Source organism: Salmo trutta, chromosome 4 (assembly GCF_901001165.1).
Source record: "Salmo trutta chromosome 4, fSalTru1.1, whole genome shotgun sequence".
In the NCBI taxonomy this organism is placed as follows: domain Eukaryota; kingdom Metazoa; phylum Chordata; class Actinopteri; order Salmoniformes; family Salmonidae; genus Salmo; species Salmo trutta.
The window spans coordinates 5,865,878-6,010,056 of NC_042960.1; the positions used below are offsets into that span (position 1 = coordinate 5,865,878).

The 144,179-nt window shown below is 43.8% G+C and overlaps 5 protein-coding genes and 2 long non-coding RNA genes across 12 annotated transcripts; 3 read left to right on the plus strand and 4 right to left on the minus strand.

The window, feature by feature from the left end:
- Positions 1 to 8,140: 8,140 nt before the first annotated feature.
- Positions 8,141 to 10,980, minus strand: LOC115191733 (group XIIA secretory phospholipase A2). The gene is made up of 4 exons (XM_029749594.1): positions 10,578 to 10,980; positions 10,204 to 10,280; positions 9,628 to 9,793; positions 8,141 to 8,802 (listed from the first exon to the last, which is right to left on the minus strand). Exons 1-4 carry the CDS (start codon positions 10,843 to 10,845, stop codon positions 8,684 to 8,686), a joined length of 630 nt encoding a protein of 209 aa, XP_029605454.1. The 5' UTR covers positions 10,846 to 10,980; the 3' UTR covers positions 8,141 to 8,683.
- Positions 10,981 to 12,154: 1,174 nt separating this feature from the next.
- On the minus strand, positions 12,155 to 25,171 carry LOC115191734 (dnaJ homolog subfamily B member 14-like). Its single transcript, XM_029749595.1, has 8 exons — positions 24,689 to 25,171; positions 20,564 to 20,747; positions 16,059 to 16,204; positions 14,865 to 15,053; positions 14,588 to 14,673; positions 14,015 to 14,124; positions 13,432 to 13,604; positions 12,155 to 13,115 (listed from the first exon to the last, which is right to left on the minus strand). Exons 1-8 carry the CDS (start codon positions 24,819 to 24,821, stop codon positions 12,991 to 12,993), a joined length of 1,146 nt encoding a protein of 381 aa, XP_029605455.1. The 5' UTR covers positions 24,822 to 25,171; the 3' UTR covers positions 12,155 to 12,990.
- Positions 25,172 to 27,327: 2,156 nt separating this feature from the next.
- Positions 27,328 to 40,846, minus strand: LOC115191735 (tetratricopeptide repeat protein 39B-like). Of its 2 annotated transcripts, none has more exons than XM_029749596.1 (18): positions 40,630 to 40,846; positions 35,386 to 35,426; positions 34,675 to 34,779; positions 34,275 to 34,406; positions 33,758 to 33,834; positions 32,529 to 32,658; positions 31,876 to 31,981; positions 31,554 to 31,619; positions 31,152 to 31,275; positions 30,543 to 30,610; positions 30,404 to 30,463; positions 29,985 to 30,146; positions 29,192 to 29,283; positions 28,853 to 28,973; positions 28,646 to 28,757; positions 28,364 to 28,481; positions 28,092 to 28,208; positions 27,328 to 27,999 (listed from the first exon to the last, which is right to left on the minus strand). In XM_029749596.1, the coding sequence occupies exons 1-18, from the start codon at positions 40,660 to 40,662 to the stop codon at positions 27,885 to 27,887; spliced, it is 1,779 nt and encodes a 592-aa protein (XP_029605456.1). In that variant the 5' UTR covers positions 40,663 to 40,846; the 3' UTR covers positions 27,328 to 27,884. The 2 variants fall into 2 exon arrangements, with proteins under 2 accessions (XP_029605456.1, XP_029605457.1); XM_029749597.1 differs by having other exon boundaries at positions 31,152 to 31,260; positions 40,630 to 40,845.
- LOC115191737 (uncharacterized) lies at positions 29,552 to 30,077 on the plus strand. The gene is made up of 2 exons (XR_003877763.1): positions 29,552 to 29,713; positions 29,766 to 30,077. It is a non-coding gene; the product is annotated as an uncharacterized LOC115191737 (long non-coding RNA).
- Positions 40,847 to 41,487: 641 nt separating the features above from the next.
- LOC115191739 (snRNA-activating protein complex subunit 3) lies at positions 41,488 to 54,849 on the plus strand. 2 transcript variants are annotated; one of them, XM_029749604.1, is made up of 9 exons: positions 41,488 to 41,860; positions 42,190 to 42,273; positions 42,406 to 42,487; positions 42,792 to 42,896; positions 43,373 to 43,489; positions 44,242 to 44,324; positions 45,521 to 45,679; positions 54,245 to 54,352; positions 54,526 to 54,849. In XM_029749604.1, exons 1-9 carry the CDS (start codon positions 41,628 to 41,630, stop codon positions 54,671 to 54,673), a joined length of 1,119 nt encoding a protein of 372 aa, XP_029605464.1. In that variant the 5' UTR covers positions 41,488 to 41,627; the 3' UTR covers positions 54,674 to 54,849. The 2 variants fall into 2 exon arrangements, with proteins under 2 accessions (XP_029605464.1, XP_029605463.1); XM_029749603.1 differs by having other exon boundaries at positions 41,490 to 41,860; positions 43,340 to 43,489.
- A 740-nt stretch (positions 54,850 to 55,589) lies between these two features.
- LOC115191738 (PC4 and SFRS1-interacting protein) lies at positions 55,590 to 74,881 on the minus strand. Of its 4 annotated transcripts, none has more exons than XM_029749598.1 (17): positions 74,793 to 74,881; positions 74,033 to 74,126; positions 73,424 to 73,500; positions 73,087 to 73,225; positions 72,025 to 72,120; positions 71,485 to 71,568; positions 70,064 to 70,123; positions 69,616 to 69,679; positions 69,275 to 69,374; positions 68,596 to 68,794; positions 68,052 to 68,155; positions 66,717 to 66,772; positions 66,526 to 66,596; positions 62,448 to 62,549; positions 61,695 to 61,896; positions 56,779 to 56,874; positions 55,590 to 56,457 (listed from the first exon to the last, which is right to left on the minus strand). In XM_029749598.1, exons 2-17 carry the CDS (start codon positions 74,102 to 74,104, stop codon positions 56,399 to 56,401), a joined length of 1,581 nt encoding a protein of 526 aa, XP_029605458.1. In that variant the 5' UTR covers positions 74,105 to 74,126; positions 74,793 to 74,881; the 3' UTR covers positions 55,590 to 56,398. The 4 variants fall into 4 exon arrangements, with proteins under 4 accessions (XP_029605458.1, XP_029605459.1, XP_029605460.1 ...); XM_029749599.1 differs by having other exon boundaries at positions 55,590 to 56,447; positions 56,778 to 56,874; XM_029749600.1 differs by having other exon boundaries at positions 55,590 to 56,452; positions 56,778 to 56,874.
- LOC115191740 (uncharacterized) lies at positions 57,764 to 58,428 on the plus strand. The gene is made up of 2 exons (XR_003877764.1): positions 57,764 to 57,995; positions 58,047 to 58,428. It is a non-coding gene; the product is annotated as an uncharacterized LOC115191740 (long non-coding RNA).
- Positions 74,882 to 144,179: the final 69,298 nt, after the last annotated feature.

A 144,179-nucleotide genomic window follows, 5' to 3' on the forward strand; every position in this document is an offset into this window, starting at 1 on the left:
TAAAAGACAGCCATGGTGTCGCTCTTCATTTCTTGGTTCTCCTGTGGTGCATAAGAGACCCGCTACAGATTGGTGCAGTGACCCGGATCAACAGATCAGCTGCAGCAGATCGCCGGGGGACCCCTACACAGAACTGGATCAACATCACACGTTTAAAACATTTGAGGGCAATGTCAACTTTGGACAATATGTTGCGTACACCTCAGTTGTATGAGATTACAGAACAGGAGAGAGAAGACATATCAGGTGTTGGTGATAACAATGTACATGTTACTCCGGTTGGTGTTACTGTGAGAGGTCCACAAGGTATTGCCAGTGGGGTGGGGCGGGGGGCTCAGTTGGCCAGTATGGTGGAACATAGTGCTAGAGCCAGTCCTCTTAGATACCCAGCAGTCGACACTAGAGTGCCAAGTGTTAGTAGTAGCCAACCAGAGCATGTTAGCAGTAGCCAACCAGGCAACGATGACAGTGAAGAGTCCCAGAAGGCCATAGGGGGTGAAAATGAAAACGGAACCCAATTGCAAGCCCTAGCAGAGTTAGTCAAACAACTGGGCAGTGAAATAGGAAATCAAGTTGCCACTAGTCTAGCAGGGGCTGGTCCAAGCACTTCCCCTCCCCAACCAATAGTAGAAATACCTGATTGGTCAAAGGTCAACCTAATTCTGAAGTCAGACATCAGAGAACCACCCCACTTCCGGGGTGATAGCACAGACCGGTGCACAGTGACTGAATGTCAAGAACTTATGCAAGCTCACTTGAAAAAGAAGGGATGCAGTATATCAGAACAGGGGCAAGAAATACAGGACAGACTGATGGGGCGGGCTAAAGACATAGTCAGAATTGGGCTCCGTGGAAACCCTCTTGTTAACATCAGCAGAGATCCTGAAGCCATTTACAATATCTTGAGGCAGCACTTTGGAGAGGCAATCTCATCCACAATCCCATTAGGATACTTCTATGAAACCTTACCAAGACAGTCAGAGAGCTGCTTGGATTATTGGGTTAGACTGAACAAAGCAATTGACCTTGCCAATGAGTACTTGCAAAGACAATGAAAAAGAGTGGATGATCCAGGTCACGAGGTGACCATGATGTTTGTTAAGCACTGCCCTGATCCAGCACTATATGCCGCTCTTAGGTGCAGGCCTATTGAAAATTGGACCGTTGGAGATTTGCAGGCAATGATTGAAAGCCATCACCGAGACAAACAATCAGCCAGACACAGGGCGCAAAGTACTGCCAAGGTAGAAGTTGTGATGACCCCCGACGCTTGGTGTATGACTCAACAACAAGCAGTCGGTCAAAATAATTCAGCCACACCCACTAACAGTGATCAGGCTCCATTGAACAAAGTGATTTCTCTCCTGGAAAAGCTCCTGTCAACCCAGGAACAAAATCAAAGGAGAACTTCAGCCAGAACGCCACAAACTAATACTGCTGCTGGTCCCTGTAGAATTTGTAAGGCCTCAGACCATTCAACTCAGTCGCACTGCTTTAACGAGGGGTTATGCTTCAAGTGTCACAGGACAGGCCACAAAGGCTTTGAATGTCCAGCAAGAAAACAAGTTGGAGAGGCAACTGCCGAGGCTCCCCCTGGCCCCGCTTTAAACTAACATGCTCACGCCAAGAGGGGGGCAGTGTGGGCGAACATGTTACACCTCCACAGAACACTACAGATATAAGGACTGGAAACACAATGAAAACCGAGGTGATTTATCCGAAAATAGAGAGTAATGACAGTATTTTCTATGTTCCAGTAATGGTGCAAGAAATTGTAGAACTTCAAGCTCTGATAGATAGTGGGTCTATGACCTGCACGTTAAGTGAGTAAGCTGAAGACACACTTCTGAGATGTAATGTGATAAAACCAGAGTCTAGAAAGCCAACTCAAGTAGTTCTTGTAGGCTGTGGGGGCAACCAGGCACAACCTAAGTATGAATATGACTTGAACATTGATCTTTTAGATTGCAAGATGGCAATGTCTGTTTTAGTTGTACATGGACAGACAGATGACATGATAGTTGGATCGAACGCCATAAAACACATAATGCAACAGGTTAAGAAAACAAAGTGGTATTGGGACAGCCTCTCCAAACCTGCCAAAGGAGATTCACATGGACTTTTACTCAGCATGCTAGCCAACGTGAACCGTTGGCACGGTGACAAAATACCAGACAAAGTGGGAACTGTAATGCTCAAGCAGAGTGTGACTCTCATGCCTCAACATGAACATTTGGTCTGGGGAAAACTGAAAGAAAAGGTGCCGCTATCAGTCGGTAGTACTGTAGTCATAGAGGCCACTACAGCACGATCTGCACCAAGAAATGTCCTAGTAGGACGCACTGTATGTCCTTTGAGGGGTGACAAGTGGGTACCCATGAAAGTGATCAACATGTTGGACCACCCTATTATTCTCCGCCGTAACACCAAGTTGGCCGATGTGCACCCATGCCTAGCCCTAGAAGACCTAGAGCTCTATGCCAGCCATGCTGAGAACCCCAGTAAGGTCCAGTCTGCCCTTCAGAATGTCACCCAAGCTGGGGAAGAATGTTCAGTTAGTGGAAAAAAGGCAAAGAAGGAGTATCTACAAAAGTTGGAAGAGTTGGGCTAAAAAGAAGTTGACATAGAATCCTGTGAAGTGTCTGACATGTGGAAAGGAAAACTAGTGGACCTTATTGCTCAGTATGAAGGCATCTTCTCCAGGGACCGACTTGACTGTGGAGAAGCGAAGAACGTCATCCACCGTATCCGACTCAAAGATGAAAAGCCTTTCCGGCTGCCGTACAGGAGGGTCTCGCCATCCGACTACCAGAAACAGAGACAGACGTTGGAGGAAATGGAGGAGCGGGGCATCATCCGAAAGTCCAGTAGTGAGTGGGCCTCCCCCCTTGTCCTGGTTTGGGAGCCGTCAGGAGAGTTGAGAATTTGCACTGATTCCAGACGGTTGAACCAGAGGACAGAGAAAGATGCATACCCATTGCCCCATCAAGCCGATGCTCTCGCTGCTTTGGGGGGGAACTGCTTCTTCAGTACTATGGATTTGACTTCGGGATTCTACAACATCCCCATACATGAAGATGACCGCAAGTACACAGCGTGCACAACACCCACGGGTTTATTTGAGTACAACAGAATGGCTCAGGGGTTATGTAACAGCCCAGCAACATTCGCCAGAATGATGACCTCGATCTTCGGCGACCAGAACTACGTGTCCCTCCTGTGCTACTTGGATAATCTCCTGGTTTTCGGGAAGACTGAGCAGGAAGCCCTGGACCGTCTCGAAATGGTGTTCTCCCGCCTTAAGGAACACAACCTGAAGCTAGCGCAAAACAAATGTTACCTCCTCAGAAAATCAGTCAAGTTTTTAGGCCATATTGTCATGGCAGAGGGCATTGCAACTGACCCAGGAAAAGTGTCTGCAATCAACGACATCACAGCAGCTGACCTGATGGAAAATGATGGGAAAACACCTTCACCCACCAAGGTCAGATCATTTCTTGGTATGGCAAACTATTATTCCCACTTCATTGTGAGTTTCTCAGGTTTAGCCAAACCACTGTTTCGTCTGATTGCAGGACAGAAAAGTAAGCGGAAAGGAGAAAAAGGAAAACCTCATGGCATGGCCTATAAACGTCTGAAACCTGAAGACTGGACTTCTGAATGTGGGGAGGCGCTGGAGAAGCTAAAAGTTGCTGTCTCCCAAACAACCGTGCTGGCTCACCCAGACTTTACCAGACCGTTTCTCTTATCAACAGATGCATCAATGGATGGCTTAGGTGCAGTACTTAGCCAGACATTTGAGGGTGAGAGTAGGCCCAAACCAGTAGCTTTTGCAAGCAAGACTCTGTCAAGGTCTCAGTCCCGTTACCCAGCACACAGATTAGAGTTCTTCGCTCTTAAGTGGGCTGTGTCTGATAAGTTCACCCATTGGCTGAAGGGGAATACATTTTACATTACATTTTAGTCATTTAGCAGACACTCTTATCCAGAGCGACTTACAGTAGTGAATGCATACATTTCATACATGGCCCCCCGTGGGAATCGAACCCACAACCCTGGCATTGAAAACACCATGCTTTACCAACTGAGCTACAGGGAAGGCTGTGAATAGATTCACAGTCCTAACAGATAACAATCCCCTGACATATATAATGACGAAACCAAAGCTAGATGCCTGTGAGCAGCGGTGGGTCTCTAAACTGGCCCCCTTCGACTTTGACTTGAAGTACATCCCCGGGCCCCAGAATGTCCCAGCAGACCTGCTTAGTCGACAGCCGTTCGTTGGAGCTAGGAAGGCAAGTGAGTTCCCAGAGTATGTGACTTCAGAGTCCATCCAGGACACATTCAAACTGTCAGTCAATATCCAAGGTGGTGAGATCCTGGCTCAAGTCTCTTCTGAAGGAGTGAAAGCAGTTTTGGAATCCTGTCTGGAGTGGGATGCGAGTGTGCCAGTGCGCAAATTCCAATTAGCCCAGTATTCTGCCAGCATCCTTCAGCATGAAGGGGGAGTGGCTACTCTTCCAGTCCTTTCTCCTGATGTGATACGGAGAAAACAGAAGGCGGATCAGGTGCTGACCCGAGTGGCGTACTTTATTGAGAGTAGGAGGAGACCTTCGCGGAGAGAGAGGGCTCATGAGACTGCCCAAGTGTTGAGAATGCTGAAGCATTGGGATAAACTCGAAATCAAGGATGAGATCCTCTACCGAAGATCTAAGGACAGAGTTGTCAAGAAGAGGTACCAGCTGGTGGTGCCAGACTCCCTTAAAGCCATCGTTCTGAGGGGAACCCATGATGAACCCGGCCACCAAGGCCAGACTAGAACACTCCGTTTGGTACGTCAAAGGTTCTTCTGGACTGGAATGGAAGGGGAAGTGAAGAAGTATGTCTCCTACTGTAAGCACTGTGTGGTTGGCAAGACAATGGAGCCAGAGGCTAGGGCACCGTTGGAATCTATTCAGACCAGCACAGCGTTGCAACTGGTGTGCATAGACTTCTGGTCAGCAGAAGGAAGGGATGGAGAGAGCGTTGATGTACTCGTCATCATAGATCATTTTACGAAGCTGGCACAGGCGTTTCCTTGCCCAAACCAGACAGCAAAGGTGGTTGCCCAGAAGTTATGGAACCAGTCCTTCTGTGTCTATGGGTTTCCCCAGTGGATACACTCTGACAAAGGAGCAAACTTTGAGAGTCACTTAATCGCAGAATTGCTACAAGTCTCAGGAGTCAAAAAGCCCCATACCACTCCATATCATCCTATGGGCAACGGTCAGACGGAAAGATTCAACCGCACGCTCGGAAACATGGTCCGATCGTTGCCAGCGAGAGCAAAAGAAAGATGGCCCCAGATGATACAGACGCTCACCTTCTCGTACAACTGTATCACACACGAAACGACAGGATTCGCACCGTTCTTCCTGATGTTCGGCCGAAATCCACGGCTGCCAGTGGACATCATGTTTGGAAGTACCTTGAAAAACGAAGACGTGTTGACTCATGACGAGTATGTTGACTCGTTCCAAAAGGACCTGCGAGAGGCTGTCAGGAACGCTCAGGCCAACACCACTGAAGCTCAGAAAAAGCAAGCAAGGCAGAATAACAAGAGAGTGAATGGTACTGCCCTGGAGATGGGGGACCGAGTTCTCTTGGCAAACCGAAAGGAAAGAGGAAAAGGTAAACTTGCCGACTTGTGGGATTCAACGGTCTATGTAATCACATGGAAAGACCAGTCTGTCCACATCTACAGAGTCGAAGATCCTACTACCAAGAAGAGTAAAGTAGTTCATCGAAACTTCATACTGCCAGTGAACTTCCTGCCGGTGGGACAGACAGACGAGATGTCCACAGTAGCCTCTACTGCTTCAGAGGAGGACATAAACGCAGATAGCGGTGACGAAAGACCGGTATTCGATGTGGATGAGGATTCAGAGGATCGAAGGACTGCTGTCTGGATTCTCGAGGGCCAGAACCCTGAGGGGCCCACGGAAGCTGAAGGTCAAAAATCTTCAGGACTGGAAGATGGCGTGAACATGAGAGAAGCTGCTCCTCAAAGCCCAGCGAAGGACATGATCTCAGGACAAGCAGCTAAATCAAGCACAGGAAGCTCCTCAATGATGCCTGGTGATGATTCAACTGATCCTTCTGAAGATGACACAAGTAGAAAAGCAACGTCAGTGAGCAGTCTAGATGGCATCAGCAGTAGAAGTTCATCAGTCAGCGGCTCTGTATGCATAAGATCTACTAAGAAGAGAATGAGTAACCAGAGAGAGGTAGAGCGCAGAAACAGCCAGACGTCTGAGCTTACTGATACAGTCCTGAGACCAAGTGAAGGCACTTTGAGAACTCGAACTGGAAGAGTTGTGAAGCCTGTCAGAAGACTTTTAGAGTCAATGAGTCAAGTGATTGCTGAGCCGGACAAAAGAGAGCATCTAGCTGCCCTGATTCAAGCCTTATCAACTTTTGTTGAAGTGACAGTACCCCAGTGGCACAGAAGCCAGAGGATAGATTAAGGAAATGAGAAATACTTTATTAGGGGGTCATAGGTTGTATGTATATGGGCATATTTCTACCTGGCAAAGTCTCTTTGCTGTCCTTCTGGATGACTCTTGGTCAAGGTTACCCCTGTGGAGGAAGAACTCTTACCTTATGTCTTAAAGTTTGCTGAAATCAAGAAGGGGTGAGTGTAGTAGAGTTAAAATTGTTATTCCAGCAAACTTCAAATTATTAGAATAGTACACAACGCAGAACAGAACAATCAGGTTGAGGGTCAGTGGCCAAAGCCCGCGAACAGGAATATTCCAAGTTTCGACAGAAGGGGGGAGTCAGATCGCTATGATCGCCAGGAACTTTACTTTTGGTTTCTAATTTTAATTGTTGCGCTACTGGTGATGCCTGTTGATGTTAGGTAGGCAGCTACAGTAGCTGAATGATGTTAACATCTTCGGGTTTTGTTTCATTAAATGTATTTTATTTTATCTGGGTGCTTACGTCACCTACTAACACCATGGTACTACCCATAGCTCCCGCTCTCCTCAGTCTGAGAAAACACTGAGAGAGAAAGAACAACTTGTCAGGTGGTGCATTGGAGACTGATGTGTTCCTGTCCTGTCTTTTCACAATACTATTGCAGATCAACATAAAAGCCTAAAAGACAGAGAACAATGGCTAAACCTGGTCTCAACTTCCAATGCTCCATCCCCCTGCCCAACCCCCCTCCACGCCACTCCGTCAACCATCAGGATGCCCGGCATCAGAACATTCCAGGCATTCCCGTGATTGGCAGATAGCAGGTTGATTGGCTTGTCGGACCCCGCGAACACTGGGTACTGGTAAATACAACACAACCAACTAACAGCATAACACAAAACACACAGCTGTCTGCGTGGGTCGCTACAATATGTTAACATTGCCAAAGCAAGTGAAGAAGATAATTTAAAAAAAGTGTTTGTCACTTTCTGAAAATCGCCCCACTCCTAAAACCTAGACTATAAAACGTAGCTCAAGAGAAAGTGCAAGTGTCCCAACAGCTCTATTCAAACTGCTTCTAGCCTATTGTTTGATATAGCGCAGTAATACCGATAGCCTAATATAATGGGCCACGTGAGAATCTCTTGTGATTTAAACTATTTCTTAGGTTAATTTTGATATTGCTTACATAGGGCGCATAATTCCTGCGACCATGGCTGGCAAATGAGATGCGTCACATTCGCCTAAAATAATATTGCTGGACTTCGGTTCGGTTCGGGATCGGTTCTTGCGGTAGCGGGTGAGAGTCGGATAGAAAGCCAGCGGACGTGGTATTAAAAGCTGCGGGTGCAAGTGGAAGCGGGCTGAATTAATCAGTACCGCGCAGAACTCTATTTCATTGGGCCAGTTATTTTTGCATGGCACGATGCCCCGGGCGGGTGAAGATTTCATTGAAGGACCAATGGAATGGTCTAAAAAAAATATATAGCTCAGCTCACCCGGGGCACCGGCCCATGCAGAACGAACTCTCCCATTATCAACGCTGTATATACACACATCTTTGGACATTATACAGAGGGATACTGTAAAAACCAAATGCATGTTTCCGTATGCCTGTGAATGAGGCAAGCTCAACAAAGCTCAAACAACAAAACAAAAATAAAAGCATGGAACAGCGGGGTTTTCCAAACATTTTATTTAACTACAACATAACCACTGGGGCAACACTCCATCAACAGTAAACATGTTGTGTACATTCATTTATCAGCCTATTTACAAATGTAATATAAATAATTAAAAAGTAGCCAAAACAATACACTTACTGGGCAATATAATGTAGCCATTACCCTCATCACTGTATCATTATGCGCTTGTAGTCATACATTTGTCTTTCAATGTCTTCTTACCTTTTTATAAAACATTCATATTCTCTCTTAATTGATACTTCATATACATGTGTGGCAGAACAAACAAATGATATACATGACAACAACCACTAAACAACCTTTGCATAGGAGAACAATTCTACAAAATTATCAAATAGCAATTTTAAATCTCAGATCACCCAACGTTCATTCATTGAGAGCACATCCAGCCCCCTTCACAAGGCTTAGCACATTGTTATCAATGGGAACTTCCACAGCTCTATCCCGAGATACACTATTTACTTCAATGTTTCTCTGGCGGCTTGACTATTCCAGAATCCCCTCTGGATGGCAGCTCATAGATCCCTCTTGACTTCAAATGTGCATATGCAGGAGTCTCTCTGACTGTCCATGTAAGGTTTACACCCCATGTGCATGACAGCCTCAAACAGCAGGGTCACAGTATTCTCACACACTGTATAGAGACAGACATGGAAACACGAGTTGATCATGTTATACAGACATATGAAACCCACAGAAAAATTTATCAATATCAAATGTTATGTCACGTGCACAGTTTACAGCAGGTATAAAAGGTTCAGTGAAATGCTTGTGCTAGCTACCTCAACATTGCCGTACTATAATTAAGCAATATGGCCCGAGGGGGTGTGGTATATGGCCAATATACCACGGCTAAGGGCTGTTCTTATGCACGACACAACACAGAGTGTCTGGATGCAGCCTTTAGCTGTGGTATATTGGCCATATACCACAAACCCCCAAGGTGACTTATTGCTATTATAAACTGGTTACCAACTTAATAGGTGTAGTAAAAACACATGTTTTTTCATACGGTATGATATACCACGGCTTTCAGCCAATCAGCATTCAGGACTTGAACCACCCGTTTTCTGTTGCATGCCCTAATATGGATGAGTTGTATGATCTTCCCCACCAGCAAGATTGTTAGACTGGTTAAACCAGACTGAATGCTGAACTCACCAGTGAAGTGAAACAATTGACAATGGTGAGTGCAGGGTTCAGCATGATTTAAACAGGCTACAAGATGGTGGACACATTATTGAATTAACTGTGAGGAATGCTTGAGTCAAGTCCTGCTCTGTGTTCAACACTGGGAGCATGTCAATACATGAATCAGGGTGGTGTTCATTAGGCATCACATGGAAGAAAACAGACTGAAACAGGCAGGAACAACAATAAGAAACACTCATTGTCGTGTCCCGTTGTAAAACGTTTTCTGTTGCATGCCCTAATAAACACAACCCAGTTGCCATCTTACCTTGGACACTCTGGGCCAGTCCCAACATCTTCTGTAATCTCCTACAGATGGTCTCCAGGCATTCCTGGAACTCATCGTCACAGTCGTGTTTATCACGGTTACAGGTGTCATAGCAACGGTCGTGCTGGTTACAGCACTTGGTCAAGGACGGGATGCCGATGTCAAACTGTAGAGTAGACAAAAGAGTTGGCCATTAGATCAATGCTCTCAAATATTCAATGCAATATATAATATGACAGGTATAATAACATTCCTATAAACAGTGGTCGCCATACAGGGGAGCCGCACTACTATGGCTGACCCTGTAAAACAACACATTTCACTGCACATATCTGGGCATGTGACAATAAAATAAACTATTTTTTTGTGGGGGGGGGGGGGGGGTCTTCATTTCTGGTCCTGTGTGCAGGCTTCACTGTCTGGAACACAGGTCTCTGCTAATCATAAAAATCATGAGTTGCTAAATCAGGTGGGTTAGTGCTGGACTGGGACAACAGTCTGCACACACTGCACCCCCACAGGAATAATAGGGAAGACCACTGCTATAGATCAAAGTCAGACATGAAACTAGCTCACCTGGAATCCGAACAGGGGTGACCCACATCCATTGGGTGGGGTTGGTTTGTAACCAGGCCGGGGTTCTGGTTTGTAACCTGCAAGGAAAGCGCAAAGGTAGATGTGTTCAGAGTTCTTCTTTAATCTTGTTGAGAGAGACAACCTGTTCAGAGAGACTACAGAGTGTGTTGGGGGTGGTACTGTACCAGTTTAATGGTTTACAACTCAAGATAGCTACAGTGGTGCTTATCTGCTTTGTTTGTGGAACATAATCACTTTCAACTGAGCTTTTTAATAAATGGCTTGTCTGCATAGTAAGCAAAGTAGTTATGGTCATGTTTTATTTCCATTACCATCAAGTATTGACTGTGTGTGTCGCCTAAGAGAGACCTTACCATCACTGCATTCATAGTGACACAATCCATCTTGCCCTCCAAATAAGTCCAGAGCAACGTTGAGGTATTTGTCAATGTTATGGATCCCATTGCGAATGGTTTTTAAAGTCATTCGCCAGTCCGGTGTTTTAGGTTCCTTACTACATGAAGACACACAGCTCAGAAATACATAGAAAGATAGTAAGCCAACGAGAAAAACCGGGATGCAACTGTTATGATGCATGATGACAGCACCGGATGATAGAAAATAGTTGCAATTGGTCGGCATGTGAATCCAAAGTTAAATGACCGCACCAAACGTCGGTAGAAAATAATTTCACATTTTCCCAAATGTTACACTATAGGTCCTATTCGATGTCAACAAAACGCCTGTCATGCAAATCCCTTTCCGGGTTGTGGGGATTAGTCACGTGACAGCAATAAGCCTATCAGTGACGATAGATACATTTGCACTTATAGTACACGTGGTCACTCAACGCCCACAAATGTTCAAAGTTCATTCATGCCACGAACAAATGTATATTCATGACTGATTTGATGATTTTTACTGAGAAATTGTCTTGCTTTCTGTTTTAAGGCAATATTAATCAGTGTAGTACTTTCAAGTATTTTTACTTAATTCTTTTTTTTTGGGGGGGGGGGTATCTGTACTTTACCATTTATATTTTTGCAAACATTTACTTTACATTTCTAAATAAAATAATGTACTTCTTACTCCATACATTTGTGACACCCAAAGGTACTTGTTACATTTTGACAGGAAAATGGTCCAATTCACACCCATCAAGAGAACATCCCTGGTCATCCCTACTGCTTCTGATCTGGCAGACTCACTAAACACAAATGCTTCCTTTGAAAATTGTCTGTGTGCCCAGGTTATCCATCAATTAAAAAAATAAAATAAAATCAATAAAATTGTGCTGTCTGGTTTGCTTAATATACAGCATTTGAAGTGGTTTATACTTTTACTACATTTTAGCAGTTCCATTTACTTTTGATACATTTAAAACGATTTACATTTAAAAACAAATACTTCGTAGTATTTTACTGGGTGACTTTTGTAATTTTCTATTAAGGCATCTTTACTTTTACTCAAGTATGACAATGGAGTACTTTTCCCACCACTGATATTAATCAATACAAGAAATAATCACTGTAGGCCTATACACTATGTATTTTTCAGAAACACCACAATTCACATGGACTTCCAGGAAAAACAGCAAATTCAGCAAAGTAGACTTGTTCGGTTGCATTGCAGTTTTATGAATCACAGTACCGACCTGTTTGGGTACCAAGCTGGAGCATGAGGCCATACAAATCCACCTCAACACATCTTTTACAAGCCTCAAACATGGTGAGGCCATATTAGGTTGAGAATAAGGCTTCCTGCAAAACCAAAGTGAGACTGTATACAAACTAATAGAGTAATGGATCTGTATGCCAGGGAGAATATTATGTGGAGAGAATAGGCCTACAGTCTGAGTACTATGAACACATGTTAAAAGGGTTTTTAACCTGCCCTACCATGCCATCTGCTTCATACGCACAATTGCACATGCGCTCGAAACAAATCAATACTGCTTCTGGTAATAATTTATTGTTTATTCAAATTATTAATCGAGCAATGACGAAAAACCTTGTTTTTCTACTTAAATAACTCCATACATTTTCAAACATTCAAAATGAAAAATGAACAACAATTGATGAAGATTATGGCTCCAACTTCACATTTTTCCCCCAGGCCAAAAAAGTTCAAGTGAGACCGTGGTCATTTCTTCATCTGCGGAATGAACTTCAAGGTCCATGGAACTCCACACAAGGTTCCACTGTGGTAGCTAGGAAGCATTCTCTGGGTTCCTCACAATACTAGCACTGCTAATGTATGGATTGGAAGGAGGGCAGCATCTCCAGATGAGCCTACAAATCTTGTTTAAGTCAAGCAGGTGAAGTAGTTATCTAGAGTGAAGACGATTGTGATTTGCTTGTTACAGCAGAATGCTTGGCGCTTCAATACTCAAGAGGCACCACCACAATGCCTTCTGCTTTTAGAGTCAGCGTTCATTTCCAGAGTGGGTTCTTATTTCCAGAAACCACAAAAAGACAAGCAAAGATAGAAGAGAAAGAGGTTGTGGTTCTCAAGTGTTTTGGGAGGTTGGTCTATTCTTCAGTTGGTTCATTGAGATGCAGCAAGGCAGTTCCCAGGGAGGGGGTGGTGAGGAGGATGGAAAGATGGGTACTGGGGGAGGGATAGGGACAACTTACAACTTCAACGGTAAGGCTAATTATTTGTATATTTTTCCTCCTTTTAATCTCCATGGTTTTTCCCTTTAAAAAAAAAAACATTTACATACATATATCTATTCATATATCTCTTCTAAAAGCGTCCTGTGGGAGCCTGCGGTGTCAGGCGGGCTCAGCCCCCCCTGAACAGGTCATTTAGTCTGTCCAGCTCCTTGCAGTTATCCATGGTCATCAGCTCAGCCTTCTTACGCAGGCGGTCGTCCCTGTAGACCTTAGCAGCGTACAGCAAGTCCGTTTCTGAGAGAGAAGGGGGAGATGAACAGAAGAGTCAGTCACTATCAACCATGTCACACTAAGCTACTTCGAGGGAATGCTTTCGTCACAAAATAGAAGGAAATGAATGCATGTTTGTAGGGGTACTTGTATTGCTTCACATGGGGCAGTCCTCACTGTAATTATACCCTGCAGGGGCTGCGTGCTACACCACTGCTTATAACTATAAGAAATCTGTGTGAAATAAATTATATCCAGCTCAGAGCTCCAGCTATGCATTTGGTTTTCTAATTTGCTAGCTACGGTATGAACAACTAATAGAGACATGATGGACACCTACTCGTCTGCCTCTCCTTCCAGCAGTTGTTTCTGACATTAGACACGTAGTCCTCCTCCACGTTCTTCTCGATCTTCTGCAGATTGGAGCCCTTGTACTCTGTCTTGAAGTCTCTGTTGACGTAGTAATCTACATGCAGGTTCTCCGTCTGCCGTTTAACCGTCTGCCCCGTGGACCTGGAGAGGACGGAGGACAGGCATCAGGTTACATATGGCTGTTCTGAGAACAGCTAGATCTACAGCTCTTTTTATGCATCCTATCTTTATACCAGGTGAAGAGAGGAGGCAATGGGAATGATCAAACGCACACAATAAATGCTTCAGTAGTTTACTGGTAGGTGTGTCCGTTACATACACCTACCATGTCACCATTTGACAGTATTTTTCAGCACCGAGCATGTGGAGCAGAGGTACAGAATAATTGGCCTGGGGCATCTTCAGGTGGGAGAAAACATTTTGAAACAGTGGTTACACCTAAATGCACGATGTGTCCAATAGGAACACAGATTTTCATTTTCTGTTGCAAAACCTTTAAGTGCCGTGCGCCATACTGAGTACGACCCCAGTGTGTGTGTGTGAACACGTACGGTCTGGAGTAGAGGCTGTAGGGGGGAGTAGACACCATCAGTTGGCTCAAGATGGACACCAGGATCAGTACAACGATGGGTATCAGCTGGATAAACATGGAGAATCCTCCCTGGACAACAGATTACAAAAATCACTAAACATACACTATTTTGTCCTGCTGCTCAGGTGGTAGAGCATAGCGCTTGCAACGGCAGGATAAGTCATTTGATTCCCGGGACCACCCATAGGTAAAATATATGCACAAATGAATAAGCTGCTTGGGACAAAAGAGTCAGGTAAATGGCATATATTACTACTTAATATGTTAAGACATGTACTGTCCTGTTAGTGACTTTGCACTTTTCCTGCTTTATTATGCAGCACACCGAAATTAACTAGAGCTCATCCCAGTCAAGGCTGGAACAGCTGTGTCCTTCACTAAAAACAGAGCCTGCAATACGCTGCCGAGACTCCCATAGCTCGTAGAGGGGGGTCTGCTAGGGAAGTCTGACCTGAAGGTATCCCAGACTCACTAGGTATTATATTGACAGTCACAGTATACATCTGGCAGTGTAGATGCCAGACATGCATACCTCTCCCCTCTCCTCTGCTCTCTCCCGTCTCTGGTCCGTCTGCTGGCTGTATCGCGTCCTGCCGTTGGTGAACGTGTGGGCAGCCGCTGTGGAGAGGAGGTACCCTGTTAGTGACTCGGCGAAGACTTGCAATACAATACTCATTTAATAAACATTCATGTTTGAGCAAGACAATTGTATTTAATTGATGTAATAAATTAAGACTTGTTTATTAAACATTGAGAAACTCTGAAACCACTTGATGAAATTAACTTCAAAATGTATGCCTGTCTCTTACAAGAGGGGAATCCTCCTCCGAAGAACATGTTGAAGAGGTCCTCGGGAGTGATGTCGGCCTCGAAGCCCCGGTGGAAGTCAAACCCTTGGCTGTGGGCGTGGCCAGGGCTGGTAGGCTCCTCCGCCCCCGTGAGGTCATACTGCTTTCTCTTGTCTGGGTTGCTAAGCACGGCGTAGGCGTTGCCGATCTCTGTTAGGACCACAACACACTCGTGTCAATAAGTGTCACATTAAGTCAGCGAAAAAGGAGACATTGGCTCGGATCCGATGCCCATTTTACACTGATCTGCAAACTTCACGTCAGGGGGGGATTTTTTTTTATTTTAATAAAAAATTAAAAAATTAAAAGAATTGCAGAGACACAGACGTAGATAATGGCAGGTCAAATTTATGCTGCTAACAATGCTGTAGGGACGAGGGGCTCACTTGTTCCAGACCCGGTCCGATCGGTGAGGGAAGCAGAAGAAGTCATTTTTTAAAGCTACTTTATTAACCAGAGCCGAGTGAGTGAGACCGTTCTAGCAGGCGGGAGAGGGAGGGAGAGACAGCAACCAACCAAGCTGACTGGCGCTATAGTAGACTAATAGCCGCCATAGCTCGGTTATTTATCATCAAATATGAGTACGTAGTGCCTGTCTTGACTGCATCAAACCGGGAGAAGCTAGGCTGAGGCTGCAGTGCATACGCTTCCTGATCTTACAGTTACAAACAATTGTATTCAGATAAGTAGCAGCCTGCCTACCTATTGGTTCTTGTAGCCTATTCTTCTCCTTTAATGCCGTTATTTTAATTCCATCTTCCAATGATTAGATATCTCCTAACTTTTACCACACACGGAGCAAGTCTCTACGGCTGTAGCCCATTGCCACTGATGACTAATGATTGGCCAACAACCTACACTCGCCACTCGCGAAAACAAGAGCAGCAGCATAAATTATACAATTTCTCTCCCTCTACTGCAGCAGTCGTGTTCGGATTTGTACCTTCCGGACAAGTCGGTTAAAATTTCACATACCCGAGTCCTGCGTCAAGCATATCAGATACAACCCAGACCTATGACATTTAGAATTCTGGTTCCGGACTGGCCCGGGTCCCGAAATCAGGTACAGGTGGATCCGTGAAGACCTGTAGTCTACATTACAGCCAAATAAATGTGATTGGCACCGAACACAAAAACAATGCATGTGAAACTTACTTTTGAAGGCCTCTGTAGCTCCGGGGGCTTGGTTTTTGTCTGGGTGGAACTTGAGTGCTAGTTTCCTGTAGGCTTTCTTCAGCTCCTCCTCATTGGCCTCCTTACTGGTGCCCAGGACTTCATAGTAATCCTTACACCGCTTTATCCTGGAGGGAGAGTTTATTACACTGCTTTATCCTGGAGGGAGAGTTTATTACAATGGTACTAGTAGTCCTTACACCGCTTTATCCTGGAGGGAGAGTTTATTACAATGGTACTAGTAGTCCTTACACCGCTTTATCCTGGAGGGAGAGTTTATTACACCGCTTTATCCTGGAGGGAGAGTTTATTACAATGGTACTAGTAGTCCTTACACCGCTTTATCCTGAGGGAGAGTTTATTACAATGGTACTAGTAGTCCTTACACTGCTTTATCCTTTAAGAAGAGAGATTACAGTGAGTGATTAATCAGGGCTATGTTACACATGACCAGGAAACAGATATTGACCTAGTTTATTAAAATGCAGTAGATCTGATTCATCATGAGGGTTGTAGCACAGATCACATTTGGCCCAAAAGCGAGACAAAAAACCTCTAACGGATATTTTTTGCTTCAAGAACTAGTGTTTGGAAAGTATCCCGGTTGTGCCTTTAGATTTAGAGAAAATTAACATCCAAGTGAAGAATTTTCACTTCTGGTCTGTTGGTCTGTTTCGCAAGCATTCCCAGAAGTCTCACAATGTTGCGCCTCTGGGTTTAGAAAACTGTGCCCCTGGAGTACCATTTGAAACCACAAGAGGGCAAATCAACATCGGTGGCAGAACAGAGCAGCAGAGTTCAAACGCAATACACAGAGTCGATTGCATGACCTGCAGAAGAGAGATTGCCTCCAGTCTCCAAGGAGAACCACCTGAGATACCTGCCAGACTGTTACAATAACATTCAATTAGAATAATCAAATATATGCTGATGTCACTGTGTACTTTTCAATTGAGGTTAAACCCTACGCTGCATGTAGGCCTGTTTTAACAAAAATGACAGGTTAGTCTCTAAACATATAAACACAGCATCTTAGAAAACAAACATACCGTCTTACGCTCTTCACAATGGGACTAGATGTTGGTCAGGCCTACCAAGCACTGTGTTAGTGTTGCCATAACGAGATGTGTCACAGCTCTCTTTTGTCTCACTCCCTCTCCCTTCCCCTCTCTCACTGGCCTTATGGGCACCTTGCCGAGTCCGAGGTTCCCATAGCGATAGCATGATGTGTAGAACACCGCGGTGTCCTCACTGAGCAGCTGATTAACGGTCCCCACACACCACCAATGGCGCAAAGCCGACCACAACAAGCCACCCAAACAGCTCTGCCATGAAAGACTCGCATACAAATACACAGACAACCCGTCTGCTGTCATTAGCTCAGCAAACACTGCAAATATTCCGCAGGCTTCAACTTCAAAAAACCCAACTCCAAAATGTTGAGCTGAGTAAGTGTTTCAACAGCAGCCTTCCCTACATAAAAGTGTGTTGTTGGCTGGCTCATAGGGATTATGAGTGATACTGTAGGTCAACTGCATGGTTAATTAAGGAAACATAAAGACGCTAGAGAAAACTTGGAGCCCAATAGAACCATCTAACTACCGTCAGACGACCTCGCTAGGGGAAGGTGGTGGAGGCCTAGGCTACACTCTGCCCATTATTAGCAGCACTTCTGTTCACCAGGGACATCAGTCGCTCGGAGCTCCCAGTCACCTACTCTGGCCTATGGGGACAGCAGCGACCCCCCCCACGGTTGGTATGGCTCAGGGTCCAACAACAAGCAGTGTCCAAAGACCCATACTAGCTAACTACATACTATTTAGCACGTACCGTTCAGTAAAAAGTGTGCAGTGTGCCGCTACTGATTGGCCGAGTGGGTGGGGCTGCATTTTTCCAAATTGAACAGAAATGCATCACATTAACCAGCCTGATAATAGCTCATTTCCAATTTGATTCATTTCTCTAATCAGGAATGGAGTTATAGTCTCTCTATAACCAGCCTCAGTAGACCTATCACATTCAACCTATACCACAGTAGACCATATAGCCCAGTGGTGTATAACTCATTCCATTTACAGCCTAGTGTCTGCTGGTTTCTGGTTTTTCTGTTGAATTAAGACCTGGACAACCAGGTGAGGGGAGTTCCTTACTAATCAGTGACATTAATTAATCAAGTACAAGGGAGAAGCGAAAACCCCGTCACTCGACCCTCCATGGAATGAGTTTGACATATGATATAGCCGTCTCTCATTTAAAAAGGACTGAAGACACAAACCGATCATTTGGTTCAATTTCTAAATATTTCAGTGAAATCAAAGTGCTGTAGCATATATAAATGAAATCAAATAACGTAGTTCACACACAAGAACTCAAAATGTTCAAATCAAAAGACTATTGAACAGAAGAAAAAAAAAAAAAAAACATACAGTCGGGTGTATCGCAAATTCAGAACCGCTGGACAGCAACATAAGCTAAAGCACTGATCATTGGAAATAAGATCAGAATGACTTCTAAGGCTTGATCCATAAATGAAATAGTTGTAGTTTTGTAGGCTAGGCTACCTATATGTTCAAATCAAAAGGCCTGATTAAGATGACATCAATAACGCAGCCACATCCCGAGTCCCTAGTGTAGACACACTGACAAATCAAAAGATGGTTAATTATTTCGTTTAAAAGCGCTGACGATGGCCAAGAGAACAAGGAACTGAGAAGACAGAAATAAGACAATATCTGCCAATTAATTTCCAGCAATATTGCCTGTGTGTGTGTGTGGTGTGTGCGTTTATCACTCCGTGTGTAGCCAGTTGATCTCACAACTGTCTTGTGGGTTGCCATAAATACTGTCCCCAAAACCTTCACTTAAATGTTAACGGCAAACATCAGAATCTGCTAAGGCTTGATCCATAAATTAATGAGTTTTAGGTAGCCTAGCCTACAAAACTATCTACATGTTCAAATCAAAAGTATATCATGAGTAAGTATATCATTTGTATCTATTATTTGTCATTTGCAAACTTTGCCATGAAATGAGCAGTAGCAGTACAGAACCATCGCTAGACCGGCACGTCATAGCATGGCATATTCCTCAATCACTTGATGCATAATTAAAGGACCAGACGCGCAATTACAATGATAATTGTTTTAATTGTCTTGCGATGTGATTTAAGCATTGACAAGGACTCAGAACATCCCATTCCGTTGGTTCTCTATGAACAATAGTCATATTAAAAGACAAAAATTTAACAGAACATAATTTGGGGAAAATGGTCCATTTATTTTGGGGGCGGAATCGCAGATTTTATAGAGTTGTTTATTAACCATTATTAACTGGGTGGTTTGAGCCCTGAATGCTGATTGACTGAAAGTCGTGGTATATCAGAAAGTATACAAAAACATTTATTTTTACTGTTATAATTACATTGGTAACCAGTTTAAAATAGCAATAAGGCACCTCGGGGGTTTGTGGTATATGGCCAATATACCAAGGCTAAGGGCTGTGTCCAGGCACTCCTCGATGCGTCGTGCTAAGAACAGCCCTTAGCCGTGGTATATTCGCCATAGACTACACCTCCTCGGCCCTTATTGCTTAATTATTTTACCAGATATATTGACAGAAAACATGGAACACTACTTTCTCTTGTACACTAAGGACCGGGGAAGAGTTGCAGGGGAGAGAAGAATGTGCCCATTTGATAGCTAGAAAATAAAACCCACCTTGCGATGTTGATTCTTTTTAAGTAGCTCTCATGCTAGGAAAGGTTGGAGACTCCTGATCCACAGGCTAGTAAAAGGGTTTGAGAGGACATGGATTTCAGAGCCCAGGCGTAAGGCATGGGGGTCTTACCATGGTAAAAGACTAGGGGATTAGGCTAGTAAGGGTTAGCTACTGTCAGAATGTCAAGCATAAAGCATTGACTAATGGTCCCCCGATTGAGACAGAACGAACGACAGAATAAGTTTCACCTAAAATACATCTGATTTGTGTGAGAGCATGCTCACGTGACATGTGACAGATCCTTATCAATTTCCTGTTGTGGGAAGAACCACCATCAGGTTATAAAAAAATGTAACTTATGATCTATTTTACATGCATGCAACAGGAAATTCAGGTGAGCAAGGGAATTTACAAGCCACCATTTCCTCATCTTAACAGGTAGCCAAACTAAAAAGAAAACCCACGTGTCAGTCTCCTAAATTCCCATTGATTACAAAACCTCAGGGTCGAGTGATACCCACAACCAGGCTGAAAGTGGCCCTCCCTCCCTAATCGCCACATGAGAATGTACCAGAGTGAAGCAACACAACTACACACACAGGCCTGCCTGCTGCACATGAGAAGTGGGACAGAGGACCGTACCATACGGCCGTCAGGGAGGGCGGAGGGCAAGAGAGCGGAACAGAGATTTTACAAACAGATAACCAATCCCAAACAGATTACGGGAGTGAGCAATCAAGTGGAAAAGAAGTCAAAAGCCTCCTGCTCACCTCTGCACTCCCTCCACCTGGTCCTTGGTGAAGCCCTTGGTGCTGGGCTCGCCCCCTCCGGCCTCCTGGTCCTGCCCACCAGCCCGGGCCTTGGTGCTCTCTGAGGAGCTGTCTGTAGTACGCTGTCTGCAGTGCGCGCCATTCCCCGCAGAGCTGCCGTTCCTCGTCAAGGTGTCCAACAAGGCTAGGAGGGAAGAGAGAGATGAGAGGGAGAAGACAGAACAAAGCGCATTCAGAAAGAGAGACAAAGCTAAGCACTTCAAAGAACTCATAGGGGCAAATTTCACAGAACCAGATTAAGACGGGTCCTCGACTAAAAAGCGTTCTCATTTTCAATCGAAAGTGTTTTTTTAGTCAAGGACTAGCCTTAATCTGGTTCCGGGAAACTGGCACTCAATCTTACAGGGCGAAACACTAGGCTCTTGAAAGTCAGACCACCGTGCAAGGGAACATCAGCGGTTCACACACAGAAACTAAGGTTACATTGTTCCCAGAATCCAGTTGGCTTCCATAGATGAGCTGTAGTGGAGATCTGGTCATGCTTCAATGAGAATGTGCTAAGCTTTTCCAATGACACAAAGCAGCTCTCTGTGTCAGTCTACCCATGACCACTGCAGCAGCAGCCTAAGCAACAGCCTGAGTATACTGCCCAGTGCATCGCTGTTCTCTCTGGCAGCACCCAGACTGTGCAATACAGCTCTGCAATTCATGTGAAGGTTTACACAGGTAACTGAACACTATGTTGGATAGACACACCAGAGTGAGAACACTGACATGCCCAGAAAGATACTCATCTTAATGGTTGAAGTAGTAAATGTATTATTGCATGACACTGAACTGAAGAGTGTGGCTGTTTTTCTTCAATCAAGATGCAATCTTCTTGAATCCTCAGAATCCAACTATTCTTTCTTGATGAGATTTAATGAAATAAATAAAAACTGAAATTAAAGGTGAATATGATGATTTGGTTCTCCCTGGCCCACTGCCCTATCAGACCTTACCGTGGCCCCAGCTTAGCCCTGGCTAATGCTCTACCATTGTTCCCTCAGCTCTGGGTCAATGATTCAATTAAGGGATTGAGGTGGACAAGCCTGTTCATCTCGCTAACCTCATCCTGCACGAGCCACGTTACCTCCTCTGCGCTCAATGGAATCCCTACAAACACCTTACCTCATCCTGCATGAGCCATGTTACCTCCTCTGCTCTGACAGTGGAATCCCTACAAACTCCCTTACCTCATCCTGCAAGAGCCACATTACCTCCATTTCCAAAAAAAGAACTTCTGCTGAGAATGTGAGACTGCCACATTTCTATTTCTTTCCATTTTTGATATTGAATAAAGGCATTGGTGAGGAAGAGCTCACAAGTAAGCATTTCACTGTACTGTTTGCACCTGCTGTATCCAATGGACATGACCAAATAACCGTTGATGAGTGAGGTGAATAGGCTGCTATAGCCATCTCCTTGGTGGTGACCATTAAAAATACCACAATTTAACCAAACCTTGAGTATTCACTACAACTAAAATGTGCCTAGTGAATGTAAATGGTCATGTTTAACTGCATGTGAGAGTTAAGCCAAAATGAGGAATACTTTTTTATTTATTTCACCTTTATTTAACCAGATAGGCAAGTTGAGAACAAATTCTCATTTACAATTGCGACCTGGCCAAGATAAAGCAAAGCAGTTTGACACATACAACACAGAGTTACACATGGAATAAAAACAAACATACAGTCAATAATATAGTAGAAAAATAAGTCTATATACAAAGTGAGCAATGAGGTGAGATAAGGGAGGTAAAGGCAATAAAGGCCATGGTAAGGAGGTAAAGGCAATATAGCAAGTAAAACACTGGAATGGTAGATTTGCAGTGGAAGAAAGTGCAAAGTAGAAATAGAAATAATGGGGTGCAAAGGAGCAAAATAAATAAACACAGTAGGGGAAGAGGTACTTGTTTGGGCTAAATTATAGATGGGCTATGTACAGGTGCAGTAATCTGTGAGCTGCTCTGACAGCTGGTGCTTAAAGCTAGTGAGGGAGATAAGTGTTTCCAGTTTTAGAGATTTTTGTAGTTTGTTCCAGTCATTGGCAGCAGAGAACTGGAAGGAGAGGCGGCCAAAGGAGGAATTGGCTTTGGGCGTGACCAGAGAGATACACCTGCTGGAGCGCGTGCTACAGGTGGGTGCTGCTATGGTGACCAGCGAGCTGAGATAAGGGGGAACTTTACCTAGCAGGGTCTTGTAGATGACCTGGAGCCAGTGGGTTTGGCGACGAGTATGAAGCGAGGGCCAACCAACGAGAGCGTACAGGTCACAATGGTGGGTAGCATATGGGGCTTTGACAAAATTGATGGCATTGTGATAGACTGCATCCAATTTATTGAGTAAGGTATTGGAGGCTATTTTGTAAATGACATCGCCGAAGTCGAGGATCGGTAGGATGGTCAGTTTTACGAGGGTATGTTTGGCAGCATGAGTGAAAGATGCTTTGTTGCGAAATAGGAAGCCAATTCTAGATTTAACTTTGGATTGGAGATGTTTGATGTGAGTCTGGAAGGAGAGTTTACAGTCTAACCAGACATTTAGGTATTTGTAGTTGTCCACATATTCTAAGTCAGAACCGTCCAGAGTAGTGATGCTAAACGGGCGGGCAGGTGCAGGCAGCGATCGGTTGAAGAGCATGCATTTAGTTTTACTTGTATTTAAGAGCAGTTGGAGGCCACGGAAGGAGAGTTGTATGGCAAGGAAGCTCGTCTGGAGGTTAGTTAACACAGTGTCCAAAGAAGGGCCAGAAGTATACAGAATGGTGTCGTCTGCGTAGAGGTGGATCAGAGACTTACCAGCAGCAAGAGCGACATCATTGATGTATACAGAGGAAAGAGTCAGCCCAAGAATTGAACCCTGTGGCACCCCCATAGAGACTGCCAGAGGCCCGGACAACAGGCCCTCCGTTTTGACACACTGAACTCTATCAGAGAAGTAGTTGGTGAACCAGGCGAGGCAATCATTTGAGAAACCAACCAATTGCGGTCAACTGTGACATAGCCAACTGTTCAGCTAATATAATGTGTTCTATTATATATGGCTGCTGTGGAAATTGCCATTTACCTTCATAACAAGGTAAATATGTCTCCTTCTGCCTGACATACTAGTATTGACAATTTCAGAAGCTTTTAAAATGTGCAGCCTGCCAGCTACCAATCACAATTGACCATAATGCAAGCACCCTATTGCAAGCACAGGATTCACTCAAACGTAAGTGTTTGATTACAGACAAAAACACTTTTCAACAGACAGAGCAATAAGCAGATCAATTGATTATGGCCCGAGGTAGCTGCTGGATCACCATCATGCATCAATATAACCACAGCCAGGCATGGCTTGTGTCCGGCTGGTTAGCCAAGTCCCTTACTAAGCTAGTATCAGGTCTACATTGATACCAATTTTAAAATTACACTTATGTCATGAGGACACTGGAGACAACCCCTAACTGGCTAAATTACTGGTGCATAGGCATTACTTGCTTAGTCAGTTGACCTTGTTATTGCGAAAGAGAAAGACCATACATGTGGGGAGATAACATCCCAGACTGGGAACTTGGCTCCACTGACCACATAATGCAAAATTGAACTTGTTGGCAATCCAACATTGAGCTAGATCATATAGGCTAGCTAAAGTTGGTAAATTATAGTTAGCAATAGCTTTGCCAATTGGCTAGTTAGCGTAGCCAGTGCACATTCGTCACTGAGCTAAAACAGAACTATAAAATGAAACATAGCTTGACAAATGAGACATTTAACAGTGGATGATGTCAACCTTATCAAATCAACAAAATGGGCTAAGAAATGGCTAACGTCAACTAGTTAGCGACAAAGTATACATACTGTTAGCATGCTAGTTAGCAATTTAAAGAAACGTCACTTCTTCTTTCGCCCTGAGCAGTTTAAAGCGTTAATGACGTTACTTAACCATTTCATAATTTATTCGTTTACGTATTATCCGTGCACTGCAAGTGACAATATTCCAAGGCAAGTTGCCAAATCGTATTTTAAATCGGTGTTTAATGTGTAACGGGCTAGCTAACGTGGCTAATGAACTGAAATATGGTAACGTAGATATTTACCTTTCGCTTTGTAGGTTGGATAGAGCTTCTCTGCTTTGTTTAAGAATTTCACCGCCTTGTCTTTGTCTCCTGCTTCAAGAGCTTTAGTGGCTATATTTATACATTTTTCTGCTTCGTCTCTGTTCCCTTCCATCTTTCTTCCTCCCCCCCGGCTCTCAGATGACAGTAGTGATGGATAGTTCGCGAACGAACGGATCTTTTTGGTGAACGTCGGGAACCGAATCGTATCGGTGAAAGAGCCGTTTATTTGGCTCCCTGATTTAAATACTACTACTACAGCTTTTAATTTTTTTTTTTTTTACATCAAGTTATTTAAATTCATAGTATTCATACAACACATTCAGATATTTGTTTTAACCCCCCCACCGGCAATCTGATAACATATCAAATAAAACATATCAAATAAATCATGAGATAAAAACAAGTAAAATGAATATTACATAGTAAATCTACTGAACAATACATCATATAGCCTCAGAAAAAGTGACAAATTATTGATACTCTCATGAATGTAAAGGCGCGTTGGTTAAGAGTTCAGAAATGTCCGCTGCTGCTTTTTTCCATGTGAACACCTTGGCTCTGTGGATCCTGGTGTTGCTACTGCTTTTGATCTCAAAAGTTTTTTTTGCAGATAAATGACAAAATAATTATCTGAAGAGGGTGAATCTTCCCTGCAGAAACAAAGTGAGCGTGTCAATTGGGTCCATGCAACAAAAAAAATTCAGTGCCATCTAATAATCCAGCCAGGTAAACATTTATTTCGATGTGCATTTCCTGATTTGACATAATGGTAGCCTACCTTTTGGGCTTAAATTGGAAATTTGCTATTTTTTCACTGGTTCTAGTTTTACATTTCTAAAATGTTCAACTTCATATTCATCATCTCCAGCACCACCCTAACATATGTGAAAACAGAGCGTTTATATGTTTTGCCGTCAAAAAGATTAGACAATTAGGAAGATGTGTTTCCGATTAGACAATTAGTAGGCACCGCCTACTCATAATTGGTTAAAATCATGACGCACATCAATGATGTCACTGGAAACACTTACCTTCCTCTCTTTATAAATTAAACATAGAAACGTGCTGCCATTTTCACATATGTTGAGGTGGTGCTGAAGATGAATCTGAAGTAAAAAATAAAATAAAAAATACAAGAAAGTGAAATTTCCCTTCAAGCATTTTTAACAAAGAGCCGATTGTGGGCCAAATGAGCCGTCTCTTTTACGTGACGGAGCCAAATGAGTCGGCTCACCGAAAATACTCGAGAAGCGTCACCGCAAAACACATCTGAGCGTTCGGAGCAGCACTTTCGTCAGTGATCCTCGGACGCTGCAATTATTCTGAGCCCATATAGTGGGGTTGTTCTGCATTTCTCAATATTAGAGCATGACTTCCAACCCACTGAAATATACACTACATGACTAAAAGTATATGGACACCTGCTCGTCAAACCTCTCATTCCAAAATCATGGACATTAATATGGAGTTGGTCCCCCTTTGCTGCTATAACAGCCTCCACTCTTCTGGGAAGGCTTTCCCCTAGATGTTAGAACATTGCTTCCATTCAGCCAAGCGCATTAGTGAGGTCGGGCACTGATTTTGGGCGATTAGGCCTGGCTCACAGTCTGCGTTCCAATTCATCCCATAGGTGTTCGGTGGGATTGAGGTCAGTGCAGGCCAGTCCAGTTCTTCCACACCCATCTCAAACTATTTCATTATGGACCTCGCTTGAGTACAGGGGCACTGTCATGCTGAAACAGGAAAGAGCCTTCCCCAAATGGTTGCCACAAAGTTGGAAGCACAGAATCGACTAGAATTTCATTGTATGCTGTAGCGTAAAGATTTCCCTTCACTGGAACTAAGGGGCCTAGCCCATTATTCTACCACCAAACTTCAGGTAGCATTTTCCTTGTGAAGAGCCCAGTGATTTAACGTGGCAAAGTCATAGACGCCACCTTTCCAACAAGTTAGTTAGTCAAATTTCTGCCCTACTAGAGTTGCCCCGGCCAACTAAGTGCTGTTATTGTGAAGTGGAAATGTCTAGGAGCAACAACTGCTCAGCCGTGAAGTAGTAGGGCACACAAGCTCACACAACCGGACGCCGAGAGCTGAAGCATGTAGCGCGTACAAATCGTCTGTCCTCAGTTGCAACACTCACCACAGAGTTCCAAAATGCCTCTGGAAGCTAGGTCAGCACAAGAACAGTTCGTCAGGAGCTTCACGAACTGGGGTTCCATGGCTGAGCAGCCGCATACAAGTTTAAGATTACAATGTTCAATGCCAAGTGTCGGCTGGAGTGGTGTAAAGCTTGCGTTAAACCATCTGGGTTTGGCGGATACAAGGGCCATTCTACAGCCAATGTTTACGAATTGAGATTGCATGGCGGTGGGCTCGATTTTATACACCTGTCAGGAACGGTTGGCAGAACTAGCCGAATCCACTAATTTCAGTACTGAATAGTAACAAAAAGAATCCTCTGAAAACTGACTGAACAGTTAGTTTGCTGCTCAGACAACAGTAATGTGCAGTTTGTAGGTGTGATGCGTTTTGATAGTGACAATAAAATGGTCTCATTGTAGGATCTAATTGTCAGTGAATGAATGGCAGACAATTCATGCAAAACACAAAATCTCAAATTCATCCATTCCAACAGTTTTATTTGTCAAAATCTTTTGAGTAATCACTTAGTACAATGACAGCTAAAACTTTGCATTTCCAGTGAAGCTTCATATCTGTGAATAATTAAGAACCATGTGTTGAAATGTAAATTAATTGGTTAAATTAGTAGAAAATGAAACAGTTAGAGCACAATGTATAACAGCATAATGTGTATAGAACAAAAGTCTAAGAGAAAAGACAACCCCGACTCAAATCAAAGGCTAAACCCAAAACATTTAGGCCATATCCTAACCTAAGATCCAAGTGTGTAGCTCACACGTTTCTTGTAAATCATGCATCGATTACAATAGAAGATTTGTGCTTAAAATGAGCGCTCAAATCTCTAGGCATGATTCGGCCCTACAGAAAAGGGTCAAGTTCTCATATTGCAACATTTACATTTTAAGTGCAGGCTTTTTCTAAGTGTACTATAATCAAGGCTCTTCCAAGTCTGTACACATCCATATCAAGGTAGAATGGACCCAAGACATTCAGCAATTCCTCGTTGGCAGTGGCGCCTTTTACCTTCGAGTCCTCAAGCTGACGTGCGGTGGGGTGGAAGTTTGGCCACCGAGGTCCCCATTGTGTTAAGGGCAGCATGGATACGGAAGTGTAGCCTTGACTCCATGCTATAACCCTTGTAGTTCAGCCTGTAAACATCCAGATACATCTTAACATTCATTATTCATCCTAGGCAGTAAAAAATGCATCTAAAGTAGTGCTGGTTTCAATTGACACTTACTTGGCATTTTTTATGGTGGTGGTAGCCTTCCCCAAGTCTCCTTGCTGCTTGTAGAGAAGACCCAGTTCATACATGCTGTATGGCACCAGGTAGCGGTCATGCTTGATCCCGTTTTCACTGTAAAAACAAAAAACACCACAACAATCAGATTGTGAGAAAGCCAACAGATTTATTACATTTGGCTGCATCAATAGTCTTAACCCCTGGGCTGCCCCCTGAGGAGCCACACAAACCACATTCCTCAATGATCAGTGAATGGCGATAAGCCTTACCTGGAGATGACCCGTGTGAAGCAGAGTTGGGCCTGGTCGAGACGGCCCAGGTGTCTCAGACACAGCCCCTTCAGCATCTGGACCATGCACTGGTCATCCACGTGGTACTCTGATGGATCTGGGAGAGGAAAGAAAAAAAACGTTATTATTCTGTATTAGACAGGGGCTGACGGACCAGAAATCAGCCCTGGCATTTCTACCACAACAGACCATTTTTTTCCCCTTGAGACCCCCCACACCGTCCCATAGATTAGACCTAGAGCATTGTGAAGGTAAACGAACTTGGGTCACTCTTCAGTTGTTCCTCTGCTTTCTTGATAGTGACCAGAATGCTCTCTGTCAGTTCAGGCCTTTTGCCAACGATGGTGAAGCCATTCCAAACATATATCATTTCCTGTCATGAGGGAAATGCATTTTAGACCTAAATACCACATTTTAAAAGTTCACGTATATTGCTTTGAATGAATAAAAACTAAAAAGTGTTCTCACCACGGCAGGAATCAACAGCGTCACTGGGGTTGCGGCGCTGTACCGCTGAGCCTTCTTCGCGGCGAACTTCTCCGTTGGGATAGACTTCCCTGCAATCCGCAGCCGCAGGCTCTCCACTTGCCTATAAGACACATGAAAGTAGCCAAAGCTATAAACCTTAACCCACCTTCCCTGTGTAACAGTGCCTTCTGTTCAGTTTATGATTCATATAAATATTACATTTATGCCATCCTGAAAATATAGTAATCTTTTTTTTGATGTGGACCTACTTTCTTTTCAAGTTGCATAGTATCTTTGGGTGCCATACAAATAAAATGCGTCTTTATTGACAACACATACCTGAACAACTGTTCCACATTCTCCCCAGTTCTCTTCACCTCCTCCTCTGGCATCATGCTGAGGATGGAAGCTTTCTGGAACACGTACACAGCCTGCCAGGAGAGACCAAAAGTCACAATGAATATGTCCCATCTGTACCCAGACCTCCAGGGGATATACCCGTTTTAGAACATGGGGGAGCTGTAAAGAGCAAGGAGGAAAGACCGTAAGGGTTAAATAAATAAAAAAATAAGAAAAAAAGTATAGGAGAGGAGAGTTACTGGAAAACTGGATAAGGACCTTAATCTGTGACCGGGAAGTAAAATAGTTTCAGTTAGGCTGCTAGGGCAGCAGGTAGCCTAGCGGTTAGTGTTGGGCCTGTAACCGAAATGTCCCTGGTTCATATACCCGAGCCGACAAGGTGAAAAATCTATCAATGTCCACTTGATCCTAATCTGCACCAGGGGCATCGTACCACTATGGCAGACCCTGTAAAACAACACACTTCACCTTTCCAGTGTATATGACAACAACAAAAAGTGTGTGTACTATACCTGGGACCTCCATCCTAAATGTTTTAGTCAGGCTGCTACAGGTGTACTATACCTGGGACCTCCATCCTAAATGTTTTAGTCAGGCTGCTACAGGTGTACTATACCTGGGACCTCCATCCTAAATGTTTTAGTCAGGCTGCTACAGGTGTACTATACCTGGGACCTCCATCCTAAATGTTTTAGTCAGGCTGCTACAGGTGTACTATACCTGGGACCTCCATCCTAAATGTTTTAGTCAGGCTGCTACAGGTGTACTATACCTGGGACCACTTGCTCTCTTTGCAGAGAAGGTCTGCATACTGGTAGGCCTCCAGCCAGTCCTGCTGGAAGGAGTAGGACCACATAAGCTCCCAGTAACACAGATGGTGGATCTGACGCCACTCCTGCTGCGCCGCTATGCACTCCAGGAACTTCTTCTGGGCCTGGCGGACAGATACACAAAACAATGAGATATGGTTCTTGTTAGACAGAGGAGTACATTTTATAACTTGCAACATAGACAGGGTCATATTCATTAGGGCACAGCATAGCAAAATGCTTTGCAACAGAACACAAGCGTTTCTCATTGGACAAGTTTAGGAATTTGCTCCCAGTTATGTTTTCTTCCATTTGGTACCCTAATAAATACTACCCAGGAAAATGTATGAAGATGCCATTCTTAAAAAGGGAGATTACTCACAAATTCAAAGTTACCCTTGAGCACAGCAATCCTGGCCTGGTAGAAGAGAATGAGGGCCCCCTAGAGAACAACCACAGTCGATGTTAACGGAGGAGAGGGGAAGTGGGAAGACCTTGCAGGAGGGGGACTGTTCACTTACATTGGGGAACTTTCCAATGTAGGGCTCCAGAAGAACATCAGACTCTACCAGGTTCGCCTCACCAGTACCTATAGAGAAGGAAAGACAAGGCATCAATCAACCCTAATGGCTGTTGTAAATTAAAACCCATTATCTAAGGATAGAATTGGACTGCCTGTGTAAATGTATCTTTTTCAATAATTCGTCTTTTGTCCAATCAGATCAGTTCTGAAAAAGATTTGACGTGAAAAGACCTGATTAGTCAAAAGATAAGAGTGGAAAAGAGATCACAACTGGGCTGCCTGTGTAAACACAGCCTAATAGTCCATACAAATGGATTAAATGCTCTTCACATAAGAAACCAGCTGGAGACAAAGTGACTTTGTAAAGCGTGACTGAGACAGTTGATGATCACAGTACTGTAGTAACAATGGAGCAGTTTAGCATTGTCACCACCAGAGGGCATCCTTTATCCTCAAAACTCCAGTGGCCTGTGTGGCATTTGAGGAGTAGGTCAATGTTGCCCCTAGACACAAGTCTTGGGTCCTTTTGGGATTTTCCCCAATTTAGGGTTCCCAGGTTATGGTAAGGTTTCGGGGAGGGAAAGCTGATCCTAGATCTGTACCTTACCCAGTATGACGCTGATGTAGAGGTGGTACATCAGGAGGCACAGAGTGCTGAGGATGGAGCGCAGGCTGTTGCTGGCTGCCCCCTCCCTCAGCTGGGACAGACCCACTTCCTGTACAACAAGCCTCTGTCAACAACATACACTTCATTGCATCGTCATTGGCTTAATTTTGAGGCATAATGGGAAGTAAACTAAAGAAATGTATAATTTCAAACATTTACAGATGTATTATTTTTTTGACTTATGCAAGCACTCAGTTTTTTGGGGACAATAATTACTTTGAAAAAAAAAGACTCCCCACTCGAACTATCCAAGAGAAAATGAATATTTTGCAAGGCGGCCGGTGTGTGATGCTGAATAGTCTGTCAGAGAGAGAAGTGGTGAGACTGCTCCTCGTCACCTACCCGGTCTCCAGAGAAACCCATCCACTCCAGTAGTCTGAGGACCTTGCTCGGCAAGAGAGACAAATACTGAAAGAGGAAAACCAAAACGGTGAAGATAGTGACCTCAGCATCTGAGGACCACAAAACAAAAATCCCCCTTGCATGTAAAAAAAATAAAGCAAAAAAGCCAATAGAAAATAAAAACATTCATAATTTGAGTTGAGCAAAAAATATTTATAATCTTACATTTGACCGCTTTAGCAACTTATTAATTTGCCTGTCCTACCATCTTCTACCTCACCCATAACGCTGAAGCTGAAACACTAAACACCAATGCACTTACCAAGTTAAATGAACCAATGCCCATGTTCACACCGCTCCTGAAGTGAGCTTGTGTGCTCATCTGGTCAGACTGGTTCTTTGCCATGGTTGACCAAACATCACATTCCCTGGTAGAGAGGAGCCAAACAGGTATTTGGTTATTTTATAAGGATCCCCATTAGACATTGCTAATGAAGCAGCTCATGGATAGAATGACATATATTGAACTATGAACTTGAGTACATTATCAACCATGCAAGATCTCCCAAAATACTTGACTCTCAAATGTGACCCTGCTAAAAACAATCACTGCTTGATAACATTTGATTCATTTCTTTCTAGTGCATCAATTCTGTGAACAGTCATTCTTATACTGGAAGCACAGGAGGCTGGTGAGAGGATGGTGGCAGCGGCTAATAATAAACTGGAATGGAGTGAATGGTATCAAACATATAGAAACCACGTTTGATGTGCTTGATACCATTCCAGCCATTACTTTGAGCCCGTCCTCCCCAATTAAGGTGTCACCAGCCACCTGTGACTGGACTACACAAACATAATATCCTTTTCACATTATATATATATATATATATATCATCAACCAGTTCATGTGAAACCAGGCCAGCTCAGTACAGCTTGGTTTGGGTCAGTCGTGTGAAGAAAAAAACTGCCCACTTGTAGATCAGAAAGCTGTCGCGGATCTTGATGCCTCCTTTGATGAAGCTGATCATGCTCTCGTCCAGAAAAGTGAGTGCACCCTTCTGCAATAGCGCCTCAGCATAGCACAACTCCGCATGCATCTCCTCTGCAGCAGGCAAGGGGCAAACAAAGAGATGCCTGTCACTCAAAGTCCAGAACAGACCCACACATTTAAACCAATGTGGATGTAGTATATGTAAACAGTGCATTCAGAAAGTATTCAGGACCCCTTCCAATTTTCCACATTGTTACGTTGCCTTATTCTGAAATTGATTAAATACATTTGTCAATCTACACACACCATAACAGGTTTAGACATTTTTGCAGAACATAGAAATGTATTTACAAAAGTATTCAGACCCTTTGCTATTGACCCTTTGAAATTGAGCTCAGGTGCATCCTGTTTCCATTGATCATCCTTGAGATGTTTCTACAACTTGATTGGAGTCCACCTGTGGTAAATTCAATAGATTGGACATGATTTGGAAAGGCACGCACCTCTCTATATAAGGTCCCACAGTTGACAGTGCATGTCAGAGCAAAAACCAAGCCATGAGGTCAAAGGAATTGTCCGTAGAGCACCAAAACAGGATTGTGTTGAGGCACATACCCAAGAAAAATCAAGGCTGTAATCGCTGCCAAAGGTGCTTCAACAAAGTACTGAGTAAAGGGTCTGAACACGTACGTAAACGTGATTTTTTTTTTTTTTTCAATTAGCAAACATTTCTAAAAACCTATTTTTGCTTTGTCATTATGGGGTATTGTGTGTGTGTGTAGATTGAAAACAATTTAATACGTTTTAGAATAAGGCTGTAACTTAAAATGTGGAAAAAGTTATGGGGTCTGAAAACTTTCCGAATAAACTATACTGTGCATATTATAATTTTGCTACAGCAAATAGTATTTTAACCCCATGTGTGCTGGGCATCCTGAAGCATGATAACCCAAACAATAAAATACATGAAATCAATGAAAAGGCCAGTCATGAAACATGTATATTTCAATATGGATGACTCATACTACATACTCATTTTCACATTGTCATGCATCATACTACATGTATGGATGTCCAGATATCATCCTTTATAACCTACAACAATCACGGAGATGGTATGCCCATCACGGAGATGGTATGCCCATCACGGAGATGGTATGCCCATCACGGAGATGGTATGCCCATCACGGAGATGGTATGCCCATCACACCTTCAGTTAAGTCGTCAGCTGGCTGCTTGTAAAACATTTCAGTGATGGCCTCCACCATGGTAGTCTTCTTCCGGAACCTGTGATGAGAGAACGTACTGTGTTCAAGTTAGAATCCTTAGTTGCTACATCCACTTTTGGCCAAAAATGTATAATATGTCCACTACGATTGATTCTTGAAGACTATAACACAAATGCCTCATGAGCTTAGTTCAACTGTCATACCCAAATTTACATTTTGGGTTCTGATGGGGTTACTCCAATGTTTGCAAACTAACAGTCCTTGTATCATCCATAGTTGCATTACTCCAGGTCCATCCTTCAGCTTTTTACCAAAACAGAGGCGGGGTTTCCGCTTAGCTATTGTTTAGATTCCAGACTCTAGCTCTAAGTCCTGCCATTGCCCAACAATGTCTGAATCTGACGCGTGAGATAAAGCTTTAATGCATTGGCAATTGAAACTCTATAGAACTAGATGTCCTACATTCATGTCATTTCTATGAGAGAAGCAAAAGCGTACATCTGGCACGTCTGCAGAGACTCCTTCAGAGCAGTCGTGGCCTTTTCAACATCATTGGGTTCAAAGGTCATGCCCGCCTGCATGACCAACATGCTGCTGTAGCCCACGGCGTGGTACATACTCTGGCTCCTCCTGAAAGAACATGACAAAATCCTTCAGAAACAGAAGAAACTTGAGAAGCATTTTATTGAGAAATGGATCCAATGTGACCAACCAATGAATATACACAGAAAATGGACAGTTTCTGGTAGCCAATTAGGACAATTTGCATTGGCAATATTGCAGTAGAATACACCTTATCGAACAGGTCACCATCAATCACCATTAGAGACAGACATGAGCAGTTAATCTTAAAGGATGTAAAACCTCAAGGCAAGCTATGATGGTGAATGGGACATACCAGGGTCTGAGGAGATCCAAGGCGTCTGAGAACCGGTTGTTGAGGAAGAGGTCAAGGGCTTTGGCACTATCCTGCAACGCAGTCTCTAAATCCATCTGGGATTTCCTGGGAAGGGAAACAGAAGTGCAGATCAGGTGTAGTATTTCTCCTGTAATGTTCTACACATGGATGTCATTGGCTGCTTTTGACAGGACTCTAGCAAAGGGTTACTCAAGTACTATTTGAGAAGGTCGGGTAACACAAAATGTCAAAGGTAATTTATTGGCGTAATAAAATAAACTCACAACCCATGCGATTCCAAACTATTCAAACCCCTCTTGCTGGCATTGAGAATTTAGCAATTTTAAAGCTACTTTCCTGTAATTCGACACTCTTCCATGTCTTGTGTGTGTTTATATGATACCAGGGGTTGAATCCCAACAGAGTTCCTAAAAAACTTGAGTCTGTATTGACCCCGTTCTGGGTCCGGATTGCAGTCCACCAGTTGAGTATTGGGGCTATAGCAATCACAGCATGCGGCAGACGGTATTAAATATCTATTTAGACACAACACAATGTTGAATCTGTCTGCATCGGCTGAGATTTGTGCTGTAGGCATTAATACTGTAACTATGGTTACATAGCTTATGGACTTCTGATAGCTCTTTTAAATAGAGGGAAGATCTAAATCAGTGTGTATCTTAGCATAGACTTGTGAAGTAGGAGACTTACGTCTTATCAGGTACCAGGAGAATGGGATCCTCTGGGTCCATCTGAAAGTCAAGGAAATCAAGTTTATCAACTGCACAAGGAGCCATCATCAGTGCCGAGCCAAACTGCAAGCCATTTGGCTGTGTTTATACAGGCAGCCCAATTTTCATATTTTTCTCCACTAACAGGTCTTTTGACCAATCCCATTGGAGCTTTTCACATCAGCTCTTTTTCAGAGCTTATCTGATTGGTCAAAAGGCCAATTAGTGGAAAAATATAAGACATGCGATAAGTGTAAACGTAACCTCTGAGAATAAATCGAAATACCATCGCAGTGAATTTATTTTTCTTCTTTGGTATAGCAGTACATTTGTCACAGGATTCCCATTGGATAATTGAGAGTGCTGGGCATCGTTCAAATTCCTTAAGTGTATCCTTCCTTACCCTCTTCCTTGGTGTTTCTAATCAGTTATTACTTCAAAAGGAAGGCAATAACAAAGTCACTTACAGTGAGGGGTTTATTAATCCTTGTTCACACTGCAGGCCTTAACGCTCAAATCAGTTTTGCTTTTCAAAGCCGCTTTGGCATACTGACTGTCCAAACCGCAAGTTACAAGTTACCAAATCGGATGCGTGTGTGTTCAGACTGCAGTCATTTGCTGACATGGCTACGCTAGTTGTCATTGTAATGACAGGTGTGTGCGCAGTGGTGTAGGCTGATTGGTGGTGGTGCTAGTGGTTCCTATCACTAGGAAGTTATGTAACAAGCTAAGGTGACAATGCCTGCCATGGACGTTTCCCAGGTGCTTTGAATACTCAATCATAGTGTATAAAAATGTTTAGAGCTTCAAAGTATAAGATGGTCCAACTTTCAAAACGAGTCCTTTTTGGCTAGTCACAGCAGTCAACTACCTAGCTGTTTAGCTCTCTAGCACACAAACTAATTTGTCAACAATTAACAAGCTAGTTAGCTACCACATGTTCTTGTCAAACTGTCGTAGCTAGCAAGCAACAAGATATGCAGAACAGTCTAAAACCACTTCAGGGCAAATAAATCAGATTTGACCGTTAAGACAAGTCACAGCGCCAGGAATCAGATTTGTACCGGACTTCAAACCACCTACAAAGGGGGTTTGAAATGTGTATTGAAATATCCGAGTCCATGTGCATTTTGGCTGTTCAGAATGCAGGAAAAATAAAAACTTATAACAGAAATGCATTTTTTTTTTATTTGAGTCATTTCAAACTGCCAATGTGAACAAAGCTTTAATACCCCAGGCATGCCCCGGGAGAATCAGGTTACTGTTGATTGCATTCGTTTTGGAAGCGAGCTGCTTCCTAGGCATGAGCCAGGTGCCATTTTGGCCGATGGCGAAGTTGTCTCAAAACAAAAGTGACGTACCCATATACCGGTTCAAAATAGCCAATTTTGATGAGTGTCACTGATAACTGAACTAAATGACTACCACCCCATAGCACTCACTTCTGTCATCATGAAGTGCTCAGAGACTACTCAAGGATCATATCACCGCCACCTTACCGGCCACCCTAGACACTTCAGTTTGCATACCGCCCCAACAGGTCCACAGACGATGCAATCGCCATTACACTGCCATATCCCATCTGGACAAAAGGAATACCTATGTAAGAATGCTGTTCATTGACTACAGCTCAGCATTCAACACCATAGTACCCTCCAAGCTCATCAAGCTAGAGGCCCTGGGTCTCAACCCCACCCTATGCAATTGGGTCCTGGACTTTGACGGGCCGCCCCCAGGTGGTGACGGTAGGAAACAGTATCTCCACTTGGCTGACCCTCAACAAGGGTGCGTGCTCAGCCCCCTCCTGTACTCCCTGTTCACCCACGACTGCGTGGCCATGCACGCCTCCAACTCAATCATCAAGTTTGCAGACAACAAAACAGTAGTGGCCTTGATTACCAACAACGAAGAGATGGCCTACAGGGAGGAGGTAAGGGCACTCGGAGTGTGGTGTCAGGAAAACAACGTCAACAAAACAAAAAGGAGATCATGGACTTCAGGAAACAGCAGAGGGCGCACCCCCCTATCCACATCGAAGGGACAGCAGTGGAAAAGGTGGAAAGTTAAGTTCCTGGACGTACACATCAGACACTGAAAAGGTCCACCCACACAGAGTTTGTTGAAGAATGATCAACAGCACCTCTTCAACCTCAGGAGGCTGAAGATATTTGGCTTGTCACCCAAAACCCTGACAAACTTTTACAGAAGCACAATTGAGAGCATCCTGTCGGGCTGCATAACAGCCTGGTACAGCAATTGCACTGCCCTCAACGGCAAGGCTCTCCAGAGGGTAGTGCGGTCTGCACAACGCATTACCGGGGGCAAACTACCTGGCCTCCATGACACCTACAGCACCCGATGTCACAGGAAGGCCAAAAAGATCAAGGACAATAACCACCCGAGCCACTGGCTGTTCATACCGCTACCATCCAGAAGGCAAGGTCAGTACAGGTGCATCAAAGCTGGGACCGAGAGACTGAAACAGCTTCAAAAACAGCAATCACTAACTCAGAGGCTGCTGCCTACATTGAGACCCAATCACTGGCCACTTTAATTGATTGACAACTAGTCACTTTAAACGATGCCACTTTAAATAATGCACACATATCTTACATTACTTATGTATGTACTGTATTTTATACCATCTACTGCACCTTGGCTATGCCGATCGGACATCACTCATCGATATACTACATGTACATATTCTCATTCACCCCTTTAGATTTGTGTGTATTAGGTAGTTGTTGGGGAATTGTTAGATTACTCATATTACTGCACTGTCAGAACTAGAAGCACAAGCATTTCGCTACACTCGCATTAACATCTGCTAACCATGTGTATGTGACCAATAAGATTTGATTTGACATTGGGACACAGGAGCTGTACAGAAACATGCTCATAGAATTAGAATATCAGAATGGCCATCAATCTTCTTATGATGGGATAAATGTCAGTCATTTTGGTCAGGGAGTTGGTCAACCATGTTTGCCAGCGCTGTGATAATATACTGATTAAAAATATAAACGCAACATGTAAAGTGTTGGTCCTATGTTTCATGAGCTGAAATAAAAGATACCATTAATGTTCCATATGCACAAAAACCTTATTTATCTCAAAGTTTGAGCACAAATGTGTTTACGTCCCTGTTAGTGAGCATTTCTCCCATTTGCCAAGGTACATCGATCCACCTGACAGGTGTGGCATATCAAGAATTTGATTGAAGAGCGTCATCACACAGGTGCACCTTGTGCTGGGGACAACAAAAGGCCACTCTAAAATGTGCATTTGTCACAACTCAATGCCACAGATGTCTTGAGGGAGTGTCCACCAGAGCCTTTGCCAGAGAATTGAATGTTCATTTCTCTACCATAAGCCGCCGCCAATGTCATTTTAGAGAATTTGGCAGTATGTCAAACCGGCCTCACAACCGCAGACCACGTGTAACCACGCCAGCCCAGGACCTCCACCTCCGCCTTCTTCACCTGCGGTATCGTCTGAGACCAGCCACCCGGACAGCTGATTAAACTGAGGAATATTTCTGTCTGTAATAAAGCCATTTTGTGGGGGGGAAAACTCATTCTGATTGGATGGGCATGGCTCCCAAGTGGGTGGCCTGACACCCAAGTGGGTGGCACCTGCCCAGTCATGTGAAATCCGTAGATTATGGCCTAATGCATTTATTTCAATTTAACTGTAACTCAGTAAAATCGTTAATTGTTGCATGTTGCCTTTATATTTTTGTTCAGTATATTTGCACACAAATTACCATCTGCTTCTCTGAATAGCCTTGTGAAAGTCTAACACTAAGATCATATTTTGTAACTTAGCTAGCCATGTTGGCAATAGAACACACTTTCAAATGCCCACCTGATCAGATTGCAATTTAGAATGGACCTTTTTAGAATGCGTAAACAGTAATTGTGTGACGGCGGGGATGCAGGGTTGTGTTCCATAGAAAACAACTACAAGTCAGCTTGCTCTAGTAGTTCCTCAACAGCACAGCTAGGAGAGCCCTATTGGTATGAAAATAAACTGAACAACTTGCTATTTAGAGCATTTCCACAAAATGCATGTCTTGTTTTTGGCTTCAAAGTCAATAACAATTGTAGGCTATAACAAATGTGCATTGTCACACAGTGAGAACGATAATTGAGAATCCAAATAATGAATGATTACCTAGTTGGGCTAACTTGTTTACTTCTTGCTGTAGGCCAACATCATCCTCTTCCTGCATCCCTACTTGTAGCCTACCTGACTGGTATAATGCACTTTCACCTCTCACTATCAGTCTTGCATGTGCATCTTCCTGAATTAATATTAGATATTTTAACAGATCAATCTCGCTGGCATAACGCAAAATTATTTAGCTATAGTGTGGATGTAGGGCTGTTTTTGTTATGAGTTTATGAATATTTAATCTGCCTATAAACTGCATGGTTCCCCGTTTTTCGGTGGGAGGACAACACACCATTCATCGCGTGACTCCAATTTTACGTGGATATGGTGTTTATTATATCAATATTTGCGCATAAAGCCCTTTCCAATGCCATCTCTCCCATAACGAATTTTACGACACAAAAATATCCTACCATGTCCAACGAACAAATTAGGCCCATCTGTCTGCATTCATAAAATTGTACCGAAACCCATTTCCATCACAGCTGTCTTTGTTGATTTGTTTAGAAGGTAGCCTATGACTTTAATAGCATAACAACTGGGGATGGAAACGTGGTTAGTAAGGCAGCCCACTTAATTGTTACCCAGAAATGATTTGATATTGAGATAAAAACGGCAGCATTGGACCTTTTTTAAGAACAACAAAACAATGAAGCTATTAGGCATCTTCGACCAAATTACACTTTCCAACTCTAAAGTAATGTGTATGATGCTATACAAAAATGATTGAACGCTTCTATTGAAAGTAGGATTAGGGAAAATAAAATGTTGGCCAGTCCCATGATAGAAGATTATTTTGGTGTACATACAAAATACCCCCAAAAAATGTTATCACAATTTTAACCATAGAAGGGTCCTTTGGAAGGACTGTTGACATATGACATTATTGAAAATTGTTAATGAAATGTAACCACTGTCAAATTCATGGACAGATCTACAAGGACTGATCATCAACGATATCAACATCACAGATTCCCCCTTAAAATAAATGTAGGACACTGGAACGTTCAAATAATAAAAATAAGTAAAAAGGCTAAAAGCGTCTTACCTTTTGGATGTTCCCATTCTTCACGTGAGCCATGTTCGATAGGACAGGAATGATTGTCAAATAAAGAAGAAACGTATTTATAAATACAATGGGGGGGAATAGGTCTAAAAGATACAAGTTGATAAAAGAAAGAAGATAGTTCTCTCTGAATTTAGACGAAAAAATAGCTATTGGGCTTTGGAGTTATTCTTTCACCAGAAGGAAGAGAACTTACCCATTTGACACCTTTATTAAATAGACTACTAAATTATGCATGGTGGGGTTTCATAATCAAGGACACACCCACCTAAATTGCAGGGCTCTCGAGCGGCGCAGCCGTCTAAGGCACTGCATCTCAGCGCAAGAGGCGTCACTATAGTACCTGATTCGAAACCAGGCTGTATCACATCCTGCCGTGAATGGGAGTCCAATAGGACGGCGCACAATTGGCCCAGAATGTGTTCTTAACTGACTTGCCTAGTTAAATAAAGGTTAAATACAAATAAAACATGCAAAACGCAGCCCCACAATTCGCCTGTATTAGAGAGGGGGTTCGATTAATCTCGCCCGGGCACCCGTTTAGGCGTGTTTATGCCTGGTTGAAAGTTGATTACATTCGATTTGGAACCTGGCTGCCCCACTCTGTCTTATGGCGAAGTCGGCGCAATGCAAAAGTGACGTAATTAAGCACGTGTAGAAATTATTAGGATTCTGTGATTGCTTTGGATAAAAACGCTTTATCTGCCCTCCCAATGAAAACTAGTCATGGAAAGAGATGTATGTTTCTGGACTGTGCACTATGTTGACAAAATGACCGAGCGGCGCAGATTACTCTTCCATTTGAGATTGGCACTCCTCCCTCCCCGCTTTCGCTGGATGACGTGCCGGGTTTCGCCCGATTCAACCCGGGCCAGTGTAAAATAACTCAATCAATCGATAGTTTCCCTTGTATTTTCCCATCTCGAGACACTTCATTACCCAGCGTTACCTGGGAATTTTGACGTCATTTAGATGAAAAAATGGCGGCGGGCGGCAGCAGCTCAAACGTGAACGAAAATATTCCAGTTTTTGAGTATAAAGACATAAACACCAAACCATTCCACGTTGGCTCATTCAGAACCGCATGGCTTGAGAAATTGAAACCAATTGACTATTCCTACGAGGAAAAATACGAAGAGACTGAAGATGCCGACTTTGCAAAGGAGATGGGAATCGCACCAGAAACGTTGGACGAACTGAAAGCTATCTGCAGGTTTGTACAGTAAGGGGTAGTTGTACATGTATTTGGTACTCTAGCTAGGTAGCTGAAAAGCCATTGTGTCTGTCTAGTTGACAAGCAGTAACTTCTCAATATGCTAGTTATCGTTTGTCAATAATACGATGTTTTGGTGTTGAACTTCAGCGTCTGTAGTAGTGGACTTGGGATATAACTTCCCTTTGTTTTTGTTTTATGACGCATTTTAGAGTCTTGGTTAAAACTAGTTGTGTCAGAGATGGTTTTTATAAAGTGAAGGTTCAGACCCTTTGCTGTCAAATGACCCATCTGTTCTGTGATCTTCACATGGTTGAATTTCATTCCAGCGTTGACACTCTTCGCTGTCAAGCTGAAGACGAGCCTCTTGACACCAACGTTGTGCCATCTGACCCCACTCTTCAAACACTAATGTAAAACATTACGTTTTTACTATACAAATGTATATCCTAGACAATTTATACATAATAAATGCACCAGTTCCATGTTCTGCAGACAGTTACTCATTCACTGCGTTAAAAAGGTGTTGCCTTGTTCATGTTCAGACAGAGGAAGAAGAAGCAGGACTACAAAGGCACCCTGAGGATCGATAAGATAAGCAGAGTTGACCACTACCAAGACGAACTGGTTAGTTATACCCTGTGAAAGTAACCGCCCCTTCCGCTTTACTCCCGTGGTCTTCATGATTAGATTATTTAAGTATATATTTGTTTGGGGATGAATTTAATTCTACCTGGTGTTTGCGTTGCAGACCATTGCACTTTTTTTGCCCCTTGAATACCATTAAAAACGCCTACAAAAGTTCAAAAACTTTAAGGCCACTTCTTGGAAAACAATGCGTCACTTGCATAGAGTATAAGCTGTTGATGTGACCTTTAACCTGTAGCGTGACTGACACACACGTGTGTGTGTGTGTGGTTTGATCTTCTAGGAGAGCCTGGCGGTGGGTAAAAGGCCTGAGGACCCTGTTGACTTGGTGCCAGAAGGGGAGATCATTTTGAGCATCAACGTTCTCTACCCAGCCATATTTGAGAGAGTATGCAGTTTCACTTCTTCGTTTCCAAGTCTTTGTGAGAATCACCAAAAGTTAAAAAGCCTAATTCCAACAATCTTCATCATTAGACACAACAATAGATGTGCTTTTGTAAGACATGTACATTTACATTTTAGTCATTTAGCAGACGCTCTTATCCAGAGCGACTTACAGTAGCGAATGCATACATTTAATATATATATATATATATATCTTTTTTTTGTACTGGCCCCCCGTGGGAATCGAACCCACAACCCTGGCGTTGCACACACCATGCTGACGTTGCAAACACCATGCTCTACCAACTGAGCCACAGGGAAGACTCCACATTATCTTTGCCTATTAATATAATTTATACCATGGCATTGTTGAATACACATTTCTGATTGGCTTATAGGGCATTCTAGTGCTTGTGTTATTTCCCTATAACGTACGTTCTCTTCTAGTTTAAGTATGTGAGGCCCCACATGACCCTTCAGATGCTGGGCTCCCATAGTCTGGTGGACCTGAGGGACGCTATCTGCTGTATCAGCGACCTGCAGGTCTTTGGAGAGTTCAGCAACACGCCCGACATGGCACCGGACTTCATCAGCAAGGTGACACACACAAAGACATACTCAAGCTCAAACCATACTATTGTAATGGTAGGTGGCTGATTATAATTCCCTGTTTCACACATGTACAAGTGTGTATTATACACGTGTGAAATGTCTTTTTTGCATATCCCAACTCCCCCTGAGACGCCCTCAGAGATTGGGGTCATGGCCAGGGTCAGCCATTATCAGTGACGACCCTGGAGCAATTAGTGTTAGTCTTTGATCAAGGGCAAATAGGCAGGTTTTTCACGTTGTCGGCTCGGGGATTCGAACTAGCAGCCGTTTTAGTTACTGACCCAACGCTCTAAACGCTAGGCTACCGTCGGAATGTGAATCCATAGTCGGTCGACAGTTCGTCTTAAAATGTCGTCCCTTACATCACCGAGCAGCGCACAACAAACGAATGAATCCAAATGTTAGACGCTACCACCCCACATCCAAAACCGAACATTCAGTAGATGCCAGTAGATTTCTTGTGCACGGCTCGGTGACGTAAAGGACGACTTCTCAAGAAGAACCGTCTAGCGATCATGGATATACAGTACATTCCAATGTGGAACACGTGCTGCTACACAGGTAGTCATTGATTGTGAGTCTTGGAACATGTTGACTATGGAACAGGGTTAGTAATAAATGAGATGATAAGGATGTCTAAGTTAGGAGCTACTCAGCCACACACTGAGTATAAGCCTACATAATAGGACTTGATCATCATGTCGGTGTTGGGTGAACCTTTTCACTGTCTGTTTCAGGATCACTTCAAATCCGCCTTCTTCTACTTTGAAGGGGTCTTCTACAATGACATGCGTCACCCTGAGTGTCAGGACATGAGCGAGTAAGTGGCTCTCTCTCGCTTTCTCTGACATCCAACTGTCATCTGGCTACGTCGACTGGACTGACTGAACACTTCAGACGAGGCTTACTTGAACTCTCACCTTAGCTCATCCTGATCCTGTGAGAGAACATCTGTGGACATGGGCTTGTAGAAGTCAGGGAGTAACCCGAAAAAGACAAAAGCCAGGCCTGTATAGTGCAGAGACGATACTGTAGAGCGTGAGAGGTAGGTGCAGATCCACAAAGTATTAAGACAATACTTTTTTCAGCCATAGAACTCTATATTGGATCGGAGATGGAGACTTGGGGAGGTTTTAGGTGCAGAATATTGCATTCGGTTTGCCTAACCATGACCCAGACTCAACTATATGCCTGGGTTAACCTTGGGGATGTGTCGGCGGAATCAACAGATGTTAGCTTGTAATGGGCCACAATCCAGTTCTTTAAAATGTCAAACCAGGCCACAAGACCCATTGGAAATAGGAAAATACTTTCTACATGCGCCCCTCTCATCCACTTAGCCATTTGCTCAGTATCTGCTATATCTAATGGATATTCATGGGCATTTGATTGATGAACTGGAAACAACCTTTAAGCCCAAGTATAATCAAATAATTTTGCAGACAAGGCTAGTAAGTATACTGAACAAAAAATATGAACCCAACGTAAAGTGTTGGTCTCGTGTTTCGTGAGCGGAAATAAAAGATCCCAGAAATGTTTCATACACACAAAGCCTATTTCTCTAAAATGTTGTTTACATCCCTGTTAGTGAGCATTTCTCCCATTTGCCAAGATAATCCATCCACCTAACAGGTATCATATCAAGAAGCTGATTAAACGGCACAATCATAACACAGGTGCACCTTGTGCTGGCCAACAATAAAAGGACACTCTAAAATGTGCAGTTTTGTCACACACTACAATGCCACAGATATCTCAAGTTTTGAGGGAGCGTGCAATTGGCATGCTGACTGCAAGAATGTCCACCAGAGCTGTTTAGGGCCTAATTAATTTATTTCAATATGAACTGTAACTCAGTAAAATCTTAAATTGTTGCGCTTTTAGATTTTTGTTCTGTGTAAATTAAGATGAATTTCCATTGCGTATTTTCTGGGTGTTGGAGTTCATTTCTCTTCCTCTACTTTCTACTGTACTTTTCAAATTGGACAATAAAGTTGCATTGTACTATATTTCCAGGACCACCATTGATTGGGCAAAGACCAGAGACTTCCCCACGTTCCACAAGGCCAAGATGGAGGACACCAGGTTCTACGACCTGAAGGTGAAGGTGGGCTACCCCTACCTCTTCTGTCACCAGGGAGACTGCGAGCATGTTGTCATCATCACCGATATCAGGTCAGAGGTCATATTTTGTCATCCATATTGATACCTGGATTTTGAGCTTTGACTTGGTGTGTCGTTTCCCCCTACAGTGAGCTCCAAAAGTATTGGGACAGTGACACGTTTGTTGTTTTGGCTCTGTACTCCAGCACTTTGGATTATAAATGATAAAACTATGAGCTTAAAGTGCAGACTGTCAGCTTTAATTTGAGGGTATTTTTATCCAAATTGGGTGAACCATTCAGAAATTACTGCACTTTTGTACATAGTCCGCCCCCCAATTTTAGGGGACCTAAAGTATTGGGACAATTTCAAGTAAAATGTTTAGTATTTGATCCCATGTTCATAACACGCAATGACTATGTCAAACTTGTGACTACACATTTTTGGGATGCATTTGCTGTTTGTTTTGGTTGTTTCAGATTTATTTTGTGCCCAATAGAAATTCATGGTAAATAATGTGTTGTCATTTACAATAAAAGTGACTCCAAAATGACACACTACATTATTTATCATGAATTTCTATTGGGCACAAAATAATCTCAAACACAACCAAAACAAACAGCATATGCAAGAGCGAATATAGTAGACAGTTGCTGTCAAAAACTGATTGATGTGCTTTGCTGACCTCTTAATGACATCCTCTCTGGATGTTCTCACTATATTTAGTGTGTCATTAGGTAACTTGACAGGACACCTGTTTCTTTGAAGTAAAAAATGCGTTTGAAGTTTGAACTCGTTGATCTCTAAGTGACATCCTCTCAGGTGATGTGTAGTGAACTCGTTGATCTCTAAGTGACATCCTCTCAGGTGATGTGTAGTGAACTCGTTGATCTCTAAGTGACATCCTCTCAGGTGATGTGTAGTGAACTCGTTGATCTCTAAGTGACATCCTCTCAGGTGATGTGTAGTGAACTCGTTGATCTCTAAGTGACATCCTCTCAGGTGATGTGGAGTGAACTTGTTGAACTTAAAGAAATGTGTTTAAAGTAAAAATATGTCAATAACTTTTCGGGGAGGCTTGAGTTTGAACTTTTGACAGTTCAAACAGTTGGGAAGTTTTGTAGTGAACTTGTGGAATTGTTGTGAGCATGTGACCCCTTGTAGAATGAACATGAAAAAGCAATTTCAAATCACATTTGAAATGCTTGTGTTTCTAGTTCCGACAGTGCAGTAATATCTAACATGTAATCTAAGAATTCCACAACAACTACCTAATACACACAAATCTAAGTAAAGGAATGGGATAACAATATATATATATACATATGAATATATGGATGAGCAATGAGAGCGACCATAGGCAAGATGCAATAGAGGATATAAAACACAGTTTATACATATGAGCTGAGTAATGCAAGACATGTAAACATTATTAAAGTAACTAGTGATCCGTTTATTAAAGTGGCCAATGATTTCAAGTCTGTGTAGGCAGCAGCCTCTCTGTGTTAGTGATGGCTGTTTAGCAGTCTGATGGCCTTGAGATAGAAGCTGTCTCTCGGTCCCAGCTTTGATGCACCTGTACTGACCTCGTCTTCTGGATGATAGCGGGGTGAACAGGCTGTGGATCGGGTGATTGATGTCCTTGATGATCTTTTTGGCCTTCCTGTGACATCGGGTGATGTAGGTGTCCTGGATGGCAGGTAGTTTGCCCCTGGTGATGCGCTGTGCAGACCGTACCACCCTCTGGAGAGCCTTGCGGTTGAGGGCGGTGCAGTTGCCGTATCAGGCTGTGATACAGCCCGACAGGATGCTCTCAATTGTGCATCTGTAAAAGTTTGAGGGTTTTAGGTGACCTGTTGATGCGCCTTCTTCACCACACTGTCTGTATGGGTGGACCATTTAATTTTGTCCGTGATGTGTACGCCCAGGAACTTAACTTTCCACCTTCTCCACTGCTGTCCCTTCGATGTGGATAGGGGGGTGCTCCCTCTGCTGTTTCCTGAAGTCCACGATCATCTCCTTTGTTTTGTTGACGTTGAGTGAGAGGTTATTTTCCTGACACCACACTCCGAGTGCCCTCACCTCTTCCCTGTAGGCTGTCTTGTTGTTGGTAATCAAGCCTATTACTGTTGTGTCGTCTGCAAACTTGATGATTGAGTTGGAGGCGTGCATGGTCACGCAGTCATGGGTGAACAGAGTACAGAAGGGGGGTGAGCACGCACCTTGTGTTGAGGATCAGCGAAGTGGAGATGTTGTTTCCTACCTTCACCACCTGGGGGCGGCCCATCAGGAAGTCCAGGACCCAGTTGCAAAGGGCGCGGTTGAGACCCAGGGCCTCAAGCTTAACGATGAGCTTGGAGAGTAGTATGGTGTTGAATGCTGAGCTGTAGTCAATGAACACCATTCTTACATAGGTATTCCTCTTGTCCAGATGGGATAGGGAAGTGTGCAGCGTGACAGCGATTGCATCGTCTGTGGACCTATTGGGGCGATAAGCAAGTTGAAGTGGGTCTAGGGTGACCGGTAACGTAGAGGTGATATGATCCTTGCCTAGTCTCTCAAAGCACTTTATGATGACAGAAGTGAGTGCTACGGTGCAATAGTAATTTAGTTCAGCGCCTTCTTGGGTACAGGAACATTGGTGGCCATCTTGAAGCATATGGGAACAGCAGACTGGGATTGAATAGCCAGCTGGTCTGCGCATGCTCTGAGTAGCGGTCTGGGCTGGCAGCCTTGCAAGGGTTAACATGTTTAAATGTCTTACTCACGTCGGCCACGGAGAAGGGGAGCCCACAGTCCTTGGTAGCGGGCAGCATTGTTGGCACTGTATTATCCTCAAAGTGGACAACGAAGGTGTTTTAGTTTGTCTGGATGCAAGACGTCCGTTCCTTTTGTAGCCTGTGATTTCCTGTAGACCCTGCCACGTATGTCTCGTGTCTGAGCCATTGAATTGCGACTCCACTTTCTCTATACAAACAAGTGAAATGTCAGTTTGCCTTGTGGAGGGAATAACTACACTGTTTGTATTCGGCCATATTCCCAGTCACCTTTCCATGGTTAAATGTGGTGGTTTGCACTTTCAGTTTTGCGTGAATGCCGTCATCTATCCACAGTTTCTGGTTAGGGTAGGTTTTAATAGTCCCAGTAGCTACATCTCCTATACACTTCCTTATAAGCTCATTCAGACTCAGCATATACTTCAATATTATTCTCTGAGGCTACCAGGAACATGTCCCAGTCAGCATGATCAAAACAATCTTGAAGTGCGGATTCCGATTGGTCAGACCAGCATTGAATAATCCTTAGCACGGGTACATCCTGTTAGAGTTTCTGCCTATAGGAAGGGAGGAGCAAAATGGAGTCGCTCTCATTTGCCGAAAGGAGGGTGGGGGAGGGCGTTGTATGCATCGCGGAAGTTAGAGTAGCAGTGACCCAGTTTTTCCAGCGCGATCAATATGCTAATAGAATTTAGGTAGCCTTGTTCTCAAATTTGCTTTGTTAAAATCCCCAGCTACAAAAAATGCAGCCTCCGGACATATGGTTTCCAGTTTGCATAAAGTCTAGTGAAGTTCCTTGAGGGCCGTCATGGTATCGGCTTGAGGGGGGATAGACACAGCTGTGACAATAACCGAGGAGAATTCGGTCAGCATTTGATTGAGTCATTCTAGGTCGGGTGAGCAGAAGGACTTGAGTTTGTGTATGTTGTTACAATTACACCATGAGTCGTTAATCAGGAAACACAGCCCCCGCCCTTCTTCTTCCCGGAGAGATGTTTATTCCTGTCGGCGTGACGCACAAAGAATCCAGGTGGCTGTACCGACTCCGACAGCAAATGCCGATAGAGCCATGTTTCCGTGAAAGTGTTAGAATCCTTGATGTCTCTCTGGAAAGCAACCCTTGCCCCAATTCCATCTACCTTGTTATCTAGAGACTGGACATTAGCAAGTAATATACTCGGAAGCGGTGGGTGCTGTGCGCGCCTCCCAAGTCTGACCTGAAGACCGCTCCATCTACCTCGGCGTTGTTTTGGGTCAGCCTCTGGAATCAGTTCAAATGGTTCGGACAAAGGATCCGCTTCGGGAAAGTCGTATTCCTGGTTGTAGTGCTGAAAAGTTGATGTCGCTCTGACATCCAATAGTTCTTCCTGGCTGTATGTATGATTTTCTGGGCTAACAATGTAAGGAATGATACATTAAAAAAACAAAATACTACAAAGTTTCCTAAGGCCTAGAAGCGAGGCAGCCCTCTCTGACGGCGCCATTTTGGTCAACCCGGGTAGGTCTGCCTGTGTATAAGTCAGTCTTAGGCTTGTCCTGTGAACACTGCGAGCGAGAAGAAACCTCGAGAGAGAAACAGAACTCTAAAGAGAAAAAAATCATGGAGTTGTTACTTTCTGACACGCACATGATGACCATAACATCGATAGTAGGATGCAGGCTTCAACAGAAAAAGGGAGTAGTATAAATCAGCACTACAAAAAATAGTTTTCTACATTTGTGCAGAACCCAAATACTACCCATAAAGGTGCTGGAAGATCAAGTGGTTATGTCTAATGGACAGCTATGGGGTTATGCGTTTGATTACCCAGCCTGTAGAGTGAAGCTCTATACCTTAGCCAAAGGAGAAGAATATACAGACCAAACCTTGAGTGGAATACAGGCTTGAGGACTGGGATGTGTTTCACAAGGTGGTGTGTCATGAGCTGAGAGTGAGCTCAAAGGGTTATTTATACCTTGTACAAGGGGTAGGAGGGTAAGGGTTATTTATATATTGTACAAGGGGTACGAGGGTAAGGGTTATTTATGTATTGTACAAGGGGTAAGAGGGCAAGTGGGGGTGGTGTTCGGTTAGTCAGTCCCAGGTCAAAGACGGACATGCTCTTCTCTAAGAACAGTCTTTTTCTTAGAACAGTCTTATAATATTGCATAGAAAACTTTAATAATTTTAATATGTATGCTTACATTTCTGTACTAAAGATTTAAGAAAATAAAAGATTTTAAAGAAAATGTTATTTACCTTTTAATAAAATCTTTCTCTCAATCTGTCTCTCCCCGCTCTGTTTCTGTCTCTACACAAGAGCCAATGGGTTCTTGGGATGTGTGTATCGAATTATATTTGTCACATGCGCCGAATACAAAAGGTGTAGTCCTTACTGTGAAATGCTTACTTAAAAACCCGTAACCAACAATGCAGTTAAGAAAAATAGGATTTAAGAAAATATTTCCTAAATCACCTAAACAAATAAAAAATGTAACAATAACGAGGCTATATACAGGGGGTACCGGTGCGGGGGGTCAGGTTACAAGCAGGGGTATTTACAAGCCGCGACGCGTCTGCAAGCTCGGAACTCTAGGCGTCTAACAGATAACGCCTTAATGCATTACATAAACATGTTACATAAACATGATTAATGACTTGGGCACCCACAATGTTTCTGCTTATGAAGCAATAAATGATTGACAGGCTTAAAACCACCTAAAAAAATATAATTGTGCTCTTTAACGATGTGTTCTTTACTAATGACTTGAACAGATCATTTTACCCCCTTAATAACCTTTTACTGCAGTGGGCTAAATCAGGGTCACAGAGGGATTTCTTGGGAGTCTTAAACAAATCTACTTTGAAACAGAAGTATACACATGAGACACACAGTTATGGGCTTGAAAAAAGAAGACACCTGAACTATGTCAGATATAGAGTTTACATTTATTCAATTGAGTTTGCGTCTCAATATGACACTTTAAACACATCACAGCAGACTGAAATGTAACAAAACGCCTAGTGTGTTTATTGAGCTGTACACTGATGCTCAGTTGTTCAATATTCCCCTTCAGTGATTCCCCAACATCTTGTAACAATGTGGAAAGTGCACAAGTTGACATTACAGCCTTATTCCAAAATTGGATTAAATAAACAATTTTCCTCATCAATCTACACACACTACCCCATAATGACATTAGTGAAAACAGGCATTTTAAAATATTAGCAAATATATAAAAAAAATAAAACAAGCATACCTTATTTACTTAAGCATTTAGACCCTTTTGCTATGACTCAATTGAGCTCAGGTGCATCCTGTTTCCATTTATCATCCTTGAGATGTTTCTACAACTTGATTGGAGTCCACCTGTGGTAAATTCAATTGATTGGACATGATTTGGAAAGGCACACACCTGTCTATATAAGGTCCCACAGTTGACAGTGCATGTCAGAAAAAAAACCATGCCATGAGGTTGACAGAGGAATTGTCCGTAGAGCTCCGAGACAGGATTGTGTTGAAGCACAGATATGGGGAAAGCTACCATAAAATGTCTGCAGCATTGAAGGTCCCCAAGAACACAGTGGCCTCCATCATTCTTAAATGGAATACTTTGGAACCACCAAGACCCTTCCTAGAGCTGGCTGCCCGGCCAAACTGAGCAATCGGGGGAGAAGGGCCTTGGTCAGGGAGGTGACCAAGAACCTGATGGTTACTCTGACAGCGCTCCAGGGTTCCTCTGTGGAGATGGGAGAACCTTCCAGAAGGACAACCATCTCTGCAGCACTCCATCAATCAGGTCTTTATTGTAGAGTGGCAAGACGGAAGCCACTCCTCAGTAAAAGGCACATGAGAGCCCGCTTGGAGTTTGCCAAAAGGCACCTGACCATAAAACAAGATTCTCTGGTCTGATGAAACCAAGATTGAACTCTTTGGCCTGAATTCCAAGTGTCACGTCTGGAGAAGCATGGTGGTGGCGGCATCATGCTGTGGGGATGTTTTTCAGCGGCAAGGACTGGGAGACTAGTCAGGATCGAGGGAAAGATGAATGGCGCAAAGTACAGAGAGATCCTTGATGAAAACGTGCTCAGGACCTCAGACTGGGGGCAAAGGTTCACCTTCCAACAGGACAACGACCCTAAGCACACAGCCAAGACAACGCAGGAGTGACTTCAGGACATGTCCTTGAGTGGCCCAGCCAAAGCCTGGACTTGAACCCATCGACCATTTCTGGAGAGACCTGAAAATAGCTGTGCAGCGATGCTCCCCATCCAACCTGAAGAGAAGAATGGGAGAAACTCCCTAAATACAAGTGTGCCACGCGTGTAGCGTCATACCCTAGAATAATTGACTTAATCGCTGCCAAAGGTGCTTCAACAAAGTACTGTGTAAAGGGTCTGAATACTTATGTAAATTTAATTTTACATTTTTTGTATATATTTTGCAAATATTTCTACAAACCATTATGGGGTATTGTGTGTAGATTGAGTGGGGAAAAAAACATTACATTTTAGAATAAGGCTGTAACATAACAAAATATGAAAAAAGTCAAGGGGTCTGAATACTTTCCGAATGTACAAAAAGTGTGTTAATTTGTAAACGGGTCACCTGATGTGGTTGAAAATAAGCTCAAATTTAAGCTGACAGTCTACACTTTAACCTCAGTCATTGTATCATTTAAAAACCAAAGTGCCGACTACAGAGCCAAAACATGTTGCTGTATCTATGAGAAATCAATGTGTCAGAAATCAGTTCACCTTACTCATCTCAGTACTGTGAAGAAGGCCAGATTTCTGGTAAGACAGCAGGTCAGGGGAAAGTGCTGCGCTTTCTAGATGAATAGGATCAAGTAATTTCTTTGATAAATTCACTCACATGATAAAGAGCCTTGAGGCTTTCCAATTGATCTGTATTGTAGGTCAGCCTTTTCAGCTTTCTGAGACTGATTTGATTTTAAGTTTTAACATTCTTCTGACTGGTTTTCTTTGCTGGAGGCACTAACTGTGCATGAAGGCTGGTTTTGTGGCGTGACGTTTCCAAGAAGGCCTCAGTGCTGCCAGTAAAACCGTTACCAAACTATGTTGGCTCAGATATTTTCCCATCACTTTGTCCTTTTCAACACAGTTTTTATTTATTTAACCTTTTATTTTGACAGGGAGTCAAGGCTGAGATGAGCCCTGTTTAATACAGATGAGCCCTGTTTAATACAATACAGAATACATTCATTAAAAAAAAATTAGGATAGTGTTTTGCTTTTCATATATTGTCGTTTTTAAGACATTCTTCAGTAAAAAGGTCCCCTATGAGCCATCACATGCCCTAGACCAGTGTTTTCCAAACTCGGTCCTCTGGACCCCAACGGGTGCACGTTTTGGTTTTTGCCCTAGAACTACACAACTGATTCAAATAATCATCAACCTTTGATCATTTGAATCAGCTGTGTAGTGTTAGGGCAAAAAAACAAAATGTGCACCCCTTGGGGTCCAGAGGACTGAGTTTGGGGGAAAAAAAGTGCCCTAGGCCTACAGCGCAGGGGTCAAACTCATTCCACGGAGGACTGAGTGTTCGCTCCTCCCTTGTACTTGATTAAGGTCAGCAATTAGACAGGAACTCTCCTCACCTGGTTGTCCAGGTCTTCATTAAAAGGAAAAACAAAAACCAGCAGACACTTGGCCCTCCATGGAATGAGTTTGACACCCCTGCACTGAGGCACCAATTCATTATATTTTAAAGTGCATTGGAGATCATTCCACGCTAAAGGTGAAAGGTTCCAGCCACTATGGTGGATACGTAACAAGGCTAGCTCAGTACAGCTTGGTTTGGCTAGGTTTCATTAGTGTGGACATGTTTTTTATTTTATCTCTGCCCAATGTTTCCAGACTGGCTCATAAGGATGACTGCCTGGATAGGAAGCTGTACCCTCTCCTTACCCACAAGCACAGGGTCATGACCAGGAAGTGTGCCGTGTGTCACGTCTACATCGGCAGGTGTGTAGAGAAAATATGTCACCCACAATAAAAGATCATCTTTACTTGGGTTATGAGTTTTCCCTTTTTACATGACCTGGCCAAAAAAACATATCCCTAATAACTGACTGTACATTAGTTATAATTCATTACAAGTTGTCAGTGTACTAATTTGACTTTTGTTTTGTTTTCAGATGGTTAACCACAAATGATCCATTTGCCCCAAATGACCCGTGTCTCTTCTGTGAGCGGTGCTTCCGCATGCTTCACTACGACAAGAAAGGAAACAAACTAGGACAGTTCCTGGCCTACCCTTATGTGGACCCTGGGGCCTTCAACTGAGCTGGTCCCATGTCACTTACATTTCTCCCTTCTACTGCTGTGCAGTATTGGCACATTGGGAATGTATTTCTGTTGGCATTAAAGCACTTTATTTACTGTTCTATTTGTCTTGGGATTCATGATCACATGGAAATGTTTTTGTTAATAAAGCATTTTTTTGCTGTAGTCATCTAGAATTGTAAAGCTCATATTGAGACTGTTCGTTTTGGATTGATGAACCTTCAGTGGTGAAAAGTTCACTTGAATGATTATAGCTTTGTAGCTCGTGCGAAGAATTGGTTTCACTAATTAAAGTGGAAATCAGTGGGACAACACCCTGCCGTGCCTCTGGATAGGGATATCTCGCCCTGCAAAAGCTCTTGAGTGATGGTGACTTGGAAAGGCTCTCTAGCAACGTCTTGATTCAAAACACTTCAATGGAATAATCTTAACCGATCTGTTAAGCTAATGATGGCCATTTTAGACCGGAAAGATCGAATCTGAGAAAATATGTTAGGCTAATAGTTTTCCATGTGACCCGTGAAAAGATAACTGTCGACTTGACACTACAGTACCATTGATAGAAGCAATGTATTTGAATGGGTACAGATGAGGTCAATTATATTGGCACCACTTGTACTTTGCAGTAGAGCAGAATATTCTGTTTCCTCTTACCCTGTAGGCACCTGCAACGTACTACTGGTGAGAAATGACTTAATGAGACTCATTGCCTCCAAATGAATGAATTTTGAATAAGCTAGTCTAGGCCATTTGACTTAAGTGAAAAATATTAATTTGGTCCTGTGAAGTGTAAACAAGTTTTTCATTTAAATGTATTTTTTGAAGAAAGTGACTCATGCAAGGGTGCCAATATATTTGACTGCATCTAAAAATGAATAATTACTCGTTTCAATAAACAAAATAATATCAATTTATATAGTTACTGACAAAAGGTTATTGAACCAATGCTTTATTACAAAGGAGGCAAAACAGGCTTTCAGACAGGCACAAAAATACTCTTATTTACATAAATGTCAGCAAATTGGAGGACTTAAACAACAGACAGACATTTAAACTTGGGTGTGCGAGTGGAAAAAAACTTTGGCACACGAGTAGTATTTCCTTTGTGCAAGAACATTAAAAAAATATGTGCACCTACCCAGAGTAATATTGGTCAGTATTAAGTACATTTTACTAAACTAACAAGTAATACAAAGACTCTACCAGTAACTACTGTATATTTAATTTATCTTAGAAAATTGAGTTGAACTGAAAGATCTGATGTCAAACGTTAAGTGATTTTAAAACAGACTATAAAGTTCCTTGACCCACTCCATTTTTGCCATGACCTTCTCAAACATAACTGTCAATATGTCACCACATAGCAGAATAGTTCAAACAAAGTGAGGTCAGGGATGGGTTAGATATGCAAGTACTAAACATATTTTCCATGTGGAACCATTTTTTACTACCATCAGTTTAAAAACAGCGGTAGTGGATGCGTTCATCATCAAAAATAAAAAATATTTAAATCTAAAATAGGACTTCGGAAGACACTGCTCTGTAAGGTTTAAGACGTGTTCAGACCAGAAAAGAGCCTGGATTTGTACTACTTGAGGGACATGATGTCAAAGCAACAGGAGTTAACCTCTTATTGGTGGTGTTTGGACTAGTGTGTCCAGGTGGGATCAGCACAGATCAGTCAGGACTCAGGATCAGGTCAGCAGCACCAACATCCCCTTCAGTTTAGTCAGTCAGATGTTTCTTCATCAGGTGGATTCCTCTTGGGCCTTCACTACACTGCCGGTAAAGAGATTAGAAAATGGGACGGCAACTAGCACAGCGCTGTTAAGAACGTTTATAGAAGTTAAACACAAATGGGGATGTAACTAGCAAATTGCAAAATACGGATACTTTGAAAATGTATTTGGTTTAGGACTTCTTGTTCATGAAACCTACTCAGACCCAAAAGAGATACAGTGAACAGAGTGAGATGGAGGACATTCGCCAACAGCTTAAGCACATGCAGGATTGGTTAAGTCTGAGCAAGCACAGACCTCCAAACACCCAGAACCTATTGGCCCCTGTCGGTCTGTCCGTCCTACAGTTCATCTGTTTGTCTTACCTGCTGTTATCACCTGTAGAGGCCTCTTCAGCAGGCTTCTCCTTGTCCGACTCCTGCTTCTTATCATCAGGACTGGAGTCACCATTCATATTGTTATCTAGAGCAAGCGTCACACACACACGTCAGGAACAGACGCACACGCAGACACACACACTTTCAGTTTCAGCCTGCATTAATAATCCAAACAAACAACCAACCATCCTCTTGCCCAGACACACATTCTTCCAGCTCTCCTTTTACGACCCCAACTCTGAAATCTCCTGGAGGAGTTAGGAGGAGGATGACATGTGATACGCTTATGCCTATATCTGGGCCAGGCGGAGACTAATCTGATTTTCCATCCATTGGAAATGCCTGTTTCATAGAGACACTTGTCTGAGGTATGGCTAAGTGGTATGGATGTGGTCCCGACTAGAACACAGCCCTCCTGATCATGTTAATACTTACGGAGCCCATCATAAAAAAAGGGCCTACAGACCGGTCATAGTCTGAAAAGTTATAGGATCACAGAAATGTAATTCTATGGTGGTGAGGCTGCTGCTGCATTTTACTCTTAAGCCTTGTTCACATTGGCAGTTTGAAATGACTCAAATCCATTTTTTTTTTGCATACCTGATTAGAATGTTATTTTTCCTGCAGTCTGAACAACCAAAAATCACATGAATCCACCTTGGTATGTGGTTTGAAATCAGATTCAAATCTGTTCCCTGGCCATGTGAACAGTCAAATCTGATTTATTTCCTCTCAAGTGGCTTTTTAGACTGTTATTAGGCATATCTTGTTGCTTGCTGACACTTGACAAGAACATGTGGTAGCTAACTATTTTGTTAATTGTTGACAAACAAATTAGTTTGTGTGCTAGAGAGCTAAACAGCTAGCTAGTTGACTGCTGTGGCTAGTCAAAAAGGACTCCTTTTCAAAGTTGGATCATTTAAAAAGGGTGTTTTTACTAGGGGTCACTCATAATACAGCCGCAGCAGCAGTCATGAGTCATGACTGCAGTAAAATTTCACATAACCGTTCATGGTAACCTCCTTTTATGCACTCTGGACATGCTTGGTAGTACAACTTGCTAACTACCATCTGGTCCTAATGGCCTGCTACTCAGGGCTCTATTGTCGCTCTAACCACTCTGATGTCAATGCAAATACAATTGAAAATCACATCAACCACTAATCAAAACAGTAGGCCTATCTTGCTTTTAAAACTCACCACACGGTGATGATTCATTTGAACAGTGTAAAACATGGTTGGACAGCTCTTTCTAAGGTGATGATTCATTTGAACAGTGTAAAACATGGGTGGACAGCTCTTTCTAAGGTGATGATTCATTTGAACAGTGTAAAATATGGTTGGACAGCTCTTTCTAAGGTGATGATTCATTTGAACAGTGTAAAATATGGTTGGACAGCTCTTTCTAAGGTGATGATTCATTTGAACAGTGTAAAACATGGGTGGACAGCTCTTTCTAAGGTGATGATTCATTTGAACAGTGTAAAACATGGGTGGACAGCTCTTTCTAAGGTGATGATTCATTTGAACAGTGTAAAACATGGGTGGACAGCTCTTTCTAAGGTGATGATTCATTCAAAACTCCCATAAGCATATAGGAGCTGATGCATAGGCTTATGAGCCCAGACCCCCCCAAAAAGAAAATTGAATTAAGATGTTATAAAATACATAAGCCTACTGCATATTACACATGCTAGAAAAACAAAACTGATTTGAAGGTGTATTTGGTACATAATTGGTCTAGCCTATACAAATTCTAGTAATTGCTTTTTAGTGTGGACTGTATTATTATGCATACTGGATGGACTGGTTACCTTATGCTACGCTCCAAAATGTATACCATGAGTCTGGGAGAGAACGTACAGCCCTAGGCCCTGCTGTTGGTTCATTGTGCAGGTCAGCTCACAGTTAGCCTACAATTAGTGAATTTGTATTTCATTTTGAATAGCCTAGTAATAGGGAATGTTCATAATTAATTGGGTGACATGCTTGGAATGAAATAAGTATTCTTACATTTATTTCTCAGCTGCTCATATTAAAGCACATGCTGGCTATAAACCCCAAGTAGCTTACAAAACGGGCTGGTGGGAAAGTAGCTTACAAAACGGGCTGGTGGGAAAGTAGCTCACAAAACGGGCTGGTGGGAAAGTAGCTCACAAAACGGGCTGGTGGGAAAGTAGCTCACAAAACGGGCTGGTGGGAAAGTAGCTCACAAAACGGGCTGGTGAGAAAGTAGCTCACAAAACGGGCTGGTGGGAAAGTAGCTCACAAAACGGGCTGGTGGGAAAGTAGCTCACAAAACGGGCTGGTGGGAAAGTAGCTCACAAAACGGGCTGGTGGGAAAGTAGCTCACAAAACGGGCTGGTGGGAAAGTAGCTCACAAAACGGGCTGGTGGGAAAGTAGCTCACAAAACGGGCTGGTGGGAAAGTAGCTTACAAAACGGGCTGGTGGGAAAGTAGCTCACAAAACGGGCTGGTGGGAAAGTAGCTCACAAAACGGGCTGGTGAGAAAGTAGCTCACAAAACGGGCTGGTGGGAAAGTAGCTCACAAAACGGGCTGGTGGGAAAGTAGCTCACAAAACGGGCTGGTGGGAAAGTAGCTTACAAAACGGGCTGGTGGGAAAGTAGCTTACAAAACGGGCTGGTGGGAAAGCGCAGCCTCCATTCGCTATTCCAGTGAAGACAGATTACATATTTTTTCCCCTGCCCCTGTTCCTGCCCATTTGATAAATGGAACATTCTAAATCTAAACAAATGTTACATATTAGTAAAGACCAGACTAAATTGAGAACAGTCTGATGGATGAAAATATGATCAGTTGATGAGAGAACAGCTGTGCAGCCTGAGGCAAGTAACAGAGCGCACGCTTTTTAAAAATACTTTTTCAAATCATCAATAGCCTATAGTCGCATCATGCAGCCCATATACGTTCTGATTTCTAAGATATTCTAATGTTTGTATCATTCACAACTAAAGTTCCCAAATAACTCTAAATCTAGCATATAAGACCAGTTTCAAACGGTCACTTTTATGCTCAACATACATACTTCATATGCGCACTCGCTCCGTAATGGGAAAAATATCCTTTCTATTTTATGCAGCTAAATTCAGTTATATTCTTCTTACTATAAAAACATAGAACATAAAATAATGCGATGGGACTTCTATATTATCAGCTAAATGAACAAGCCCATGGCATGGAGCATAGCCAGATAACATAGGCCTACAGTAGCCTGGCCAACTCATATGCTGTTCTTCTGAAATACATTTTCTTCATATCATGTTTCTTTAGACCTGACTAAAATAAATTGATTTATTGCGATAGTGTACATTAAATTGATTTAGACTTTTTTTTAAATGTAGCTGTTCCAAAAGGGGCGAATCAGCAGCTTGTATGTGAGGAGGCATGGAGATGCTAAAGGTGTTTGTTAATTAACGGTCAATTAGCGTGAAACCGGCAGTCTTTGCATGACAATAACCTGCTGACCAGATTTCATGACCTCCACAACCCTAGCTCAAAAACTGATTTTTAACATTGAAAGCAACTGGGAAATGTCCATGGCAGGCATTGTCGTCACCTTAGCTGGTTACTCTTCTGGAGTGATAGGAAGCACGTCACGAACACCACCCGCCGTTACTATGACAACTAGCGTAGCCAAGTCAGAAAAATCACACAAATCCAATTTGGTCACATGTAACTTGCCATTTGGACAGTCAGAATTCAAAATCAATTTAAAAAAAACAAAACCGACTTGTGCATCAAGGCCTGCAGTGTGAACAAGGCTTTAGTCTACGCGCGTGGCCTAACCGGTCATAAAGGGTGGCCAATGACGTGACCAGAACACCAAAGCCTATATGATCAGTAGACAACACTCTTTTCATACAGGGATGAATGCACAATGTTAACGCCAATTTTCATTCCAATGAATCTCCCATTGACAACATGACGATTTATGCAAAAGTTGCGCGTATTTCCAGTCTGGATCCGGCCCACCATAACTGATTAAATACAGTGTCAAATCATAATACGATATGTGGGCATAACTAGAATTTGAGCTAAATTCTCCTAATGTTATCACTGCCTGACTTATGCAAAAATCAGATTTGTGTGTGCATATCACAAGTTGGCATTGAGCCAAGAGCAGATACGTAACTACCTATACTAAGTGAGTGTTTGCCTTTCATCACAATATGTTCCCACAGTAATTGTTTATGTAAAAAATGTAATTACTAAATAACATTCTAAACAAAAGGGCACAGATCTGTTAAGTCTCAGAGTCGGTCTGGCCTTTCTCTATACTGGCTGGTGAAGAGTTTCTCCCAAACAATGAGTCTTTTGGACAGAGATTCACAGGATATGTCACAGGCCACACAATGAGCACGGCAGAACACCGAGAAAGACACACATCCTTCTGAATCTGTAATGTGTGATGAGTTGACGCTCATCACATCTAGGATTTCTATCAGATTCCCAAGGAGGAATATGTAGAGCGTTGACCCTAACCACAGATACTGGGGAATATTTCTTCCTCGTTCTGAAGGATTCTGTAGGCTAATCTGATCTGAGACCAGTGCTTTTGGACAACTTCTAAACCCAGCTATTGTGAGTGATCAGGTATCAACCACGTGACTCCAAATTGCATTAGCCCACTGAGCTAAAGCCTTGGGTTTAGCTCTAGGTCCAGACATACAGTCAGTAGTGGGGTCACCAAACCACCTCCCTTACATTCATCACTTATCTGCCACTCCAAAAGACCCCGGTCCCACTCCCACTGTTGTGTTGTTCTCCCTGTTCTCGCTCAGCCTTCTTCAAAGCACCACTCTTGGCTTTACTAAGTTGACTAGTGTGCAGCTTACCAGTGTGGATATAGGAACAGAGCCCCAGTCCCTCTCTCCTCACAGTACCTGTGTTGTTCTCCCTGGCCCTCTCAGCCTTCCTCTGGGCTCCCTTCCTGGCCTCCTCCTGCTGCTTCTGCTCTGCTATGGACTTGTTGAGCACCTGGCTGAGCAGCTGGTCCCCCTCCCCCAGCAGGAACATGCTCTTAAACTTGTTGTACAGCATGGTGGACTTGTCCATGATGTCCTGGCTGGCCTTGAACCTTCGGATCTGCCCACCCATGGAGAGCAGACAGTAAATACAGGTGGTAGAGCATAGCGCTTGCAATGCCAGGATAGTGGGTTTGATTCCCAGGACCACCCATACGTAAAATGTATGCACAAATGAGTAAGTTACTTTGGATAAAAGAGTCTGCTAAAGCACATATATTATTATTAGAATATCAATAGCAGTTCACTTATTAAATCTCCAGATCTGGCAGCAAAGAGCAGCATGTACATGGGGTATAAAGTAAGCACGAACATACAAACATGCACCCCCAGTTGCATACAATTAGCAGATGTTCTTATGTACTCTTATAATGTGATGACCTAAGCAGAGGGAGAGGCCCAAGTGGCAGCAGGTGTGAGTCTATGTAGGGGAAGCTCTACACTTAACCCCAGCAGTCAGGGTCAGCACATTAATTCTGGGACACTTAGTGACATTCACACTTCAACATTAACTCAGGACACAGCAGCTGTGTGGAGAGGCTAGCAAAAGGCATTGAGAACAGTGTGTGTGTGTGTGTGGGGGGGGGGGGGCAGCTCTGACAGAGACGTTACCTTTTTGAGTGTTGCAATGAGCTCTGAGTGTTTCTGCAGGTGCTGGGTGGTGACCTGCAGCATGCCCAGCTCATCCAAAGCCACCAGACACTTCTTCACATCCTATACACACACACACACACACAGACGAGACGCAGATAAGAGACAGACACGCAGAGACCAAACTATTTATCTTCTTCAACCAGGTGAGTAACAGCCTATTAAACAAAAATACAAAAGGTCTTACCCCCCTAAAAAATAATAACAGTATTGTGCAAGGCTGGGGTCAATTCCATTTCAATTCAGTAAGTTAACCCTTGCTGGTATTGTCACCAATATAGCTGCTGGTTTTGTCACCAATATAACTGCTGGTTGACACCAATATAACTGCTGGTTGTGTCACCAATATAACTGCTGGTTGTGTCACCAATATAACTGCTGGTTGTGTCACCAATATAACTGCTGGTTGTGTCACCAATATAACTGCTGGTTGAGTCACCAATATAACTGCTGGTTGAGTCACCAATATAACTGCTGGTTGAGTCACCAATATAACTGCTGGTTGTGTCACCAATATAACTGCTGGTTGAGTCACCAATATAACTGCTGGTTGTGTCACCAATATAACTGCTGGTTGTGTCACCAATATAACTGCTGGTTGTGACACCAATATAACTGCTGGTTGAGTCACCAATATAGCTGCTGGTTGCGTCACCAATATAGCTGCTGGTTGCGTCACCAATATAACTGCTGGTTGCGTCACCAATATAACTGCTGGTTGCGTCACCAATATAATTGCTGGTTGCGTCACCAATATAACTGCTGGTTGCGTCACCAATATAACTGCTGGTTGCGTCACCAATATAACTGCTGGTTGCGTCACCAATATAACTGCTGGTTGTGCCACCAATATAACTGCTGGTTGCGTCACCAATATAACTGCTGGTTGTGTCACCAATATAACTGCTGGTTGGGTCACCAATATAACTGCTGGTTGTCACCAATATAACTGCTGGTTGAGTCACCAATATAACTGCTGGTTGCGTCACCAATATAACTGCTGGTTGCGTCACCAATATAACTGCTGGTTGCGTCACCAATATAACTGCTGGTTGACACCAATATAACTGCTGGTTGACACCAATATAACTGCTGGTTGAGTCACCAATATAACTGCTGGTTGTGTCACCAATATAACTGCTGGTTGTGTCACCAATATAACTGCTGGTTGTGTCACCAATATAACTGCTGGTTGTGTCACCAATATAACTGCTGGTTGAGTCACCAATATAACTGCTGGTTGTGTCACCAATATAACTGCTGGTTGTGTCACCAATATAACTGCTGGTTGAGTCACCAATATAACTGCTGGTTGAGTCACCAATATAACTGCTGGTTGAGTCACCAATATAACTGCTGGTTGAGTCACCAATATAACTGCTGGTTGTGTCACCAATATAACTGCTGGTTGTGTCACCAATATAACTGCTGGTTGTGTCACCAATATAACTGCTGGTTGTGTCACCAATATAACTGCTGGTTGTGTCACCAATATAACTGCTGGTTGAGTCACCAATATAACTGCTGGTTGTCACCAATATAACTGCTGGTTGTGTCACCAATATAACTGCTGGTTGTGTCACCAATATAACTGCTGGTTGTCACCAATATAACTGCTGGTTGTGTCACCAATATAACTGCTGGTTGTGTCACCAATATAACTGCTGGTTGTGTCACCAATATAACTGCTGGTTGTGTCACCAATATAACTGCTGGTTGTGTCACCAATATAACTGCTGGTTGTGTCACCAATATAACTGCTGGTTGAGTCACCAATATAACTGCTGGTTGAGTCACCAATATAACTGCTGGTTGTGTCACCAATATAACTGCTGGTTGACACCAATATAACTGCTGGTTGTCACCAATATAACTGCTGGTTGAGTCACCAATATAACTGCTGGTTGACACTAATATAACTGCTGGTTGACACCAATATAACTGCTGGTTGTGTCACCAATATAACTGCTGGTTGAGTCACCAATATAACTGCTGGTTGTGTCACCAATATAACTGCTGGTTGTGTCACCAATATAACTGCTGGTTGTGTCACCAATATAACTGCTGGTTGTGTCACCAATATAACTGCTGGTTGAGTCACCAATATAACTGCTGGTTGCGTCACCAATAGAACTGCTGGTTGCGTCACCAATATAACTGCTGGTTGCGTCACCAATATAACTGCTGGTTGCGTCACCAATATAACTGCTGGTTGCGTCACCAATATAACTGCTGGTTGCGTCACCAATATAACTGCTGGTTGACACCAATATAACTGCTGGTTGTGTCACCAATATAACTGCTGGTTGAGTCACCAATATAACTGCTGGTTGAGTCACCAATATAACTGCTGGTTGTGTCACCAATATAACTGCTGGTTGAGTCACCAATATAACTGCTGGTTGAGTCACCAATATAACTGCTGGTTGAGTCACCAATATAACTGCTGGTTGAGTCACCAATATAACTGCTGGTTGAGTCACCAATATAACTGCTGGTTGAGTCACCAATATAACTGCTGGTTGAGTCACCAATATAACTGCTGGTTGAGTCACCAATATAACTGCTGGTTGAGTCACCAATATAACTGCTGGTTGAGTCACCAATATAACTGCTGGTTGACACCAATATAACTGCTGGTTGACACCAATATAACTGCTGGTTGACACCAATATAACTGCTGGTTGAGTCACCAATATAACTGCTGGTTGTGACACCAATATAACTGCTGGTTGTGACACCAATATAACTGCTGGTTGTGACACCAATATAACTGCTGGTTGTGACACCAATATAACTGCTGGTTGAGTCACCAATATAACTGCTGGTTGACACCAATATAACTGCTGGTTGTGTCACCAATATAACTGCTGGTTGTCACCAATATAACTGCTGGTTGAGTCACCAATATAACTGCTGGTTGTGCCACCAATATAACTGCTGGTTGTGCCACCAATATAACTGCTGGTTGAGTCACCAATATAGCTGCTGGTTGTGTCACCAATATAGCTGCTGGTTGTGTCACCAATATAACTGCTGGTTGACACCAATATAACTGCTGGTTGTCACCAATATAACTGCTGGTTGAGTCACCAATATAACTGCTGGTTGTGTCACCAATATAACTGCTGGTTGAGTCACCAATATAACTGCTGGTTGTCACCAATATAGCCGTTTTGCCCATTTGAGAACGTATGTTGACTGGGAATAATGGTCTATGTATGGACATGACTAAGTCACTCAGGACAAAAGCATCTGCTAAATGGCATATTATATGTCACCCAGAAAGACATCTGGTAACAGTCAGGAAGGTGTCAAGAGGTCAAGTGAACCCTATGACAACTAGTGTTCCCCTTGTCCACACTGGTACTCCTTGTATATAGCCTCGTTATTTGTTTTTATTGTGTTACCATTTTATTTTGCAAATATTGGTCTTACTTTTTAACTCTGCAGTGTTGGGAATGGGCTCGTAAGCATTTCACTGTTCGGTGCATGTGACCAATACAAAATGGGATTAGATGTTTCCCCTCCCATAAATATGGTGTGGTTTGGGAAGGGGTGGGGTTGAAGGTTAAGAGTAGCAGCAGAGCCATCCGTTGCAATAGACGGACACACAAAACTTTCAACTCGAAATACCATTGCATAATAATTTCACCCTTGGTCTAACCAAAAAGAGCAGCTTCTTTTTCTTTCAGCCTCATGTAAACCCAGACAGAAACCTGATGCTTTACTCAATGAACTTGTCTGCTCTGAAGACCTGAATCTATCACAGGTTCAACTAGACTCTGGCGTCAGTCAAAGTGTGACAGCCACAAATGTCAAACAAAACCAAAAACACCCTTCAGCTTACAATGGCAAGGCTAGGAGGATCCATTAAACTGTCTCCCAACTAAAACCTACAGTGATTTGAAAGCTTCTTCTTCTGCATAAAGTGATAGTGTAAAATGACCCTGGTGAAGTAAATAAGTGATTGTCACTTGGGTAAGGGCTCTGTAGAAGGCACGGTCTAGGTTTAGGGCAGTCTTTTAGGGCAACTTACTGGGTTGTCAATCTTGAGGGAGATTTTGATTTCTCCATGCAACCTCTGCAGCCTCGATTCTGTCGATATCTCTGCGGAGGAAACAAAAACTGAATGACTCGTTCATGAAAGCCAGAGTTGCGCTATCTAGACAGAGGACAAGTAGCAATGATCTTCATAATGTCCATGAGAAAACACCAACACACTGTCACCTTTCTTCTTGTCTCCTTTCCTTTCATCCACTTTGTTTCCATCGTCTTTGTTTTGCCTGAAACACAGAAGACAATTAACACACCAAATCAACTCAGGTCATCTGTCCATTTCAATTTGAAGTTCACATGCAAATGACTTACCAAAAACCTCATATGCACACACACACACACACACACACACACACACACACACACACACACACACGCATAACCAAACTGCCAGTTGTTTTAAGAGTAGCACCACTGGAAATTCCATCATCAACATATCAACTGGAGATCATTTGAGATGGATGTACAGAACAGGGAACCCAATTCCCGCCCCATCCAGACCCCTACGGAGTGTTTTTATGGAGATTTCTGCCCAGCGCCAGTCGGGCAGGGCCCTTGTGACCTGTGCACATGGAATGACCCTCACCTCTGACATCCTATTCTGTCACTCCTCTGTCCTCCCGCTGCGGCTGCCATTCGACATAAACCCTGACCCTGCCATCTTGTCACAGTGACCTCTGACACATGGCATTCTACACACCCGACTGTCACGTCGGGAGCCATTTTTAGATGGAGCAGTAAAAAATAAAATCACTAGCCATTGAAAATGTATAGCCCCCGTGTGGGGTGATGTGGAGCCCCCGTGTGGGGTGATGTGGAGCCCCTGTGTGGGGTGATGTGGTGCCCCCGTGTGGGGTGATGTGGAGCAATGTATATCCCCGTGGGGTGATGTGGAGCCCCCATGTGGGGTGATGTGGAGCCCCCGTGTGGGGTGATGTGGTGCCCCCGTGTGGGGTGATGTGGTGCCCCCGTGTGGGGTGATGTGGTGCCCCCGTGTGGGGTGATGTGGAGCCCCCGTGTGGGGTGATGTGGTGCCCCCGTGTGGGGTGATGTGGTGCCCCCGTGTGGGGTGATGTGGTGCCCCCGTGTGGGGTGATGTGGTGCCCCCGTGTGGGGTGATGTGGTGCCCCCGTGTGGGGTGATGTGGTGCCCCCGTGTGGGGTGATGTGGTGCCCCCGTGTGGGGTGATGTGGTGCCCCCGTGTGGGGTGATGTGGAGCCCCCATGTGGGGTGATGTGGAGCCCCCATGTGGGGTGATGTGGTGCCCCCGTGTGGGGTGATGTGGTGCCCCCGTGTGGGGTGATGTGGTGCCCCCGTGTGGGGTGATGTGGTGCCCCCGTGTGGGGTGATGTGGTGCCCCCGTGTGGGGTGATGTGGAGCAATGTGGAGCCCCCATGGGGGGATGTATATCCCCCGTAGGGTGGATGCGGAGCCCCCATGGGGTACTAAATAGAAAGGTAAGTGTTGGGAGATAGATAAGATAGATAAGACGGATGGTTGCCTTACTCTTTCTGCTCGTCTTGTTTGCGTCGTTGACGATCGTCTTTGTCCCCTGTCTCGGTCGGAGTGGGCTGCTGCCGCTTGCGGTCTCCCGCAACCCCCTTGCTCTTCTAATGGTTACATTGGTTAACGGGGTGGAGAAAGAGATGCTGATTGGATGTACATACATGTAGACATGCTTTGCTGGCACCGTTTGTCATGACATGGTTTCACTGTGTAACTGTCTGCTCCACTAGGCTATTTAGGGCACACTGTTATAGTGGAAATTAGAATAACTAGTTCACTACTTTTGACCAGAGCACCAGCACCCTAATCCCCATTTAGGGCACATAGGGAATAGGGTCCCATTTGGAATGCAACCCAGGTGTGATGAATTTAGCCAATCCCTGTTGGTGTGGTGATTGGTTGTTCACCCTCTTCAAGTCCCAAATGGCACCCTATTACCTGTTTAGTGCACTACTCCCTATGGGCCCTGGTCAATAGTAGTGCACCACATAGGGATTAGGGTTCCATTTGGGACACTTCCCCTGTCTGGTTGTGGAACACCCACCTCCTGGTCCTCTGAGTCGGAGGAGCTCTCCTCTTTGGTCTGTCTCCTGCGTTTAGCATCAGGGTCCTTCTTCCCCTCCAACTCTCTCCCTTTGTTGTCTTCCTTCTTTCTCCTCCCATCCAGCCTCTTCTCCTCCTCTCCTCTCTTGGACTTGTCTTCCGGTGTCCTCTTTCTCTTTCTCTCCGACTCAGCAGTGTCCCTGAATGGAGAGAAACGTCTTTTAGGAGTTATTTTACCCAGGAATGTCAAAGCAATGTTGCTCAATGGTAGCTACAGTAGTGTTGAGCTGAGCCGCTGTTGTTTTTCTGACAATTTAACAGTCCGTTAATGATGGATTACTAGTGGATCCTTTAAAATCAGCAGATGGGTCTCATATAGAGATTCTATTAGATACATAGAACTGAAATTGTATAGAACTGAAATTCTTAGAATTCACATTTATTGTTCTTGTAAATGCACATTTCCTCTTATTGTATGTATTTGTGTGTGTGTGTGTGTGTGTGTGTGTGTGTGTTTGTCTGTCTGTATGTCTCTTGCTCTAGATGAGACTAATGGTGACTCCAGTCCTGATGATAAGAAGCAGGAGTCGGACAAGGAGAAGCCTGCTGAAGAGGCCTCTACAGGTGATAACAGCAGGTAAGACAGACAGATGAACCATAACCACATAATGCAACTGTACATGTCACTGCCTGAACCCTGGGGGTCCTGCTGCTGGAGTAGGAGCATCTTCTCAGCTTTGGTCTTCCTGCCTCGCCGCTTAGGAGTGGGGCCCTCTCCACCTGGACACACACACAGGTCATAGAGTTTGTAGTTATGTTGTCATCAGTTATCATAATGAGGGGGGACACTACTGTCCCAATACAGAGGAGTGCTATGCAAGCTGTTTTCCATTACTTTGGTTGTTGTTTTACCCTTTGACAAAACAATAGAGTGCCTGGGGTAGGTCTGCTGTCTTACACACACGCACCCAACACCTGCAACAGTGGGAAAGGTAGAGGGTTGCATTGACAGACACTGTACCTTGAGGGCTGGATGTGGGACTGTTGGCAGCGTCCTCTTTCTCGGAGTCGGCCTCTACATCACTCTGACAAGAGACACAAGACACCGAGTTTAGTTTCAAAGTGATTGACAAGTTGTATTATGTCTAGATTAGGTGAATTAATGTTATACTTAAGCAATAAGGCCCGAGGGGGTGTGGTATATGATCAATATACCACGGCTATGGGTTGTTCTTATCCATGACGCAACAGAGTGCCTGGACACAGCCCTTAGCCGTGGTATATTGTCCATATACCACAAACCCCAGAGGTGCCTTATTGTTATTATAAACTGGTTACCAACATAATTAGAGCAGTAAAAATAAAATATTTTGTCATACCCGTGGTATACGGTCTGATATACCACGGCTGTCAGCCAATCAGCATTCAGTGCTCGAACCACCCAGTTTATAAATGAGGATATGGGATACCTTTTTCTTCCTTCTTCTCTTGGGTTTGGGAGTGTCTGTAGATTCCTTTGGTGTGGGGTCCTAGAAAAAAACAGACATATAGATGCAGTCAAATAGATTGGCACACTTTGCACTTCACAATGCAGTGCAGTGGAGTAGAATGTTCTGCTTTTCTTTTCAATTGCTATTTTTACCCTGTAGGCACATGAAACTTAGCACAGGTGAGAAATTACAGTAAACAAGAATCATTGGCTCCTAACAAATTCATTTGATCAATTTAATCCAAGCCATTATTTTACTTTTAAGTTAGAAATCTTAATGTATTTATTTTTTGTCAAGTACAGTTGTAAATCAAACAAATACATGTGTAAACACCAACAACTTTTTCAATTTTAACTTATTTTAGAATAAATAGTAAATCATACAAAGGTGCCAATATAAACCATGCAAGGGTGCCAATATATTTGACTACATCTGTATTGTAATAATTCCCTCCCAACTGTCCTTGCCATAAAATAAGGGGATGTTGTGTTTCAGCCACATCTAGTGGATTACTGTGGTATTACACCTACCAAGTCAGCAGGCAAGTCTAGTTCCCAAGTCCCAGAACAGTTCCTATCAAATGAAGGATCGGTCATTGGCGCAAGAGAGCAACTTACCTTTCTCCAGAGCGACATAGACTGCCATGCAAAAATAAAACAAATACGTTGCTTTAACTGATAAGAATTGCTGTAGTTCAGCCCACCAATTAAAAGCTTGATAAAAACCCCACAAGGAGTGAGGGAGCAACACGTGCCACTGATCAACAATCAGGCCTCGGTGCCTGAATCAGTAAAACAGTCTAGTACATCAAACCTTTAGGAGGTGGGAAGGAAAGGGAGGGAACATGCATTGAAGTCATGCAAATTACATTTAACATACCACATCTAATTCACAAAAACATTTATTTACATTTTTATGGTGAATGACTACGTACTCTCACTAAACACAATATTTGCGTTATCTCCCATAGTGAGAGCCCAGGTTTGTTCAAAATGAATGTCAGTGGTTATTTTAAGGACACAATCACACCACTATCCATGGTATATTAAGACAGGTACTGAAAACTCCTCTCTCTTTGCCCTGCCCTCTCACCATTCACTACAGTGAAATAACACTGCATACCCCTATCATCTCTGTAGTTCAGTGGTACAGTTGTAAAACACTCAAAATACTATTGTTACCAACAGAAAAACCAGGCTAGCTAAGAAACAGAGGTAGGGTACGGCACCAAATCATCACCTTATGGCTTTGCAATAGTAGTCGTGCAAGCCAATGGTAACACAGTTGCCTAGCAATAGGAACAAAAAAACACGACCTATAAAATGAAAGTCACCAGGTGCCACATGCTTTCCCTAAGTGGGGTGGGAGGGTCACCTATCCCATCATGCAACAGTACGTACATCCTGGCCCTGGGGCTGTCCCTGTTCAGAGACCTGCATGCCCCCATCCTCCTCCTGTCCAGCCTCACTCTCAGCCCCCGACACCTGGGTAACCATACCAAACACACAGGGCCCAGGGTATGGGGGGTTAGGTTAGTTATTTAGTGGGGCCAATTGACAGCTAGACAGAGAGAGAAGTTGGGCCCCGTCTCTGCCTTGACTTCAGTCCCAGACAATTTCATACATAATTGGGATTCAGCTTGGACAAACAACTGGTCAAGTACTAGTAATATACCCCACAAATAACATTTGCCAATTCATGATTTGCCTCCTGGGGTATTACGACACAACGCACGGTACCATTGGCAATAGGAGACAACATCAACAGCAGACAGACACATTGGTACAAGAGCGCACAGCATTTAATGTTACATAGGCATGGTGCTAGTCAAGAAAGTGAGGTTAGTCAGTATTCTATGGCGTTCACGTGAATAACACAGTAAAGTCCATATAAAAATAATGACCAATGAATTAAGGTAGATGGTAGAATGGTTAGCTTACTTTGGGTTTCTTCCTCTTCTCATAATCTCCCTCCTCGTCCCCTTCCGGGTTACTGTCAGAGTCCTTCTCCGTTACGTTATCCGACAGCATCATTTGCTAATCAAAGAAACCCAAACATGTTACCCAAAATGTTTTTTTTGTTTTTTTAAACATTCCTAAATCACAGACCTAGGAACAGACTACTTTAACCCCAAAACCCAACCTTAAAGGGGAAATCCACATTTGAAACAATAACAAAAAGGGGTCACTTGTTTTGGTAAACAGCTGAGGGATGGGCCTTGAGAAATAGAATATTCCCGCTCTCGCATTCATAGGCAGAGCTATGGATGCAACGACTGACCATCCATGATATCCAAATTATAGATTTAACCACATATTTTGAAGCTATACAGTATTTGTTTACATTGACTTTGTTTAAAAAAAAAAAAAAATTGAGTTAAATAAGCTTATATTCTGGGTTCTGATGGGGTATGACATTTGAACTAAGCTCATGAGGCATTTATAAGTTATATTCTTCAAGAATCAATGGCTATATATCATTAATTTAACAGTCCAAAAATTGATGTAGCAATAGTAGATTGCCCCTTTAACCATTAGGGCAACCCCCCCACCTACATAGAGAACTCCAGGGTCATGTTCATTAGGCACCAAATGGAAGTAAATTGATTAATGTACTGATTGTTGTGGGAGCTAGCACATAAGTATTTCATTGCACCGTTTATACCTGCTGTAAACTGTGTACGTGACAAATACAATTAGATTTGATGGGTTAGCTAAAATGCTACAGTTGTCCCTGACCCGACTCTCAACGTGCAACCTAGACGGTCGCGGATTAGGCCCCCCATCCTCCCCACTTTTGTTTCTGTCTAAAGTAACTAGACCATTAATAGGCATCATACAGTACGTCTTAGAGGTGCTTAGAAATACGTGAAGTACTTTTCATATGGCTCTGAGGCCAGGCTGAACGCTCATATTCATTTTCTGTTGCATAACGTCTTCCGTTGTGTGCCCTAATGAACACGAACCAGGGCAACATGACAAAAGAGAGGAGATAAAACAAACCTTCTCTCCATTCAGCTCCACCTTTGGGTTGTTCTCAACCTCCCACAGGCCTTCGTTGAAGCCCTTTCTCTTGTTAGGCTTGGCATACTTCTCTTTATTGGGCAGGTAGGGATATATATCTTTGGGGCCTAGGAATGCACTGCAATAGAGGAGGAAAGTCAATGCACAGATGCTTTTCCGGTGCTCAAACTGATATTTGTATATTGTACACAATGCCAATATCAAGTACTGGTGTATTGTTCAGATAGAGGGTGTAGAGTATTGTAGTAGAGGGTGTAGAGTATTGTAGTATAGTGTATGAGTGAGACAAAGGGAACTACTGTAGCTAACTTCTTACGTTTCATGGGTACCAAAGAAAAAGATGGGAAACTTCATGTTGGCCGGCTTCACAGCGCCATCAGAGTAGTCATTAATCTGGTAGAAAGGGAAAGAGCAGTGAATTGATTAGCCTAGTATGCGCATGTCATGTAATTGGCAGACAATTCAAAACACCCATCTTTAATAAATGCCCTAAGTGACAAATGATCTGTGTAACAAGTGCTTTAAGTGTTCAAAATAAGTTTAGAATGGAAGTAACAACTATAATACCATGAAATTAGACAAAAATGACTATAAGTTAGAGCTGGGACGATAAACCAAAAATAATCGACAGACCATACCCATCACTTATCGCAGAGAAATATGAAGTTTGAAATGAAATAATTGTGCTCATATGAGTGATTGTTAATGGGACAACTGATGGCTACAATCAGCAAACTTGTAGCAGTAGTTTAAAAGGATAATACTTTTTTTTAAATGTGGTGCACATTATTATTATAAATGTATCGTTATTACATCATTTCAGGCAATTTATCACGATATGGATTTTTGTCATCTCGCCCAGCTCTACATACGTCGTTATGGTAAATGGAAGTAACTTGTCTTGTGTGATTGTGTATTGGCTTACCCTGGCAGGCCAGTGAGGGTAGCCCTTCATCTTCGCAAAGATCAGGTCACCAGGTTTGTAATCCCGAGCCATTCTTCTTTCGATGTACGGCACTCTGTTGACACATGTGACCAATCAAATTTGATGTGATTTGATTTGACATACTAATACACAGATCATCTACACAGTGCGAACAGAATGCAACTTTAGCCTACATACACAGAAAGAACAGCTAGATGAAATGCATCAAGTCCTACGAAAAAGCCAATTGGGAAAATGTTACAGGACCATGCACCTACCTATTGCACACCTGAATTGAGTTTCAGATGTGGATCCATTCTACAAAGTGTCTGACTCAGAAGACATGCATGATTCGTGCATAACAGTGTGGGTATGCATGTAGCAAGGGCACTAACCCTTGCACCCATGCATTAGCCCATCGGCTCGTGCACACAAACAGAAACGTGGACGAATCCAGTTTCATTCAAAATGCCGATTCTCCCGCAACCCATGAACAGGGCATTATATATGTTTACATGTAGATACTTTTTCATGCTTGTCAAAATGTAGCTACCTAGCGTTTAGATACAATGTTTCCTTTTCGCGACATTCTAGTATTTTCCGGTGACAACATGAACATGCGCTGTCTTTCTAGCTTTGACCTCAGTTCAAAACGAACTAATTCATGCCGTTAAGAAAGGAATACTATTTTGTGTATGTTAGTATCATATTCACAAACATTCTGAATGGTGTTTACTAGAAGAAAATGTAAAATGCTTACCAAAGTAGTGCTATATTCGTAGCTAGCTAAGCAGCCTACACAAGTTTTCCTGCTCCCGCGCAACACGGTAATGGATTTGACCATAATAGCTCTAAAATAGGGTGAGCTAAAATCCTAAAAACAAAAATTATAATCTTTGCAATTTGTATCGTGGTCTTTTTACGTGAATAAAGTAATTGAAGTGACGTTATTTGTGCTTCTGGTGTGCACACAGTTGTATTTGTAGATGTAATCAATACAAGACAATTCATGTGGATGAGGTACACCCCTCCTATAAGATGCAAGTTTAGGAGAACTGCACAAGTACATTTCCTTGGTACTGATGCTGCATTCTGTTATTATGGTTGTTATTGTGGTTGACCAAGTCCGCATGTGATCATTTTGACAGCTATTGCAGTTGACTTGAGGAACTATACTTTCCGTTTTCCTCAACTTGCCTCAAACTGAAATATGAGTTTGTCTGACACCCCAAAATTGGACTATGTTATCACATACTAATACATATCACTCATTTGCAGGTAAGAGCATTTGGTAAAACGTTTGCCTGACTCCTGCGTGAAATAACTTTATATTGAAATTGTTGGCTACTTTGGATGTCAACGTGGTCATTATAGCTGTCTTCATATCTTACAGAATGCTGACATGTAGTGGAGTGTTCTAGTCTTGCACCAGTTCAGGAAATCACATTCCTTACTGCTTGCTATTCATTGCCCTCCAGTGGTGAAGATCTGTACTTATCCCTACTAACATACCACTACAGGAACTGAGTATTGTTCCCTCACTGCTCTTTCATTGTATTATAGTATTTAGTTACATTCTCTTTTGCGTCTTCTGAATGTCTCATTCATTGAGGAACATACATGTTTGGTTATGTGTATGTTGTAGTATAGGGATGTAGTGGTAAAAAGGGTATATCGACCCTATTCACACAATTAAAAAGGTTTTAGTTTGAGTTTATCATCCACTACATCACTGAGTTGGAATTATCAGAGGTCTCGTCTAGAAAGGTGAATCTCTGTGCATTGACAACAGCAATGACATCCCATCAGGAATCCTAGGCCTGCGACTGCTTCCTCTGACACCACCAGAACCGTCACGACTACTTGAACCTTTCTACTGTTGAATGAACACATCAGGAAGGACTGAATGAAGGTGACCTAGGTGTGTGTGACCACCAAACACAGGACAGAAGTGTGTGTGTGTGTGTGTATGTGTGTGTGTGTGAGAGTGAGTGAGAAAGACAATAGGAGTAAAGGAGATACTGATGAATGTGAAGGACAGGCATGTCACCCCAGAGAGGGGGATTGGGGAGGAGAGAGAGAGGAGCAAAGCAGGTCGGGCAGGCCCCAGGAATAGCACAGAGGAGCAACCAGGAGGAGGAGGACCCCTGCCCAGCCTGTAGGGTGAGAGACCTTGGTGTTGGACCTGAGCCAGCTCAGTGGGGTTCAGACACCAGGCCTAGTGGGGATGGAGGTAGGTAGGGAAGGAAGGAAGGAGGGGGGATGGATGGATGGAGAGAGGGAGGGAGGGATGGACGGTGGTAGTGTGTCTATCTACCCTTCACCCTGGCAGATGAGGTGTTGGCACCACGTTCCATCCCTTTTTCTCTCTGGAGCCCCATGATGTCCTGCTATTCTCACTGCTGATGCTCCACATCACCTAGTGACATTCAGAGTGTGTGTACATTTACTTGACGAATAAAGGTGATTCTAACATACCCTTAACATAATAACATACCCTTAAAATAATAACTTACCCTTAAAATTATGAATTTAACTATTCTCTGTATGTGTGTTCAGGTTTTGGCATATTTTAGGACGAGGTGTGCAAGGTTTAGGGTACTCCAGGCCTGTGTATGTAGGGTTTAGGGTACTCCTTGCCTGTGTATGTAGTGTGTAGGGTACTCCAGACCTGTGTGTGTAGGGTTTAGGGTACTCCAGGCCTGTGTGTGTAGGGTGTAGTGTTTAGGGTACTCCAGGACTGTGTGTGTAGGGTTTAGTGTGTAGGGTTTAGGGTACTCCAGGACTGTGTGGCTTCTTCTGAAGGGCACCTTGCCAGAGTTCAGTGAACGATGGTGTCCTTGAGTGTGTGTGTGTGTGTGTGTGTGTGTGTGTGTGTGTGTGTGTGTGTGTGTGTCAGTCGTGCCCGTGGATTGGCATCCTTCCCCTCGCCGCTGCTGGCAACTCTTCAGCTCGTTGGAGGGTGGGCAGGGGTGCCATTGGTGAATGATAAAGTAATCGCCAGGCAGGTCAGTATCTTCATTAACACCACAGCCATGTTCAGGGGGCATATTTTTGGTTTATGAAGTATTACTCGACCCGGTGATGAACTATGGAACTCTATTAAATGACCTAGTATGTAAGTAAAAGAACCAAACAAACTTCATATGATTCAGTAGGTATTTTTAATAGTGTTTTTAATACTATAGGTGAGATGTCATCCAAAAGAATGGATTTAATTACATGTCTGAAACAATATTTGGTACCGAGTGGCACAGGTCATGTATTAGCAGTAATGCAAAATGGCTATTGTTGAAACACTGGATAGCTGGTGGAGACTAATCTGAAGTAGAATTAGTTTGTAAATGGATAGTGACGGCATTTATGTTTTTTACTCCCAAGTCCAAAAATGAATGTACCTTTCCCAGATTAAACAAGAACAAGAGATGGCAGAGTTTTTCTGGAGGAGGCGTAGGAGAGCTTCCTATCAGCTCTGCAGCGAGAAAGAGAGAGAGAGGGAGGGACGAGAGAGGGAGGGAGGAGAAAGCGAGAGAGAGGGAATGAGAGTCAGGCCCTCGGACAGCAGGTGAGTGTGTGAAGGCAGGGGATGACAGATGCTTCTGTCAGCGTTCCAACAGTCGCCAGTTAGTGGGAGCGCCACAGATGCCTCCTCCTCCTTCCCTCCCTCCATCCCTCCCTCCTCTACTCTCGACAGGCTGCGATGGGGGGATGACAAGACAGGATCAGTCCTCTCAGTGGTGGAGTGACCACACTGACACGCGGGCGGGGGCGTGGGCAGAGGAGGAGTAAGGTGATGGAACGGGCCAGAGCAGGGCCGGGGGCTCGGGTCTAGGGGGCATGTGTGGGGCTGCTGGCGGGGTTATAAATGCCGGGGTCAGCGAGCGAGGACAGGAGAAGGGCTCTCTTGCTGGGCTAGAGGAGCCAGCTGAGACTCAGGGTCCGCCGCGCTGGTCCACCCTGCGAGGGGAGCAGATGTTTCCGCTCAGGGGCGAGCCAAGTTCCGGAGCAACCTTCAGCTGCTTGGAGGTCAGGTCTTCAATAAGGGGAGCGGTGCACGGGACATTTCGGAGGCAAACGCTTCAACTTTGATACAACAACATATTAATTATGGTGCTAGACCCGGTGCCGAGGGTTATAGTGGAACATCCCACCCCACTGGGTTGAGCCTCGATCAGGTTGACATTAGCCAAGGTGGCTGGCAGTTCCAGCGCCGTCCCAGAGCTAGCCTACTTTTTACCCAGAAACATAACACACACACACACACAGCAGACCTCTAAGGCCACATCTCTGTGGAAGAGTAGTTAAACCATGATAGATGGACCAGGATACATTTAGATAGCAGCACCTCTGTCATGAAGAATAAGAGTTTAGGACAACAGCTCAACTACTGAACTTTTCCCCCAGTGGTGTATGGAGTAGGTTTGCACATGTTTAAGGATATATCTGACCACCTCTATTCAGTCTTATGTTGCAAAATTTAAAATTGTGTTTTTTTTTTACATTTGATAAATATAGAGATTCAGAGCTACACAATTATATATCATACACTGAAGTTGAGGAACAATGGGAAAGTAATTCTGCATTGAATTTTGATAAGCTTGTAACCACACAGAAAATGTCCCTTGAATGTTTTGGTACACCTACTGGAGAGCTCTTCTTTGTCTACACCTATTCAGCATTGTTCACACCCTCTTAAGCCTTAGCTCCACCCATCTCTTTAAGGAGTCACATGTGAGGCCATGTGCTAAACAGAGTGAGTAAGGTAGTGTAGTAAACAACCCAAGACTAAAAGTGGTGACAGTAGTAGCCTACGATAATGAAAAACTCCAGGTAACTTTATATAGTCCTTGGCCTATATCCTAATCTGTCTTTGGTGTAGGTCATGTTGTTCTTCACATTACCGTATCTGGTAAACACACACTATATCAAATGAAATCAAAGTTTATTTGTCACATGCATAGAATACAGAAGGTGTAAACAGTACAGTAAAATGGTTACTTGCATAGTAGCAATATCAAAAATAGAAAGTGTCTGGATAAAAATATTGTATAAATATTTTATCAGTATTAGATGATGCTTACCCAGACACACTTGTCTAAATTCATGGGCCATATGAAAGAAATGCTATAACCACCCCCAGCCACATCTAGCTAAGTGGATGTGTCACTATTGTCAAGTGCACATGTTCGTGAAATACAATAGATGGCCGTAATCACATCCAGACACACACAACTTGATGGGTCATATAATCATCTGGAGAAGTGGAGTCTTTTGTTCAGACATGTAGCTAGCTAGCTATGAACCATAATCCCAACCCATATAGTACTACTAGTAATACAAACGGATTGTCATAGCTAGCCACCATGCATGAAATGCTGTGGTATGAATCTGCAGGTAGCTAAAGCTAACTAATGAGGTTCAGTGTTAGCTAGCTAGCTAACATTAGGCTATAACTAGCAATGCAAATGTATTTCTGAGATACAAATACAATTATTTCACAGATCATACATGTATCGTTAGCTAGCAAGCCAACAAGCTAACATTCGATAGCTAGCTAACAGTACGCTTTAACTTGCAATGAAAATGACTTTCTGACAAAATTAGAAACGTATAACATCTGAAAATGTAGCTAGACTCTTACCCGTATACATGGATGAACCCCTTTAAGTAAGTAAGACGTCCTGTGTCGTTTCCGTTTTGTTTGTACAGCTTGCACATGAAAGTTCACATGTTCCAGAAGGCATTTCTACCAAAAAACACATTTTGATAAAAATAGTTTTTTTATGTACACTACCAGTCAAAAGTTTTAGAACACCTACTCAAGTGTTTTTCTTGATTTTGACTATTTTCTACATTGTGGAACAATAGTGAAGACATTAAAACTATGAAATAACACATATGGAATTATGTAGTAACCAAAAAAGTGTTAAACAAATCAAAATATATTTTATATTTGAAATTCTTCAAATAGCCACCCTTTGCCTTGATGAAAGCTTTGCACACTCTTGGCATTCTCTCAACCAGCTTCATGAGGTAGTCACCTGGAATGCATTTCAATTAACAGGTGTGCCTTCTTAAAAGTTAATTTATGGAATTTCTTTCCTTCTTAATGCGTTTGAGCCAATCAGTTGTGTTGTGACAAGGTAAGGGGGTATTCAGAAGAGCCCTATTTGGTAAAAGACCAAGTATATATTATGGCAAGAACAGCTCAAATAAGCAAAGAGAAACGACAGTCCATCATTACTTTAAGACATGAAGGTCAGTCAATACAGAAAATGTCGAGAACTTTAAATGTTTCTTCAAATGCAGTCGCAAAAACCATCAAGTGCTATGATGAAACTGTCTCTCATGAGGACCGTCACAGGAATGGAAGACCGCTGCTGCAGAGGATAAGTTCATTAGAGTTACCAGCCTCAGAAATTGCAGCCCAAATAAATGCTTCACAGAGTTCAAGTAACGGACACGTCTCAACATCAACTGTTCAGAGCAGATTGTGTGAATCAAGCCTTCCTGGTCGAATTGCTGCAAAGAAACCACTACTAAAGGACACCAATAAGAAGAAGAGACTTGCTTGGGCCAAGAAACACGAGCAATAGACATTAGACCGGTGGAAATTTGTCCTTTGGTCTGGAGTCCAAATTTTAGATTTTTGGTTCCAACCTCCGTGTCTTTGTGAGACGCGGATCTCTGCATGTGTATTTCCCACCGTAAAGCATGGAGGAGGAGGTCTCATGGTGTGGAGGTGCTTTGCTGGTGACACTGTCTGTGATTTATTTAGAATTCAAGGCACACTTAACCAGCATGGCTACAACAGCATTCTGCAGCGATACGCTACCCCATCTGGTTTGGACTTAGTGGGACTATCATTTGTTTATCAACAGGACAATGACCCAACAGACCTCCAGGCTGTGTAAGGGCTTATTTACCAAGAAGGGGAGTGATGGAGTGCTGCATCAGATGACCTGGCCTCCACAATCCTCCAACCTCAACCAAATTGAGATGGTTTGGGATGAGTCGGACCACAGAGTGAAGGAAAACCAGCATATGTGGGAACTCCTTCAAGACAGTTGGAAAAGCATTCCAGGTGAAGCTGGTTGAGAGAATGCCAAGAGTGTGCAAAGCTGTCATCAAGGCAAAGGGTGGCTATTTGCAGAAAAACAAATATAAAATATATTTTGATTTGTTTAACACTTTTTTGGTTACTACATGATTCCATAGGTGTTATTTCATAGTGTTGATGTCTTCACTATTATTCTACAATGTAGAAAATAGTAAAAAAATAAAGAAAAACCCTTGAATGAGTAGGTGTTCTAAAACATTTTACCGGTAGTGTATATGTTCAAATGCCTCTCCTGTGAAGTAGTGACATGCGACATACACCTAGCTTCTTGAAACAGGTCACATATTGACACAATGTTGTTACCAAATGTACCATGTTGAATGATGTGGGCAGTTAATTGCATCATGTAGACCAATGCCCATACTAACAAAAAAAGGGTGATCTCTTAAATTTTACCACTTTCCAACCCCAATGAGTGAATAATTTCAAGTTAACCTCCTCTCAACCTTTGCATTGATTTCTGAGAGAGAGTCAGAGCTGAGGATTACTTGGAGAGCAACAATGAAGACCTAGCTTATTGGCCCTTTTGAGTATTTGGCAAACGGGCTTGACAAAGATGGGCGAGACAAAATCTAGGGCTTACATCTACGGCACACTATCGAGGGGAACTTGAAACTTGAAAGCAGTGCTGGTGATGGGAAACTGGGGAAAGGGGTTCCTCCTCGTTTAAGAGCTGTGAATTTGGACAGGGGCGTGGTGATGGGGAAACACTCTTTAACTGAACTGCCGAGGCCCAACATCGTCAAGGAATTGAGACGTTTTAAACCGTTAACCGGGGACTGCCTGCATGCGATCAAAGGCGGCGCCGCGGCAGCGGATCCTCGCTCGGGAATGTGAATGGGGGAACAGAGGGAACAGAGGGGATTGTGGGGGATCACGGCGGGTTGAAAACCTAAAGTCAGCACATTAGCTTTATAAGTGCGTCAGAGAAGAAGATGATCAGGGGGGAATCATTGAACCCAGGGGGAGACTGACTGTGGAGGAAAAAGCCTAACTGTGTGTCGAGTAGAAACCAGGCTACTATAGCAGAGAACAGAGAGCACTGCAGCATCATCAAAGCAGCTATCTGATTAGAAACGATTCTGTATGTCTACTATTCTAAATGGAGTAGCTACACTACATATTTTTGGTCTTGTCTTGGTCCGACTTTTTCTTATGATACGGACGCAGAGTGTCAGATGAAAGGTCACATAAAGCGCCTACTGCGTGTGCAGTAGATTACAATAACTATTGGTGTTGTCACTACAGTCCTCCTATGAAGTCCTCATATGAGGTCCTCTTCCTTCCTGTAGTTTGGGGGATGGGGGGTCTCTCAGGCCCTACTAACCTATCCCTTCATCCCTTTCATCTGGCTAGATATCAGAGAGAGAGAGAGAGAGAGAGACCCTTCTTTCTTCCCATCTTCCAGACCTCCCTGACCCTCCTCTACTAAATTCCCCCTCTTCCTGTGATCTGATGCCTGATGCCCGCCAGGTGGATGGTTGAGAGAGACAGGGCCAGGTATGGACCTCACGTCTCTCGCCCTCTTTAAACCCACCTTAAACATAGCACAAATTACCCACCATGTTGGGTTGGCTGGCCCCTCTCCTCTCCCAGTCGCACGCAGGTCTAGCTAATTCAGTAGAGCATTAGCCTTGGGTTAGCAGGAGCGCTGCGCTACTGAATTATAAATCAAAGAGCTGCTCACATGAAACCCTTTCGCTAATTACACTTTTTCGCTCCCTCGTTTCTTCCCCACTTTTTTTTACACTGCTGTGTCACTTTAAACTGCCTGTGAGCGCTGCAAAGTAATTGCAAGGTACAAAACCGCCGAAAATGGCTTTGGAGGATTCCTCCACCTTAACCGGAACTCTAGTGAAGATGATGCCAATTATTTTCCTGTCATTACCAGACTTTCAATTCATGTTAATACCTACCACTTGTTCGCACTTTGGGGCCTGTCCTTGATGTGAGGACCAGTGGTCTCTTGCTAATTCAACCCCAGAATAGGGTTGTTATTTAAGGGGCCAGAATGGACAGAGACTGTAGCTGGAAGTGTACTTCTCCTGTCTCTCTCTCTGCTCTCTCTTTGAACTAGATATTTTTATCTGCTGCTGATTCCCTCACCTCCTTTAATGTTGTTTGTGACTTCTTCTTCTTCTTTGTGTTCTTCCCCCCTTCATGTCCTCTGCGTGTCATTCTACCCCCCCCCCCCCCCCCCCCACCACCTCCAGCCTGCAAGGCGAACCAATTTATCACCGGCCAAAAGAGGGGCCTTCACTCTGTCCGGCTGCCTCCTGCCTCCGTTAGCTGCTACTTTCCTAATGAAAGAAATAAAAGGGGGCCGCGTCCTGGACACTCCTGAGGGAGCTGGCGGGGGCAAGGAGACAAGTTCCAGACCCAACCAACCCGGGGAAATAATTACCTCCACTGCTGGGCCACGGAGAGGAGACCGCAACCCATCCCCCCCACCCCCGGCTGGGCCGGAGGAACTCACTAGACTACTGGACTTAACTTTATACATCGAGAGCACACAGCTCTGGATCTGCCATCACCATCACCATCATTAGGTAGTCACATGACCCTACGGGGCGGGGGATGGGTGTAATGGGGCTACCAGAGGGGGGCTGTCGGGGGGCTGGATGGGGGCGGCGTGGAGGGGTGGACTCAGCAGGCATTGGCCCGGGGAGCTGGCACTTGGCTGTAGTTCCAGGGAGCGGAGAGTGGAGGACGAGTGCCAGACACAGCGGAGCGGAGAGGAAGAGAGGGAATGGGGGATGAGGAAGGAGAGAGAGATGACAGGAAGAGGAATGGACTGTCCGACAGAGATAAATAACGAGGAATAGAGACGGCGCCAGGTGACCCGTGGCGGGGCACCCTCGTAGGGACAGTGGGTTCCCACTGGTCCACCCACCAGTCACCTACATCTAGACTATCACCAGCCCCACCAACCACAGGGCAGATGGTTCAGAGGTGCATCTGTCCTGGCTGATGGACTGAACTGGACTGGAGGGAAGCAGAGAGGACATATAGTGGATGTTCTTCATCTGGGCTGACCACAAGACTGGGCTGACCACAATTAGATTACTACTCTCTCTGCACTAGATTTTCCTTCTTGGTCTGTATCAAACCAGACATGTTCACTCCAAATATAGTGGTCATGTGTGGCTCAGTTGTTAGAGCATGGTGCTTGCAACGCCAGGGTTGTGGGTTTGATTCCTGCTGGGACCACCCATACTTAAAATGTATGCAGGCATGACTGTAAGTTGCTTTGGATAAAAGCCTCTACTAAATAAGATATATTATTATTATTGACACAGAGTTCATCTGTTATTATGAAACATGTTCATGTCAAAGCAATTCATTCAGAAAATATTGTCATAATTAATTAGTTGGTTGACATGTTGAGCCTATATGTGAATCGGGATCTATTCAGATACATCCCTATCAGTCATTGCTGACAGGTTTGGCATACAGTATCCAGATGAATCGTTTGGGAAACGCTGATCTACAGTATCCAGATGAATCGTTTGGGAAACGCTGATCTACAGTATCCAGATGAATCGTTTGGGAACGCTGATCTACAGTATCCAGATGAATCGTTTGGGAAACGCTGATCTACAGTATCCAGATGAATCATTTGGGAAACGCTGATCTACAGTATCCAGATGAATCGTTTGGGAAATGCTGATCTTGATGAATCGTTTGGAAAACGCTGATCTACAGTATCCAGACGAATCATCTGCCATCACAGGGATGATGGTGATTTATAGACATTTCAATTGAACAATTTGATTCAATACAAGAGTCAAATCTGTAATTGATAGTGAGGCAGAATTGTAGTGTATTGGCCAGTCAACCAAGTCATAGACTGCTCTCTCTGCTATCGCACGGCAAGCGGTACTGAATCGCCAAGTCTTGGTCCAAAAGGCTCCTTAACAGCTTCTACCCCCAAGCTATAAGACTGCTGAATAATTAATCAAATGGCCACCCAGACTATTTACATTAACCCCCCTTTGTTTTTACACTGCTGGTACTCAACTGACCTGTAACCCCGCACATTAACTCAGTACTGGTACCCTCTGTATATAGCCTCATTATTGTTATTGTGTTACCTTTTAAAATACATTTTTTTACTTTAGTTTATTTAGTAAATATTTTCTTAACTCAATTTCTTGAACTGCGTTGTTGGTTAAAGGCTTAAGTAAGTAAGCATTTCACTGTAAGGTCTACTACACCTGTTGTATTTGGCGCATGTGACAAATTAAATAAAATGTGATTTGATTTGATTGATTTGGACCCTTGTTTAGAGCTGAGATCTGCTTACAAATGAGACAACTAGTGTACTGTAACTACCTGGAGAGCACAGGTTAACTCCATCTCAGTCACTACTGATCTAGATGGGGCTGCCTTTCTCTCTCAGTTAGATACAGGCACTTGTGTCTATCTGAAATACACAGACCGAGTCGAACAAACTTAGGGATTCACAGCTATACCCTTCAAAAAACTGTCTTCTTGGTTTTTTTTGTTATTATTTTCTCTGTGTTTCATCATGAATCAGCAGCTGGCCTTCCTAATGTAATATACCACTGTGTGTGTGTGTGTGTGTGTGTGTGTGTGTGTGTGTGTGTGTGTGTGTGTGTGTGTGTGTGTGTGTGATGCTGCATGGAGTACCCATCACTCCCTCTGTATCTGCCTCAGGTCTTATCGATCTACTTCCTATACCCATTCTAGCTCTCTCCACTCAACGAGATGTTGCTTCAGAATCTGCACTGCAGCACAACTCGCTCCCCCCTCAAGTCCTAATGACACCCTTCACTCACTGATGAATGATTAAATGCTCACCTATGCAGTACTGTCCATTATGGCTTATTTTGGAGATGCGTTGTCCAAGTGTTGACCAAGCACTGTTTGGTCAGAACAAATAATTGACAAGTGACTTATCTAATCATATTCGACTATCTCCCGCTTATTGAACATCCTGATCCATCTCGTTTGACTGTGACGTTTGGTTGTGGTCTGGAGGTGATTCGTCAAAAACAATGAATGACAAGTGGCTCATCCAATCATATTCAACCATTTCCCGCTCATTAAATATGGCCCGGCCCGTTTGACTGGTTGTGGTCTGGGGAGTAGAAGGCTGTTCATGACCATCATCATCATCAGATTGTCTGGCTGGATCAGCATTCTAACTCCACAATCACTCTGTTATTCCTTACCTGGAGACAGGAAGCCACTTTTAATTTAGGGCTGCGTCCTACCTTTTGAAAACCCTTGTAAATATTTGATCACCTCGGAAGGGTTCTGACAGGCCCGTTTTGTAAAAAGGCCGGGCCTTGCAATTAAGCAATATCGGAGAATGGACTAATTACACTTGATAGGCTGGAGTGAGTTAATCTGATTTCCCATTGGGTCGATGCAGAGAGGGGCTATGAGGGACACTGGGGAAATGTAGCTTGGGGTTTGGCAGGAATCCGTTGGCCAGTCCTTGTCTTGATTAGAAACTTGTTTTGTGGTCGGACTGGGTCGAGGGAACTCAATTTGTCCCTGCTGGTAAGACAAGAGGGCCCACGTAAAGAGGTGTGTGTGTGTGGGTGGTTGTATACGTGTGTGGGTGGGTGTTTGTGTGTGTGTTCTTAGCCTCCACTCCCAACACAAGGCCGTCAGATGAACTCTATCCCATAGTACTCCAGGCTCTGCCCCTAAGAGAGGCAGGTGACAGCGGGCCAGAATCGGCATGGTGATGGCCCATGCAGAAAGTCGATACTCACAGAGAAGAGGGAAAAAGAGGAAGGGAGGGAGGAAAGGAGGGGAGGGGTGGTTGAGGGAAGAGCCGATCAATGTTGCTGTTTGATCTCAGCCCGGTCTGAATAAATGTATATTTAAACGTGTCTCTCTCTCCCTCAGACCAAACATTGACATTCTCCTTGTTGATTTTGTGGATAAAGTAGTTTTTTTTCTTCTTTCCAACATCTTGAGGCTTGTTTTTGCTACAGTGGTTTTCCTGTGCCTCGCTGCCGCTGGGATGGGCTGGCTGGCTGGCTGGGAGGCTGGCTGGCTGGCTGGGAGGCTGGGAGGCAGGGCATGCTGAGACGCCGGGCCGCCCTCCTTTTGGCCCGTGTGTCCAACGCTCCACATTCAACCAGACAATAACCATTCCACTCGCCCTGCTCTCTCCACACCATCACTACCCAGTCTCAGACAAACCCTCTCCACACACTAAGGTCTCTCTGTCGTCCTTCTCCGTGAGCCTTTCATCTTTACACTTAAGGACATAACCTCCCTCATGTCCCCTTCTCTAACTGCCAGCCATAACACAGAGTCAGACTGTAGACAAACTTGCCTTTTATTTTTTGATTCGTGTCATTCTGATGCAGCAAGAGCAGAGATAAAGACTCCAACGGGTTGGCAAGTGGCCAAATAATGCACCATAATGCAACATGGTTGTTACTGTGGCATTGAGTTCTGTTCAACTCCAGCTGTGTCATTATGTTCCTCAGAAAGACTGTGTGTGTGTGTGTGGGGGGGGGGGGGGGGGGGGGGGGATCTGTACAGGTATGTGTCTTGTGTTTATGGGGGTTGGGGGTTCATTGGGGCTTTGGCCCATTTACACTGAGTAGGGTCACTGCCCTGCCTCACCCCTCTCCCTCGTCTCACCCCTCACACACCCATCCTACGGCCACCCAAGTAACACCTTTCTACACCCCTCACAGCCCCATACTACAGCCACCCAGGGTACCCACGTCTCTCCCTCAGGTTCCCCCTGTCCTTGATCTGGGTTTAAATAATGAGCACTGTAATTATGATTTCATCTGGTTTAAACATCACTGGATTACTGTGATACATTTTCAATGTTGGACAGATTGAGAAAAAAAATCTATAATTATACTGGCTGGACATACGTCTAAATAATTAATTGTCTGTGTGATGTTAAAGCTATGCTGTGATTAGCAATTTAAATGTCCAGGGGAGATGTTATTGCTTTCTGTATGTATGTGTAAAAAGAAGAGAGAGCAACCTGCTACTTGTCTGGGAGTACCTCTGTGGTGTGTGTGTGGGTGTGTGTGTTTGTGTGTTTGTTTATGGGTGTGTGTGTGTTTATGTGTGTGCAGCCAGGTCACCCGTGATACAAGTCAGTATTCAACATCCGTCCATGTCTGAGAACATCAGGAGATGACATGGAAACCGGCCACTAGGGGGCAACAGTGAGCCCTGACCTCCACGTAGGTACAACATCTGCCTCTGGTGACAAGGGTTGTATGTTCGAATCCAGCGATAGAAAGTTGTTTTTGAGATTTTTCTTTTTAAGTCTATCCCAAACCTTAACCCTTAACCTTAACCATTCAGAGTTAATGCCTAACCTTAAGATTTCAGAGTTAATGCCTAAATGTCAGACTAACCTTAAACACTTCCAAATGTAACATTTGGAACAAGTAAAAAATGTGACGTTTGAAAAACATGGATGAACGTCTAATTTTGACGTGAGACTGTGAGAGCTTGTTGGTGTGTGTGTGTGTGTGTGTGTGTGTGTGTGTGTGTGTGTGTGTGTGTGTGTGTGTGTGTGTGCTAAAAAGGCTTATTTATTCCGTCAACACCACAGAGACATAAATAATGGACTCTACCTTTTTTCTATCCTTTTAACGCAAATAACTTCTGTAAGAGTAGTGTTTGAGGGATCAAATGACTTTTCAAGGAGTAAAAGAAAACTTGAAACCCCTATAATATTAGGATATTGTAGTTATATGCTGACATATTAGTTATGTGTCACCTATGGTGATGTATTGCCTCAAGAGTTCTTAAATGTCGGGACAATCGTTGTCCGGCAGGGAAACTTTATTTTTACAGTTTAAAAAAATATTGATTTTGTTTTGTTATTTGAGCTTAAAAATACATTTAGGGGAATTTTATCAGGGGAAAGATTTTCTTTTGGAATTGTCCAAATATTTTCAATATTATTCATTTCCTGATAGAAGGGTCATGTTTTTATTCATGTTTTATCTTTAGAGGCAAAAATATTTATGTATTGGCTATTTGTTGTCAACTCAATCAATGGCTTGTCAACTGGTTGATTGCTAAACCCCCTGAAGATCGATTTGTTTTTTTTATATTCAGAAAAAAACTTTCATCAACGTTCTGCAACATATGCTTAAACTATTAAAGTATTTACTGTTCTAGATCTAAGGGATAATGTTTGCTTTATACATGTTGTTTTATGTTCTGAACCTAGAAAAACATGCCAAAATGCTAACGAAATTAGCCCTGCAGCATTTATTAAAATATACAAAATAAAACAAAAATACATTTGGAGATTTGTATCACATATTTGAATAATCTAATGTTAGAATTAAACAGTCAAGGCCTTTAAAAACTCTTGTCGGACAATACATGTACAAATTAAATGCCTTTACGGAGTCTGAAGGAGTTGACCTAAATCCAGTTAGTTGTATTTTATGAAAACATTTAAGAATTAGGTTGTTCCTTTACATGGTGTGATAGCTGGTACTTTGGTCTATCAAAATATATATTTCAAATGTTGTTAATATTAAGAAGATTGTCCCATCTTTCAAGAATCCCTAACCTACAGTTAAGTTGGAAGTTTACACACACTTAGGTTGGAGTCATTAAAATTCGTTTTTCAACCACTCCACAAATTTCTTGTTAGCAAACTATAGTTTTGGCAAGTCGGTTAGGACAGCTACTTTGTGCATGACACAATAGTTTTTCCAACAATTATTTACAGACACATTTTTTCACTGTATCACAATTCCAGTAGGTCAGAAGTTTACATACACTAAGTTGACTGTGCCTTTAAACAGCTTGGAAAATTCCAGAAAATTATGTCATGGCTTTAGAAGCTTCTGATAAGCTAATTGACATAATAGGAGTCAATTGGAGGTTTACCTGTGGATGTATTTCAAGGCCAACTTTCAAAGTCAGTGCCTCTTTACTTGCCATCATGGGAAAATCAAAAATAATCAGCCAAGACCTCAGAAAAAAATTGTAGACCTCCACAAGTCTGGTTCATCCTTGGGAGCAATTTCCAAACGCCTGAAGGTACCACGTTCATCTGTACAAACAACAGTACTGTCACGTCCTGACCAGTAAAGGGTTTATTTGTTCTTGTAGTTTGGTCAGGACGTGGCAGGGGGTATTTGTTTTATGTGGTTCAGGGTGTGTTTGTGTATGTGTTCATGTAGAGGGGGTATTTGGTTTATATGGTTCGGGCTATGTATTTAGGTAGAGGGGTATTTGATTTATTAGCCCAGGGTTTTGGTTATTGTTCTGTTAGTTTTTCTATGTTCTGTCTAGGTGTTTGTATTTCTATGTTTTGGTAATGGGGATTGGGGCCTTCAATTGGAGGCAGCTGTCTATCGTTGCCTCTGATTGAAGGTCCTATATTTAGGAGTGTTTTTGTCATGGGATTTTGTGGGAGATTGTTGCTGTGTATAGCTTTGTGCCTTACCGGCCTGTTCGTTGTCGTCGTGTTTTTTTGTATACGTGTTTTGGTTTTCCTTCTTTGTCCTTAAATAAAAGAAGATGAGTATACATTTTCCCGCTGCGTTTTGGTCTAAACCCTACGACACCCGTGACAGTACGCAAGTATAAACACCACGGGACAACGCAGCAGTCATACCGCTCAGGAAGGAGATGAACGTACTTTGGTGCGAGAAGTGCAAATCAATCCCAGAACAACAGCAAAGGACCTTGTGAAGATGCTGGAGGCAACAGGTACAAAAGTATCTATATCCACAGTAAAACGAGTCCTATATCGACATAACCTGAAAGGCCGCTCAGCAAGGAAGAAGCCACTGCTCCAAAACCGCCATAAAAAAGCCAGACTACGGTTTGCAACTGCACATGGGGACAAAGATCATACTTTCTGGAGAAATGTCCTCTGGACTGATGAAACAAAAATAGAACTGTTTGGCCATAATGACCATCGTTATGTTTGGAGGAAAAAGGGGGAGGCTTGCAAGCCGAAGAACACCACCCCAACCGTGAAGCACGGGGATGGCAGCATCATGTTGTGGGGGTGCTTTGCTGCAGTTAAAGCTTGGTTGCAAATGGGTCTTCCAAATGGACAATGACCAGAAGCATACTTGTGGCAAAATGGCTTAAGGACAACAAAGTCAAGGTATTGGAGTGGCCATCACAAAGCCCTTACCTCAATCCCATAGAACATTTGTGGGCAGAACTGAAAAAGCGTGTGCGAGCAAGGAGGCCTACAAACCTGACTCAGTTACACCAGCTCTGTCAGGAGGAATGGGCCAAAATTCACCCAACTTATTGTGGGAAGCTTGTGGAAGGCTACCCGAAATGTTTGACCCAAGTTAAACAATTTAAAGGCAATGCTACCAAATACTAATTGAGTGTATGTAAACTTCTGACCCACTGGGAATGTGATGAAAGAAATAAAAGCTGAAATAAATCATTCTCTCTACTATTATTCTGACACTTCACATTCTTAAACTAAAGTGGTGATCCTAACTGACCTAAGACAGGGAATTTTTACTTGGATTAAATGTCAGGAATTGTGAAAAACTGAGTTTAAATGTGTTTGGCTAAGGTGTATGTAAACTTCCGACTTCAAGTGTATATGCCACTAGAATACAGAACCATAACAAATCTGTTTGGCTTTGTCTCATCCTGTATTGCTTTAGATATTTCCTAAATTAGACATTTTTCAGTTAGGTTCTGAATCAGGTTTTGACTGGGTCAAATCCCTAAAATTTCAATGCAAAATGTGTGGATATGTTATGTTGCAATGTATTTCTTGCCGTATCAATAAATAAAATCAGCTCTATAAATTTCTAGTGGCCTATCCCGTTTTGATTTGACTTAAAGCCTGAATTCCCTCGTGGAATTGCACTATAAATCAAGGCTATTTTAAACAGACCACACAAGAAGAAGAATTTCTTACACAATGTTTATTGGTCTGGTGTGACTATGTATTACTATATGTATCAACTTAGCCTCGGTCAGTATTTTGCATTGAATCCCACACACATATATTTGAGTTCACATACTGAAGGCATACCTTCAGCTACTGTTTACCTTTGTGTGCACTGTCTAGCTGTCTGTCTATCTGTTATGCATCTCTGTTCGTGTGTGTGTGTGTGTGTGTGTGTGTGTGTGTGTGTGTACATCTGAGGTGTGTGTGGGTGTGTATTTGTGTTTAAATCTGTGTCTACATCTCTCTCTCCCAGGACATCCTCCAGTCCTCCCAGACCTGTGTGATGTTGACCTGTACCAGCCTCTGGCAGCAGGCAGTGTCTTAATAACTCAGCCCCTGGTCCTGCTGCTCCTGCTGGGATAGCTGTGTGTCTGTGGCCCCTGCTCCACCAAACTCCACTGGGCTCTACGGTGCAGTGTTGACCTCTGACACTGACTATGGCTAATGAGCCAGGTAGGGCCGTGCTGGAGCGGAGCTGGGGCCCCGGCAGCTGCAGCTGAGCTTTATACCCCGGTTCCAGGTGATGTCATTCGTCCTCATCAGCGAAGGTGTGTGTGTGTGAAAAGAGACTTGTCCTGCAACAACTGAAGCACTGAGAAGGTATGGACACACGCACGCACACACATACACACACAATGAGGACTCATTCGCCATTAATAATTCACTAGCATTAATTATGACTTGTCTATATCTCAGTTTGATGCCATTGCTGAGGGCATGTTAATGCGACTGATGTCTGCAAGGAGCCTCTCTCTCTTTTTACTCTCTCTCTCTCTCTCTCTCTCTCTCTCTCTCTCTCTCTTCTCTCTCTCTCTCTCTCTCTCTCTCTCTCTCTCTCTCTCTCTCTCTCTCTCTCTCTCTTCTCTCTCTCTCTCTCTCTCTCTCTCTCTCTCTCTCTTCTCTCTCTCTCTCTGTGTCTGTCACACACACACACACACACACACCTCCCTTGGTGTGAGCATGAAGTCACCGCTAGCAGCCAGGCCCAGCCACAGGGACCTAATTAACACAACATAAATTATGGGATGCTGATGAAGCAGTCACTGGAGCCATCTCAGGACATTGTCCAGACAACAGGCCAGTGTGGGGGAGTGCCTTCAGTTTGTGTGTGTGTGTGTTTTCTAGCTGGGGAGGGGGGGTGTCTGTGTGTGTGTGTGTATGTCTATATATGCGTGTGGGTGTGTGTGCCAATGCCAATGCCACCACACCAGGTGTGTAATTAACTGTAGCCTGGTGGAGCAGTGAGCCCATGCTAATTAGCCAAGCTGCTTCTCCGCCACTCCTCTTTCCTCTTCTCTGTCCACAGTTCACCCTTAAGTGCCCAGTGCAGTCAGAAACGTGAGTTTCCTGGGGTGGCAGGCAATGTGCAACTTCCGCGCGTTTACTGTGAACACTGAGGCTGTACGCGCTTTAAGTTACAGTTTTAAGTGGCTATTTGACCATAGTGTAGGCTTACCAGAATGGCCAACCATCATAAACAATGGAAAAAATGCATCCCATAACATTTTAACATGGAAATAGCTGTTCTATCATTCAGCCTACAGTGGCAGCCAATGTGTGGTGTTCAATGTAGGCCTAAGGATCCTGAGTGGCGCAGTGCTAGAGGCGGCGCTACAGACCTGGGTTCGATCCCGGGCTGTATCACAACTGGCCGTGATCGGGAGTCCCATAGGGCGGCACATCATTGACCCAGCGTCGTCCGGGTTAGGGGAGGGTTTGGCTGGGGTAGGCCGTCGTTGTAAATAAGAATTTGTTATTTTGCCAAGTTAAATAAAAACATTCCATGAGACTTTTGAAAAAAACATTCAGGGCTTTACATTAACCTGTTAATCTACTTTTCCTACAGACAAGGAGGTGACTGAAAAAGTTGTTGTGTTGTTTGATGCAAGAAACCACTTTACAAAATAAAATGCATTATTATTCCCACACCATTATTACAGAGAATCAAACAAATTATGTTACCCTCTGCCTATTGGCTATTTAGCTTATTCAAGCATGTCTCAAAATACAACACTTCCCTTTTAAGAAAAAAAGCTCTTCACCTGACTCTCTTTTCAAAGATGTCTAGAAATGTACATGTTTTGTGCTCTTGTAGGAAGCAATCACTCCTCCATTGCTGTCTACAAATGATCTATAACTGGGCTAATAACTTACTAACTGGCAAAGAATATGAACAAATGTGTGTGTGGCTGATGCAGCTCTCGCTTTGATCTCAAAACAAACTAATCTACTCAGGACCGCTGTAAACAGCAGTTCAAAGTGAATGGCACAGATCCATATACGGCAATGGTGTATTTGCACATAGGCCTACTGCAGCTCTGATTGGTTATGGCACACCAGTCTGTGTAGACTAGAGTACGGGCCTGAGTCGTGCCTGTCAATGCAATAGAATCCTACTCCGATGCGCTCTGCCTACAAAACAGTCTCTTGCATAGTTTGTTTTGCATACTAAGTTTGCATAGTTCATTTCGTTTCGGTATGTTGCATTGAAAGTGGCTAATATTGCATTGATTCGATCACAATTCCCACAGTAAAGGGAAACGTTGAGTGTTAACTAACGGGGAAAACTCTAGAAAGTTGAGTGAAGGGACTGATATTTCTTCTGAGGTTTAGTCACTTTTGAGGACACAAGCTCAAGTTCACAGTACAAATATGATGAAGATATGAAATATTTTCTATTATGTATTTCCTATTCAACAAAACTGTATGAATAAGGCTTGAAATGACTTCTATGCTTTGTAAATATAGTATAATCAAATTATAAAATAACTAACTACAAGATGTTTAGGTAGAGAAAATGTTCATGTTTTCTAAAGGTCTCTCTTGGTCAAAACTTCTGTCTCCCCATCGCTGTGAACGTCTCACAGACCTCTAGCTTGGCATCCTGAACTCATTAGGAACTTGCTTTACATCTCATATTATCTATGCATGGTGATGTCACCATGGAACGCCGAAACCCCCGCCCTTGCAAACCTGCTGTTTAGAAGGACCCGTGTAGATTATATTTTCAACCAGCAACTATCAGGAAATAACACTGATGACATTTTTTCACACTTTTACAGTGTTAGTTTCATCAGCTGTACAATATGATACAAAACACCGGAAAAACTGAATTATGACTGCGCTGGGCCTTTAAAGGCTCGCAATAGAAGATTTTAAGTGGATAAAGGGTGTTGTAATTGTGAAATCATTATATTTTCATACACTCTTGATCCGGAGATCAGTCATTCAATGTAACAACTGACGGACATTAAAAACTAAACGTAAACATGCTGTAGTGTTTATTTGAGTGAAGCTCCTCCGGTTCCAGGGGAAATACGTGGAGGAAGATGAAGAACGCCACTGATCTTTGGGTAAAGGAAAACAGCTGATGTAGCGTCTTATTAATGAGTTATTATTACCGTCTGCACTGAGAAAAAAAGAAGTGATTTCTGTCCTCCTTTTCTCAAGAGGCTTGTCCTCCATCAGGAGAGAGAGAGAAAGAGAGAGGGATCAGTTTTGGCAGAGAGGAGAGGAGTAACTGTATGTCGGAGTTACTGGCAATGGTATTAGACCGATACTGCTAATCCTTCTGTACACACACACACACACACACACACACACACACACACACACACACACACACACACACACACACACACACACACACACACACACACACACACCTTTTCTGTTAACTGCCTTGAATAACACTCAGCAGATGTTTGACTGGTTATTTCATTAAACCATGGCATCAAGCTTCAGATTGGTGGTAGGCTGCATTGCACTTTTCAGACATTGCACACAAAGGCACGGTCCCCACTTGGTGTTGTTTGTAAGATTCCATCTTGTGTGTAAGGACAGCATTTGTATTAAATAGACACAAGCCAGGTAATATCTCAGGCAAATTGTCCCATACGGTTGTCAGGGGCTCACCAGCATCCTTACAGGGTCTCGTCAACTGTCCTTTTGCAGCTTGACAGTCTAACAGTCTAACCTTTAATACAAAAGCCTATTCCACCCCGCAAAATGGATTAAATATTACATGCGGCAGCAAACAGAGAGGGGAATTGGAGTGAACTCCCTGAGAGAGTAGAGTGGACAACACAAACCCTACCCTGCACATTCCTTTAAATTGATGTTGAGGAGTTCAGGTCCAAGAGAAACATGTTACATTTCTGCAGGTCGGAATCCCCAGACGAGAGAGACAGAGAGAGAGACAGCGAGACAGCGAGAGAGAGAGAGAGATTCATTGACCGGTAAAACGACCAACGCCTCTAAAAAGTGATTTTTTTCCTTCCTAGGGACATAATGCTATGCTTCTGCTCGACTTGACCACATCAGAAGACCTATTAAACCCGTAAACATTTCATGTCTGTCGGGCCGGGGAAAATACAGTTTAGAATACGAGGGCCAGGGGATTGGCCAATGATGTATTGTCAAGTCGTGTTGAGAGCCGCACCTCCTGAGGACTACTCGACACAGAGGAGTTCTGTCTCTCTCTCTCTCTCTCTCCTTTCTTTCTCTCTCTCTCCTTTCTTTCTCCCTTTCTCTCTCTCTTTTCTCTCTCGCTCTCTTTTCTCTCTCTCTCTCTCTCTCTCTCTCTCTCTTTTCTCTCCCTCTCTCTCTCAGGGTGTCTGTGAAAGCTGATATTTGCCAGCTTACAAATACTCAGAAGAACAAGTCACTGCTCATGGAAGTGCAAAAACCCAGAGGAAAACAATGCTATATCAAACAGATCTACTGTATGAAAACACACCAGGAACAAACCCCCAAAATCATCCTTGAAAAGTGCCTTACCGTGTCTCTGTGTGTCTGATATCTGTACAGAATAGCCTGAAGGTGAAAAAGGACTGCCCCTATTGTGACTGCCCACTCATGCTGCCAAACATACTCTCATAAAACTGACTATCCTTCTGAACCTTGACTTCGACGATGTCATTTACAAAATAGCCCCCAACACTCTACTCAGCAAACTGGATGTAGTCTATCACAGTGCCATCCATTTTGTCACCAAAGCCTCATATACTACCCACCACTGCGACCTGTATGCTCTCGTTCACTACATATTCGTCGCCAAACCCACTGGCTCCAGGTCATCTATAAGTCTATGCTAGGTAAAGCCCTGCCTTATCTCAGCTCACTGGTCACCATAGCAACACCCGTAGCACGCGCTCCAGCAGGTATATTTCACTGGTCATCCCCAAAGCCAACACTTCCTTTGGCCGCCTTTCCTTCCAGTTCTCTGCTGCCAATGACTGGAACGAATTGCAAAAATCACTGAAGCTGGAGTCTTATATCTCCCTCACTAACTTTAAGCATCAGCTGTCAGAGCAGCTTACTGATCACTGTACCTGTACACAGCCAATCTGTAAATAGCCCACCCAACTACCTCATCCCCATATTGTTACTTATAGTCTTACTATTTTGCACCCCAGTATCTCTACTTGCACATCATCATCTGCACATCTATCACTCCAGTTTTAATGCTAAATTGTAATTATTTCGCCTCCATGGCCTATTTATTGCCTTAACTCCCTACTCTTCTACATTTACACACACGGTACATAGATTTTTCTATTGTGTTATTGGCTGTACGTTTGTTTATGTGTAACTCTGGGTTGTTGTTTTTGTCACACTGCTTTTCTTTATCTTGGCCAGGTCACAGTTGTAAATGAGAACTTGTTCTCAACTGGCCTACCTGGTTAAATAAAGGTGAAATAAAATAAAATAAAAAGTGTCTCAAAGCTGTTAGAATTCCATGTATGTATTACTGTTCTAGTTGCCAAAAGAGCCTTTTACACTTGGCCATTGCTCAACACCAGTCAATTAACACTTTCTATTCTACTCAGAGGTGGTAGAATTATGGACTGTTGGCACTATGGTGACCGTGGGCCATCCAGGGCTATGGGCAGCCGTCCCAGAATCTTCTGAGCCCGGTCAGGCCCGGGGTGACCTCTCTGTGCTCCCTGTCAGTGACAGCGGGGAACCAATCAGAGAGCTCGTCACTGGCTGACCCTGTGCTGTATTTTAGCAGAGAATCAGGACTAATACAGGGGGAAATGAATACACAGTACATTTAAATTAGGATTTTGTGAATTTGCCATTGTTTACAGCATACATTCACCCCTGTTTTGGGTTGATGCTATCTTCCGGTTCAAACTATTTCTAAGAAAACTTTTCTAGGATATGTTGAGATGATTTCCTAGTGGAAGTATCCAAAATGGTCTATTTACATTTTTTTATTTTTTTATTTTATCAAACCTTTATTTAACTAGGCATTCTTATTTACAATGACGGCCAAACCCGGATGACGCTGGGCCAATTGTGCGCCGCCCTATGGGACTCCCAATCACGGCTGGTTGTGATACAGCCTGGATGGTCTACAGACAATAGATGAGGAAGGTGCAAGAACAGGGAATAAAGAAAGTGAGAAGAGAGCCAGTCAGCGGTCAACAGTAAAACAAAGACAAGATGAGATTCCAGAACTATCACCATCCAATCACTCTGGCCACTTGGGGAAACCATTCACAACCCAAGCTAATGTAGACATTTTGGGGACTTGCGCACACACTCACAGAGAGTGGAACCACAGAGGAGATATAGGAAGTCTAAGAGTAAAGTGGTTGAAAAAGTAATGAGCCGTGAGCAGATGGAACCCAACAACAACAGCAGGCCAGCAGCTCCTGGCTCCAGAGGAGAAGCAGAAGAGTCAGCCGGTGCTCAGGTAGCCTTGTTCTCTGTTTATCCAGAGAACAGTAGAGATAGGCTGTGGTGAGGCGTGCTGCTGCTCTGCTCCAGGTGCATTGTGGGCCTGGTTTGCTCGTGGACACGGCCGTTTGATTCGCTCGCCGTTCGGGCTCGGCCTTGCTCTTGTGCTTGTCTGGCGGCCTCCTGACATGTGCACTGCACCATGAATAATTGAGGCTTCGCAGCCAGGGTCCAGTAAGCACAGGTCTACCCCTCTCTCTCTCTCTCTCTCTCTCTCTCTCTCTCTCTCTCTCGTTCTCTCTTTCTCCTTTCTCTCCGTCCGGCTGGACACCTCTAGTCCTTGACAATAAGAGAAGTCTGGGAGACGTGGCACCATCCGCTTTGGTGAAATGATCACTGAGCTGAGTTGGGCTGCCATCATCCCTCCTGTCTCTCCACAGCCCCCCTCCCTTTCCCTCCTTCTCCATCCTACACCCCTCTGCCAAAGAACTCCCCACCCCTCCCCTCCACGCCCTCATACTGTCCTGGGACTTGAGCGGAATATAATTCCTAGCGTTTGTATTGATTAAAAAAAAGCCTAGACTCTCCTATTAAAAATGGATGGCGTTTTTTTAAATCAAAAACAAAAGGTTGAACCGTAGAGCGCCCCACCAAGTCCCATAGCGGACATCAGGAGAGTAACTTTGGGGGCTGGACTTTAATTGAAATAAACAAACACACAAACAAACGGTGATTACCTGGTAGTAAAACCAATCATGTCACCCAGAATAACTGTCTGCCCTGTCTTGGACAGAGAAAGCCCACCTTGATCACCAGGCTCTTGCCCAGCTAGCCTGGGGGGGTCTGAGGTTCCTGGGGAGTCCACCCTGGGTCCAATCTGGAGCTTGAGATAACAAGTGGCTGGAAAGGGTTGCCAATGAACTCTGGCTAAATCAATGAGGCAAACAGAGAGATTGAGTCCTAGTCTCTTTCTCTTTCTCTCTCTACTTCCCTCCCTCGGACTCGGACCAGTACAGTTATCAAGCCCAGCAGATAAACAAGACGTGTTGCCAGATATAACTCCAATATGTGAAACTTAATCATACCTCTGGAAACCAGGGGGAATAGTGATGGAGGCAGAGGAAAATGAAAGCTGCCATGCCCACAGGGCAAAACCCAAGGTCCCTTTTGGCAAGTGAAGCTCCCTTTCTCTCACCCCTCTTTCCTCCCTCTCTATTTATCCTAGAAAGTAAAAAAAAAACATCACGAGCAGAGTAGTAGGCAGACCATTTTTATATCCATTGCCGCCTTTCAAATTTTTTCATGAAGCTCAAACTGCAAGTAGTTTCTGAAGTACAGGGAGATGTATGCACTCTGTGTCATCTTTAAGGTTCAGGACAACTGATCGCTGTAGGGTAGTCGGCACTCAGAAGTCTTCTTCGCTCGGCAAGGAGCTAGGATCTCTGTGATTTCCACTTGTCAGATAGGGCCAGCCATGCAGAGGGGAAGAGACTGGAGCATCAGAGAGAGAGAGAAAAAGAGAGAGGGGTAGCTGACTTTGACTGGACTCAGTCAGGCTTTGACATTGACAGGCCTGAGAGGAGGAGAGGAGGACCAGCCACCCCAAAGGACTGGAGAGAGAGAAAGCGAGCGAGAGAGGGTAAGAGAGTGAGAGAGAACTGCCAGAGGCTCCTCTTGGCTTTGAAGCAGGGACTAGAAAGGGCTAGGGGCACCGTGAAGTCCATTGAAGTGGTTTCAGCACTTGTCACTCTTCCGGGCATGGCCTAGAGTCTAGAGATGTGGACGTGTCTTCCTTTTCAGGATGGTCCCACCGTGGTACTCTTCACAGGCTCTGGCGTCCACGCTACGCCTTGATGTCGTGACTTGGATCGATATTCGGACTAGGACCCGGTGGCACCGACATGCTATGATGTTAAAAACAGATGAAGTGTTTGTGTGAAGCAGTGAAGCTGGTGCACTGAGTTTACCCGAGGAAGAGGGCTTCTGTCAGAGAGCTTTTTCATATTTTATGTTAGAAGAATCTCTCAAACCACTACGGGTCGCTTTATACAGACCTTAACCCGTACTCTACCTCAAATAAGGGAGAGAAAACCCAAAACAGGAAATGGTTAGGATTCAATTAGTCAAATGCTCAATAGATGTGACATCTAATCTCACACTATATTATTTTCTGTGTGTGTTGATTGTGAGATAGTTATCTTATTTAAATGATAGCCTGTGATGCTCTGTTTTTCTACAGATTGTCATCTTTTGTGCGTTAGCCCTTCATTCTAGTATCTTTACTTTAGAAGCTCAGTTAGCTCAATAAATCACCTGAAATACTCCAAGTCTCAAAGTACCCACTAAGTACTATTAGTATTTACTGCCTGTGTTCGTCCAAGCTCCCCTCTCGGCCCCTCTCCTCTCCCAACAGATAGATTACTTACAAGGCAGCATATGACCGATGGATAGGGGGCATAAGGCCTAAGCCTTTGGAGAAATATGTGCTTATGAAATCATAAATTTGATCTCTAACGCTAATTAGCATAAGAGCAAACAGCTGATTTTATTTATCAACTTTAGCCACAATTAATAAACGCAGGTCCATAGCCTTGAGAGAAGCCCCGGCCGAGCTGGGCGATAGGCATCACATGTTTGTGCCACGGCGTCAAGGCCATAAACCCATTACACACACACACACACACACACACACACACACACACACACACACACACACACACACACACACACACACACACACACACACACACACACACACACACACACACACACACACAAACACTCTCTGATTGTGGCTGCCCCAGTGGGGAAATAAGTAATTGTGCCTGTAAAATTTTAATTGCTCTGAAACGCATTCTAAATTACAGTACCTTGTTTCTAGACATAAATGGTGTGGGTTGTTGCTAAACGACACCCTTAGACAATATACCCCCACCACCTCTGCCCCCTCCTGATGCCCAGACTGAGGCTTGACGTTGGGGCCAGAGTTAGGATGGGAGGCTGGTGCTCCCATAACCTGGTGCTCTCCTATTTCCCTGCTCTCCCACATGTGAACTAACCCGCACATTTTATTCCGTGGATGGAGGGATGGCTGGATGGCTGGATGCACTGATGTACCACATACCTCAGCAGCCCTGGCAAGGCATGTGAACATGTCATAAACCATGGCAATCTTTTTTAGAATGACAGGAAATTAGCTGTAAAACTGCAATATTTTCTCTCAGCCTCATTGTAAAATTTGTAGAATAGCTTGAGATTAGTTATAAAACTGCACAGTTTTCTCTCTGCCCTATGGCGTTATGTGTAGAAATGCAGGAAATTTGCTTAAAAAATGTGGTTACGCCACTGGATGGATGAATGAATGGATGAGAGTAGTAGAGTAAATGAAAAGAAGGGCCGGGGGTTTAGCTATCCAGGGGAGCGCGTAGCTGAGAACTGCTAACGCTGCTAGGTCTCTGTGCTAATTAGGCCTCATTGTGCTTCCCAGCCAGTTTTCCTGTCTGTCTGTCTGTCGTGGCATTAGCGTGGGCAGCTCTCCAAAGCCTCCTTCCCCAGAGGGCCCCGGGCTAATAACACAGTGAAGGCGTCGCTGTGGAGGTCGCCGGGGTTGACTCGGCACTGTTTACCCCCTGTCGGTGTGGTTTTATAGACCCCCCGCCCCAACCCCTGACAGAGTCCTTAAACAGGGACCTACGCTCTGCTTTTTATTTGGTTTGTTATTCAACCAGGAGAGTCAGGAACAAATTCTTACTTACAATGATGGCCTGGAAAGTGTTGAGGGGCTTTAGAGTTGCAATGGTTAAAGAAACAACATTACTTACACACACAATTATCCCTCATGAGCCCCTGCCATTTGGTTGGCGCATGGGAAATGGTTGCTTGTTTGGGGGCTGGAGGCTGGTTGGGGGTTTGTTGGGGGCTGGAGGCTGGTTGGGGATCTGTTGGGGGCTGGAGGTTGACGGTTGACTATGGACCAGATTCATCTTCCACCCAGACAGACGGGCCCAGGAGCGGTGGAAGCCGAGCCCCAGACCGGAGCCTCATCCCCGGTGAAGACACTCAGACCAGCCAGACCCCCCAGGGTGGATTGTGAATGGGCCTCTATCTCTCTCTCTCTTTTTTCCCCTCTCTCTTTCTCTCTCTGCAGACTAGACAATCCCTCCTCTTGGTATTTGGTATGTTACTAGGATCCCCATTAGCTGTTGCAAAAGCAGCAGCTCCTCGTCCTCGGGTCCACACAGAACATGAAACATAATACAGAATGACAAAATACAGAACATCAACAGACAAGAACAGCTCAAAGACAGAACTACATACATTTTTTTTTAAAGGCACACGTAGCCTTGGAAGAGAGAAGTGATCACTGAGTAAAAGCAAACAGGCTTTGATAGTTCTTCACGTCAAGGGATGCACCAACCAAACTAAGATTTGTTATTCTTTGGCATCCATGACATGTAAGCTATTGTGTTGTATTACTGTCCATTCCAATACTGACGCTCATGCTTTCTGTCTAATCCTCAACTCACAGTGGAGCACAGGGAGTGGTATCGGAGATTTGTGTGTTATTTCGCAGTGATCCCACAACCCTATGCTGACCACCCCTCTCACAGTTGCAATGGCTTGCATCACCTCCAAATAAATATTTGCAAGACAAATTCAAGAAGGGAAACCTATCAGACGGACAGAGACTGGACTGATGTGTGAGCAGGAAACAAGTAAACAAAATTAATGTTGCATTAATCGATAAAACGAAAAAGATGCAATCCTTGCTGTTTTTTTGGGCTATCAAGTGATTTACTATCAAGTTGAGATAAAAACACTTTTAAAACATTTGATTATCAAAGGTCTTCCATCAAAGCGCCAATGATATAGATCATGACAGAACTATTCAATTGTGGCCTGAAGTACTGCTGTTTTTTGATGAATTCATGTGATTGATTGTCCAGAGAGTTCCCTCTCACCTGGTGTGTCCCAGATCTGAATCTGTCCCTATGACCAATCATGACATCCAGCAGTGCTGTGGCCATTCAGACCATTGCATCATAGCATCTGTCTTCACTTTGTCAATGACACCTTTAAAACCCCTAGCACTAACAGACTAACAGCGGTTAGCTGATACCTGCTTCTCTGTAGGACCCACCTCTCTGGTGTACCTTCACTTCTGAAGAATTACAGCCAGGTCCAGTTGATCTTTGTGGCTTGGGGGGAAAGAGACGAAAGGGTGAGATATGGTTTGAAGGTAAGCCTATTCCTAGATGATACACTTTCTGTAGCAATCAGAAGTGTCCACATAGATATTCTTAATGGGCTTAAAGGGAATACATGATTAAATATCTCTGCTAATGCCTCTCTCTGGTCAAGATATTTCACTACACGAATGGACGACCATGGCCGAGTGTAATCACTCACAGCGTTCTTTTACATTTTTGAATCCTTAATCACTTTTTTTCAGCTCAATCATCCCAGTGAATGTTCATCCAAATTAGATTTAAATTAATTGGACTGTTGAGAAATGAGGGAATAACAAAACACTGATATTCTCTGGCGTCACTAACTGAAATTATGAGATAAAATCAACAACAAAACAATTCCCATGCTAGTAATGATAAACCAATGATACATTTGCCATCTGAAAATGTAAAAGGGTATTTGTCTTAACATTTCTTTCCACTGCAGGGATACAAATGAAATAGTTTTAGTCAATTCCCCAGTAAAATAATGCAATTTTGGACTTGCCATGATGCAACTGTAAAAAGTTGCCCTCAGATTCAAGAGTGTGAAGCTGTGTCTTCTCTCCACTGATGAGGGTCCATTTCGAATTCTCTTTATCACTTCAACATCACACACTTTCTCCGCTCATACTAACTTTGACTTTGCTAGCGACGCATTATTACGTCATTAATATTTCCGTCTCGCTGGCTAATTCAATTTGAAGCCGAGGGTTTCGGAATCGGTCGAGAATCGGTCTCCCCAATGACGCAACAAGCTCCCCTCCACCGCCGGGAGTTGTCAAATCGTCCAGATTATTTGACTTTTTTAAGATCCTGCCACATGCGGTCTTCTTTACTCGGCCGATAAAACGGAGCTTTACTGACGTTCTCCCTCTCTCTCTTTCTCTCTCTCTCTCCCTCTACGCTCGGTGGGGCACCTGCTTTGATTCCCGGGCAACACGGCTTACTGTGACAACGCGTGGCAGGGGGTCTCTGTGAGCCTAATCTCTAATAACGGATGAAACGGTTCTTGATGAGGCTTTAGAGCCAACCAGGTTGATCTTTAGCAGGGGAAAAAAACTCCCTTTTAAGATGGAGGAGCGTTGGAGTAAATAGTGGGTAGCCTAATGATAACGAGTACTTTTCACTTTGGATCTATGTGCTTCACTTTCTGATCCGAGGAGGTACTTGCTACCGTGGGGGGAATTACCCCACTGATGATCAACCTATGAGGGCTAGTTACTTCAACTATTTCCACACTCACTCGTACTCCTTTTCAACTCCCTTTGAACACAATGACTCCGAGTTGAGATTCAAGAGATCGGCCTATGCCCAAACTCCTTGATCATCTTCGCTGTTGCTTAGCTGGAGTTGGAGCTGGAAACACACAGCCACGTTTACCATTGCAGACCAGGAGAATTTCATCTCCTTGTGTTTTAAACACAAATAACAGAGAATTCTAGGCTTACCCATGGGGCTGGTTTTCACGGACAAAGATATTAAGCGTAGTGATGGACTAAATAGCTGTTTCAACATAGATTCTCTATTGAACATGCTTTTTAGTTCAGGACTAGGTTTAATCTGGCCCTTAGTGTATTGGTAGTGCTGACTTCCACTATAGCCTAAGCATGATCTATTGTGTGTATTCATTACAGAGCTTTGTGAATAGGAGACCAATGACCACTCAGTGCTTTAATGGTCATACCTTTGAGGTGATTACACATGTACTGGCACGCTACTAATTATGATTAACAACACAGTGTTTCTGCAATGAATCAGCTTTAGGGTTCAATTCACTAATAGGGGACAACCACAAGTTCACATCCATTGTCTTGAGATTCCCGCTCCTTCATTCACACCGCCAGGTAAAAATAAACCTTCCGTGTGATCTCACACTTTCCTTTTTGTCTCCTCTCTCCCACACTCACTAACAAGGACCAAATAGACAATAAACACAGTCGATGATCCCGCTGTCAAAGCCCTAGCAATTTCATAAGGGCCTGGATCAAATTATGAGAGACCTTGCAGTGCAACACCGGGGCTCTAGCACGGGATTAGGGGCAACTATCTCAAGGCTGTGTTTCTCAGATAACAGCACCTAAAGCAACCTTTTCTCCGAGACACAATTACCCGGCTGCTCGCTCCTCTCTCCCCCCCCCCTTTTGAATTTCATCAGGGTCTTAATTAGTATACAAATAAAACTTCCCCTTATCTCCCACTCGGCCTAATTGGCCTGTCTTTACTTATGCCGGTGGTATGTGTGAATGTGTGTGTGTGCGTGCGTGTGTCTTTGAAAGAATGTGTGTGTGAGTGGCCTGTAATTAGAGTGACCGTGTTCACCTTTCCTTCTCAGACGCACCAACGCTTGGTGGGCCCCTGGGAGGCCTCGACGGGGCCCGGGAGCTCACGCTCCGGATTATTGCTCGGTAATCATTCCCGGGCAGTCCCACCGGCGTTCTCATGGACGCAGGAGGGCTTTAGGTGCTGCTGGTTCCCACTGTTACGGCAGGGGTATGATGAGGAAGGAGGGAGGGGCCGGCTCTTCTTCTTCTTCTTCATTCTCTCTCTTCCGTCTCCCCCCTCCCTCCTCAAAAGTAAAGTGTTTATCGATGATCTCGGCTCCCCGCTCTTCAACAACTTAATATCGCGTGACAGTGTGGAGAGCTTGGCCCGTAATTAGAGTTCAATGGTGGTGGGGATGGGGGTGGAGGAGGGAGTGGAGAGAGGGTGGAGGGGGACAATTAGAGCTCTTTGTTATTAAACTTGATTCATCCATCCCTGCTCTGCTCCTCTCTCTCCCCTGGACCCTTGCGGAGGGTAACGGGGCATCTCGCCTTCCCGAAATTGGCTAACCCGTAAGTGATCATGTTAGAAGTTACTACCTGTCTGGTATATAGCAGCCAACACATCTCCCACCCCCCCTCTCTCTTCCTTCCTTTGTTTTTAACAACATATCTCTGTTACTTTTCTCTTTCAGGAGTTACAGACATTTGTTTTGATTCATCTCTTGCTCAGTTGCTTCTTTTTTCCTTTTTGTTCAAAAAATATAATATCTTTATTCCATATTTAATAGGCTAGGCCTTTTTTGTTGGTGGTTATATTTCGCTAGTTGTTTGGGATCAAAAAGAGGTGATTAACATAGATACAATACAATAGATTACATCACCCTCTCCTCCCAATGCCAATAACACACACTAATAACGATAAAGATCATCAGTCTGCTCCACTAAGGCTTCTGTAGGAGAGAGCTGGCTACTTCTTCCCCACATGGGCCACCTACACTGAACATACTGAACACGGGTTAACTATTTTGGGAGAAAGCATCTGCTAAATGACCCTCTTATGTCCAGAAGTACACTATTGCACTGTACCCAGGGTTGGGGATGAACTGATTACATGTAATCTGATTAGAAACAAATGTAACTGTAATAAATTACGTTACCAGTTAAAATATTTTAATCCCATTACAGATACTTTTGAAAAACTTCATGATTACTTATTGGTTTTCTTTTGAATTCAGAAAGGAAGTTTGAATTACATTCAATTCAACATTGAAAAAAAGCACAAGTTTAAGTTTGTTCCCCCTGAGCGAAGACAGAGACCAGTATGACAACACTCCAAATGCATTTGATGGATTCTTTTCATCTTCTTCTAATGCCTCATAAGGGGAAGTAATCTGAAAGTAACTGAAAGTAATCAGATTATGTTACTGAGTTTAAGTAATCCAAAAGTAAAATTACCGATTACAATAACTGTAACAGATTACATCTAGAAAGTAACCTACCCAAACCTGATAAAGTAAGCTAGCATATTTTATATCTTCAAATAGTATCTTAAATAATCCCCCTCTTCACCTCAACCCCCCCTCAAATTAAATATATACATATATAAGAAAACAATTAAAAATTAAGAAATAAATACAAACTTTCCTGAACCAACACTTGCACTGAACGACCCCCCCCTTCTAACTCTGACAGCTGCTTTATTGAGGAAAAGTGTACTTTCTATGCCTGTGGTACTGTATGTGGTTGTCCCACCTAGCTATCTTAAAATGAATGCACTAACTGTATTGTAACATTGCTCTGGATAAGAGCATCTGCTAATTAACTCAAATGTACATGTAAATAGGACCACGTTGTATTCTCAAGCACACAACTTGGTGCCTACCCGAGGTAAGCTAACATAGACAGCTCATTCCCCTGCATGGCAAGGTGAGTGTTGTCAGCAGCAGCAGAGGGATCACCTTTTGAAGCGGGTAAACTGCACTGAGACGTTACCACCGTATCTCCCTAAGTCTGGCAATACGACATGACATGATCCTGCTAATTATGCACTTCCGATGGCTTACAGCCCTGTCAACGGCACCCTGCTGGCACTCAGATATAGCTGTCACTTTAATATGTGCCCAAATACCTCCAACAAACTACCCCCTGAGTATGTGGTTATACTAGCTTGTACTGTATTAGTGCAATACTCCAAAAGCTATTTTCTCACTTTTGCATCATTATGTTCATTTGAAAGGACATTTTATCACACTATTTTGGTTTGCAGGTTTGCAAATATAATCCAGCTACTGTGTGAGGAACTAAATGTAGAACCTCATATGTGACAAAGTCTTACACCCTGCGCTCTGATGATACGTCAATACACAAGTGTGAGCAAAAATCTATATTCCTCCCCCTAGATTTTTTTATATAAATGAGCATTTTTTTATGAACTGTTGGTTTTAAGAAACACGTTTTCTGATTAACAAGCCTACATAATTCACTCAGAATTGGACGAGGGCTAGGTTTTCACTTTTTTCAAGAATTCTTTTGGAGTTGCTATAGTATATTAGTTACTATAGCAACTAATATACCCTAGGCACACAATAAACTCTAAACAAGGTATGTTGGGGGAGAGAGGGCTACAGTACATGTCAGAGTTGGCTTAGTGTACTTTTCTTTTAATCTACCCTGACAAATATGTTCCATGTCATTAATCATATGTAAAAATACGTGAGAGTGTTTGAATCAAAGACAAGAAACTCACACCAAAAGTAAGGAGAAACACAACAACAATAATAAGAGCGGATAGGAGGCTGCCCTAACGTTCACTCCAACTCTACAACCCTCCAACATTATCTGGTGTTTAGAGGGGTTTTCCCACCCTTCTCCTTGGTGTTTTCTGTTCCATCAGAAAATATTATGTTGATTCCAGTACAAATCCATAAAAAAAAAGTTTTATCAGATGAATACAGTTTACTTGTGCTGTGTTTTCTGGCCTGGAGTGATGTCTTGATTTCTCTCTCTCTGTGTGTGTGTGTGTGTGTGTGTGTGTCTGTGTGTGTGTGTGTGTGTGTGTGTGTGTGTGTGTGTGTGTGTGTGTGTGTGTGTGTGTGTGTGTGTGTGGGTGGGTGTGGGTGTGGGTGTGTGGGCTCAAACATTTAGTGGGCTTCGGTAAAACATTCTCACTCCTACCAACATCTGGCCAGCACACTGTAGCTTGGAGTTTTTCTCCCGTAAGAAAAAATACATAGCTGGTATCCTTGCCCAGGCAAGAAAATGTCTGGGATTTGTTATTCACTGTGGGTAGGCATATCTTTTACAGAAACATACGACTCATTGGTTTTTACATTCTCAGTTCACCTCAATAAAATAACATTTGACATACCATTCTTAGTTCACTTCAATAAAAGAGGTCAGAGGTTCACTCACAGTACTTGTTGGGAGAAGTGAAATGTACTTTTTTGGGTGGATTCAGGGAACGATTAAGACAGAGGTGCCAAGCCACTTGTATAAAGTGATGTTTAGGATTTCATAATAATCATCCTCTTGGATTGTCTGAATCACTCACATCTCTTGCAACCCAGTCTCATGAGCCTTGTGTTGCAACCCCTCTCCTGTCATTAACTTCCGTGTGTTCCGGAATCCTCACTCCGTGCCCACAGTGCATTTCTAATTTCATACGCTAGGATAAGGGTTGACAATAGCCTCTCCTCTCTCTCCTCTCTCTCTTCTCTCTCCTCTCTCCCCCGTCTCTGCTCTCCTCTTTCCTCTCTCTCCTCTCTCTCCTCTCTCTCTCCCCCGTCTCTGCTCTCCTCTTTCTCCTCTCTCTCTCCTCTCTCCCCCGTCTCTGCTCTCCTCTCTCTCCTCCATCTCTGCTCTCCTCTCCTCTCTCCCCGTCTCTGCTCTCCTCTCTCCTCTCTCTCCTCTCTCTCCTCTCTCTCTCCCCCGTCTCTGCTCTCCTCTCTCCTCTCTCTCCTCCATCACTGCTCTCCTCCGGAGTCTCTGGGAGCGAGGGATGAGATTGAGCTTATGGGGAGACAGCGAGATCAGATCAATCCTGGTGTCAGGCGCTCAGCGCACATCTCTCCTCTCAGCAACGGCAGGACAAGTGTCAGCTGAAGGAGAGGTAGCCGCCATGCAGAGACAGAGAGATGGAGGGATGGAGAGCGAGAGAGAGACAGAGAGATGGAGGGATGGAGAGCGAGAGAGAGACAGAGAGATGGAGGGATGGAGAGCGAGAGAGAGGGAGAGAGAGACAGAGAGAGAGGGATAGAAAACGAGAGAAAGGAAGAGGGAGTGAGAGAAAAAGAGGGAGAGGGAGGGATGGAGAGAACAACAGAGAGGGAGGGAGACAGAGAGGAAGGAAGAGAGAGCTGGTCCGACCCAGGGGAGTCCACCTCCAGCAGACAAAAGATCAATTCTCTCCATCTCTCTCCCAGCTCCTGATAACAAGCAAAAGTTCAGCAAGCCCAGGAGCTGTCTCGCATGTGAAACACACACACACTCACCAGCGGGTACACACACACACACTGCCTTTCTCTCACACACAGACACAGTCACACAGAGAGTGAAAAAATGGCTAAAGAAGAAGGGATTTTTAGATATGACAAACCTAAAACTGTACATACTTTTAGTTTTTCAGAAGGTGGTAACCCACTGGGCAAAAACTGTTTGTATCAACGTTGTTTCCATGTCATTTCAACCTCGACAAATCTATGTGATGATGTTGAATCGACGTGGAAAACTGATTTGATTTGCAAAAAGTAATCAACCTAAGGGCATTTAGTCATTTACAAAAAATTTTTTTAACCTAAATCCAATGACCTTGTGACATTTCTTGTTGATTTCACGTTGAATTCACGGTTAGTTGACAACTCAACCGAATGCAAATCAAAACTAGACAGTGAACTAACGTCTGTGCCCAGTGGTAAATACGTAAGTGATGTAAATTGTTACAATTGTTTAAGTGGTGTTCGGGTCAATGTGCCTTCATACACCAGCACGCACGTCATCAGATATGGTAATGACTTGATTCACATGCCCTTTTTAGTCAACATAAAAAGATATGTAGACCTATATTTCACATTTGTCATTGCGCCAACTGTTTCCATGTGCATTTCCTTCCCTGCTAAAGTGGAAAAGCCTGTCTTTGGCTGAGGCTCATAACAAAGACGGTAAGAGAAAACAGAATGAGACAGGAAGCTGTAGCATTCGGTCAGAACCAAAACATAATTTGTGACAGACGACGGTGCCAAGGCAGTGCGGTTTGGATAGTGATTGCGGGTAACATTGTTATTGGCAAAGGCTACGGCAGTCAAACCTAAAACACACGTTGTGAAACGCGGCTACATTTAGTCTCTCCCTCAGACACAAGTGTTATTGATAACATACTCATTTGGGGAGAGTTTATGGAGTGTGTTGTTTCCTTCCTGTTTGCGCTCTGCGCTCGCGTCACAGCACTTGTTTTTGTTAAGTCCTAAAAATTCCCCCTCTCCCGAACCACATGTTTGAGCGTTAGCCTCATGTGTTCCTCGTTTGGCCTAATGTCTTTTCAAACCTCATGAATTATTGAAATGAAACCAGAATGAAATGTCACCGTCGATGGGGTATGTCTTTAATTTAGATCGTTTCGACTGTGTTGTCCTGAAACCATACTTTTCGGAGACTCGTATTCGGAAATATTGAACCTTTTGCAGCGAATCCAACTCCCAAGAAACCTTACCTTTTAACCCAAGCGAAATAAAGAAAGAACCTATTGAAACATACTGTCAGAATTCCAATATTTTTCAAAGTGCACGTCCAAATTTCGAACAGACCGCAAAGTGGCCTCGAATCAAATGTTTACCTCAAATCACCGAACTTGGTATTCCTGAATGATTCCTGATAGTTTGTTTGGATCCTCCTGCACCCAGTGAAGTTCCAGACGTCTCCAGACTGCCTCTCCTGACATGTGGAGAAGCTGATAGTGTCTGACAGGTCCAGTGCTGGTTCTGTTTAAAAGAACCATGAACACAGTAAGGGCCTTTGGGGGGGGTTAGAACCCAGAACCCTGCCACTCCTCATCAGAGAGAGACCTGGACCCAAAGGTCACTCTGACTGACTAAAGCATTCAGGACAGTTAGGTGATGGCTGGCCTGGTCCACACTACACTGTACTAGCTTGGACAGGGTTACTGTTGTATTGGTCTGGCGTTGGCCTCCATTTTATAATCACCCGAGACTGTTATCATTTCCAATCCCCCTCGCATGCAGTCATCCTCCACCCGGAGACCCAATGTCATAACAACGTCTCAGTAATGTACCCAATGATTAGGGCTTTCTTTGGGACCCCGTAACTATGGCCTCCAACAGATGGGCTGCACCTACTTGACTATGCAGATTTATGCCGCGCCGAATATTTACAGATATTGTCATTACATGGTCATTATGGTATACGGTCGTCCATATTTAATGGGCAGTAATTGAGGCAGAAGCTGTCATGCATTGAGCTTGATGGAGAGCGTTGTTCTTGTCATGTTTTCTCTAGAAGGATACGACCAGAGAGGGACAGCTGAGCGCTCGCTGAACACAATTGACCTCTTACATGATTTTCAATTACAGGCGGGAGGAGAGAACCGGAGAGGGGTCCCTGTAGTGCGTCTGTCTCTGTCTCCTTCTCTCTGACCCAACATCTGCCCGTCCAACGTGGCACGGCAGCTCACGAGGTTGCCTGCCCTGCCTGGGATGGGCAGGTGTGTGCCGGGGAGGGCCCCTCTGTCATTAAGCCACCAGCTGTGCCGTCACGTCTGGCAAGCGAACCGCTCTGTGTCATCCATGACCCTGTCTCAGCCCCCTCGGAGGGGAGCGTGGGGCAGAGACCTTGACAGGGCAACAGGGGGTAAAGCCGCGTACGGAATATCTATGAAGGACGGACGTGGTGTGGTGTGTGGTGTCGTCCCACCTCACACCCGGCCAGGCACCACCTCAGCGGCTCAGCTCACTCTCCCCCCTCTCCTGCCAGAGACCTGGACGGGCTCTCTCATCAGCCATGTCAGTCAATAAGAGAATAACAGAACACGACTCACCTCCCGCTGTGTCTTTTCAAAGGAGAGGTGAATGCAGGTGGAAGGACAGCTCCTGCAAAAAGGACAATATTGAGAGCAAGGATACAGTTACTGTCCCTCATTGAAAGATCTGACATTGAAAACTCCCATTATATCATTATATTACATGATCAATTATATAAATGTCAGTTAAAGAAAGTTCAAGTGTGAACTAAAAATATATGAATACATTAAACCATTTTATATAGAAAGGCATACACTGAAATACACAGCAATGCATAGAATCTATATATTTTCTAGATAGGTCTACAGTACTTCGGTCAGTGCTATCCGGGATCCTTGGTACGTCCCTACCCTAAACCCTAACCTTAACCCCTAACCTAATCATAACCATAACCCTTACCTAACCCTAATTTTAAAGCTAACCTTAACCATTTGAAATGTAAACTTCAAAGGGTTAAGGACGTACCAAGGAATCCGAGATATTTTTTTCTCTCCATTGCAGCTAATTAGTCTTGATTAGCTCCACCTAGCTGCTAGTGACTGACAGTGGCACTGCTAATGCTGGTGATGGCACATGCAGCAGTTACCAGAAACAACTCCCTGGCAAGTAATGTCGAATTCCAGCCTCCCCTGGTGGAGTTAAGGTAACAGTGAACCATATATTGTTGGTTGGTTGTTGTTTTTAGCCGCCGTTATTTAAACATGTTACAAAGTAGCATGTGGCCTCACATTGAAGCTAGCTAGCTAGCTAGCCAATACCTACTACCTCTATTGTACTTGCTCAGTCAATTAGCTAGCTATCTACGCTAGCTTGACAAAATATTATTTTAACTAACTAGGAGAGGTCATCATCTGTAGTTTGACTGGTCAGCCAGATACATGTAGCCTAGCTAGATAGTCCTAACATGTTACACATACTCAATGAAACGTTTTGATAAGTCTTACATTGTATTATAAAATGTTAGACATGATGGCTTAGCCATGAGTAGAATAATAGATTGCACATTGAATTTGCTCTGACCTGCTCCAAACAGAGGAAATGTCATGAACAAAACATTGCATGCATGAAGCATATGATTCAGGAAGAAGGCTTGACTTGATTTTTCCCAGCATTGTTCATGTGTAGCCTTCTCTTCCACATCATCCTGTCCTGTCCTGACCCACTCCAAACCCCTAGCCACTTCATATGATAGGTCATCCTTTTGTGAATCAACACCATATTTCATGTAGTTTGTCTTGCACTGTACAAATGTGCTGCTAACCAGAGAGGTGTTCAGTCAGTCTCTTCTGAACAGACTAGTATGACATGACCCAGGGTGCACTACACTACAACACACTACCACATTACGTGTCCTGGATCCACACACATAGCCTCTTTAATTCAACCCCTCTGTTCTCTCCAGACCTGCCATGGTGAACTGACAGTAAGAGAGGAGCTGAAAGAAACCAGCCAGCACTACTCTGCCCTGGGTGAGAGGTTTGATTTGGGCCGGGGGAATTGGTGGCCCAGCAGGTCTGCCTGGTCTGCTTGCCTGCCTGCGTATCCATCGATGGAAGTGTCTCTCACCTCTGGCCATCTAGCGGTTCCTCCTGCCTCCTCCTCCTTTTCGACCTACCGACCGTCAGTCCGCTGAATGGTAATTCCCCCTGATAACCTTGTGGGAGCTGGGAAGGTGGAGTAGGGAGAGAAAGAGAGAAGGGGAAGAGGGGAGGAAGAGCGAGAGAGGCTCCCGCTCCGTTGGTCTGAGCCCGGTGAGGGGATCGGTGTGTGGACAGGAGCCAGGCCAATCTAGCCATCAAGTGGGCCGTCAGCCGCCCAGCCAACGGGAGACACACTGCTAATGCACGGCATCGGTCACCACGCTGCTGAAACAGCCATGTAATTATATCTCAGAGCAGTGGCCAGGGCAGGGGGCACAGAGGGCAGTGCCAGGGAGCGAAGAGTGGAGAGGCCTTTGGACAGGGGTATTGGACTGGAAGGAGAGTCAGTGATTTTTGCTGCCATTTTGGTCAATACAATCGCTAGAGCCTGAAAAATGAAATCCCCCACCAATATTTCAGTTTGTTTTTAAAAGCTAAATAAAGGTAAAATAATACAAAACACGAGATCAGTATTCCAGGTTTAAACAGTGTATTTTTATACACTATTTATGTAGGTTAATATTTCAAATATGAAAAGACACGCATTTGTCAGTGAGTAAAAAGGACAATGCAAAGAACATCTGGAGACGTTGAAACAAACAGCATGTCTGGAGTCCAGCGACTGAATTTGCCTTCGCTCTAATATTACTAGAAACAAATCTGGTGAGTTGGTTGTTGATTCATGAATATGGAATGGAAATCATTACATTTCATGGTCATTACAAAAGTATGTCAGAAGAGCAGTCATACAAATAAACAAACTTTGGACATTTTGTTTTGATGATTGTAACTAATTCCCAGGACTCTAGGTTCATGCCCACCAGCCGCACACAACATTATTGTTGAAGAGGGAACACTTAAGAGACATTGTTTTCTTTGTGTTGGAGTTTCTGATGCCTGGCTGGTGAGGAATGTGTTCTGAAAGTAGCTTTTCTCCCTTCTGCTACACATCTCTAGTCATTAGGTTTAGAGTTTTCCGTAAACTTTAACTGTCAATTCACTATAATAGTAAATTAAAAGAGCTTTGTAATGTAAGAGGTTGTGTTGTTTGAATTATTAATGTATTATGATATTGAAAAAGTCTCAATTTCATAGAAATATGATAGAATACAGTCATATTTGTAAAATAACCGTAAATGTATACCGTAATATAAAGTAAAGCATTTTAAAAAGTCCAAAATATAATTGAATCAGTCGATCAGTCAAATGTGTCATTCTTGCTATAGAAGCGTCCAAAACCTACCTAATGAGTTCCTAGGAAACCTAACTCTTTCCTCCGGTGTATTTCAAACGTTAACCCCCAAGAGTCCTTTATTGCATCCAAGGTAGTACATGTACTTGATCTTCATTTGACCACACAACAAAGAGTCAAGTATGTGTTGCTGTGTGTTTGGTCAGTCATTCTCCCCGGGCCTCTCCCAGAGTATTGGCTTCCGTGGAGCTTTTGGCGTCAGCGGTGGGATCAGTTATTCCCAGTCTCACCTACAACACGGTGTGTACATTGTTGTCTGGCGGTTATTGGCAGCTCTGCCTTCATCCTCCGACACCGGCGGCCTCCCTGGTGGCCTTTGTCACAGAAGAAAGAGAATGATCAATATCCCAGTTAAACTCGACTTTCAAAGCTGATCGCATACGGGCTCATTCAGGGGCCCCCTCCGCTTTAATGAATTTTCTTTCATTCCACGCGAGTTTTTAAAACATCAAATAATACATCGGCCGGGGCACAGTAAAATATTTAGATCTATTGACTGTGGTTGAAAAATGGAGAGGGCAAAAACTCTGGTGGTTTGATGTTGATATAGTCTGAGCACTTTAATCCACCCGAGTGATTCCTTTTATCTGCCTGGGCTTCTCCAACAGAGAGAAAAGGAGCCTCAAGAATATTCTCAAACACGCAGCAACTCTTTTTAAACCCCCCTGCTTTACCTTTGCTGCTGCACATTCTCAAGCCGTCTTTCCGAGGAGAGTGTATTCTTCCGATTGTAAGGCAGTGGCAATGCCGAAGACAACAACTCCACACAGCAGCAGCGAACACGAGCGAGGTGATAAAAATTACATCACACGGGGAAGGGGGCTACAGAAGTTTGTTGGCCATAGGTATTGACAAAAATATCATTACACTGCCTGACACGAAACGTCCCAGAATGGAAAAGAATACAAGAAAGAAGACACAAGATTGTAAAGAGTGGTTGGTGTGAGGTTATCAAAGAGACTCATATCTTTGAATATTGACTGCTTGTTTTTGAAAGAGGATGACACATGGTACAAGCAGAAGATGAAGAGGACTTTTCTCTTTGTGGTTATATTGTTGCTCAGCTCAAGGCGTGTTTGTAATAATAAGCCCTTTGAATGGTTCTGCAGTCCAACCAAGACTTAGACAGACCGATACATGTTTGTTTTTAAGGGTAGCTGTGGTATCTCTTCTTTTCCTTTACCAGAAACTCTCTTATCTAGTGTGATATGGTTTGAGTTAGTTTGGGCGTCCCCAGTCAAAGTCACATAGAGGTGAAGAGCCCAGGCCTAACCTGTCCCCTCGCGGAGCCACTCTCCCTATCGTAGTGGTAAATTGTGCTGCGTGTGTGTATACTGCTGCGTGGATGCTTGTGGCTTGGCCGTGTGTGTACAGTGTGAGTGTGTTTGGCTGGCGTGACAGCCCGGCCTTGACGTTAAACATCTGTTGGGTGATTCATTCGGCTCAGGATGCGGAGTGACACTGAGACACATCTGCCGTCGCACGGCGCTCCCCTCTACTCCCTCCCTCCTCTCCCAACCTGCCCCTCATTAGCCCGGGATTGCTTCGCCATGCAAACCACTTTTCTGATGATGCCGTCATTTTCCCTGCTCTCCCTCGCGGTTAGTTCACCAAAGTGACATCCTGCCCCCCCCCCCCCCCCCCAGATGCATAGCCTTGGGGAGATTTAGAGATGGCAAACACAATGAAACTCAAGAACCTGGCAACCAACACCTGGTCTCTCCCAGAACTAGGTTTATTTAGTCCTTTCTTCCCCCAACGCCTGGTCTCTCCCAGAACTAGGTTTATTTAGTCCTTCCTTCCCCCAACACCTGGTCTCTCCCAGAACTAGGTTTATTTAGTCCTTCCTTCCCCCAATGCCTGGTCTCTCCCAGAACTAGGTTTATTTAGTCCTTCCTTCCCCCAACACCTGGTCTCTCCCAGAACTAGGTTTATTTAGTCCTTCCTTCCCCCAACGCCTGGTCTCTCCCAGAACTAGGTTTATTTAGTTCTTCCTTCCCCCAACGCCTGGTCTCTCCCAGAACTAGGTTTATTTAGTCCTTCCTTCCCCCAACGCCTGGTCTCTCCCAGAACTAGGTTTATTATGTCCTTCCTTCCCCCAACGCCTGGTCTCTCCCAGAACTAGGTTTATTTAGTCCTTCCTTCCCCCAACGCCTGGTCTCTCCCAGAACTAGGTTTATTTAGTCCTTCCTTCCCCCAACGCCTGGTCTCTCCCAGAACTAGGTTTATTATGTCCTTCCTTCCCCCAACGCCTGGTCTCTCCCAGAACTAGGTTTATTTAGTCCTTCCTTCCCCCAACACCTGGTCTCTCCCAGAACTAGGTTTATTTAGTCCTTCCTTCCCCCAACACCTGGTCTCTCCCAGAACTAGGTTTATTTAGTCCTTCCTTCCCCCAACGCCTGGTCTCTCCCAGAACTAGGTTTATTTAGTCCTTCCTTCCCCCAACGCCTGGTCTCTCCCAGAACTAGGTTTATTTAGTCCTTCCTTCCCCCAACGCCTGGTCTCTCCCAGAACTAGGTTTATTTAGTCCTTCCTTCCCCCAACGCCTGGTCTCTCCCAGAACTAGGTTTATTTAGTCCTTCCTTCCCCCAATGCCTGGTCTCTCCCAGAACTAGGTGTATTTAGTCCTTCCTTCCCCCAACGCCTGGTCTCTCCCAGAACTAGGTTTAATTAGTCCTTCCTTTCCCCAACGCCTGGTCTCTCCCAGAACTAGGTTTATTTAGTCCTTCCTTCCCCCAACGCCTGGTCTCTCCCAGAACTAGGTTTATTTAGTCCTTCCTTCCCCCAACGCCTGGTCTCTCCCAGAACTAGGTTTATTTAGTCCTTCCTTCCCCCAACCCCTGGTCTCTCCCAGAACTAGGTTTATTTAGTCCTTCCTTCCCCCAACGCCTGGTCTCTCCCAGAACTAGGTTTATTTAGTCCTTCCTTCCCCCAACGCCTGGTCTCTCCCAGAACTAGGTTTATTTAGTCCTTCCTTCCCCCAACGCCTGGTCTCTCCCAGAACTAGGTTTATTATGTCCTTCCTTCCCCCAACGCCTGGTCTCTCCCAGAACTAGGTTTATTTAGTCCTTCCTTCCCCCAACGCCTGGTCTCTCCCAGAACTAGGTTTATTTAGTCCTTCCTTCCCCCAACACCTGGTCTCTCCCAGAACTAGGTTTATTTAGTCCTTCCTTCCCCCAACGCCTGGTCTCTCCCAGAACTAGGTTTATTTAGTCCTTCCTTTCCCCAACGCCTGGTCTCTCCCAGAACTAGGTTTATTTAGTCCTTCCTTCCCCCAACGCCTGGTCTCTCCCAGAACTAGGTTTATTTAGTCCTTCCTTCCCCCAACGCCTGGTCTCTCCCAGAACTAGGTTTATTTAGTCCTTCCTTCCCCCAACGCCTGGTCTCTCCCAGAACTAGGTTTATTTAGTCCTTCCTTCCCCCAACGCCTGGTCTCTCCCAGAACTAGGTTTATTTAGTCCTTCCTTCCCCCAACGCCTGGTCTCTCCCAGAACTAGGTTTATTTAGTCCTTCCTTCCCCCAACACCTGGTCTCTCCCAGAACTAGGTTTATTTAGTCCTTCCTTCCCCCAACGCCTGGTCTCTCCCAGAACTAGGTTTATTTAGTCCTTCCTTCCCCCAACGCCTGGTCTCTCCCAGAACTAGGTTTATTTAGTCCTTCCTTCCCCCAACGCCTGGTCTCTCCCAGAACTAGGTTTATTTAGTCCTTCCTTCCCCCAACGCCTGGTCTCTCCCAGAACTAGGTTTATTTAGTCCTTCCTTCCCCCAACGCCTGGTCTCTCCCAGAACTAGGTGTATTTAGTCCTTCCTTCCCCCAACGCCTGGTCTCTCCCAGAACTAGGTTTAATTAGTCCTTCCTTTCCCCAACGCCTGGTCTCTCCCAGAACTAGGTTTATTTAGTCCTTCCTTCCCCCAACGCCTGGTCTCTCCCAGAACTAGGTTTATTTAGTCCTTCCTTCCCCCAACGCCTGGTCTCTCCCAGAACTAGGTTTATTTAGTCCTTCCTTCCCCCAACCCCTGGTCTCTCCCAGAACTAGGTTTATTTAGTCCTTCCTTCCCCCAACGCCTGGTCTCTCCCAGAACTAGGTTTATTTAGTCCTTCCTTCCCCCAACGCCTGGTCTCTCCCAGAACTAGGTTTATTTAGTCCTTCCTTCCCCCAACGCCTGGTCTCTCCCAGAACTAGGTTTATTATGTCCTTCCTTCCCCCAACGCCTGGTCTCTCCCAGAACTAGGTTTATTTAGTCCTTCCTTCCCCCAACGCCTGGTCTCTCCCAGAACTAGGTTTATTTAGTCCTTCCTTCCCCCAACGCCTGGTCTCTCCCAGAACTAGGTTTATTTAGTCCTTCCTTCCCCCAATGCCTGGTCTCTCCCAGAACTAGGTTTATTTAGTCCTTCCTTTCCCCAACGCCTGGTCTCTCCCAGAACTAGGTTTATTTAGTCCTTCCTTCCCCCAACGCCTGGTCTCTCCCAGAACTAGGTTTATTTAGTCCTTCCTTCCCCCAACGCCTGGTCTCTCCCAGAACTAGGTTTATTTAGTCCTTCCTTTCCCCAACGCCTGGTCTCTCCCAGAACTAGGTTTATTTAGTCCTTCCTTTCCCCAACGCCTGGTCTCTCCCAGAACTAGGTTTATTTAGTCCTTCCTTCCCCCAATGCCTGGTCTCTCCCAGAACTAGGTTTATTTAGTCCTTCCTTCCCCCAACGCCTGGTCTCTCCCAGAACTAGGTTTATTTAGTCCTTCCCCAATGCATGTTCAATTGCAGTAATTCAAAATACTTTTTCCGTGAAAAGATGATTTAAGCGTGCTCAATTCATAATACACGTTGTTTATGTTTGATCTGAAAGACTGTTTGAAAGATTATGTATTGCTTTAGTTGACACACAAGACAGATTAAACACATTTCCGTAGTAAAAAAATGAATGTGTCATTCAATAAATATCTAGATTTAAGTGTGGTATGGAGCTATGAAATGATGACTTTATTTGTTATCTGTTAGGGAATTCTTTATGTAATACTGCAGTAAAGGCCCATAGATAGGTATGTAGACTACATCTATATGGTTTGGAAATCATTTCAACCCCAGTGACAGATGCTCTTGCTCACCACTTTACAAGGCCCTGTAATCACTTGAGTGAATACAGCTTGACTGATTAAGGTTTAGAGCATTTGTCCGACTTGTTCTACACAAACCCAGAGTACATGTTAGATCATAATTTGATCACCCTGCAATGCAGGACATTTTAAAATGTGTAGTGTATTTGAGGATTAAAAAGGCTTCTTAAGTTTTTAATTTCCACGTTGAAATTTCAGACTTGATTTTCCCTTACGGAAAATGTATCGACCCCCTACAAAAATGTCCATTAATTATAATCCACAAAATCATTCAAATTTTCTGTTGCTACAGGTTTCTTTTCCTGCTGTAGCAAACTGGCTCAAATTAAGATCCTACATCTGTAATATGTGGTGTGGTACTGTGGCCCACATTGTAACAGTACAGAAGAACATCGGCTTGCTATTTGGTGGGATTTGACAATTGGATTTGACAGTTGGAAAGTGCTGGTGAGGACAACACTCAGTATGTGGTGTTGCCGTATTATCAGTATCTAAGCATTTTACTGTGTTGGCTACAGCAACGTTTCGGCATAACCGTGTGTATTTCTCAGATGAAAAGTTGTCATTATTTCATCTTCTGTCACTTTTCCTTCATTTGTAAGCTGTCTGTATGTTGTAATTGCATCCGTCATAAATTCGGCAGCATTCGTTTTTCTTTTTGGATCCTTGCAGCCATTTTGTGTCAGGATTAAAGGAGAATAAATAGGCCCATGTCAAACCTCTGGCCGCTCTGTACAGCACAGTGTGTCCCCTATCAACCCCACACTAAGGGAACCTGTCCTCAAGTGTTGGAACGTTGAACTCAACTCATAGTTTGACCAGTATGGTGTATATCAGCACCACTTCAACCCAGCTGCTGCAACATCACTAAACAGTATGACGACCAATATGAACAAATGGCGATCCAAAAAAACAAGGCATCGATGACCAGCAAACTAGCATGAAGTCGATGATGACATACTTGTAAGTTGGATAGGAAAACACTGCAGCTGCTTGTTGAAGGGAATGATGTCACCGTGTTGGGTACAGTCAGACCCGGGGAGGGACGCTAGATTCTAGAAGCCCTTTGATCCTGTCTCCATGGCGCCCCCAGATGTTCTGAAGCTTGTCGGGGCATTGTGATGTGGAAGCCTGTTTATTTACAGAGGTAATGTCCAGTCATTATATGCACAACTCATCCATCAAACACAGAGGAACGATCAGGGAGATTTCTTTCTTTGCACTTGATGATGAGAGTATACCCACATGTATTACTCCCATGGGTGCGTCCACAATGGCACCCTATTCCATATGTAGTGCACTACCTTTGACCTGGGTCCATGCACTATACATGGAATAAGGTACCATTGTCAGAAACACGTGTTTCATTCAGTGGGACTTGGGACCCAGGGAACTTAGTTTACCTACGGTGAAGATATATTTCCGCTGTAAATTAGTATAGTCGTCTCCTGCATTTCAAAGTGTTTTACCAGCTATTTATGATAAGCACAGTTGTTGTATCCTAATGTTATTAGGCATTCTGTACTGTAGGTAGTTATTTCCTTCAATTTCTAAATTCCAAATAGCCCTTTTTCTCCTGTTGTTCTGCCTTGTCACCAACAGGTGGCAGTATGATACCTGAATCTGGAAGTATTGCAGCTCAACTCCAGTCCTACAGTCTTAGAAGAAGCAGTCTCTTTGATTTGGTGATTGCCGAGTATATACCACTGCAAAGTACAAACTCACCATCAGAATGCCTAATTGGGTAAAAATGAAGATCATAATAAAATGTGAGGATATATTTTCATTCACACATGCGCCATCTCTTTATGTGTCCTGTCTTTGTTTAGTGTAGTAATTTACGTTCAGAACATCAATCCACGTTTGAATGTTTGTCGGTCTTGGAAGAGGGCTGGAACGGGTATTATGTTCTGCTAGTTTTATAGCACTACACAAAGCCTCATATTTGAATTTCTTCTCAATATAAGGCTTGGGTACTACATATGTAGACAGTATGTCACGCTGAGGTGCTGCAATGATGTCCAAAGTTGATTTACTGTACACTTGTATTCTTCTGATATTGGTCAGCTGTCTTCAGAAATGAGTATTATTTTCTGGGACTCCAGTTGTCAGTTGTGTGCTGCATTTCAACGACCATTTGAATGTTTTTTTTGTGTTTTGTTGAGGTAATATGAAATCACAGGTGAGAGAGTATTTGAGACATGGGATTTTTGTTTGCCAAAGTAATTTTCAGGAAAAAATATTGCTCTCTCTCAATCAATCGCTTCTTTATCAAGTCGAAATATACTATTTCTAAAGATTCTGAACATTATTTAAAAAACAATTCTTTCTCTTTGGTGGCAGAATGTACAACCGTACACTCAAGAGCTTTTGGATCTTTTTAAAATGTTTTTCTCTTCCAATATTGACAATATCACTCCTCCAACTCGCGGGTGCAAGGGGATGGGAAACCCTTGTAATGCAGATGTGACACCATTTTCCCTCTAACCATCAGGCTACTCCAATCCCCATTGAAAGCAATTAAAAGGTAGCTGAATCCTAAGACCACAATGGGTTAATTTCTGGGGTTGTTGCCACGGCAGCCCGATACAATGAATTCTCTTTGTTTACTTGGCAACAGAAGCTCAAGGTGGAGTTTCTATTGACTCTTGTCAAGTCTCAATATGATAAAATGACTAGCTCTAGTAAAAATAAACCGTTCTAGGGGACTGGCCATTGGGCCACTACTATTCACAATTTCATAGGATTTATTGTTGTTCGTAAATTGTATTTCCCTCTTAATTTTAAGTAAAGAAAAGGCAGTTTTCCCATCTTTCACATTCATCGCTTCCACTCAGAGAATTGGTAGATTTATTTTCTGTTGAGAAAAAAAAAAAAATGGAGAAAAATCAATTAGTGCTAAATTTATTCATAGATTTCTGGAGTCTGGGCGATCAATGCGAGTCCACTCAGAGGGGCTCGGTGGGACCCGGTTCATCCCAGTTAATGTGTTTGAAGGGGAATTACCATTGATGTTGTTTTGCCTTCCTTGCAGGTCAAAGAGCGCGTCGAGCTGTCAGGCCCCAGCGCCACCAGGGAGGGGCTCTCCTCGCCCACCTGGCCTAGCTCGCCTAGCTGGCCGTTACCCACAAGGCACCTGGACAGGAGAGGGACCCGCAGGCAGTAGGGCCAGAGGGGTAAGAGTGAAGGAGTGTCAGCTTGACTGTAAGTCATTATCCACAAACACCACCCACCCACGGACTCTCAGGGATTCACTGTGCTGGGGCTAATTGTGAATCCCATCATCCATTGCAATACGGCACATTGATTTATCTCACTAAACACACAAAGAAACAAATACACTTGACTCTGAGGTAGCCTACTGGTATTTCAGTGGGGACTAATGTGTTTGTGTGCGCTATCATAAATGACATGTATAGTATGTACACAGTACTGAACACTAAATAGGCAACTCGAGTAGCAGTAGGTAAAACTGCCTGTCTGATTGGTGGGGGAAAAGGAATCGCAATTCATTCAACACAAGCAATTGAGACTTCTCCAGTCCTCCATTATGAGAGGTAGTTATAGGCTTCTTCATCATCAGGTCCACAGTGACTTAATGATATGTTGTGCTTCCTGTATGATCCTCTTCCTTTGAGCAGCAACACTACTTTTTCTTCAGAAAAAAAGCGCATTAACACACTCGCTATCGATTTCAAACAGTTCCAGCACACAGGCCATAGTCCAGGTCAATTAGAGATATTTGGACATTTGCAAATAATTTTTTCCCCTTCAGATCCTGAGGCTCTTAAAATGCACTTTTGCCCCTCACAGCACTGGGAAGATTCTCTGTGGAGCCTGACATCTTGATCCGCAACAGAGACTAAATGATAACCGTTTCCTTGTAAATACTCTACCCTGCGGGGGAAGAGTTTAAATAGACCAACTAGTTTTCTCTCTCTCTCTCTCTCTGTCTCTCTCTCTCATTTATCTACAGTACTTGCTGAACATCCATATTATTAACTTTACTGTACATTAACAACATACTGTATGCACTTTGGCCTAGTCTTCTCCATCACACATTTTTACTGTAGATGGGGTAGAGATCAAAACCACACAAGCATAGTGTTTGTACAATACAAACAGGATAAGCATTCAGTCAAATGTGCAGTGGTCTCAATGTAATGCAACCAATTCCCAGCTGAATGGTGAATTAGTCGCAGTACTAGGAGTTTAGGGCGTTTCTAAATGTAAAGGAAATATAATTCCGTCATTGTTCTTAACTGTTTCTCTTTGTTTTTTTTTCTTTCTTTTAAATATAATATTCTTTAAAGGCTCCTCTATTTCAGTCAGAGAGAACAAGCTCCTCTCCGTTTCAGACTGTTTGGTCTCTCAGCATCTGTGATCACTCTCATTAGTCTCTCACAGAGCAACTCACTTCACTACACAGACAAGCGCGCACGAACGCAATGCCACACACACACACACACACACACACACACACAGATCAACTCTCTTCAGTCCATTTATTTTAATTTCAAACATATCATTGACCGCTGTCTGAGTGCACAGCAGCTTCAACCCAGATCTAAGAGAAAGTGTTTATTTTAAAGTAACTAATGCCCTCACTCTTCTACTACAGAAATATACATGGGGAGAATCGATTAGCTGCAAAGCCAGTATTAGTATATATATCTTTTTTTTTTAATTGTTGAAGAAATAACAATTTGTAAATAATTCCCTTTACTAACAAGTGTGCAGCCTCTGTACTGCTGAAAACATACAAACCTATATTTGTTGATTTATTTATTTTTACAGAAAACGGCAATGTGAAAGAGTGACGCTAGCATTATCGTTCTGCGTCCCCGTGCTTCCTGAAACCTTCTTGTTTATAGTAGATGACAACGTCCTCCCACTAACATGTCCACAGTGAACTACTGTTACAAACACAAACACAAGACTGACATAAACACCATTTGATTGAGGTACAAATATTTTCACAACACATATTCAGCATTTAATCATCCCGAAGGGGATAATGTGTCTGTGAAGAAAAAAAAAGAAATGCATAAACACAAAAGAAAAGGCCAATATAAAATGTTACATGGTACTCTGTTCATAAAATAGTATAAATGACTTACTATAAACATCTTTACAGTTCAATACCAATGGCGGATATGATACACTATATTCTAATGAGATATATTTGAATGTGATATATTCTAATGTAATGTGATATGTTCTGGGGAGATATTGGCCCCATGTCACATCCTTATCAAACAGGTGTTTTGTCCCCTTCAATGCAGAGTTATTATTTCCGTATGACTGCCTGTGATCTATTACTTGTAAATGTATAGATCTTTTCTCTCTGCAAGCCCCCCCCCCTCCCCTCTCTCTGAGCATGCTGCTAGGAGATCAATTGTGTTTGTACTGTATGTATGTGTATGAAGGAGTCCCCACAGTCAGTTCCTCCACTTATACGGTAATGTACTGACATAGGAGATTCCACGGGGAATGCACACACAGAATAGTGAGCTACGTCGGCACCAGCGTGCTTGTAATGTATTGTTGGTACTGTAGAGGGTTGGAGCAGCAGAGCAACGCACTGACGTGTGTACAGTGCCTTCAGAAAGTATTCATACCCTTGACTTATTCCATATTTTGTTGTTACAGCCTCAATTCAAAATGAATTTTAAAACATCTCACCCATCTACACACAATACACCATAATGACAAAGCGAAAACATGTTTTTTTAAATTGTTGCTAATTTATTGAAAATGAAAAACAGAAATATCTCATTGACATAAGTATTCACATCCTTGAGTCAATACTTTGTAGAAGCACCTTTGGCAGCGATTACAGCTGTGAGTCTTTCTGGGTAAGTCTCTAAGAGCTTTCCACACCTGGATTGTGCAACATTTGCCCATTTTATTATTTTGAAAATTCTTCAAGTTCTGTCAAATTGGTTGTTGGTCATTGCTAGACAACTGTTTTCAAGTAGATTTTAAGTCAAAACTGTAACTCGGCCACACAGGAACATTCGCTGTAAGCATCTCCAGTGTTGATTTGGCCTAGTGTTTTAGGTTATTGTCCTGATGAAAGGTGAATTTGTCTCAGTGTCTGGTGGTATAAAGCACACTGAACCAGGCTTTCCTCTAGGATTTTCCCTGTGTTTAGCTCCATCCGTATTCTTTTTTTATCCTGAAAAACTCCCCAGTCGTTAACGATTACAAGCATACCATAACATGATGCAGCCACCACTATGCTTGGAAAATATGGAGAGTGGTACTCAGTAATGTGTTGTATTGGATTTGCCTCAAACATAACACTTTGTATTCAGGTCAAAAAGTTAACTGCTTTGCCACTTTTTTTGCAGTTTTACTTTTTTATTTTTTATTTGATTTATTTCACCTTTATTTAACCAGGTAGGTAAGTTAAGAACAAGTTCTCATTTACAATTGCGACCTGGCCAAGATAAAGCAAAGCAGTTCGACAACATACAACAACACAGAGTTACACATGGAGTAAAACAAATATACAGTCAATAATACAGTAGAAAAATAAGTCTATATACAATGTGAGCAAATGAGGTGAGATAAGGGAGGTAAAGGCAAGAAAGGCCCTGGTAGCAAAGTAAATACAATATAGCAAGCAAAACACTGGAATGTTTTACTTTTGTAGTAGAAGAAAGTGCAAAGTAGAAATAGAGATAATGGGGTGCAAAGGAGCAATATAAAATAATACTTTAGTGCCTTGTTGCAAACAAGATGCATGCTTTTGAATATTTAATTCTGTACTGGCTTCCTTCTTTTCACTCCGTGAATTAGGTTAGTATTGTGGAGTAACTACAATGTTGTTGATCCATCCTCAGTTTTCTCCTATCACAGCCATTAAACGGTTTTAAAGTCACCATTGGCCTCATGGTGATATCCCTGAGCCGTTTCCTTCCTCTCCAGCAACTGAAGGACGCCTGTATTTAATTTATTTAACTAGGCAAGTCAGTTAAGAACAAATTCTTATTTACAATGACGGCCTACCGTGGAACAGTGTTACTAGACCAACGCTCTAACCACTAGGCTACCTGCCACCCCTGTAACTTTGTAATGACTGGATGTATTGATACACCATCCAAAGTGTCTTTAATAACTTTACCATGCTCAAAGGGATATTTAATGTCAGTTTTTATTTTATTTTTACCCACCTACCAATAGGTGCCCTTCTTTGCAAGGCATTGGAAAACCTCCCTGGTCTTTGTGGTTGAATCTGTGTTTGAAATTCACTGCTCGACTGAGGGACCTTACAGATAATTGTATGTGTGGGGAACAGAGATGAGGTAGTCATTTCAAAATCCATGCAACCTATTGAGTCCATGCGACTTGTTAAGCACATTTTTACTCCTGAACGTATTTAGGCTTACCGTAGCAAAGAGGTTGAATACTTATTGACTCAAGACATTTCAGCATTTCATTTTGGATTCAATTTATTTCTATATTTTTTATATTCCACTTTTTTTTCATTATGGAGTATTGTGTGTAGGCCAGTGACACAACATTTACATTTAATACATATTCAATTCAGGCTGTAACACTATTTTTTTGGGGGAAAAGTCAAGGGGCGGGAATACTTTCTGAAGGCAGTGAATGCATGCACACACACACACACACACACACACACACACCTTACAGCGGCCCTCGCAGTGTCTAAACCCACCACTGTACTGTATGCATGTTGAGGTTACGACCTTCCTGTACGTATTGGCCTTGCTGATTAATCAATCACTGAGCTCCTGTTCTGTTTCACTGAGCTACAGGGGGATACAGGCTCAATGAGAACTTTCATCACAGCAAAATACTTCTAGCTGTTTTATTAATCCTTCAGACTGACCCAACTACCTGTCCACAGCAAAAGGGAATTATTCCCATGCATTTCAATATTATATCGACCTTATAACTACCCAAGTTTAAGTCCTAAATCCATACTGGCGCTCTGTCTGAGAAGCTATAGGGCTCCCTCCTCCCCCGCCTGTCTCTTCCCTTTTACAACTGAGGTGGGAGGCAGGTCACACGCTAGGCTGTGGGGGTTTGATGTATTTAACCCAGCCAAAGTCAGGAAGTGAGAAGATGTGTACGCCGGTCTGTGTGTGTGCGTACATTTCCTTGTGCTTGTGTGTGTTCGTTGCTCCCACCCAGCGACAGAGGCTCTCCCAGAAGGTGACGGTGACCTCTGAGTCAGTGGTTTATCATGTCCCGTTGATTCACCGGGAGCGGTGGGGCCGACTCCATCTGCCGTCAGTTCAGGCTCTCCGTTATGTCAGTTGGGCTGTGTTAAGTCTGAGGCAGAGAGCGTTTGGCCGCGGTGCTGACGGCGTCCTGAGCGCTAGGCAGGCAGGGTCGGAGACGGCAATCACAGTGACAAGCCCTCAAAACAGGCAGGCCATGAATATGCAAGATAGCTTCCTCCATACTACATCAGAACAAAGGAAAACAGGTTGATGTTGCTGAAAGGTAAAATAAGCAATTTTGCCATCTTAGGTTTGTGGTGTTGACAATTTTAGCATATTTTTTTTTGGACTCTCAGGTCGTTTCATTTTTATTTCAACAGTTTTAGAATGATCCAGTAGAAAAGGAAAAGTTCCTTGTCGGTTACATCACTGGATATTAAATCAGTACAGCTCTGTAAGAATGTGTTAAAAACCATCTAATTGGACTGACTCCTTTTCATCTAGGTAGTATGTATGATCTAATATTTAAACATTTCTAAATTATATAATTCTTTTTTTTTTTTTACATTGCGTCAATATTTTGATTGAGCTTGATAGGGACTTGGTTTCAGACTTGGTTTCAGACTTGGTTTCAGTCTGTTGCAACTGCCCTCCCTATAATGCAAATTAACAAACACATGTCTTTGATATTGAAATTAGCCCAATCACTTTAGTACACAGTACAAAGCTCAGTGCACTTTGAATCTAATTCAATTACAGTGAGGTCTTTTACCGTTAAAAATGGATTGGATTTGTTGTGACTTAAGTCAACACTTGTCTTTTTGTATGTTTTTTGTTCATTTGAGAAAAGCTTAAGTTACAATGACAAAGCTGTGTTCCCCCCCAGAATGAACCTTCATTCTGTCTTTGCCATTGAACACCCCTGTAGATACAGTAGATCTAGGCCTGTGTCGAACTTCTGAATTGTTTGTAGGTTCCTCAGTGTGTGATGAGGTCTGAGAGGACCTGGGTGAACTGACAGGCACTGGACCATGCAAAGCAAACAGAGATGGCTCTCTAACTGGGTGGGTGTGCGTGTGGTGTGTGGGTAAAGCTTTGTGTGCTCTCTGTAGTCTAGTGAGATGCATAGCCCTATATGCAGTCAGTCAGTAACAGCCTGTTTTTCCCAGACAAAGACACCATGTTGGTGGTCCTCAGAGATCAGCTAACACTCTCGCCCACTAAAGGAAGTGATAACAGGACAGTGTGTGTGTGTGTGTGTGTGTCTACTACTGACAACAGAAACTTCCACATCAAGAGACAACGGAGCTCCCAACCCAACCTGATGACCCGGCCGTTCTTATTCTCCTAGAGCAACAACACCCAGTAACTGAAACACTAATGAGATGTAGAGATGAGGACCAGGGAGACACTGCTACAGCACTATACTCAATATGACGTCTGAAATGTCTCTATTCTTTTGACTGTAATGTTCACTATTCATTTCTCATTGTTTATATCACTTTTGTTAATTATCTATTTAACTTGAGAGCGAGATTGGCCTCCTACCCAGAAGTGTCTAATTCCTGTGTTATTGTGTTGCCTTGTGCTTCAGTACAACCTCTCAGATAGCAAAGCATTACCATTAGTAATGAGGTGATAGCTAGTATTATTTCCATATGTGGCTGGCTGGCCTCACACTGCTGTTGCTGCCTTGTGTTTAATCCAGTGGAAATAAGATCAGATTCTCTCTGGCTGCGTTTACACAGGCAGCCCAATTCTGATCTTTTTTCCCACTAATTGGCCTTTTGACCAATCAAATCAGATCTTTTCACATCAGATCTTTTCTGATTAGTGAAAGGGGAAAAAAAGATCAGAATTGGTGCTGCTTGTCGAAATGCAATCTCTTTGTGTACATGGACTGATTTCGGATCAGATTGGCTTAGATTCCCTTTTCTTCTTTCCGCCGTCACCCTGTACTGTACAAGAGGAAAAGGGTAGTGGCGCTATTAACTGTACAGGTTTCCTGTTTGGTGGAAGGGGTCTCGCATTCCAGAGTGCACACACACACACACACACACACACACACACACACTCTGTCTTTCTCTGAAACACTTCGAATGCCATGTACACCTCTCTCTTTCTCTCTGCCTCTGTCTTTATGGGAATGCCACTCTGACTGGCCCGTTATGCAACGAGAGGGGAGCCCACCCCTTCCACCAGAGTTGCTGCTGGACTTCTCTGAGCTTCCTAAAAGCTTTTAGCTTTAACACAGCGCCCGGGACACACAGAGGCCCGTTTCTCCCTCCTCTCTCTCCGCCAGGGGAGGAGTGTATTGCCATGTGAGGACCTGATTGCCTTGAATCAGCCATCAATTATTCAAACGATGGCAGATAGCATCCACCTATAGCGACGCGCGGCAAAGGGGCTTTCAGGAGGAAGTGGAGAGAGTGAGACCAACTCGGCCTAGACCTCAGTAATCAATATGGGCGGTGGTAACTTGCTCTCTGTCCCACTCTCTCTCTCTCTCGGTCCCATGTTCTCCCTCTCTTACTCTCTTCCTCTCGCTCTCTCACTCTCTCTTTGTGTGGGACTGTGACAGCCATGTGAGCCCTGTGGAGAGGCATACTGCCGTGTCTGTGGAGGCCACCGTGTAGGCCCGGCCGAGGTTTGGAAACATGCCCGTACACGTCCCAGTCCCAGCTCCGCTTATTGAAAATTGAAACCCGCCCTCTCTGTTTGTCTCTCTCTTTCTCCAGCGGGTCCCGTCGGTCGTCTGAGCCGAGCTGATGAGCTGTAAGTGAGCTTGATGAATGTCCCCGTTCACCCGTGACACCTGGTTCCCCCAAAACACAGGGGCTGAAGGAACCTCAGGGATACAGGGGGGGAAGAAAAAGGACTGGCTCTTTCTTGGACGGGTCCGACAGTTTTAGGGACCACCCAGGATTTGTGTGCAAGAGGTTTTCTCCACTTCTTGGCATTTTTTTCTGAACATGGTCTCCATGAAGAGGCCTCTGGCACACCTTTTCCTCCGGTACTTTAGTCACTGTCACTGACTCACAAAGACCTGAACACTGTCTGACGTCACCACCCACACAGGCTGACCTTCCAGGCTTCCAGACCTGGAAACATTTCCCCTCCTCTCTTCCTCTCCTCTCTCAGTCTGTTCGCTAATAGAATATCGGCTAACCCATGGAGCCGGCGCTGGCCGTTCCACTCCCCCAAAAAGACAACAGCCCAGGTTTTAAAGAGTCGTTTATCCTAATGAAGTGTAAATCACACCTGCTCCGGCTGAAGAGGGGCCGTTTTGTCTCTTCTTCTCATCCTCGTCTTCGACGCGTGAACGTTCCACCAGGTTTCCTCTCTGCCTTTCCTGTCTGTAGCGGAGACGTAGACAAACTCAAAGAACATTTGTCGGGGAGGGGAAGGAGAGGAGGGTGACTGGGTGGGAAGAGTTGGATAACAATGGCTGCCGTCCAAGGTTGGCTAATAGTATCTGACACACTGTGCAATTTTGAGGCTTATCTCAACATTGTTTTTACAGCTGTAATTAAGCCACCTAATCAGAAGCACATTGGTCAGGACAGTCTGGGGCTGTGAGGGAGCGCACAAACACACACACACACACACACACAGTGAGCTCTGTTCAGCCCCGCGGCGCAGCAGCAGCAGCACTGGGACGGAGGCCAGCTGGGAACTGTGGGTGGGAGAGCATCCTGACACACACACATACACACACAGTATCTGTGAACTAGGGCCACACTAAAACAGCACAGATGCTGAGAAGAAGCAGGTCTTGTGTGTGTGTTCTTGTGGTAACACTGAGTGTCTATGCAACTATGTATGAGATATTGTGTGTCTTTGCCGTATTAGTGTGCATTGCGTGTGTGTGTTTATAAAGTGAGCAATCATGCATTGGGCTTATGTGTGCACAAGTGTATTTCCATGTGTGTCCGCACATATCCTTTTGCATGGACACAATGCTCGTGTGTGTGTGTGTGTGTGTGTGTGTGTGTGTGTGTGTGTGTGTGTGTGCGGTTGCTTTGGGGCCCTTAGAGGTGGGGCCCCGCCCTTGTCAGGGCCCGGTGCCGTGTCCCCCACTCAAATGGCAGCTGCAGCACAGCCCCAGTGCAGCGAGACGGAGGAAGGCCAGGGCCAATGTCAACAGATGAGCTGGTCTGGACCGGCTGTCTTGCTGTGTGTTCTGATTGTAAATTGCGCTGGTGATGATTAGAGAACTCCAACACAGGATGTAGACTCTTAAAACTGTCCAGAGAAAATAATTTTCAACTATGTTCAGGAAAACCCCTCCTCTCCAACCCCGGCCCTCTTTAATTTAAACATCATGGGTTGTGTGAAGAGGTGGAAGAAGTTGGTGTGTAAATGATTTTAAGGCCTCCTGAGTAAGGGGCCAGACAATGGGCTCTGTTCAGTTGTTTCATCGTATCTCCTCTTACTTTCTCACACACTCACAGGCACTTACATGGACAGGTCAAGTACTGTCTGTCACCGGCACTAAGGAGGGGAAATAGTTTGGTGTGTGTGCTTGTTTGAACTGTACAGTATGTGTGTGTACAGTATGTTTGTTCGGAAGAGCTTTTGTTAGTTTGTATTGGCTTTACATGTTGGATGTATGCCTAAGTGTGTGTGTTTGTGTGTGCACGTACGTATGTGTTTTTCGTGTACGTTCCTAGGCGCTCGTGTGTGTTAATGCTATTATTCACTTGTTTATTCCTGAACATGGCTGTGTGTGTCTCTCTCTGTCAGTTAGTGGGTTAGGAAGATCAATGGGCTCTGTAATAACAACTGCAGAGCTGCGAGGTTGACGGGGATGAATTCATATTGTTCTGCTCTTCTCCTCTACCGCCTCCTACTCACTGTGTCACGGGGTGCAGCCCAAATTGCACCCTATTCCCTATCTAGTCCACTACTTTTGACCAGAGCTTTATGGGACCTGGTTAAAAGTAGTGGCCCTGTGTAGGGAATAGGGTGCCAATTGGGATGCTCACATGATGTCATCATCGTGGGACTCTGGCTCCAAATGGAGTGCAGGCCTCGGTCGGTCGGTACGTACAGTACGTTGCTGTTTCCTAAACGTCCCCGCAAACTAACCACCGCCGCTGCTGCTGCATGTGGCTCCCACCGCCACAGCCCTGATCTCTCCCTCTCTGAATCATCACTACCCTCGAAGCATTGTGCTGATCTGGAACACTAAATGTTATGAGTGGGGAAGCCTGCTGCAGGAGCTAGACTTGATTTTCATATTGCATCCATGGATGGTATTTTGGGTTTTAGGTTTTTAAAAAACCATCTGTATAGTGGTTTATATTCATCACAAGTATAGTGTGCTGATAAGACAAGTACACTTCCACTTTCTACGATGGTGTTGTCATTTTAGCCTAAAACGTTTGAGGCATTGACGTGACGTTGTTGTCAATTTAGCTTATAGCTGCAATATGTCACTTTTTGGGCGACCTGACAAAATTCACATAGAAATGCGCGTTATAGATCTGTCACTCTCATTGAAAGCAAGTCTAAGAAGCGGTAGATCTGTTCTATGTGCACTATTTCTTTGCTTCCCAGTTTTAAGTTTCGTTTTTGTCTTTTACTTTCGGTTTTGTACACCAGCTTCAAACAGCTGGAAATACAATATTTTTGGTTATAGAAAATATATTTCACAGCGGTTTAGATGGTACAATGATTCTCTACACTATACTCTCTTGTTTTGTCACATAAAATGAAATTAAGCTAAATATATACATTTTAGCAATCAGGAAATGGCGAAGCGATTTCTGGATAGTACATCTTTAACCCATAATGTTAATTTATTTCTATGGTTCATTTCTCTGGGCTGGGTGCATACATTTGTCAGTAAAACAGATTTGTTAGCGTGTCCAAACACCGTGGCTACCTGTAGTCAGCTGGTGGATGGCGTTTCACATTCCCTGACCCCTGCATCGCCACGGTGGTGTTATGTGACCATGAACGTGTTAACAGGGCCAGAATCCTCTCAGCATGTCCTTAGGCCTAATTTAGATTTGTGTGTTTTTCTCCACCACTGTGCCTCCTTCCTCTCTGCTCCCCTCCCCTCCACCTTCCCTTCCTCACAGCTCCACAGATATTTATTTCCTCCCCCCCAAAAAAAGTTTTTTCTAGGAGTGGAGAGGAGGGAGGCAGGCAGGCAGGGGGAACATAAGTTTGTGTGACTTGACTGGAACAGTGTGTCGCTGCTTCAACGTTTGGCAGTGAGTCCCTTCCCTCCCCCCTTCCTCCCCCCGCCCACCTCCACAGAAATGTCCAGCTTGATTTAATCAGGAGGGGAAGGGATTTTTTTTTTTACTGGGCTTGGGACCAAAGTGGCAACAGCGTGGGGACAGGTCTGACCCTGCCTGCAACTGGGGCGGCCGGGGACGCTAGACAACAAAGAGGGAGAGTGAGCTCAGGAGGCGGACTGGGTGAGAGGAAAGGAGAGGGGGTGAGAGGGTGTGGGGGGGTTGTGGAGGACTGGAGTTGAACAGAAGATGTTAATATGTCCCTTAGGTGGCGTGGTGAGAGCAGAGTTGCAAACAGGCCGGGCTTTGACATGAAGGAGGGAAAGTATTTCCTCCCACGGTGGCTAAACCCCCCCCACCCCGCTGAGCCAGTTCAGACTTTAGAGCCAACATTAAATTCCTGTCGACAAGCTCCGGGTGGGAAACAGAGGCCATGTTCCCTGTCGCCATGAGCTTCAGGAGAACTCCTGTCCTCCCCCCTCTCTCTCCTCCTTCCTTCTCTCTCTCTCTCTCGTCTTCCCTCAGACCCGGGTGTTTCTCGGCTGTTTATACAAAACGGACGGTTACTGCTTAGCTCGCCGGCATGCGATTCACTGACAAAAACAAACAAAACCAGCAAGTCCACACACACACGTTCATTTACACACATACACACACACACACTAGCACACACAGAATAATGAGATGAAAAATGGAGAGAAAATGTAAGCCGTGTGAAGAGAAAGTAAATGAAAAACAAATCATGGTGTGGTTTGGAATGCAGTGTGTGAGTGGAGGCCTAAACAATGGCAGAGTGATTCCCTGACTGTGGCACGGTCGTCCATGTATTAACTAGTGTTCGAAACAAGATCACACAGTAATCTTAGTCCTCTACAGTTCACCTTTCTGCAAATTACTCCAGCTTTCAGAGTAGGTAAAAGACTCATTACCTCTCCTCCTAGTTACATTTCTCTTTTGGACTTGTAACAGAAAGGTTACAAGATCAAGTCCCTGAGCTGACAAGGTAAAAATCTGTCGTTCTGCCCCTGAACAAGTCAGTTAAGAACAAATTATTATTTTCAATGACAGCCTAGGAACACTGCCTGGTTCAGAGGCAGAACAACAGATGTTTACCTTGTCAGCTCAGGGATTCGATCATGCAACCTTTTGGTTACAAGTCCAACGCTCTGACCACTAGGCTACCTGCCACATACACATGGGCCCCATATACACCTCCATGGGGCGGCACCTCCATGCTTGGCAAAGCGTCGCAACCTTACTCATGGAGAATAACCTTACTCATGGAGGTTACCTTACTCATGGAGAATAACCTTACCCATGGAGAATAACCTTACTCATGGAGAATAATCTTACTCATGGAGAATAACCGTTCTCATGGAGAATAACCGTTCTCATGGAGAATAACCTTACTCATGGAGAATAACCGCACTCATGGAGAATAACCGTACTCATGGAGAATAACCTTACTCATGGAGAATAACCTTACTCATGGAGGTTACCTTTCTCATGGAGAATTCCCTTGTAACGAGACTATGTGACGTAGCTCGATCTCCGTTCTCCCTGAGTGAAAGAGGTGCACACTGTGACACACTCCAACACTGAGTCAGAGGTTTAGGTACTTTGACAAATTTCCCAAATGTGCTGCTGTTCCCCTTTAATGTAGCAAAGTGAATTCCATGTTGTTAACTTCTATGGGCTAGGTGGGACGTTTGCGTCCCACCCTAGTCAACAGCCAGTGGAATCGCATGGCGCGAAATACCTAAAAAATGCTATAATTTCAATTTCTCAAACATATGACTATTTTACACCATTTTAAAGACAAGACTCTCGTTAATCTAACCACATTGTCCGATTTCAAAAAGGCTTTACAGCGAAAGCAAAACATTAGATTATGTCAGGAGAGTACCCTGCCAAAAATAATCACACAGCCATTTTCAAAGCAAGCATATATGTCACAAAAACCAAAACCACAGCTAAATGCAGCACTAACCTTTGATGATCTTCATCAGATGACACTCCTAGGACATTATGTTATACAATACATGCATGTTTTGTTCAATCAAGTTCATATTTATATCAGAAACCAGCTTTTTACATTAGCATGTGATGTTCAGAACTAGCATACCCACCGAAAATCTCCGGTGAATTTACTAAATTACTCATGATAAATGTTGACAAAAAACATAACAATTATTTTAAGAATTATAGATATAGAACTCCTTTATGCAATCGCGGTGTCAGATTTTAAAATAGCTTTTCGGCGAAAGCACATTTTGCAATATTCTGAGTACATAGCTCGGCCATCATGGCTAGCTATTTTGACACCCACCAAGTTTGGGGCTCACTAAACTCAGAATTACTATTAGAAAAATTGGATTACCTTTGCTGTTCTTCGTCAGAATGCACTCCCAGGACTTCTACTTCAACAACAAATGTTGTTTTGGTTCCAAATAATCCATAGTTATATTCAAATAGCTCCGTTTTGTTTGTGCGTTCAGGTCACTATCCGAAGGGTGACGCGCGAGAGCATTTCGTGACAAAGAATTTCAAAATATTCCATTACCGTACTTAGAAGCATGTCAAACGCTGTTTAAAATCAATTTTTATGCTATTTTTCTCGTAAAATAGCGATAATATTCCAACCAGGCAATGTTGTATTCATTCAAAGGCTGAAAGAAAAAAATGGAGTAGTGTCGTGAACGCGCATCTCAGTCTCACTGTCCCAGGCTGACCACTCACAAACTCTGCTGCTGTTCTTTGCCCAGAGACAGGAGACACCCCATTCCACTTTCTGGCTGCGTTAGAGAGCCAATGGAAGCCTTAGAAAGTGTCACGTTACAGCATAGATGCTGTATTTTTGATAGAGATGCAACAGAAGGACAACAAATTGTCAGACAGGGCACTTCCTGTATGGAATCTTCTCAGGTTTTGGCCTGCCATATGAGTTCTGTTATACTCACAGACACCATTCAAACAGTTTTAGAAACTTTAGAGTGTTTTCTATCCAAATCTACTAATTATATGCATATTGTCGTTTCTGGGCAAGAGTAGTAACCAGTTTAAATCGGGTACATTTTTTATCCGGACGTGCAAATACTGCCCCCTAGCCCCAACAGGTTAATGTAGCTCGGCAAAGCGGTAACACGATAGCACAGCCAAGCTCTGACACCTAGCCTAGCAGCCTGGACAGCCTTTGTTATCCTTATCCTATTACAACCATAGCGCTTAAAGTTTAGACTAGCCTAAGCTAGTTTAGACTAGCCTAAACTAGTTTAGACTATGCCTAAGCTAATTTAGACTATGCCTAGGCTAATTTAGACTAGCCCTGGCTAATTTAGACAAGGGCCTAGCCCTGTCTGCTGTCTGGTGATGTCCTACTACACTGTAACTCTTTAGTAATTTAGACTAGCCCTAGCTAATTTAGACAAGGGCCTAGCCCTGTCTGCTGTCCCTGGTGTGTGTTACAGTGTACTGTACTCGTTGGCCCCTGGTCCTGGGGAGCCGTGGTCTGGGAAGGGTTCAGAGCCGGGGACTTGGACGGGAACCCAACAGATTTATACGTGTTTCAGTTGGAATAACCCAGGGACATGTCCCAGGGTTGTCTGGTTGTTTCAGCGAGGGGGGATTTTCTAAAAGTCGTCTCCTGTTTCTACCGGGTCAGCGTTTTGTCCTACTGAGGACATCACGTGGTGACGAGGCATTAAAATACACATTTCTCTTTTTTTTTCTTTTTTCTCTCCGTTCTCTTAACCTAATTCCTTTTCCACGACTGCCGTGCTGTTGCTTTCCTGTCTGCCGGTGGCTCTGAACAGTCTACGCCAAATACATATGACTTTAACTGTATTTATCCTTTTTTACATTTTTGATCTGTTACGCAACTGTACTGTTATTGTTAAGTCTATTCGGCGTACGCCTTTACCTGGGCGGACATGACATTTTGCTTTAATGGACGAACCAGAGCAATTTATAAGGATCTTGAAAGACGTTTTAAAATGTGAGACTTTGGACCACACACACATGAACTCCACTTTACTTTTCGTTAACCATAACTCAACCACAACCTCCTCAGATGAATAACAAGTCTTTTCCTTCTCTGTCTCTGGGGCTAGATCTACCATTACAACTAAGGCTTGACTTCAAAATAAATTTTTTCCTTTAAGCAAAATACTCATCTCTTTCTAATGGCGCTTCTGAGAATGGACAGTTTACTGTAAAGAAAACAAGCCAAGGCAAAGAATTGACCCTGAAATATGAAACTGCGATATATTTGAGAGGACAAAGAGAAACCTAACATTTCTCTTCATAGTCACATTATTAATATTCAGCAGTTTAAAGAGGATGCACATGCTCATATTTCAGGATTGAGAGTCACGAAACGAACCAAAGCTGGTTGAGCATCTTTCATATTTCTGTGTGTGTGTGTGTGTGGGTGTGTGGGTGGGTGTGTGTGTGTGGGTGGGTGTGTGTGTGTGGGTGTGTGTGTGGGTGTGGGGGTGTGGGTGTGGGTGTGTGTGGGGGTGTGTGGGGGTGTGTGTGTGGGTGTGTGTGTGGGTGTGTGGGGGTGTGTGTGTGGGGGTGTGTGTGGGTGTGTGTGTGTGTGTGTGTGTGGGTGTGTGGGGGTGTGTGTGGGGGTGTGTGTGTGGGTGTGTGTGTGTGTGTGTGTGTGGGTGTGTACACACTCTGATGATGCCTGTACTGATACTCAGCCAGTGCCTAACCTGATTCATTACTCTGGTTACTGTTTCCACAGACCCATAAAGAAATCATTTGGGTTAAAGGAAATGATTAAGTGTTATTAATATTTTGTCAGTATTTTTCCTGTTTCTGGAGCTGATGTTATAATGAACTGTTAGAACCTAAATGGCTCCTTTCTGTGGACAACTAGCTGTGAAACCGCATGAGTGTCCTTGGGGCGGGCTGGCTGGTGTGTGTGTGTGTCTGCGTGTGTACCAGGCCCTGCTGGCTTCAGCTTGGGAAACCACTGGGACGTCTTCCAAAAGGACTGACTGTCGACTGGTTTGTTGACTCAATAATGGTTAGAGGGGCAAGTGTAGCCATCTTAGAACAGAGCTGCAGAGAGAAAGTGAGAGAGAGAGAAAAAATCAACTGGTGCTTTTGGAAGTCTGCAATGTGTAGCTGGAGGGCAGTAGATTTTTAAAGAGCTCTCACCTCACGGTATAATTTCATACAATTTGAATGACAAACTGCCCTGGACTGGCAGCTATTAGCCATTACCACTCCACACATACACAGGCCAAAACAGGGCCCCAGACCAGTATGTCCAGGACCACCAGCACACTCACTCCCTACTGCTGCTCCAAAACGCAGGGTGGAGTGGGTATAGTCTCCCCCCTCCATCCCTTCCCTGAAAATGGACTGGGGAGCTAAAGAGACTCTTATCCAAAGCTGGCTGGGCCGTGTTATTTTTAATTTATGGTACAAAGTCCCGGCTCTGGTAGTCATCAGAGAGCAGTAGTTTCTAAACCTCTTTAATCCGGCCTGGGCTAGTTATTAATACTTAATACTGAACACTGAGACCAACAACCTTAACATAATAATAATAATAATAATTATAATAAAAGACAGAAGGCCTCGCCAGCAGCAGGTCAGCTCTAACGTGGGCTTTCTTTCCTTCACACCCTTTCAGTGGGGTTGTACTGTCGATCCAATGGGAGGCTGCCGCTTTCACTCGGCCATTGCTGTTTGTAATGAAATATACTGGAGGTTTCACCAAATGTGTTTGTTTTTACTGGACAATTAAATTGTGTTTTGAAAGAGCTTTGATGCTTTGTGTAACCGTCATGTACTGTAGATAAATAAAATAAGAATAGTTTTCATACGGTATATGTACTTTGATCAATACAACGTGATATTTTGATATTTTGGAATATAATGCATTTATTTTGCAGCATTTCTTCCGGCGATGACTGAATCATTCAATTAGACGTGATGTTTTCACGTGTTTAGTGACTCATATGATCAAACACATGTGTGTCGTTTATTCTGCCATTCATTTTACTGTATCGTCGTTATTGCTGATGGAAGTTACTGCCATACCGTGTGCACAGTTTAATCAACTTACACTCAACACTAGATTTCACCGTTTGCCTTCTGACTTACCTATTTAAATCATTGGGGAGGCCCTTGTTTAATCAGAGGGGGAGATGTTATTTCTCCACAGGGCACTACTACTATAGCTTATGAAGTAGCAAGCTGCGTCTGGCGAATGGTCAATACCCTCCCAGATCAATAATGTTCACGTTTTGGCCGCCACAGGCACCGACAGCTACGGATTTGATTATTCTTTTGTCGGAGTGAAGAACGGCTGTAGTGTGATGGGAGAATGTATTGTCTTGCGGGAACTTATTTAGACCTCCTGTTTATTTCTTTCTGTATTTTCTAGTTTGAGTTTGGGGAAGAGGTATTTGGTGGGGGTCAAACCACACTCCAGGTAGGGAAAAATACTGAACACTAGCTACAACATTGCTGCAGTTAGGACCTTGATCTATAGGTTACAGAATAGAGAATCCACAGCGTTGGCTTGTTCATCACAATGAAGGCATAGTTCCTATTGAGATATTTCTGTAATAATTCAGCTTGTCTCAGTGATCCCCACGTAATTCTATTCTATTTAATTCTATTCCATCCACGCCTGCCGTAATTGGTCAACAAGATAATTAGCAGCGTGGTTCTTGTCAGTCAAGCCACTGCACTACCAACACTGTGTTCTCTGAGCTGAAATCAAGCAGGCAGACCAGGGAGAAAAGACTGTATGTAGTGAGACTGAGAGCGGCTCAATCGATCAGGAGAATGTGCTTGGTGATGGAATAGGAAGCATTACCAGTGTAGCCTATACTAGGTGTTCGTTTGGAGACTTTCTGTCGGAGCTGGGCTGGGTTGACACCTCGGATCACAGTTTGATCGATGGAAGAGCAGCCTCTCGCCGACCCAGTCCTATTAAGGTGGATGTTTTCAAAGTTTGGGCCGGGCACTGGGGAAAAAATAGGAAACGACATGGAGAGGAAGTGGAGCCTGAGAGGCTGACACGCTTCATAGACACTCCTCCCTGGCTGCCCGCCGCGCTGTCGGGGGTCAAGTAGCTATCTCTTCTCTCCTCGGCTGTGGGCAGTGTTTGTCTCCAACTTACTGAATCTCTAACAGAGAGAGGGATTGCCTTAAACACACACAGGCGCACACATGTTCTCACAAAGACACAGATTCACACCACACACACCCCTATACACACACACACACACACAAAACACCCAACAAAACACAGGTTTAGGTTAGGCGAATGATAGTGGGGAGGTTCAGCCCTGTGCAATGAACAGTTTACAGAGTTACTGTATTGCACATAGGTTCCATATAAGGGATGTTTGTGCCCCAGCATATCCACTGTGTGGATCAATGCTCTCCTGCTGTCACGGGGCAGTCAGCTGGCTGAGGCAGCCAAGGGAGCCCTGCCAGACCCACGGAGGGAGGGAGGGAGGGAGGGAGGGGGGAGGGGGAGGGATGTTTACTGTACATTTTTTATTTTATTTCACTTTTGTTTGTAATCTATTTCACTTGCTTTGGCAATATAAACATATGTTTCCCATGCCAATAAAGCCCCTTAAATTGAGAGAGGGAGGGAGAGGGAAGGCATTGAGAGAGGGGGAGAGTGAGAGGGGGGAGAGAGGGGGAGAGTGAGAGGGGGGGAGAGTGAAGGCATTGAGAGAGGGGGAGAGTGAGAGGGGGGAGAGTGAAGGCATTGAGAGAGGGGGAGAGTGAGGGGGGGAGAGTGAAGGCATTGAGAGAGGGGGAGAGAGAAAGGGGGGAGAGTGAAGGCATTGAGAGAGGGGGAGAGAAAGAGGGGGGGGAGAGTGAAGGCATTGAGAGAGGGGGAGAGAGAAGGAGAGGGGGGGAAGAGGGAAGGCATTGAGAGAGAGAGAGAGAGCGAGAGAGAGAGAGAGAGCGTTAAGTCTCTGTGTGTAGAGGAGATGGAGGATAGTAGTCAGTCGGGGCGAGCCGCGAGACACGCTGCACCTTGACCACCTATTATGAAGCTCTTTGCCACGATGTCAAGTGAAAGCAAGTTAATTGGGTGGTGCTGTAGAGCATGTTAGGGCCGTGGTTGAGGCCTGCCGGCTTGACAGTTGAGTGTCAGCAGGACCCAGTGGAGTGTGACTGAGAGACAGAACGCTGTCACTAGGTCTGCCGTAGGGCCGCCAGGGCTGTTAGTGAGAGAGAGCCCCCCCACGCCACACACAAACACATTCCCTTTCCGTCAGCCCCAGAGTCTGACGCACGGATAGAGATTGCCCCCCCCCCCGCAAAATGAAATGCAGCATTCCCCATCACACTCGGAGAGGAAAATCACCTATGCTTAACGGAAGGGGAAAAACAACAACGTATACCTCCTAGACTTGGGTTTTAAAGGTGTTGTTT

Coding starts and splice junctions, on each gene's coding strand:
- LOC115191733 (XM_029749594.1), bottom strand. CDS start 10,845: ATGCCGACCAATTGCAACTATTTTCTATCATCCGGTGCTGTCATCATG. Junction 10,281..10,577: donor TCACTATGAATGCAGTGATG/GTAAGGTCTCTC, acceptor CTTTCCTTGCAG/GTTACAAACCAGAACCCCGG. Junction 8,803..9,627: donor ACTGGCCCAGAGTGTCCAAG/GTAAGATGGCAA, acceptor GTCTCTATACAG/TGTGTGAGAATACTGTGACC.
- LOC115191734 (XM_029749595.1), bottom strand. CDS start 24,821: ATGGAAGGGAACAGAGACGAAGCAGAAAAATGTATAAATATAGCCACT. Junction 20,748..24,688: donor TCCAACCTACAAAGCGAAAG/GTAAATATCTAC, acceptor CTTCCCTCCTAG/CCTTGTTGGACACCTTGACG. Junction 14,674..14,864: donor CGGAGGAGGATTCCCCTCTT/GTAAGAGACAGG, acceptor TCCTCTCCACAG/CGGCTGCCCACACGTTCACC.
- LOC115191735 (XM_029749596.1), bottom strand. CDS start 40,662: ATGGCTCACGTGAAGAATGGGAACATCCAAAAG. Junction 32,659..33,757: donor AGCTGACGACTTAACTGAAG/GTGTGATGGGCA, acceptor TGCCTGCTGCAG/AGGAGATGCATGCGGAGTTG. Junction 28,000..28,091: donor ACCACCATAAAAAATGCCAA/GTAAGTGTCAAT, acceptor GGATGTTTACAG/GCTGAACTACAAGGGTTATA.
- LOC115191739 (XM_029749603.1), top strand. CDS start 41,628: ATGGCGGCGGGCGGCAGCAGCTCAAACGTGAACGAAAATATTCCAGTT. Junction 42,274..42,405: donor CCCACTCTTCAAACACTAAT/GTAAAACATTAC, acceptor GTTCATGTTCAG/ACAGAGGAAGAAGAAGCAGG. Junction 42,488..42,791: donor ACCACTACCAAGACGAACTG/GTTAGTTATACC, acceptor TTGATCTTCTAG/GAGAGCCTGGCGGTGGGTAA.
- LOC115191738 (XM_029749598.1), bottom strand. CDS start 74,104: ATGGCTCGGGATTACAAACCTGGTGACCTGATCTTTGCGAAGATGAAG. Junction 71,569..72,024: donor AGAAGAGGAAGAAACCCAAA/GTAAGCTAACCA, acceptor ATGGTTACCCAG/GTGTCGGGGGCTGAGAGTGA. Junction 66,773..68,051: donor AAACAAGACGAGCAGAAAGA/GTAAGGCAACCA, acceptor TCTGTGTTTCAG/GCAAAACAAAGACGATGGAA.